Raw genomic sequence first — 121,896 nt, forward strand, 5'->3', positions numbered from 1 at the left:
CCTCAGTTGAAGACTCTGAACTCATTTGCTGCATCCACCTGAACTTCACTTGGATAGTTGCTCGTGCCTTAGAGTGCCCCCAGCTGCTGCCACCTACCAGGCCATGAGCCACACCGACAAACGGATGAGGACATGGTCTCCTTTCACTCTGGGTTGGGTCACAAGCTGCATGGTCCTGCTTGGCCCAGCTGCAAAGTCCAGTTCTAAAGGGAGCAGGGCTCCTGCAGGAAGGGGCACGAAGGCCCCTTCTTTCCCTCGAAGGCCCCCCCAAGCTAAGAGACAGATGGTGGAGGGTGGGAATAGGTCCTAGAGCAAGAGGACGTGACTGAGGCCCCAGCACTGGAGTGGGGAGTGTCCTAGGAAGTAGGAGGGCTCCACGGAGGAGCTGCAGGCACATTCCAGAAGGCCCTGCTGGCTCACCTGCCCTCTCCCAGCCGGCTCCGGGTGTGGATGTTACTCTTGAGGGAACTGAGCCCCAAAACTGCAAGCCGAGCTCTGGCAGTTTTGTTCTTCTTAAATACAATTTTTTTACAAAAGTGTGATTCTCCACAATTTAACCCAGTGGACATTTCTCCCTTTATCCTCTATCCCTCTTTTTCTTGCTCCCTCCTTTAACATACCTTTTAACAGTTCTATCAATACTGTTTAGATTTAAATACTTGGCAAAACAATAAAAATAAAAGGGGCTGGAGTGATAGCACAGCAGATAAGGCATTTGCCTTGCATGCAGCTGACCCGGGTTCGATTCCCAGAATCCCGTATGGTCCCCTGAGCACCACCAGGAGTGATTCCTGAGTGCAAAGCCAGGAGTAACCCCTGAGCACCGCTGGGTATGACCCAAAAAGCAAAAAAAAAAAAAAAAAAAAAAACTATGATTTTTGCCCACTTAATCTCAGACTTTACTCACAGCATTCTCTCTTTCTCTCTCTCTCTCTCTCTCTCTCTCTCTCTCTCTCTCTCTCTCTCTCTCTCTCTCTCTCTCTCTCTCTCTCTCTCTCTCTCCATATGTGTGTGTGTGTGTTTAACATAGGTTTTCATTCAGTAAACATCATACTGAACATTCAGATTCTTTTTTGTTTTTTTGTTTTGTTTGGGGGTCATACCAGGTTGTGCTCAGGGCTTATTCCTGACTCTGCTCTCAGGGATCACTCCTGGTGATCATCAGGGTACCAGGTATTGAACCCAGGTTGAGTGCATCCAAAGCATATGCCCTACCCACTGTGAAAGTACAAATTCATTTCAATAAAGTTTACTAAATTATCAAAAATAGTTTTGTGATCCTAAGGGGGGTGGGGAATAAACAAAACCATTTTTTGTTTATTGGTATCATATTTGTGGGTCTTAAACTATACTACAAAGTCATCACTGTATCACTGTCATCCAGTTGCTCATTGATTTGCTTGAGCAGGAGCCAGTAATGTCTCTATTCGTCTCCATCACATTCAGGGTCAGGGGAATGAAGCTCATTATTGTTACTGTTTTTGGCATATCGAATATGCCACAGGTATCTTGCCAGGCTCTGCCATGCGTGATTCTACATTGCTCTCTTCCAGGAGCTTTGTTTTATAATCTCTGGATCTTGGCCATTGATGAGATTACATGGTACCAGGGGTGGTTTGTGGGTGTGGCTGCCAAACTACTGGAAAATGAGGGACCTGGGTGGAAGAGGCCCAGTCCTCGTCCAAGTAGGCTTGGAGATCTCAGCCACAGGTTCTGCATACCTGGGTTCCTTTGTCGGTTCCTTCATGGATGAGGCTCATCTAAACGTGTGGAGAGTGGCCTTGAGCATGGCTGTGGCTGGGTTCTGGATGCTTTCGGCTGCCAGGGCTCTGCTTGGGGCGGGGAGGGAAACTGAACCCACCCACCTCTGAGGTGCCCTAGTGAAGACAGTCTGATGCTGGAGCAGGAGATTCTGCGTTGCTCTCTTCCGGAGCTTTGTTTTATAGTCTCTGGATCTTGGCCGTTGATGAGATTACATGGCACCAGGAATGTTTTGTGGGTGTGGCTGCCAAGCTACTGGAAAACAAAGGACTTGGGTAGAGGCGCCCAGTCCTGATCCGAGCAGGCTTGGAGATCTCAGCCACATGTCCTGCATACCTGGGTTCCTCTGTTGGTTTCCTCATGGGTGAGGCTCATGTGTGTGGAAAGTGTGTGGAGAGTGGCCTTGAGCATGGCTGTGGCTGGGTTCTGGAGATTTTCAGCTGCCAGGGCTCTGCTTGGGGCAGGGAGGAAAACTCAACCCACCCCACTCTGAGATCCCTCGGTGAAGAGAAACTGGCACAGGGGCAGGAGGTTCAAATATCACTTATAACACAAATAAATATCACAAATAAAAATCACTTAAATGGGGGCCATGGCATAAGACAAGGGGGCAGCTGGTTTGAAAAAGGACACAGAAGAAACAAAGTCAGAAAGGACAATTGTCAGGGTAAAACAACAAGTATTAAAAATATTCTGTAGAGCAGCAAAGACAAAAGACACTGACTTTTTGTTACCACTGAACTGACATCTTAACACTTTAGTCATTCTGTTAACTATTGTCACTGTATCACTGTCGTCCTGTTGCTCATTGATTTGCTCAAGCGGTCGCCAGTAACATCTCCACTCATCCCTGTCACGTTCAGGATCAGGGGAATAAGGACCATTATTGTTACTGTTTTTGGCATATCGAATATGCCATGAGTAGCTTGCCAGGCTCTGCCGTGTGAGAGTCCACATCGCTTTCTTCTGGGAGCTTTGTTTTATAGTCTCTGGATCTTGGCCATAGATTACATGAGATTGCATGGTGCCAGGGGCAGTTTGTGGGTGTGACTGCCAAGCTACTGGAAAACTGGAGATCTGGGTGGAGAAGGCCCAGTCCTGATCCAAGCAGGCTTGGAGGTCTCAGTCACGGGTTCCTCTGACAGTTTCTTCATGCATGAGGCTCGTCCGAGCATGTGGAGAGTGGCCTTGAGCATGGCTGTGGTTGGGTGCTGGAGGTTTTCAGCTGCTGGAGGTCTGCTTTGGGTGGGGAGGGAGACTCAACCCGCCCCCTCCAAGGGGACCCGGTGAAGACAGCCTGGCGCAGGGGCAGGAGATTCTACAAAGTCATGGTAACAAAAATACCCTGGTACTGGCAGTTTTAACAAAAATAATTATTACAACCATGGAAGAGATTAGTGAGCCCAGAATAAAATCCTGTTTTGTATAGTCAACTTGTATTCAACGACAGAGCTAAATATACATAAAGGAGTACATTTCCAACAAGTTGTGCTGGAAAGCTAGAGAAAAGATCAATGATATCAAACCCCTATCTCACACCACTCAAAAACAATATCACAAAATGTGTCAAAAATCAAAGCATAAGACCCAACACTATAAAACTGTGAAAGAGAAAAGTAAGAAATTTTGGCCTTGTATTGGTCTTGTCCTGACACCTAAAATACAGCAATAAAAGCAAATGCCAATAAATGGGCTACATCAAACTCAAAAGTTTCTCTTCAACCAAAAATCAATAGGTAAGTGGCGGATAAGGGAAGAGAAAAGTCCAGATTCTATATCAGGAGATTATAATCAGCATGTACAAGAATCTCACTAACTCAAGGTGAAAAAAAAAATTCAATTTGAAAACAGGTCGAAAAACTCAGTCAGCATTTGTCCAGAGAGAACAGCCAACTGGACATAGGAAAAGGTGATCAACAGCACTAGCCATTAGAAAAGGTGATGAAAGCCACAAGAGATGCCACTGCCTCCTAGCTAGAAGAGCCATCATCATAGAGACAACAGGCTCCTGGAAAGAGGGAGGACAAGGCATCCCTCCGCATCCCATCCACTACTGAAACAATATGGAAGAACCTTTAAAAAATTGGGGGGAGAGGGAAAGTGAGGGAGTGTGTGTGTGTGTGTGTGTGAGAGAGAGAGAGAGAGAGGGAGAGGGAGGGGAAGGGGAGGAGGAGGAGAGAGATAGAGAGAGGGAGAGGGAGGAAGAAGGGGGAGAGAGGGAGAGGGGGAGGAAAGGAGAGGGGGAGGGGAAGGTAGAGGAGGGAGAAGTGATAGGGGAAGGGAGAGGCAGAAGAAGAAGGAGAGAGAAGGGGGAAGGGAGAGGGAGAGAGAGAGGGAGAGAGAGAGAGAGAGAGAGAGAGAGGGAGAGGGAGAGGGAGAGGGAGAGGGAGAGGGAGAGGGAGAGGGAGGGAGAGAAGTGCCTGCCATAAAGCATAAAGGCAGACTGTGGAGAGGTGGTTGGTGGGGGAGGGATACTGAGGGCAGGAAGTGTACACTGGTGAAGGGATGAGTGTTGGGACATTGTATGACTGAAACACAATCATGAACAACTTTGTAACTGTATCTTACAGTGATTCAATTTTTTTTTAATGGGGGCCATTGGCTTCCACTGCATGGCTGGCAGCCCAGGCACCTCTCCTGGCAACTCCTGGCCCTGACGTGCATCCCAGAGAACCCAGTGGTTGGGCCCAGCAGTGCAGGGCTACTCAGGTCCAGCAGTGCTACATCCTGCAGCGCTGGGAGCTACAGGGCAATCCTTAGTGGTGCTCAGGGGTGCCACGCAGAACCAGAAGCTGAGCTCTGGGGCCTTGTTTAAGCCAGACAGGAGCTCTAGTCCTTTAAGCTATCTTTCCCGCTTCTCCTAAAACATTGGTCTGTTTTATTTTTAGAGTCAAACCTGGTGGTGCTCAGGGGCTACTCCAAGCTCAGTACTCAGAGAGGCTGCTCACGTGGTGCTCAGCAGCCCAATTGGTGCTGGGAAGCAAGCCCCGGTCTTGTCCAGGCAAAGCATGTGTGCTAGCCCATTGGGCTAGCTCTCTGCCTCCCCATCCTAAAACTATTTTAAGTAGACGTGTAGTCTAGCCATTCCGCCTCCAGAATTTCCCAAAGGAACTCAAAGGAACTCAGGATTTTGACAAGTTATCTACATTCCCACATTTATCACATTACTCAGCCATGAGAGAGGAGGATATCCTGGAGTTCGCGACATGGATGAACCTGGAGCATATTATGCTCACTGAGATAAGTCAGAGAGAAAAAGAAAAGCACTGGGTCGAACTTAAAAAAATAGGAGAGTAGGGTCAGAGAGTGCAGCAGGTAAGGCCCTCTGGGTCAGTCCCTCGCACTGCATAAGGCCCCTTGAGCACCATCAACAGTGACTCCTGAGCACAGAGCCAAGAGTCAGCCCTGAGGACCCAGTGGTGTCAATGAAGCATTCTTCTAAAATGAGAGTGAATAAGTGCTGAAGAAATAGTACATGGTTAATTAAGAGTCGCTTGCCTTACATGTGACTGATCCTGGTTCGATCCCTGGCATCACATATGGTCTCCTGAACACTGCCAGATCTGTCCCCAAGTCCCCCTCACCCACACAAACCAGAGTTAACAGAAAACACTTTCCCCAAAATGATAAAATGTGCCACCACCTGTTTAAACTCTTTGATAATCAACTGCCAAGAGAAGCGTATTTGAGATCCATAAATCTGTAGATTTGTGAGCACTTCTAGCATTATAACACAATTCCTGAAAAAAAAATAGCTATTTACTTGTGGTTTACTTCCTTCGGGTAAAGTGTTGTGAACAAAAATACTGGAGTATGTGGTGCCCGGTGCTTACTGACATGACCTCATTCCCTTCTGACAACACAATGAGACTGATTCTGCTAGTGCTCCCCACCCACGTCCTGAACAGAATAGAGCTGTGTTTTTCTGCACCCCAAACACAATCAGAATGTTGAGTATACCCAGAAAAGTCATATTCTGCTGCCCTCTGGAGACTAAGAAAATCAATCTTGAGGGTTCTGATCCTGGTGCCATTGAGTGTGGGGAGAAAATGCTCCCCATTTAAAACTGGTTATTTAATGCAATTCTTTTGGGGGAAGGAGGTAAAAATGCACTTGAAACTTTGGCTTCAGGATATGCTTTTGATTTTCCACTGTGAATTAGTTCAAATGGGACCACCGGGTAAGCTGGAAGGCAAAAGAAGCGTGCCTGGTTGTTCACAGATAAATGGCAAATTTTATATCTCTTTTGACCAACGGCCAATAAAATTAAAGGTGAAAAAAAGGTATCTTTTTCAGTACAACCACAAAATCTAGTCCACAATAATTTCCAAAGTCTGTGTGGATTCTTTTTCAACAGTGGGAGTCTTTTGTTTATAAACACATCTAAGTCTCTTCCTTTCTCTCTTAAAATGTCTCCAGATCACCCTGCCCGAGTTGCTGGAGAGGAGGATTAGCTGGCCAGGAGCCCGCTGGCTGTTTCAGGGACCCACCCTCCCTTTGTGCTGTCTCTGGGTGGAGTGAGCTGCTGCCCACAGAGTCAAATGAAAACCCAGATGCCTTCCCTTCTCCCCAGACGCTGTTTGCTTTCAGAGGCACTAGCCAACAGAGAGCTCTCCTGCACCCACCCATTCTTCCCAACTGACAGATCTTGACTGAAAAACTACAACATCCCACCAGACACCTCAGAGATATCCTGAAAGACAATGCCTAGAGCCTGATTTACACAGGTGCGGGAATCTATGAGCCTTGTCTGTTTATCCCACTGCAAGAATTTCTCAGAGCCTCCCTCAAATCTCCAGTGTGGATTTATATTTAATCCATCTTCCCAGTCACTTCGTCTCAGTCTCTTCTTACTTTCCTCCCTGGCTCAGCTTTGTGCCCAGAATATCTTGCTCCTAACTCTGGGAGTGTGTTCTGATGAGGTTGGAAAAGGAGGGTTGCCAAAGAAGATAGAAATAGATCATGTTGATGGGTCAGCAGAGGTTGACCAGATGTCCAGAATATTCTCCTATTAATGTTGCTTTTATTATCAACAAAATCAAAGCAACTCTTCCAACATTCTCACGGGGCCGGGGGATGGCTCAGTGAGCCCTAGCACTGTATTTCCCTTGGGTTTTCCACACTGCTGGGAATGCCCCTCCACCCCCAACAAATAAATTAGTTTTTTAAATTGTGAGATCCAATAACTGCTCATAGACACTAGTTTGATGAAAACAAGGAACAGGGTAGTCATATCTTTCTTTTTTTAATTTTTTAAATTTTATTGAATCACTGTGAGATAGTTACAAGCTTTCATGTTTGGGTTACAATCTCACAATGATCAAACACCCATCCCTCCACCAGTGCACATTCCCCACCACCAATATCCCGGGTATACCCCCCCCCTTTCCCATCCTCCCCCTGCCTCCATGGCAGGCAATATTCCCCATACTCTCTCTCTACTTTTGGGCATTATAGCTTGCAACACAGACACTGAGAGGTCATCATGTTTGGCCCATTATCTGCTTTTGGCACACATCTCCCATCCCAACTGGTTCCTCCAGCTATCATTTTCTTAGTGATCCCTTCTCTATTCCATCTGCCTTCTCCCCTCACTCATGAAGCAGGCTTCCAGCTATGGGGCAATCTTCCTGGCCCTTGTATCTACTGTCCTTGGGTGTCAGCCTCATGTGATGTAGGGTGTACATATCTGAGCCTGGGAAGCTAAACTGTTCTGCTAAGATAGTGTAAAGTGATGACACTCATACCATGCTCAGTTGGGAGGTACAACCCCATGCTGCATTTCCTGTGACCCTCCACTCATAAAGGCTATACATCACAACTCACAATTGTGCTCATATTTTATTGTGAATTTCTCCACTTGGTTACCCAGGCCCTTCACATCTGACTCCTCCATCATCTCCCCTTGGTTCTCTGTCCTTCCTCTTCCATTTTCCACCCACAAAGCTCCAACATACTTAACCTTTTCTCTGCAAAAGGCAGGATTCCTTTTCTCCTTCTGGGATTTCCTCACAATCTTCTCCTATTGCCTTCATTATTTTGTAAGCCCTTCCCTGACCTTGTCCTTGTGCTAGCAAGGCACTGCTCACAGACCAGCCTCTCACTGTAACGGCCTGCACATGCTGAGGTCATGTCTGGCTGGCTCCCCATGGCAGCCCCAGCAGCTACCTCACATAGGCCCTAAACCAAGTCCATGCTAAAGAAAATAACCAATGTTAAAGAAAATAATCAGAGGACATAGGAACTAAATACTTTCTTTCTTTTATTTATTTTTTTGGCTTTTGGGGTCACACACAGCGATGCACAGGGGTTACTCCTGGCTCTGCACTCAGGAATTACTCCTGGCAGTGCTCGGGAGCACCATATGGAATGCTGGGAATCGAACCCGAGTCAGCCGCGTTCAAGGCAAACGCCCTACCCGCTATACTATCACTCCAGCCCTCAGGAATTAAATTCTTGAGGAAAGGTGGGAAAGGAGATGAGGAAAAGGGGAAATCAGGAGGAGATGGAACAGATGGAGCAAGTAAAACAGAGCATTCAGTAAATGCTGACAACTACGCTCAGAAAATAGCCGTGCTGTTTCTGATCTCAAGAGAGAGCAGAGACCTGCACAATCTGAGATGAACTGTCTGGAATTTTTTTTTACCTTCCCTCCATCAATGTCCCCAGTTTGCTACTCACCCCCCAAGCCTGCCCCTTTAGCACACACAAAATAGTTTATAGTGCTTGATGTAATACAAACTTGAACATAAAATTACTCTTGGCACTTAAAAATAGACAAATCAGGGGCTGGAGTGATAGCACAGCAGGTAGGGCATTTGCTTTGCACGCGGCCAACCCGGGTTTGATTCCCAGCATCACATATGGTCCCCTGAGCACCACCAGGAGTGATTCCTTAGTGCAGAGCCAGGAGTAACCCCTGTGCATCGCTGGGTGTACCCGGAAAGCAAAAAAAAAAAATAGACAAATCAGCATCTGAAGACACAATCTCCCCTGACAGTTAGGGTTAGCCTCTGAGGACGCAAGTCTATTGTTCAACACGCCCAGTAGGGCTGGGCAGAGAGCTGAGGAAGTGGAGCACTGGCTTGGTATGTGTCAGGGCCCCGAGTTAAAATCTGAGCCCCTGCTCCTGAGCACTGCCTTTATTCAAACAAACAAAACCCAGTGCTCAGGAGGCGAGACCCAGCCAAACTCTGTGCTGCCACCAATGAGCTGATCCATGTGGGGCACAGAAATGTACAAATGCCAGCCCCCATCTTTTTGTTTGTTGGGAGACAAAATTCTGTCTTTTTGAAAAATAATGTTAACACATTATTACAAGGAGCCTAGAACGAGGAATGAACCCCTGGTATAAGCGTGCGATTGTTTTAGCCAGTCCTCGCTGACTTGAAAGCTTGCTTCCCAGGGAAGGAAGTGGCTGCAGTGCACGGCTGAAATCTGCCATCTAGTGGGGTTCCTCGCCAAATCAGAAGAATCCCAAGAGCCGGCAGCAGCATCTTGGCTCTGTCCTCTCTGGAGGCTTAAGTCCACCCTTGAGGGGAAAAGGATCGTCTCCTGACATGGCTTGCCTCTCCAACTTAATGCACTGCATGGGTGTTCTGGCGATTAACTCCAGCTAAATGCCCACCGCTTTCCTTGAAAAGCCATTTCAGCAAGAAACTCACGCACTCTGTGAGTCAGTAGCTCTTTGCTAGTTCTGCTTTGAGTCTTAACTTTCAAGAGCAGGTCTCCTAGTCTTGCGCCGAGAAAGCGAAAAGCAGAAAGCAGATGCCAGTGCTGCTTCCCTCCCCTGAAGCCAGGCACCCCTGCAGGCAGTAGCTCCACGCCAGAGCAGGAGCCTGGACTTGAACTCACACTGCTGCTCACCAGTGTGTCACCCTGGACCAGTCTTCAAACCTCTAGGATTTTGTTTCCTTCTTTTAATTTTTTTGGGGGGTCACACCTAGCGATGCACAGGGGTTACTCCTGGCTCTGCACTCAGGAATCACCCCGGCAGTGCTCAGAGGACCATATGGGATGCTTGGAATTGAACCCAGGTCAACCACGTGCAAGGCAAATGCCCTACCCACAGTGCTATTGCTCCAGCCCCTCTTTATATTTTTTTAACAAATAAATAAAAAAGAGGACAGGGGGGTGGTGGCTTGGGCATGGGAAAATAATATAGGGAGTTTGGTTTGCCTACAGCTGACATGGCTTAATTCCTGACACTCCATTGGTTCCCCAGTGCACTGTCAAGGAACATTCCTGAGCACAAAGCAAGAAATTTCCCCTGAGCACTGCCAGATGTGGCCCCCAAGTCCAATAGAACTTCCTTTCCACCCCCACCCCCCCTAAAATGGCATTAGCACAATAATTACAAAGGTCTGCTGTGGCTGTGCAGGTTACTGAGCTGGTCCCTGTCCTCAGAGACATGAGCCTCATGAACTCATGGTCCTGACTTTGCACCCATTTTGGTTCCCACAGCAGACTCCCAGGCCAGGCAGGGCTGGGCATTGCCGGGGAAATGCCCAGTGAAGGGGGCAGACCCCATCTTTGTCAGACTTGCTGTCTCGAGAGCTGCTGGGGGAGTGAGGGGGGGCACCCAAAGAACATGTCACTGTGGATCAAAAGAGGGCAGTTGCGCTTATCCCCTTGAGTATGGGTTACCCTCCTCTCCCCAGAAGCTGCCCAAGGACATGTGTTTCCCTGAGACAAAATTACTGTAAGGACTATCTGGACAGTGCATGTAATTGTACCCAGTTCAAGCTCCCACATAAGCAGTTCAGAATGGGGATGAGGAGAAAGGAGCAGAGAATGTCTTGCAGCCAAAGACAAAGCCTCTTCTTCGTTGCTTGGTCAGCACTGCCACCTCCTGGCAAGGCGGGCTCTGTCTTTTCTATTGTCATTCCTGGTCCTCCAGGTACCGGCAGTGCCAGACAACCTCCTGAACTGTGACCCAACATGAGAGACCCTAACATGAGACAAAGATTTCGGGGAACAGCAACAGCCACCCTGGTGATATGTCTCCTGTAGGGGAGAGGGCTGAGAGCCAGGAAGACTCCTGAGCACAGAGGAATCCAAGGGTGGGTCAGTGCAGTCACTGCAGGATAAGGAGGGAGACTGGCTCATCTTGAGTTCATCTGGGCTTAGAGCATGGACCCTGAGAGAGAGGTGAGGTGGGGCAGGAAGCAAAGGCAGGGGACAGGCTGTGCGCAGCCCTGTGGGCCACGGTAGTAGTTTGAGTGGAAGAGCAGGGGAGCACTGCAGCTAGATGTGCCACCAGATGTGCTTTGATGAAAGCGCTGAGAGCTGATGGAGGTTGAGATCTGGTCTGAACCTGAGTGGTGAAAGGTGGGTTGTATTGATTATTGCTGATGGCCAAGTAAGAGATTCCGGTCACTACCTGATGGAAAGAAAAGTTTCAAGGGCTACAGAAACGACTCCAAAGACTGGACAGAGACGCACAAACAAATCTCTGAGCAGCTTGCTTCAGAGATGCCTCTGGACTTTGCCATAGGCCACTTTCGCCAGTCTACTCCAGACGGGGGCAGGTGCTGTCCCTCTCTCTGCCCCCTAGGAATCCTGGTGGCCGCCCTCTTCCAGAACTCAATGAGAAGCCCAGGTACATGGGAGCAGTAATGTAAAACGCCAGTCCTCGCAGAACAAGGGAGGACCTGGTCCCTCTCCTCCCCCCCCAGCCAATGGGACCCTGAGAAGACTCCCCATGAGCTGCTCCCAGCTACTGAGCAGCTTGCCGCAGAGATCTCTCCAGACCCTAATTATTAAAATTTTAGAATTCCAGGAGAGCGGCTGTGCAACATCATATGCTATTCATAACAAGCAATACAAAACAAATGGTCTAGCATTGCCTTTTCAGCGGGTTTGAGTGGTGGTGGGAGAATTCCAAATAATAATGGTGGGATTGGTATTGAAATATTGAATGTAATTAAAGTAGAGAGTATTGTGGAAATTGCCACAAAGGCAGGAGAAGGGTTGGAATGGGGCCGGGGGGATACTGGGGATTTTGGTGGTGGAAGATGTGCACTGGTGAAGAGATGGGTATTTGATCATTGTGTTACCAAAACTCCAACATGAAAACTTTGTAACTATCTCACAGTGATTCAATTTTTAAAATTTTAAGTAAATAAATAAATAAAATTCAAATTGATCTGGCAACCCTAAAAAAAAAAAAAGGCTGGAGCACATGCTGTGAATGTGGGAAGCCTGGGTTCAATCCCTGGCTCACCTCGTTGTCATCTGAGCAGGGCCAGGAGTGGTCCCATTCCCCACCAAAGTAGGACAGTTATCTCACGAGGGCATGGTGGTTGGCTGGACGTGAAAGTAAAAAGGAGGGATGTGTAATGGCGATTTCCAGGCCCTTGGTCAAGGATAATGGGGAGTTTGGAGCTGTTTACTAATTCATGCTGTTTACTAGCAGAAGGGTACAGATGGCCAGGTGTGGAGGAAGCTCAGTTTTAGATGACTGCATTTAAAGAAAGCCAAGCAGTTGAGCAGGAGTTTGAAAGTTTTGGTGGAGAGCTTAGAAAGAAAAAAACAATGGCGGATTGCATTTGCAGGAAGGAGCATGGAGGAAACAAACAGCAAGGAGCCTAGAGGAGGAGAGAGTGTAAAGATGGTGAAGGAAACTGTAAGTAAGAGCCAGGTGTCTACAGACAAATGGAAAACTGCTCATCATCTATTGCCAGGGAAACGTGAAATAAACTTATAACGGCAACAATGGGGAGAATGGTCAGTATCAGAGGTTGGAAATAACATGTGTTGGCAGGTGTGCAGAGAAGTACGGCCCCATAAATACATCGATTTTGTGCATAGAAACTAGTACAGCTATCCGAGAACTCAGTATGGAGATTCCTTTTAAAAATTAATAGAATAATCTTGGAAGAGATGCCAAGCCAATGCAACTCCCGACTACTCTGGTCTTTGGGCTAAAGCTCTGGGGTCTTTTCAGAGTGGGAGCAGGAAGACAACCCCAACCCCTCAAGAATCATCCTAGTTCTACAGTTCTTGGATCACATGACTATATACACAAGTGCTCAACACCTCCAAATCCCATAATACCGATAGCTCAATAGGAGCACAGCAAATTAGACAGAAAGTAGCATAGAAGCCCACTAAGCTCAATAAATGAAAACAATAACACAAAAGGCTCAGCTAGCAACAAATAGATCAATAAAACTTCAATGTCTTTGCACGGCAAAGCCTGGCAAGCTACCCATGGTGTATTAAGTATACCAAAAACAGTAACAGCAAGTCTCACAATGGAGACATTACTGGTGCCCGCTTGAGCAAATCAATGAGCAACAGGATTAATAACACCATTGTGAGACAGAACAATTTTCACAAGTTTTCTTTTACTGAAGTATATTTTTGATAACTCCTTTTACCATTTTGTTGTAACAAAGCAATATAAAATAAGTTATAAGTTTGTGCCTTCTAAGAGGGTAGTAATTTAAGAAAAATAATTTTGTGCCCATTTAGATGGCAAGCTTGGGGGGTGTGGAAGCTGGAGACAAAAATGGTGGAGGGAAGGTCACCTTGGTGGTGGAATTGATGTTGGAACACTGAATGCCCAAAACAACTGTATTATGGACAACTTTGTGAGCCATAATGTTTAAATAAAGTTGGGGGGGAATTAAGAATAGGGATCTGGTGAGATAGAACAATGGACTAACCTTTTCTACTATGTCTTTTTCAGGAATGGACTTTTTGACATGATCACTAAACCTCTAGGGAGACCAAAAAACCATACTCTCAGTTCTGATATATACCCAGCTCTGTGCTCAGTGCTAAGAGTCTGGTGACCCAAAGGAAACTGAAATTTACTCTCCAGGGGCAGGGGCTCTCCTGAGGAGGGTGGGCCCTAACTCCAGGGTACAAAGAACCAATAATATGAAAGAGTGGGACAGGGGCTGGATGAGCCTCCTTGGATGCTATAGACTTGGGCTTCTCATTCTTTTCCCTCCTGTGGTGGTTTCCTTCTGGCATTACTTCCTTCAGGTACCTCCCTTCCAGCCAGCTGGCCCTTGTGGGGCTATGTCATGCTCTTCCTTTATGCAGACTTCACCTGTGGTCCCCTTAGAATATTCTGGGTTTCCCCTAGGGGTCTTAAGGTCCCTGGTGGAGAAATGTTGTTTCAGAGTAGAGTTTCTTAAACTCCCACTCATAGCTCTTCTTTGCACAAGACATTTTTATATAACCCCTGAATATGGGTGTATAAAATAGGTATACTTGTCAAATATGCACTGATAATAAATAAAATAATAAAATAAGTTTTATTATTTATAAGTTTCCTAAAAATGAATTTCTTTAGGATGATAAATTCTAAAGAAAATTATTTTTAAAAAGTATTTAAAAGTCACACGGGGGCTAGAGTGGTAGTATAGTTGGGGAGGGTGCTTGCGTTGCATGCAGATGACCTGGGCTTGGTCCCTGGCACTCCTTGTGGTCCCCTAAATCTCTTAGGAGTGGCCCCTGAGTGCACAGCCAGGAGTAAGACCTGAGCAAAGACTGCTGTGAATCCCCCCAAAGAATCATACAACCCCAATTGGCCCCCAGTTAGGAATCTAGGCTCTGTATGAGGGTCTTGAAACTTTCCAGTCCTCAGGCCAGGTTAATCTTCCTAACCCCAGCAGGGTCCTAATCTCGTCGTTACCTTTGGATCATGACAGCATTGTCCATGATCATGCCCTCAACTTATAGTTGAGTATTGTGGTGCTTTGGCCTGGCCCATTTCGATGCCAGGGTAGCTCACAGCTTGCCCTGGGTTCATTCCGTCCCTCATCGGGACCCTGCTTTTGGGGTGCTAAGAAAACAGATGCCCAGGAGTAAATATTATTGGAGCCAATCAGCTCCCAAGTTACAAAGCATATTATTAACTGTCTTCCTGTGTCCATACAGAAAGGCCATTGCTCTAAGGTGAATTAAGTTCCCTGCGGCAAGGCTAAAAGGACAAACCCCATGTTATCCTACACTTTCCTATTCTTAATCCTTTCTGCTCTGAGAAAGGTGACACAGACAAGTGTAATCAGAAACCCCTAGCTTCACAGCACAATTCAATTGAATTCAGTTTTTGGCGGTTGTACATTCCGAAAACTTTTCCTGTTGCCATCTTGTTTTGTTTTGTTTTGGGGTCACACCCAGCAATGCTCATGGGTAACTCCTAGCTCTGCACTCAGGAATTACTGCTGGCAGTGCTCAAGGGACAGCATGAGATGCCGGGGACCCAACCCAAATCAGCACATACAAGTGCCCTAATGCTTAACTCTAAGTTAAGAGCTTGGTCATAGATAAATTCTGTCATGATCCAAAAAGTAATAACTAGATTTGGACCCTGCTGGGGTTAGGAATGATTGATCCAGCCTGAGCACTGTAGTCTGAGTCTGTGGTGAGGTATCTTCAGGAGAGGCACCCTACAAGTCTAAAAGTGTCTATTACTGTGTCTGTACAGAATGGCAAATATTCAGAAGTAGAATTGAAGATGTGAATTAAGTTGCTGGTCTAAGGAGAGGAGAAACACATTTTTTTAAACTTTTAAACTAGTGGCATTCTTTCTTTTTTATTTTTTCAACTTTTTAAAATTTATTGAATCACCATGAGATAGCTACAAGCTTCCATGTTTGGGTTACAATCTCACAAGATCAAACACCCATCCCTCCACCAGTGCACATTCCCCACCACCAGTATCCCGGGTATACCCTGCCTTTTCCACCCTTTCCCTGCCTCTAAGGCAGACAATATTCTCCATACTCTCTCTCTACTCTTGGGCATTATAGCTTGCAACTCAGACACTGAGAGGTCATCATGTTTGGTCCATTATCTACTTTCAGCATGCATCTCCCATCTCAACTGGTTACTCCAGCCATCATTTTCTTAGTGATCCCTTCTCTATTCCATCTGCTTTCTCCCCTCCGCTCATGAAGCAGTCTTCCAGCTATGGGGCAATCCGCCTGGCCCTTGTATCCTGTCATTGGGTGTCAGCCTCATGTGATGCTACCTTACATTCCACAAATGAGTGCAGTCCCTCTATGTCTGTCCCTCTCTTTCTGACTCATTTCACTTAGCATGATACTCTCCATGTTTATGCATTTATAAGCAAATTTCATGACATCATCTCTCCTAACAGCTGCATAGTATTCCATTGTGTAGATGTACCAAAGGAGAAACACATCTTAAGGGCCGTTGTGCCCTTGTGGGCTGCAGGTGGTTGGGAAGGCTGGAAAAAACATTTTGACTGTGATTCCCATGGGGAGGTGTGGCTGGGGAGAGAGAGAAGAAAAAGAGCGGCTGTGGGGAGGAAGGGGAGAAGATCGAAGGAGAGACACAGAGATAGAAGAGAACAAGAGATTGGGGGGATACACACAGAAAGAGACAAAAGGAGGAGTAGGTTGAGACAGAGATTTGAGGAAGATGAGGAGGAGAGAGACAGACGGTTACAGAGAGACAGAGACAGAAGAGGACAGGAGATCGTGAGAAACACCGAGATAGAAGGCTGAGAGCTGAGAGTGAGAGTGGCTGGGAGACTGGAGAGCAGTCACGGAGAGAGGAGTAAGCGAGTTAGAGAGAGGGTTGGCGAGAGTTGGGAGAGACTTAATAAACGGCAACTAAGCAGCAACCAGCTTGGCCCTCGTTCTTCCTTCATCTGTCCAAGGCAATGGCTGTCTCAGGTGAGAAAGCAGTTCGAGAGCACCGAACACAGGCGGCAAGAGAACCACTGGGAGAGCCCACGAACATCCTTTCCTGTGCAAACCCCAAGCGAAGAAGTTTACACAGCTCCGCATGAGGGAATTTCACAATACCCAATGGAATATTACTTGGCCACAAGAAAAGTTGAAACCATACAGTTTATTACATGGATGTATCTAGAGGGGATCACGCTGAGTGAAGTCAACCAGAAGAACAGATACAGAATGATGTCTCTCAGTAACACCTAAGGACAGTAGAGACAAGGGCCCAGGGGGTTACTCCACAGTTTGGAAGCCTGCCTGATGAGCTGGGAAAAAAGGCAGTTGGGATAGAGAAGGTATCACTAAGTCAATGATGGTTGGACGGATCACTCAGGATGGGAGACGTGTGCTGAAAGCAAACTAAGGACCAAACGTGATGGCCTCTCAGTATCTGTTGCAGACCATGATGCCCAAAAGCAAAGAGAGAGTAAGAACGAAGGTGCCTGTCACAGAGGCAGTGGGTGAAATGGGGTTGAAGTGGCAGGAGGGATAGTGGGAACATAGGTGGTGGAAAATGTACATAATGGAGGGATGGGTGTTCGATCATTGTATGACTGGCAATCATGAAAGCTTTGTAACTGTATCTCGTGGTAATTCGATAAAAAAAATTTAAATAAAAAATATGATGTCTCTCATAAATGGAATGTAAAGAAACACAGTAGCAGAATAACAAATTTGCAAAAGCAATAAAATCTGAGAACAGATCTATGAAATTGAGCTTATCACGTGCGGGTGTGAGGCGGGGCGGGGGTGGCGGGGAGAGGGAACTGATGGCAGAAGTGATGTTGGAACAGTGGTCCCTAAAACCCTATCAGCAACAGCACTGCAAATCATGGCGTCTAAAATAAAAAGCAGGAAGTCTTGGGAGCATCCATACATTAAACCAAAACAGATAAATAAAATATGCAACGAACAATTAGTCACAACTGTGGAGGTGACAGAGAAATCAGGAAATTACAAAAAGGAGTGATGAAAGGAGAGTGACATAATGCACATCTGCCACGCCGAGGTTGTTTTTTGAAGCTACTCCACTTCACTCAACTTTACAACCAGTGAAATCCCACTCAGCAGAGCAGCAACCTAACACCTGGATTTGGGGTAACCCGGAGGCTGGGCACCGGGCTTTTAGGATCAGAGACATGCTGGCAGATCCCGGGTTCCCAGGGGTGACTTTGTCTGACCTGCACGAAGACTTGCCCCTTCTGCATGCTCTTTCTTCACCCAGAGCTTGTCAGTTATCTCTGGGAACAGTTCCCCCGGCCAGACTGCTATCCTGATTTTTATTTGCAGATAAAGTTCAAATTCATGGCTGTGAGAATTCTATGACACTGTTTATTAAACCTTTGCCCTGGCACTTACAGATAAGGTGGCCTTTATCATCACATTCCAGAGAGAAACTGGCTTTGAGAGAATCTACTGACCAAAGAGCACTTTTGTTGGTGAGAAGCAGACAGGACACTGGCTGTGCCAAGTAGTTTTCAACCAATTTAAATAAATAGAAAGGTCCTGCCAGTGCCCCCACAAAAATTATTGCCACTTAATTGCCAGTGATTTTTGATTCTTGGTCCTTAGACCAGTATCAGGCAGCTGGTAAAAATATGTAGGCAAATTCAGATGGAGATTGTAGAAAATATTGATGTTTTATAGGATATAGAATATATGTAGAATAAAAATATTCGAGAATCCCATCATACTCATTCAAAGAAGGAAAAACCAAGTTGATTAAATAAATTAAAATATTTTAAGTGTTTAAAAAAAAGAAAAAGAAGAGGTTGAAAATGACCTTCAGTCTCCCCTCCCTGTTCCAGAAATTGCTCCCCCTTCTGGTCAGAAGATGAAACTGTACAAACGGGGAAGCACATGCATTCAGTTCCATTTACCAAAATTGGTGAAAATGACCAGGTTTTGTTGAAAGCATTCCTGAGCAGTTTCCAACCCCATAGTTGACAGGAGGCTGGAAAAAACTGTTCCTGGAGAAAAAAAAAATTGGGATGAAAGCTTCTCTGTCTCCCGAGGCACAGCGTTCTGGGAAAGTTGTCAAGAGCTGATGCATTATGTCTCTAGTGTCAAATAAATTGTGACTTTTTTTCCTTTGTGATTGTCGGTAGATGTTTTTCACATTTTCCACATTTTTTGAAGTCCTGAGAGAGCCACATCTGTCTTTACTTCATATAAAGCCCTCACTGTTCTTTGAAAGAATTCTATTTAATGTTAAAAGTAAATTTTTCCAGCTTCTGGCTATTTATCATTAATTCACTTTAATCTTTAAGATTTTTTTATATAACTAATACAACTTGGGAAATAATTCTAGAAAAAACTGAATCTTCAAGAATGAGGTCACCTAAGTTTGGGATACTTTGTATAAGATGGAAAGGAAGGTGGAAGGAAGGAAGGGAGGAAGGGAATAAGCAAAGGAAGGAAGGAAAGAGGAGAGAAGGAAGGAAATAAAGTATGGATGGAAGGAGGGAAAGAAGGAAGGAAATAAAGTATGGATGGAAGGAGGGAAAGAAGGAAGGGGGAAGCACAAAAAATGGAAGGAGTAACGAAGGGAAGGAGGAAGGAAGAACCTCAAATGGGTTCAAAATCCACCCAACACTTACTACCTAACCTACCAGCAGTTTCAATCTCTCACCAAAAACATATTTTAAACTAATAAGTCTGCAGTTTGAGGTCAGTGTTAATGAAATAATCATCAAGATAGAAACTCCCCTGCCTTCTCTAGAAAAGGTGGCTTTATTAAAATAATATTCTTTTCCTTTTGCTAGTCACTTGGTGAGTCTCTTTCAGATGATTAAATCCCCATTTTGTGAAAGTTCTTTGTAGATCCTTTCTACTGCTTGATAGGATCTAGCCTAATTTATTACTCTTATAATCATTGTATAAGGCCCATTAGATTTCAACATTATTCAGATTAATCTTATTTTTATTGTAACAAGTTCAAAGAAAAGGCTACCTGTCCAGAGTAGTTTAAATGAGATTGATTCTACTTTTTGGAAAGTAGAATAGCCAGGAGCTAGCTCAAAGGGCTGTATCTGATGCCTTAAACACTGTAGACCCCATGGTCCCCTGCCTGGCACCACATTCTACCCCCACGTCCAGCACTGCCTGGGTTAGTCCAGGTGGCCTCACACAACACCAGGCCCAAGAACTGAACTATCAGGTCCTCACAGCTGGGCTGAATCGAACCAGGAGTGGGCCCCCGGTTCCCTGAGCTCTGCCTAAATGTATTCAACTCTGCTTTCCATACATTGCATATGAAATGTAAATGGTGGGGTGTGGGGGTGGATATACTGAGGACACTGGTGGTGTGCATTGGTGGAGGGATGGGTGTTCGATCATTGTACGCCTGAATCTCAAACAAGAAAGCATTGTAACTCTATCTCATGGTGATTCAATTAAAAAAAAAGTAATGTGGAGTTCATGCCCAATTCAACCAGCGTAATCAATGTCTAAATAAATAGCAGTACTCCTACATTCAAAGCAAAACAAAACAAATGTAAATGGTAGCCCTTAACCCAAGTACACACTCACACTTATACACACACACACACACATGTGCACATGCAACATGGAGTTAAAAACAGGAAAAATTATCGTATTTTCTTACTCATCACTCCTCCTCCAACCAATAAGAACTCCACTCTGCTTATCTCTGGAAGTCAGAGGGTATCTTCAGAATAAAATGTGAAAGGTGTTCAAATTCAAAGTTAGAGACAAGAAATATTACTTGCTCACAAATTTCCACTAATTTATTCTCTAAGATTTATGAGAAACAGGGAAAAGATAGATATAAAAGCGAATACTAAGAGCTCAGCTAAGAACCAATGGAAAACACCATCTTGAATAAAAGACGGGAAGAGTGAGTGGAGAGTGGTCAGCGGCAGGATCTGGGGCTGGGGGCTCTGGATGCAGACTTAGGGTATTTCAGAAAGTGATATCCAAGCTGAAGTTAGCAAGTGAAGAGGGGCTCAGACAAAGCAGTAAGTTTTATTTCCCCTTTGGCTATTGGGCCACACCCAGTGGTGCTCAGAGATTACTTCTGGCTTTGCAATCAGGAATCACTCCTGGAGGATTCAGGGGACCAGGTGGGATGCCTAGGATCAAACTTGAGCCGGATTTCTGCAAGGCAAACACACTACCCACTGTACTATCAGTCCAGCCCTAAAAAGCTTGGCATACCGAATGATCTCATGGCCTCACTTGCCAGTGAATGCAGAGATACTAACTTAAGACTTGGGGTGATTCTGGAGAGTTGGATATCAGAGAAGGTGTCAACATCACATAAGGAATGAAGCCACAGTCACAGTGGTGGGGTAAAGCCATCTGCTCTACACTTCAAAATATCCCCCCGGGACTCGATGTAGGAAGTGTAGCTTGGTGGAAGGCAAAAAGCACCTGTTTGGTAAGTATGCTGCTGCAAGCTCGATCCCAGTGCAACACACATGTACCAAGGTGGTCTCGGGTGTAAGCCATGGCGTTTAAATAAAGCTTTTAAAAATTATATATGGTATTGGACCCCACTATTTTTAATAACATAAATTCATATATGTCTATCTTGAAGCATCACAGTTTGGATTATTTGTGATTTCACTTCTTACAAAATTCCCATTGTTCAACCAATGTTAACAGTTTGCAACAACTTCTTCTTTAAAACTGAGGAAGAAATAATCTTTTTGCTCACTGAGTTTCCATTCTTCCATGTTATTGGAGAAAAAATGACAGATATCAGGTACAAAGATACTTAACAAGGGAACAAAATCTAACATTAAGTTAAGCCCCCTCACCCCTAATAGTTGGGAGCGCTCACCTGAAGCGGGAATCCTTAAAGCTGTCAAAGTAGGCAGGATAACTCCATTCAATCTTACTCCCTCGGCAGCGAAGCTCCAGGGCTTGCCCTGCCCTCAGACTCAGGGTAGGCGCTGGCTTCTGGAAGCGCCCTTTGTCTATCATTTGCGTCATGATAGATGGCTGTTTTGAATCGATGGAGTCTCTGTCCTTCATCTTCAGAATTTTGGGTTTCACCTTTTTGCCAGTTGGCTTGACTCTGTTCTCTCCTGGCTCCTTTGGACGCTTATTCTTGGGAGCATGTTGACCAGAAACTATGAGAGAACAACGGGCAATTATAGTAACATACTTCAAATATTTAGCACCACAAGCAGGATATTTTGTTTTATGGGCTGTTCCCAACACAGCGCTGGAGGGCCGTGTGGACTGACCAATGTTTGCCACATGCAAAGCAGATGCTCCAGCCCTGAGCCATCTCCCCAACTCTCCCAAGTAATCGGGTTGTATGTGTGTGTGACGGTGGAGAGGGAAGGGAGAGGGAATAGGGCATATGTGGCAATATACGAAGTTACTTCTGGCTCTCACTCAAAAATTACTCTTGTTGGGGCTCAGGGAGTCATATGGGGTGTCAGGGATCAAACGTGGGTCGGACACACACAAGGCAAGAGCCTTACTTGCAGCACAGTCTTTCTTGTCACGCAAAATGGATTTTCTAAAAGTATTTGATTTTCTTTATTTTGGGGGTGACACAGAACAAAACTCAGGACCTATTCCTGGCTCTATACTCGAGTGACCCTTGGTGGTACTCAGGGGATCATATGCAGTGCTAAAGATTTCAACCAGGGTGAACAGAATGCAGAGCAAACACCTTTATTTTTAAGCTATCTCTTTGGCCCCTATATTTATTGTCTTACTTAGTTTGGGATTCAGGGCCATACCAAACAGTGCTCAGGACTTACTCCTGATAATGGTGGGAGACCATTTGTGGTGTCAGGGATTAAACTGGGGGTCAGCTGCATGTAAAACACCTTGGCCTCTATATATCACTCTATCATAGAGATTACTTTAATTTATTTTGGGGGGAGCTTTTTGACTTAGGACTTTCTTCTGACGCTGTGCTCAGGGGTCACTCCTGGCAGTGCTCAGGCGACCATATGTGGCAGTGGGGATTGAACTGGGATCAACCACAGTGCAAGATCTGCTATACTATCTCTCCAGCTCCAGATATTGTTTTTAAATACTCCTCTCTTCACACGTCAAAAATTATTTTCAGTAATAACTATGATTTTCTTGATGCAATCGACATGAAAAGAGTACTGGGGGGGCTGGGGAGAGCACCATGTGATGATGGGAATTGAACCTTGGCCTCCCACATATAAAGTACTGTCTTGAGCTATCTCTTCAACGCATCAGAAAAACTATTAAAAGTCAACCGTGTCCGTGTAATTGAAGATGGATCATGGGGGCTCATGATTTGTTTTTGTCCATTCTTAATTTTTAAAAGAACATATCCTGAAAGGAAAGATAGTTCCACTACAAAGGTTTCATTCAAATCCAGCAAAATATTTCATGCATGATTCAAATTTGTATTTATCAGACAAAAATGCCATTCCTGTGGTTCTCCTCCACCTCACATCCTCCACACAGTCATCAGGGGGCAAAACCAAAGTCCTTTGGGGTCTGGCTCTGGTCTTAGCAACCTCGGGGCTTTTGTAGTTCATTTCAAATCCACCAACCTACCGTTTAAATGCAGGAATGTGTCGTTTCCAGCAAGAGGAGACAAAAGCCGCAGCAAGCACGCTCAGATATTGAACCACGTCCAGCTTTTCCCCATGAAGCAGCTTCAGTGGATCTTTGCATGTTAGGGTCTGTCTACCTCCATGGAGAATAGAGGCTGGGGACAGTTAGTCCTAAAGTCAAGCATGCCTTTCAAGGTCCTATACTAGATCTGAAAACCAAGTGGTAACTGGAGCAATTTAAAACTTAGTTTTGTTTTTTGTTTTCTTATTGGGTTTTATGGGGGGTTTTATTTGGTTTTGTTTTTTGTTTTTTTGTTTTGCTTTTTGGGTCACACCCAGCAATGCACAGGGGTTACTCCTGGCTCTGCACTCAGGAATTACTCCTGGTGGTGCTCAGGGGACCATATGGGATGCTGGGAATTGAACCCGGGTCGGCTGCGTGCAAGGCAAACGCCCTACCCGCTGTACTATTGCTCCAGCCCCTAGAACTTAGTTTTGAACTAAGAACTTAGTCAACAAAATATACTGTATCTGAAGAAGTATCTAATTGCCCTTTATCATTGAAAATCATGGCCAAAAGGTGACCCTAAAAAGCCAACACACACATGTCCATATTATCACTGTCTTCCCCTTTTCTCCAAAGAAAGGTATCCCTTACTGCCTCCCAAGACCTACCAATGGTGTCCCCTGGGCTCCAGAATCTTCAGGCGCCCACACAGCTACACAGCTGTGAGCAGGAATGAGAAGCCGATTGTCTGACTATCCCATGCCATTTTGCCTTTTTGCCTGCAGATCCCAAGGGTGACCTCCACAAGAGGCTGGAGTGTTGAGTGAAGTCAGAAGGAGGGGAGAGGTTCGGAATGATCCTCTCAGACTTGGGCCTTAAAGACACACAGAAGGCTAGCGCCAGAGGGCCAGAGGCAGCCCCACAGGAGAACTGACCCACACCGCTGAGTTGGGGGTGTAGGGCTAAAAGGGAGGGGCACTGGATTCCTGGAGTGAGCGAGATGGGCACGCTGGTGATGGGGTGCTGTTGGAATTATGCGCAAGGGAAGCCATCATGCACAGTATTATAAATCACAGAACTTCAAATCATAGAATTGGATTTTGAGGTCACACCCAGAAATGCTCAGGGAGTTACTCATGCCTGGCACTCAGGGATCACTCGTGGTGGTGCAGAACCATGGGGGTGCCAGAGATGGAACCAGGTCAGGCGCATACAAGGCAAGTGCACTGTCCACTGTACTATCTCTCTGGCTCTCTCAAATGTTTTTTTTTTAAAGGTGAACTCCACAGATCCCCACAAAATTACCGAGTGTCCAACTTAAAGGATCAGGAGGTCATTTTTACAAAGCTCTCATGTTGTAGATGAACATAAGTAAAGCAAGCCCAAAAAGAAAAATAACTTGCCCAAAGCTGGCTAGTGCAGGACATGTGTGCAATCGGGGTCTCTGACTTGAGAGCACGTACTCATTTCATTCTGTGTAAGCACCCTGGGTACAGGTGGAAAAGCTAAGGTCACGAACTGGAATCACCTGCAGGGATTAGAGGGCATTTGTATGAGTGGGGAAATGTGATCAGTCAAGAGAAAAACACCACCAGAAACTCAGCTGATTCAGACTCAACAGTGAAATGATGACTTTGGCTTCCTTTGTGCATTGCCCTTTGACTGTTGAAATTGGAGCCTGTTACCCTCATTACCACCAAATCATGGACCAATGCCATCGGCAGGAAACACAGGTTTGAACTGTGGGTTCTCTTGGGTACTTTTCTATCTGAAGTTCCAAATTCAGGGATTCAACTAACCATGGTGATCAGTTGGTTAGACATATAATCGGAATTTCAGATTCTGACCCCACTCGGCCTGGCCCGACATAGCACTGAGCCCACTGTGAGCTGTGTCTATACACCCACCTTCAGGTACCTCCTCTTCCTTCAGCCCTGTGAGCTGCAGGACATCTACCCTCTTCCCCATAGCTTCATGTAGGCGTGACTTCTCTTCCTCTCTTCCTGGGCTTGATCACTCTTTCTTTCTCATCCCTCCTGCACTCAGATGCCCTGGCTCAAGAATCTTCTTTGCTCAGTCCTTCTAGAGGACACAGCTGAGTTCTTGACTCTGGTCTTTAAGGAACGTTCCCAACACTCCCACTGGTACTCCCATTTGACATGAATTTCTTTGGAGTTCTAATGATAAGGGGAGAAGCCATGGCTCACACTTCCCTAACTTTCCAGAAAAAAGAAGCATTGCAGTCAGTTGGAACATGTCAGACTGACAGGAATTGTCTGTCACTAGCTGAGCTGCAACGATTGTGAAGCCTGAGCCTCAGTTTTATGGAGTACCAGAGATCAAAATACATGGAGTCCATGTATTTTTCTGAAGATAGAAATAAAAACCGGACACTGAAGGAAAAACTGTCAGCCATAAAGACAGGCTGTGGAGCCGGAGGGAAGCCAGGGGACACTGGTGAGGGAAAGTGGACACTGGTGAAGTGATCAGTGTTGGAACATTAGACACCTAAAACTTAATAATGAATAACTTTGTAATTCATAGTGATTCAATTTTTAAAAATTAAAAAATGAAGAAAATGGAATAGAAATATAAAAAGAAAATATCCAAACACACAAAAAATAAAAACCAGCTATTACAATCTCCAAGTCTTTTGCAAGTGTTTTGCAAACATTTTAAGTTTTAGGTTTTGAGGGGTGGTCTCTTAAGTGGCACTCCGGAAACAGAGGGTTTCTCCTGGTGACTTCCAGTCAACCTGGACAGTAGTTCAATCAGGGGCCCAAGGATGGGATACTGATGGTGGGCTCCCTATGGTGCTAAGAATTACTTGGGCCAACGAAGTGTTGTGTGGGGGGCTCTATGGCATACCCAGCAGTGCTGGAGAATGCAGTGCTGGAGGGGTTGGCCCACATTCAAGGTGCGCATCCTGACTCCTATCTCTCCATTCACTACAAAGATTATTTGTGATTCTTTTGTCTTTTGGTGATGGGAGAGAGGAGTTAATTATACCCAGTGGTGGCTCAGGACTTGCTCCTGGTTCTGTTTTCAGGGACCACTCCCTGTGGGGCTTGAGGGCCCATATGGAGTACCAGAGATCAAACCCAGATCAGCCGTATGTCAGGCATGTACCTTTCCTGCTATACCATTTCTCTGCCCTGGCGTCTATTCTTTATCAAGTAACAGGTGAAAATGACAACTATCTTGAAATCTTAAGGAATTGAGATAGTCAGTGACAACTTGTTGAACTATTCAGTTATCAGATCTTGTGTAAGAATATTCTTTGGAACATTTAATGACTGAGTTGCAGGTATTCTGCACATTGTGTATCCAAGTGTGTTTTCTTCATCATCATCATCATCATCATCATCATGATCCCATTGATTGTCGAATTTCTTGAGTGGTCTCAGTAACATCTCCATTCATCCCAGCCCTGAGATTTTAGAAGCTTCTCTTTACTTGTCCTTTCCAATGGTGCCGCATTGGAGGCTCTTTCAGGGTCAGGGGAATGAGACCCATCATTGTTACTGGTTTGGGCATATGAATACACCATGGGGAGTTTGCTAGGCTCTCCCATGTGAACAGGAAACTCTTGGTAGCTTGCCAGTTTCTCCCATAGGGAGAAGTAGGTTATAAGATGTCGCGCATCTGCTCTCTTCCGGGAGCTTGGTTTTATAGTCTCTGGATGTTGTCCATTGGTGGGATTACACTGCACCAGGGGAAGTCCCTGAATGTGACTGCCTAGCTACTGGAAAATGGGAAATCTGGGAGGAAAAGGCCCAGTCCTGATCCGAGCAGGCTTGGAGGTCTCAGCCCTGGGTCCCATACACCTGGATTCCTCTGCCGGTACCTTCGTGCATGAGGTTCATCTGAACGTGTGGAGAGGGGCCTTGAGCATGGCTGTGGCTAAGCTCCGAAGGTCTTCAGGCTCAGGAGCTCTGCTTGGGGCGGGGAGGGAAACTGAAGCCCATCCCCTCCAAGGGACCCCAGGGAAGATAACCAGCTGCAGGGGCGAGAGACTCTCTGCATGTGGTCTTATCCCTGAAAAAGATATTGACCTTTTGATCAGAGATGTGGTCCACTGATCAAAAGGCCCACCATTAAAGGCCCACCATTAATCTAACTTTCAAATCTTCGGTTCCACATGCATAGCTAACCAGCTGATTTTCATGGTTAATTGAATACCTGAATTCAGTACTTCAAGGAGAACAGTATCCAAGAGAACCCACAGTTTAAACCTGCGTATTATTGGTCCATCTTTCTGCCCGTGAAATTGGTCCATGATTTGATGATAACGACGTAATCTGGTAACCCTATAGCCACCCAGAAAGTTTTAGGACTGAGTGATTAAAAAATCTTGTATCTAATATTTGAAGAAAAAGTAGTCTAATCATTGTAAATTATTTTCCAAAGGCCTAAGAAAATAAGAATTTATATTGAAAGTACATTACCATTGCATTTTTTGAGATAATCAGTTTTAAGATTTATAGAAAAATTGGTGGTAAAATTAACAACTCATTAAATATTATTATTGACTTCAAGTCCTGGTTGCCCTATGCTACTATATGACCACAGGAATTTTTTCTTAATTTTCTGATTTGTCAGTTGAGAATCAGAGTAACAATGGCTATCTTACAGACTGCTGTAAATGAATGAATATGTTTAAAATACTGAGAAAAGTGTCTGACTCATGGTATTAGCTGAGTGCTGTCTGAAATTACCTCATGATCATGTCTCATGGTGAGCTACATGAGAAATTTATAATGGACCTCTATTGTAAACCACAGCACCCAAAAGGAGAGAGAGAGCAAAAGGGGATGCCATGCCACAGAGGCGGGTTGGGGATGTGATATGGAGTGGGGATGGTGGGAGGGATGCTGGGACCATTGGTGGTGGAAAATGGGCACTGGTGGAGGGATGGGTACTCGACCATTGTATGACTGAAATGCAAGCACGGAAGTTTATAAGTCTATAACTGTACCTCATGCTGATTCACTAATAAAAAAAAGAAAAAGAAATTTATGATGGAGATAACACAGTTATTATTTCTAATTCACAAGACATGCAGATTGAACTCTTGGGTGTCAAATAGTATGTCCCAGGTGAAAGTAGTGAGAAATCACCTAGAAAGCAGGTTAAGAGTTTTCCCTGCTTCATGCCATTGCCCTAGAGACTCCCACTGTTCTCTTAGAATTTAGCTTGTTGCAGCAGTTTTATTTTATTCGCACAAATCTCATACACAGCACCATTGTCTGAGTGGTTTCTTTGTTTGTTATATCCATGCTTTGAAAAGGAGTTCCAAGTCAAATGAAACCCAATGCCAGGGATGGTATGACCTTCTTTTTCCCACAAGGTCTAAAAGATCTTTTTCTAAGGCATCTATTACAATCCCCAAGTGAGGATTTGCTAGTCTAAAATGCAGCTACAAAATGAACAAGGTTGCAAAGCAAAATGCAGATTGAAAGAGTATAATTCTTCCCCTTTAACAGAATCGTAATCAATTCTTACTCATTCAAGGTGATTTGACAACGTTCTATTCCTAAAGAATACGAATTCTTTGATGGAGAAAATTCACTAGAAAAAAACCAACAGCCACGCATTTGAGGACTCTTATGAACGCTGTCATAAACACCAAAGACATGCCTGCAGCTATTGTTTTTTTTTCTCCCCAAGGAGAGTGAAAGGAGTGAAAGGTGAGGGAAAAGGGCTAGAGTGAGGGAAGTTTTGAGACACCCCTACCAAGAATTTGCTGAGTAGCTCAGATGTTTCCTGTCTCTGAGTTATATTAACATGGACACACCCTCTCTCATTTTCCATTCTTCCTGGAAACATCATACAGGAATCCACTGACTTTTCCAAGAACCAAGCTGGGACGTTAGGAAAGCAATGGCATTGCACTGGAGACTTGGGAAAAGATAAACTTTTATGTTCCCTATTTCCTCTAAGCCCACTCCATAACACCCTCCCGCTATTTCTTTCTTTCTCTGGTTGTGGGCAGGCAAGGGAGTTTTAGTGCACCTGGCAGAAGCTAATCCTGGCTCTGGGCTCAGATGTGACTCCCAAGAGTGCTCAGGGACCATATTTGATCCTGGGTTTCTAGCCAGGGTTGGCATTATATGATACAATGTAAGCATCTTCACCCCTGTATCATCTCTCTGGCCCCATTTGCCCTCTCTTCCTAGATGACCCCTCTCCAAAATTGGTAGATTCATTTTTGTAGGCAAAATCATCAAGGATCCTACATCATGATCAAATGGGATTCATTCTAGGGATATATGCTTGACACAATATATGCAAGTCAATTAATGTGATGCAAATCAATCAAAGGAAAGGTACAAATCATAGAATCATGTCAATAGGTGCAAAGGAAGCATTCAACAAAATTTGACACTGATTTATGATAAAAATCCTCAATAAAATGAGGATAGAGGGACCTTACCTCAAAATAGTCACTGTCACTGTCACTGTCATCCCGTTGCTCATCAATTTGTTCGAGCGGGCACCAGTAATTTCTCTCATTGTGAGACTTATTGTTACTGTTTTTGGCATATCCAATATGCCACGGGTAGTTTGCCAGGCTCTGCCGTGTGGGCTCGATACTCTCAGTAGCTAGCCGGGCTCTCCGAAAGGGGCGGAGGAATCGAACACAGGTCGGCTGCGTGAAAGGCGAATGCCCTTCCACTGTGCTATCGCTTTAGCCTACCTCAAAATAGTAAAGTTCACAAATCATAAACCTACAGTTAATATCTTTCTCAGCAGCAAAAACTGAAAGTCTTTCTTCTAAGATCAGGCATAAGACGGGCCACCACTCTCACCACTATTATTCAATACAGGGTTTCTCTCTTGGTTGGCTTGCCTTTACATTACAATGAATCTCTTTAGTTCTCCTGGAAAGAGAATTTTCCCTGGGAAATAGGATCTAAAATAAACCACTTTGACACTAGAGCAGATATCCCCTGGGTGTGCGGCAGGGAAGTCTTCTGCTATTAGAAGGTCCCACCTAGGCGTGGTCTGGAAAGTGGAGAGGCAGTGGGCAAGTGAGTCACAGGCTGTGGTTCTTGGCATGTGCTTTACATGGTCTTTGTGGACCTACTTCCCACAGGGGCTGGAAGGGCTTTCCCTAAAAACCACTCTCACTCGTGACTCCTGGCCCCAGGCAGCCACGGAAGAACGCAAAACAGAAAAGCCTTCCTAGTGGATTTAGGGAAACAGTTACAAAATGTAAAATAAAATATAAAGACTTCATTTTTCTAATGAGCCTTCACTATTTTATTTTATTCTACATGTTTTAAAGTACACATGCATACACACACGCAAACACAACACACAAACATACACACACATATACACACTTTGTTGTTGGGTTTTTGTTTCTGGCCACACCAATGCTGCATGGGGGACCAAGCTGTGCCAGTAGAGCCTTCTGAACCCAAGCATGTGCTCTCAGCCTTTGAACCCTCTCCCCAGCCCTTAGATGTGGGCATCAAAAGACAAAAACACAAACCCACTATCACACCTAAAATCTACCTTATGCCTTATAAAATGATTCCATTTGCATTCAACATTCCCATATGGCTTCATCCATGATCCCATTGGAATCGCGTTTGTACGTTCATTTCAAACAGATGACTCAGGCAAACTTTAATAGTCCCCATATCTGAGTTTATGTGGGCCAGGAAGACAGGAGACAGAAGCTAAAGCCCTCTCCTGAGCCCGAGGCACACTTCTTGGGGAGTTGCTTACTCATGTGAGTGGGTTATTGGCAATTCTTGGGTCTGCCCTTCTCTGACCTGTTTCCAAATGACACCAAACACTGCCTTTCCATGGCTTCAGCAGTCCCTGCTAAAAGGGTGTCTAAAGCACCACCCCAGACTTAACAATCTCACCTCCCATTCAAATGCCACCAACATCTTGAAGTATGCAAACTAGAAGGTGGCATTTGGGAAAGAGAGGGCGGGGTTCACAAATCTTTCTATCTTCAAAGGGTAAAAAGGGACTGGGGGGTAGGGGGTGGGGGTGGAGCAGTGCATTAAATGGGAGCCAGGTGGAGCTGGCCCAGATGTAGAATTACATAACAGTAAAAACTGCTTTTCAACCAAAACTAAACAAAACTTGGGACTGGGGCTGTGGAATTCCAGGGGGATTTCAGGATACCAGGTTGTGTACCCAAGATGCAAACTGAACCATTGGGACAAAAATGGAGCAGACAAAATAAATGCTGACAGTATCACCAAGACACAAACATGCGAATAACCTGGAGTGGGGGGTGGGTCACGCAGAGGCACAGACATAAAACCTGGCCCTGTGCTGTCACCTGGAGTTGATTCCCGGCGCCCCATAATCCTCCTCCCCACAGTCCCTCCAGGAGTGACCTCTGAGCACCACCGGATATGGTCTTCTCCCAACCCTCGCCAAAAAAGACCCCCAGCCCGACCCCGTAGCCCGGAATCTACTCAATACTGTGTGTCAGGACAGGCTCCCTGTGCCAAAGTGCTTCTGCTGCTTCGCCCATTTGTACTTCTTTCTTCACTCAAACACATAAGAAGTCTGACAACCTTGGGGGTGGCACTCGTTTCTGAGGCTGCATCTATAGAAGGATCTGCGCTGGAATTTAGGCACAGCTTTCTGGATCCATGCCCAAGGCGATGTATAAAGCAAAAGCACAGGGAGGAGGAGGAGCCCTCGCCTTGCTGAGGTGGCAGCCTCCCTCGGAAGCCAGCGGCGCTGCCCCGGTGCAGACTGGCGCCCAGCCGCCGGCCCGCCGCATCCAGCGCGCGGCGCCACATCCCTCACCGACACGTTGACACTGGGGGCTGGACCAGGCGCTGCCCGGGGTGCCGGGCAGCCGGCAGGACCAAGGATCAAGGAGCTGCCGAGGTCCCTGGAGGGGTCCCAGGAGATGGGGTCGGAGGTACAGAGACTCTACAGGGAGGGGCAGGTGCACGGGCTTAGAAATGAGATGCTGGGTGGAGAGCCAAGGGGCTGGGGGCTTGAGGTTCCAGACAGGCCCCCGCCCGGGGTCACTCACCGTCCTGCAGCGCGTGGTGCAGCAGCAGCAGCGCCAGCAGCAGCCAGAGCTTCATCCTCGGGGCGAGGGCGCAGGGGTTCAGGGGCCGGGACCCCGGAGCCAGCGCGCTGACAGCCACCGGCCAGGGAGGGGCTCAGCGGAAGGCGGCGGGCGACGGGAGGGTACTGGAGGGTTCGGTTTCACACGGAGGAACACAGTTTGGGGTAAAAGTTGAGGGTTTTTTTCTTCTTTCTGTCCTCCCGATTGTGTCTAATGTGACCTCTCCTGCCCCCTGGCGGAGCGGGGAGGCGCGGCGCCTTCAGAGCGCGGAGACGGGTCAATTTCACCCCTCGCGTGCTCCAACCCTCTGCCCACGTTTCTGAACTTCCACCAGGCCTGGCGGGTGCTGATGGGGCCACGTTAAACCATAGCTCTGGTCTGACCTTCATGATCTGTGAAAAGACTCCCCTGAACTATTTCTGTTCATTCCCAGAAGATCTCTTGCTAACAAGAACATTCTGTCTGGCCAGGATTGGGGCCTACCCACTCCCCTGCGGCTGGCACAGTGGAAACACAGTTCCTTTCTCAGTGTCTGAACGACTTGCTGGGGAAAATTCCTCTTCTTTCATTCAGAAGCCTCACAGGGCTCAGGTGTGGGGGAGGGATTGTGCCAGCAACTAGCAGTAGCAGCATCAGGCCCTGCCACCGGTGCCCTCCTCCTCACGCCACCGTTTTTCACCCCCTTTGGGTCAAGATCTGCATTCTGGATGGCTTCTCAATGCAGTACGTTTTCTCCCAAAAGGGTCTGCGAGCACTCCTCCCTCTTCTTTCTTTCGAGTTTAGAATGAGAAACCCAGAAAGAGCTCAGGGAGGATCTCACTAAACCTGCTGCGATTCCGATGAGAAGGAAAAGGCATTGCCAACCGAGAGAGAGTGAAAGTTCCACGTGGTGTGCTCCAGACTTCTAACACCTGAGAAGTTCAGGGAGCGGAGAGGTCTATACTGTTTGGAGAAGACAGTGCGGAATTCTAGAGGGGAGGGGCTTAGGTTTGGGGGTGGGGGTGGAGCACATCTTCTCAGGGAAGGAGGTTGGCTCTAGAAGGTGAAGGTGCAGAGCTAGAATGAGACTGCGTGGCGGTGGGTTTAGTGGGGTGGAAGACTGGAGCCCTGGATGGAGCTGCGGTGGGGCAGACGTTTGGGGTTTTGAATCTGTAACCCCAGAGGTTTCGGGGCTGGTGAATACTCTGGGTCCAGGCATGATCGTGGAGGTGGCCGTTCTCGCGTCTTCCTCGTGAGATGAGCAGGACCTCAGCGAACAGCCTGTTCTCTGCAAACATTCCCGTTGAGCGTGAGCTTGCTTTGAAGAGGAAGGCGGCTGCTCTGGCAGCCAGGAGAAGCGTGCCCATCAACGACTGGCAGGAAGAAGCAGGAGAAGCAGGAACTCTCCCTCGTGGTCTGCTCTGACTCTCACTTTGCCCTTTGTTGTGTTGCCATGGAGAGAATAGTTGTGTGGGAATTTGCAAGGCCAGGATTCAGATGTCTGTACTGCGGCCTACTCTCAACTCGCCCTCTGACAGGGAACCTCCCTGCCAAAGGGAGGAAACTCGATTCTCTCAGCAGTGGTTTGCTGTGGGATTGCTGTCACGGCTATAAATCTTAAAATGCTGCTGTGTTTGAGGAGTAGTCACGAGCCCAGAGAGCCATGTTTAAACCTTCATGGGACGTGTCTGTGTCTGTGTCTGGGCTAGAACTCCAGGAGGAGAACATGCAGGGTGACTTCTGCTCCCTTCCACCAAATCACCCAGTCCTGCCTGGTCAGCTGCTGACCACAGCTCATGTCCGGCTCTCTTTGCCTCCTCTTGCCTCTTAACCCATTCTTGCCCAGCAATCAAAGCCACTTTAGGTAGAAATGTTTTTAAAAAATGAATCCAGGTAGGTAAAGGGATATGCATGATAACATCTCAATATCTGTATTGCCAGAAATGAGCCCAGAGCTAGAGAGGTAGTACAGTAGGTACAGCACTTGCCTTGCATGCAGCTGACCTGGGTTTGATTCCTGGCATCACATATGGTCCCTTGAGCATTGCCAAGAGTGATCCCTGAGCACAGACCTAGAAGTAAGAAGTAAGGTGTGGTTCACTTCCCCGCCCCCCCCACCCCCCACAACACACACCCCGCACCACTGCACCCGCTTCCCGCAATAAAAAGTAAAAATGAACTCAATGCAAAACCCTCACAGGCTCTCTGGCAAAGGCTCCTGCCACCCTGCTCCGGGCCTCAGCACCCACCCTCATGCTCACCCCCCCACCCCCACTCTCCAGCCTCCACTGCTCCTGCTGCTTCCTCTGTGCCCTAGAGCAGTGATTCCCAGCCAGAACCCTCAGGATGCCACATGGGGGTCACAGGCAAAAATCACAGAAATGGGTCACAGAGCAAGACGAGCCCAGGAGAGAGGGAACTGAGAAGAAAACTGAGAAAAGGCCAGTGTCTCTCGGCCTTTATCCTGCTGCATTCCCTTTCTGTGGGCCTCTCTGTCCTACAAAGTGGCTCCCAAGGCTCATCCCATACCACCCTCACCCACTATATATAGGATTTTCACCCTTGGAACATTCTGGAATATGATTGAGCAGTGCTGCTTTGGAGCCCTCCTATTCACCCCTCCCCTCTCCCCCGCCCCAGTTAACTTGGCTCTCACTTCTCCCCGCAGCTAGGCTAAAAGCGTCTCTGGTCGATTCCTTCTCTCTCAGCACAAGCAAAGGCAACACTTAGCTGCCCCAGGGCTTCCGTTTCTTACTCCTGCACTACCCCCTCCGTACAGGAGCAGGACATGTGCCTCATGAAATGTTGTCCATCACAGATTACTGTAGGGTACTAATGATCTAACAGTAACCGTCTTCATGTGCATCCTCAGCACATGTGTTTGTAGCTGTGCATGGCAGACACCCGAGGATGCTTGGTATCAGGTCCCTTCAGGGACAGATGGAATTCACAGGAGCTTCTCTCTAGGTTTGCAACTCTTGTCTATGCACATGCCCCCTCATTCTACTCTAAACGAGGGGCTGAAATCATAAGTGGGAGCGCTCGATGGAGGGTGAGCTGACCTGGAAGCCGGAAGGTCACAAAATTTGTACTTTGATTCCGAGACTGGACAAAAATGCACTGGCGCTTACCTCAGAAGTTGCCTGACAGGCAGCTAACGTGCTAGGTTTGCACAAGCTCACAAGGTCACAGCTTGCAGACCTTCCCATGGAGGGGACAGCCTTTCCCACCCTCAGTGGAGCAGGAAGGTGTTGGGTGGCCACAGAAGCAGCTGTTGAAAGAAAACAGCTAAAACCGGAACAAATAAAGAGCCAAGGGCTGGTGGGTGGAAATGAGGGATCCCTGGGAGTCCTCGGCATAAGGAGCATCTGGAATTGCCTTTTTGACAGCCTCTGGGATTGGTCCCCAGAGGGGATAATGAAGATGTGTGCCCAGTAGGCCCACCTCAGACAAACCCTTTTATAGTTTCTGTAGGGCTGGAGAGACTATACAGAGGCTGAGGCTCTTCCCTTGCATGTGGCCAACCTGGGTTCAATTCCCAGCACCACTACAGTCCCCTGAGCAACTCCAGGAAAGTCCCAAAACCGCTGGATATGGCTCAAAAAGTCCCTAAAACCGATACACCGACCCCCACCCCCACCCCAAAGAAGAACTACTTTGAAGCGCTACAGAATATTCTCCCAAACTTGGCTGAACTCATAAAAGTCTTCAAGGAGGTTTGTTGTAAAAATCAATCAGCCTTGCCAAGATTCTGACAATGCAAGAAGGACACCCTTATCTTTTCATTTTCCAGCTGTCGCTACATGTTTGATATATTTGCTTTAATTATTTCCTCAGGGATGGACCCCACAGACAGAGGGGGTGCAGTCCTGTTCCCCTCCGTGGTGTGTGGCCACCTTATCATCACAGCCACAGCGAGGATGAGACAGACCAGGGCAGAGTCCCTGTAGGGGGTTGTAGGAAGTGGGTGGAGGATGGGTCTGTACCAGGTGCCTTGGGGAGCCCACCCACCCCGTGACTTTTAAGCTACGTTTCCTGTGGCTCCAAGCCCAGCTGAGGGGCAGAGCCTGAGGTGCCCCCTACTGGTAGCCCACAGCCCATTCTGCAAACAACCCTGTATTTTCCTTGACGGTGTTTTATACGTGTTGCCACCACCAAATTCAATACTGCATGTCTCATCTGTAAGACAAAATATACTCTTGTCCTTTTCTGTAATTTGATGGAACTTGCTTTATCCTTTTAAGCAAAGTAAGGTTAAAGGAGAGAGAAGTGCTGAATGTGCTCATTTGTGTGAGAAAAATAGAGCCAGGGGTTAATAACAGCCAATGAAACAAACTCAGGCTCTGCCAACAGACCTGAGTTTGCCACCCAATCAGGTACCTGAGGGACTTAGAACAGCAGTGGAAAGACATTGGCACCTTGGTGGTGGGTGTAGTACAGCAGCATCACATGCCTAAAATATTAATTTGGATAAGCAGTGTCACCTCAATAAAAAGAAAATAAGACCATCTGGTTACTCAGAGGTTTGGAGTATGAGCGGAAAAATGGATGAACCCCAAGTCAAAAGAACTTTATGTGAAAGTGCGCTCTGAGCCAAAAGAGTAGCTTTGTGGGTCAGGAAAACTGACAGAGCTGGGAAGAGGGGCTCTGTCCCTTCTGTCGCAGACCTAGCCACACTCTGGCCCTTCAAAATGGCCAGCCTGAACCTTGTAGCAATGATGGTAATGAGGTCCCCCAAGCTGGGGCGCCAGAAGACAGAGACGGCAGAAGCTTGAGAATAGGTGCTCCTGGGCAGATCCAGACCAGCCTCTAGTGACATCCAGACACGTCCAATGGGAACATTCTGGAGACAAAAATTTCTGTGTCCAGGCCAGAGAGATGGTTAGTACAGCGGGTTATAGTTATAGTATAACTATAGTTATAGTTATAGTACAGAGGCTTATAGCCGACCAGACTTCAATCCCTGTTGCCTGAGCACCGCCAGGAGTGATCCCTGAGCACAGAGTCAAGAGTAATCCTCGGGGCCGGAAAAATAGCACAGCAGGGAGGCCACTTGCCTGCATGTGGCTGACCTGGGTTTAATCCCTGGCATCCCCTACGGGTCCCCCGTGTACAGCCAGGAGTAATTCCTGAGTGCAGAGCCAGGAGTAATCCCTGAGCATCACCAGGTCTGGTCCCAAAACCAAAAACAAAGAAAATTTCTGTATGAACGAGTAGAAACTATGACCAATATGTACAGATTTCAACTTTTATCAATGCATAAATTCACATATATATGTATCTTATGATGACCCTCTGGGCATGTGTACGTGCATGCATGCATGTGTGTGTGTGTGTGTGTGTGTGTGTGTGTTGCCAGTGAGCCAACCCAGGCATGGTATAATCAAGGCAGACACTTACCTTTGAGCCATATCAGCCCCCCAACATATTGCTTTAGACAATGTTGTTCAAAAGCACTTACGTGACTGCTAGGATATTGTCTTTATTTTAAAAGATTAATAACAGAAAATGTTGTTAATGATTAATGATGCTACAAATATAATTAATTAGTCATGATCTTGCTTTTAGTTGCAACCAGGTACCCTGCAACTTAAGTCTGTTAAATGTGTATTAAATTATAAAGAAGAACCCCCAATGGGCATAATGCTAGAAATAGACTGCTGAGTTCATGACTGATAGTTGTGGTGTACTAATGAGGGAAATGGAAAATTCATAAAATTAATGGTTGGGAATTAGCATCAAAGTTCTCTAGAGATGTGAAGGTTCAGGGCAGAACCTCCGACAGAGGCAGAGCTTGAGGTCATTTTCTCTTTCTGGAAGGATTCAGGTGTTCGACTCTTACTGGATCCACACTTCCATAGTGGTAATGCACTTGATCATATTCTGCTACTCAACCACAGATATCCTAGCAAGCTTCTCTCCTGAATATTTAGATGAATAGCTTTCTTTATGTTTAGTTCACACCCAGCAGTGTTCAGAGATTACTCCTAGTAAGTGTGCTCAAGGCTCACTGCTGGCAGGCTCAGGAAACTACTTGGGGTGCTAGGGATCAACCCCAGGTCAGACTACATGCAAGGCAAGCACTAGAATTCAGATAAAGTATTTTAGGCTGGAGAGAGTATGGTAGATAGCGCCTTTGCCTTGCATTCAGCCAACCCCGGTTCAAACTCCAGCACCCTTCATGTCCCTAGAGCACTTCCAGGCGTGATCCCTGAGCACAGAGTCACAAGTAATTGCTGAGCACTGCCAAGTGTACCTCTCACTAAAAAAAAAAAGCCTATGAAAATTATGCTTATTCAAATATCTTCAGCCCATGAATATACATGGGGATCCCAAGTGTGTTCTTGGGAGAGCTCAAAGGAACGCTTATAGCAATACTGGGCCAAGAGTTCAATGCAGGGCTCAAGGATGTGGCACTCCAATCTCGCAATGTCAGGAATTACCTGGGTCACCCCATTGGTGCTGGGGACCTCCAGGACTGTACCCAGTGATGCCTGAGAGGCCATGAGGTGTTGGGATCAAACCCAGATCAGGGGCTGGCAAGGAGGGTGCCTGTACCTATACTATCTCCTCCTTCCCATAAATATTTTCATAAGATAGATTCCTAGGAAAAAAAAAACTAATTGGCTTAAGTCTGTAATATTTAACATTTTTTAAATGTGGTTAGTTTGTCTTTTGACAAGTAAATCGATGAACAACAGAAAGACAACGATACAGTGATAGTTTATCTTTCAACAGAGCTGTCTTTCTTTATAGCCTACTTCTGCAAGAGCATATACAAGTGCCTCTCATTTTATTTCCTTATGCCCTCACTGGGGTTGGGTGGGATTAGTAAATCTTGACATCCTGAAGGCAGGAGCTCACATTTGCCCTTCCAATTCCCGTTTATTACTGTTGAACATGTATTTGTCACCCATCTGTGTTTGACTATTTCTGAAAATTGAGCTCTATTCATGATTGTTTCATAGTGGTAGGATCTCAGTATATTCTGGCTAGTCAGGTCTTGGATATTAAACATCTTCAATATTGACATTTTACTTTTTCTTCTAATCCTTAGCTCATGTTTTTGTTTTTCTGATAATGACTTTCTTCAAATAATTACAATAAGCATTAAAACAATTACATCTTTTCAGGAACATCCTTTATGGCTTATGAGCTCTCTGCCTCCTTTGGTAGTTTTTGAGGTAATTTGCCTCAAATTATCAAACTATCTTATTATATTTACCTAAAAATTTATTGGCTTTTTTTTCTTTTTGGGTCACACCTGGCAATGCTCAGGGGTTATTCCTGGCTCTGTACTCAGGAATTACTCATGGTGGTGCTCAGAGGACCATATGGGATGCTGGGAATCAAACCCGGGTTGGCCGTGTGCAAGGCAAATGCCCTACCCACTGTTCCATCGCTCCAACCCCCCAAATTTATAGTTTTTTAAAAATCCCTATGTTGTTTTTAAAATATATCTAGAAAAAGTTATTTGGTATCACAAGTTATAAATTTAGTTTATATGTTTCCAGTTAGATGGCCAATGCCACTCTCTCTTTTGTGAAATGTTTGGCCTTTTCTTATTTTTTTAAACTTTTAGCGGATATTAAATTCCATATGTTCATGATCTGTTTCTGTTTATCCTGCTTAGCTTTCTATCTATGTCCATAGTAATGCTACACTGCATTCATTAATTCTGGTTTATAGTGTTTCACTGTTTGGGAAGTCATTCCTCTATCACTGTCCTTTTGCTAATTATCATAGTGATATTTCCTTTCACATGAAATTTAGAGTCAACCTGTCAATTTCCATGACAAATTTACTGTGTTTTGATTATAGTTATATTGAATTTGAGGAGGAAAGGACATATCTACAAGATCGAGTCTTCCTATCAAAGAATGTTATGTTACATAGATTTCTACTTATTTGAGCCTTATTCTATGTCTCCCTCGTATTTTCTAATCCTTGGAAAAAAATAATAATTTGTCATTTTGCATTCCCCAAGCTTCTTTCAGGTTATATATAACAGGTATATTTAGACTACTTAAATATGTGTAAATGTATATACTTATGCATATACATAGATATGTATGTATATGTATATCTGTATATGCATAAACAGATATGTATACACACACTATAATTTATTTTTTTTTGTCTTATTTGTTTTGGTTTTTTATTAGTGAATTACCTTGAGGTACAGTTATAGTCATACAATGATCAAGTACCTATCCCTCCACCAGTGTCCATTTTCCACCACCAATGGTCTCAGCATCCCTCCCACCACCCCCCTCCCCCAGTCCCCTTCACCCCACAGGGCACTCCCTTTTGCTCCGTCTCTCCTTTAGGGTATTGTGGTTTGCAATAGAGGTATTGAGCGGCCATCTATAGTCTATTTTCGGCATGCATCTTTCAACCCGACACACACACTATAATTTATATTATAGCTTAATATAGTTTGATTTTCCTGAACATCTGAGTCTGTGTTTTGGGCCGAATCAAGTCTCTCTAATCCCTTCAAATTTTTCATTTAGGGCTAGAGTGTTAGCTCAACAAGCTAACTGTATGCTTTGTGTGCAGGAGATGGGTTTGATCCCCAGCACTGCAGGGTCCCCCAGATAGAAGAGCCACCCTCAAGAACAAAGTTGGGAGTAACCCCAGAGCATCACCAGGCCTGATCCAAAAAAGAAAAACCAAAAAATAAGAAAATTTTGCATAATGCTGAAATCCTAACCTCCAGTGATTCAGAATTAGATTATATTTGGAGATAGAATCTTTTAAGAGATCATCAAATTAGAGTGAGGTCATTAGAATGATCTAATCCAGTGTGACTGGCATCTTTTTAAGAAGATGAAATTTGGATCATGTAGAGTTAGAGGTAAAAGATGTATCTGAAAGAGCCAAAGAAAAAGGCTTCTGAAATATTCAAACTAGTCAGCACCTTAAAATTAAATTTATAGATCTAAAATGTGTGAGAAAACATGTCTCTTTTACTGGGTTACAGCAACCCAGCCTGTAACACTTCAAAAAGATGGTCCAAGGGAACTCTCCCATGTTCCAAGAATAGTTACAAAAAGCAAAGGGGTTCATTTTTTCCCAACAATTGCTAAAATAACGGCCAAAAAAAAAAAGGCATATTTTTGAAGTGCTAAGTCAAATATAACCTAACGCATGGTTTCCTGAGACCTGATGGTTTGGGAGAAGTAGGGGGAAAGGAGCAGGCAGTCAGTTTTGATTTATTTGTTCACATAGTAGACCCTCCTATTTGTCCAAATAGTTTTCAGTCTATCTCTTGGGTTTAGGATTAAGGATCTTACTACCTGCAACACTAGTTTTTATTTATTATGTTTGCTTCCTCTATTTCACTTTTTTTTTTTTTGCCTTTTGGGTCACACCTGGCAATGCACAGGTGTTACTCCTGGCTCTGCACTAAGGAATCACTCCTGGCGGTGCTCAGGGGACCATATGGGATGCTGGGAATCGAACTCGGGTCGGCAGAGTGCAAGGCAAACGCCTACCCGCTGTGCTATTGCTCCAGCCCCTTATATTTCACTCTTAATCCTAAATGTTTATAATCTACTGTAGAATAACATTGGTTTGTCCTTTCTGCCTTGCTACAGGGAGTTTAGGTTTATTTGGTTACTCCCATCACAGTGCTCCCATTCCTCTGTGTTTATTTGTAACTTCTTTCTTTGTGCTCTGTTAACTTATAAATATTGTTTTTCTCTTCTCCTTAAGTCTTTTGTATAGTTAATTCAGAACAATGTTCTTTTTGTATGGGCACAAGAAGACAGTTAATGCTATGCTTTTGTAGCTTGGAAGTTAATGGACTCTCAATGATATTTACCTCCTGGACATCTGTTCTCTCGATTTAAGCCGAAGTTGCCCTAACTTCCTCCATCTGTCAAAACTCAAACTGTAATCCCGTTGCTCATCAATTTGTTTGAGCGGGCACCAGTAACGTCTCTCACTGAGAGACTTATTGTTACTGTTTTTGGCATATTCAATACGCACGGGTAGCTTGCCAGGCTCTGCCTCGTGGTCTCCATACTCTCAGTAGCTTGCTGGGCTCTTGGAGAAGGGTGGAGGAATCGAACTCGGGTTGGCCTCGTGAAAGGTGAACGCCCAACCGCTGTGCTATTGCTCCAGCCCTAACTTCCTAGCACCCCCAAAAGCAGAGTCCTGAAGAGGGACTGGATGTGATGGCGGTGGGCCCCACGGGTCACTTATATGAAGAGGGGAAGAGAAAGTCACTTTCTCCCCAACCGCCTCTGCCACCCGGGACCCAGGGTTATGGGGTTCTTGTCTCACCTCGAAGAAAGGAGTTTCAGGAGTAGACAAGCTGTGAAGTAAATAGATTTTATTTAGAGATTTTTGAGGGAAGGAGGAAGGGATAAGTGGAAGAGAGGACAGTAAGAGTAATGCGCTCAAGAGAGAACATGGGCTTCTCCAAGGGTGAAGCTCCAAGGGTGAAGCGCTGAATGGGCTCTTGGGCTGGCTTTTTAATGTTTTTTAAATTTTTTACTAGAGAATCACTGTGATGTATAGTTACTAACTTATGAACTTTTGTGTTTGCATTTCACTCATACAGTGATCGTTTACCCATCCCTCACCAGTGCCCATTCACCTCCACCAATGATCCCAGTAACACTCTCACCACCCCCACCTCATCCCCTATCACCCCACCCTGCCTCTGTAGCAGGGCATTTACTTTTGTTCTCTCTCCTTTTGGGTGTTGTAGTTTGCAATAGAGGTATTGAGTGGCCTTCATGTTCGGTCTATAGTCTACTTTGAGCACACATCTTCCAACCCGAATAGGTCCTCCCAACATCCTCTACTTGGAGTTCCCTTCTCTACCTCAGCTACCTTTTCCCCAGCATGTGAGGCCAGTTTCTAAGCTGTGTGGCAGACCTTCTGGTCCTTATCTCTACAACTCTTGGGTATTAGTCTCCTAGGTGGATCAGTCTTAAAATTCTAAAATTCTCCTTCCCAAGACTGCTTCATGAGCGGAGGGGAGAAGGCAGATGGAATAGAGAAGGGATCACTAAGAAAATGATGGCTGGAGGAACCAGTTGGGATGGGAGATGCATGCCGAAAGTAGATAATGGGCCAAACATGATGACCTCTCAGTGTCTGTGTTGCAAGTCATAATGCCCAAAAGTAGAGAGAGAGTATGGGGAATACTGTCTGCTATAGAGGCAGGGGGAGGGTGGGAAAAGGGGGATATACCCGAGATACTGGTGGTGGGGAATGTGCACTGGTGGAGAGATAGGTGTTTGATCATTGTGAGATTGTAACCCAAACATGAAAGCTTGTAACTAGCTCACCGTGGTTCAATAAAAAAAAAAAAAAAAGATTCTACTTCCCAGAGACTTTGTTAATCTAAGACCTGACTACATCAGATGGACCCAGGGCAAGTGGTGAGCTATGTATTACCCTGGCATCGAGATGGGCCTGGCCAAAGTACCATAATGCTTAACTATTAGAGCATGGTCATGGACAAATGCTGTCATGATCCAAAAAGAAATAACTAGATCCAGACACTGCTAGGGTTAGGAATGAGTAATCTGGCCTGAGCACTGTAGTCTGAGTCTGTGGCAAGATGTTCCCAGGAGAGCTGTCCTACAAGCCTCAATGTATCTCTTACTGTGTCCATACAAAAATAACTAATATTAAAATGTTAATTAAGATGTTAATTAAGTTATTGGGCAAAGGAGAAGAGGAACACCCCTACGTGGTGTTTCCGCCCTTACTGCCTGATGGGCAGTCAGGAAGGGCTTTCTTATGTTGGTTTTGCTACTGGACTGGGTATATAGCATTGGCCCAGTGTGCTGAAGGTGGAGAGATAAGAGAGTTGGGAGAGAGAGCAGGGAGCAAGATGGAGCGTGGAGAGATGAGCGGGAGAGACAGGAGGAGATGGGAATGAAGGGCAATGTAACACTAGAATGGGGGGCTCAGAGAGACTGGAACTGGTTCGTGGGGAGAATGGAATAAATAGCATCTGATTAATCAACCAGGTTGGCCCTTGTTTCCACCTCTGTCTACCTCATGGCCCGGGCCGCCCTGGGAAGGGGAGCAGCCTGAGACCACCCAACCCAGGCAGTGAGGGGGAGAGCCGTCGGGGCTTCCCCAGCCACCTGGAGATTATACAATCTACAGAATCTTAACCCTGTGAAGCACAGTGTAGCGCAGGAATGAAATAAATTGGGAGTTCAAGTCTCCCTTAAATCATCGCCTACTTCCTGGTGTGGACAGACAAAAGGATAAAAACACAGAAAACAGCGTTTTATTAAGTATGCAGAGAAGTTACACTTGAGGGTTCCACTTTACCTGAACTGTATTATAAGCCCCTGAAGGATGAGGACAGACACCCCCTAGCCTTGGCTTTCAAAGGCAGAGCTGGGAGGAAAGAGGGGAGTAGCAAAAGGACACACCACCTGGAAGTTGGAAGAATAAAGGGAGGGCTCCAGGAGAGAGCTTAAAGACCCATTTCTCTCCATTTTATTCAGAAGCACAAGTTGGTATAGTGTGGAGCTGATGGATGCCAATAAGCAATTTCAGCAATCCATTCCACTTACCAAAAAACTAAAGCGAAATTTCAGTTGTATTCATGGTTACTTTGTGACTTGTTACATGATTGTCATGTAGCATTTTATTTTATTGTAAACCTTACCGGCAACTTCTATTATGCCTGAAAAAGCTCCCTATTTCTCTAATACTTCCCCCGGCCCCACCTTGTAAAGGTACTCAATCAAATCAGGAACTGATTAAGTAAGCAGAAGTAAAAACTAGCTAATGTTTGGGGCAACACTTCTTCTCACCCCAACTCCGCCCCAAATGAGATCGTTTTCTTTAGCTAAAGAGTACAACTCAAATGAACTTGAAAAGTAATGCTTCCTGTTTTAGCAGAACCTAACTTTAGTAGTTTTAAATATAGCACTAAAGAATCTCATCCTAATAGAAATACCAGACATTTTTTTTTTTGCTCCCAGAACTGCTCATCAAGAAACAGCAGTGTAAAGGATCCCAGAATCTTTGTCTACTCAAAAATAGATGGGACAAAAGAAATGACCTTCTAAGCTCCAGGATTTATATGTTGAAAAGATTTATTACTTGCCTTAGGAGAGGTTAAAAAAGAAATTGTCTGCCATAGAGCAGGGGATGAGGTGGGCCAAGGATTGCTAGGGGGATACTGGAGACATTGGTGGTGGAAAATGTACACCGGTGGACAGGTGGGTGTTTGATCATTGTATGACTAACACTGAATCATGAAAGCTTTGTAATTATATCTCACAATGATTCAATAAAAAGAAAAAAGTTATTACGTGTCTGTTAGTTGTAAGAGCCTCTAAGTGACCTCTGAAGGATAGAACTAAAATGTAAACAACTTAGTACCTGCATCCTTTTTCCTGTTCTTCATGGTAGTCCTCCTCTTACTTACCTATCCTATATGCCAATTTATTTGCTCTAAATCATCATCTTTTCAAAAGCAACTGCAGCCAATTATTTATGTCAGATGACTGAAACTTTAGTACTATGAACATTGGTACTTTAAGTCTGATTTCTACCAGGGCAGTGGAAGTCTTGGTCTTTGCCTGAAAACATATCGGGTTGTTTGAACAAGCTGGGGGAAGACTGGAAACATGGAAACTTAGCTATTGGAGACCCCCAGACTCCTGAATCACGATAATCAGAAGTAGGGACAGAAGTAAACTGGCTCCCTACCATGGAGGTTTGGGTGCTGGAAAACTGTGGTGTTCCTGGGTAGCCGTTTGGGGTCCTCCTCTTTACATTGACTGTTTCGGTGTTAGGAATAATGAGAAATTTTTATCCAAGGATGCTGGCACCTGAACTCCCTAGGACCCTAGCTTATTTTAAAACTAGCAGCAAATCTGTTACTGAAGTTTCAAGTAAGCAATTATTGAGAAGAGTTTCTATTTTAAACATACTTTGGCCTACTTTAAAAGCTGAGATGATGTGGTACTGGGTTAATTTTACTATTTCTGGGAAACTTTTGGAGATCTTTTATGGGGTGAATGAATCACTGTTTGTACATAGCTCAACACTATCACTGTCTCCCAGAAGGCTATGGACTTTTGAGTCTTTAATCTGAAAAGGAAACTGGATTTCTCTAAAGAACATTAATATGATGATCCTCTTGCCTGAGGCTCTTAGCTAAATGCAGGGCCCATACTTAGCTTTGAGGATCACTTTTGTGTGATCCCACAGTACGGAGCAGAGGCAGACACCAAAACTTGGTCGCATCAAGCCAACAATGAAATAAACTAGGTTTTAGAAGTCTACTGATGTAGCTTGACTTTCAATGCTGGCTAAATTGACATCAAATTTTTTCTAAATTCAACATTGTGTTCCTTTCATCAAAATCAATGGGGTAAATACATGTCCATCATTTCAAAATTCAACAGCTCAACAGATTTGTAATTTTACACAACTTCCAGCAATGTCAGGTTTGGATTTTTCTCCTCCCCATCAGAGGGTAAAGAAGACTGTGGTTGGTAAATATTTATTATATACTTTATCTGTTATGAACACTTTGGGGTGGGGGGGAGGGGCAGAAGCTGAAGATGAGATCCACCCCAGGTCTTTACACATGCACAGCATCTGCTCCACAGCTGAGCTCATCCCTGTCCCTATTATCGAAGGCTAGAGTCTGGCAGAACACTGAGGGTGTTCTTGTGGGTAAACTCAAGGCCATCGTTCTGTCAGTGGCAGTTGAAACAGATCTACTGTGTTCCTCCATGGCCTACATCTGGCAACTGACAGCTCAAGGAATGTGCCTCATGATTGGGACTTTCTGAAGACCTCTCTCATCTTATAGGACTTGTAGTGGGCAGTGGGCAGAATTGTTTCTATTTAAATTCTATTTCTTGCTTTAAAAAAACCCCTAATACACCTGTCTTAACAGGACCCCACCAGCTGAAAAACTGCAGAACTTAATTGCTACTATGGTCACAGCTTATCTCTACAGATTCAGACGGGCCTCATCCATGAGTGAATCTGCTGAAAAACTCAGGTACATGGGTCTTGTGACCAAAATCTCCAGGCTCACAGTCGGGAATGGGCCACCTCTGCCCATCTCCCTGTACTTCCAGGAGCCTGGCAGTCACACCCACAAACTGCCTCTGGCGGCATCTAAACTCATTAAATCATGATCCAGGGACTCACAAATAAATCTCAGAAGAGAACAAGCTGCAGACATACCTCTGGACCCCAAAAGCCATCCAGTTAAAAACTTAATTCCAGGGGGCTGGAGCAATAACACAGCGGGTAGGACATTTGCCTTGCACATGGCCGACCCAGGTTCGGTTCGTTTCCCAGCATCCCATATGGCCCCCTGAGCACGGCCAGGAGTCATTTCTGAGTGCTGAGCCAGGAGGAACCCCTGAGCATTGGTGGGGTTCCCAAAAAGAAAAAAGAAACCAAAAAGAAAAAACCCAAAAGGAAAAAAAAACAACAACAAAACAATTCCAGCTATAGCACTGTCATCCCATTGTTCGATTTGCTCAAGCGGGCACCAGTAACATCTCCATTGTAAGACTTGTTACTGTTTTTAGCATATGTCGAATATATCATGGGTAGCTTGCCAGGCTCTGCCATGAGGGCGGGATACTCTCAATAGCTTGCCAGGTTCTCCGAGAGGGGTGAAGGAATTGAACCTGGGTTGGCCACATGCAAGGCAAACGCCCTACCTGCTGTGCTATTGCTCCAATCCAGTTGTATCACCCATTTAAAATTTTAGAATATTGGGCTGGAGCAACAGCACAGTGGGTAGGGCGTTTGCCTTGCATGCGGCTTACCCAGGTTCGACTCCCAGCATCCCATATGGTCTCCTGAGCACCGCCAGGGTGATTCCTGAGTGCAGAGCCAGGAGCAAGCCCTGTGCATCGCCGGGTGTGACCCCCCCAAAAAATTTAGAATTTCTAGAGTGTGCAGCATCTAACACTCTATACCACTGATATACCAGGAGTAGCACACCACACTGATGGGGTGTCAACTAAAATAAATTTAAAAATTACATACACATTATATATATATATACATATATATACACACATACATGTACATACACACACAAGGCCCAACTTGTAACAGCATGTTAGTAAATCTTTTATACAGGGGTTTAATGATACAACAGGCTGAGATACAACATCTTCACACACTTTTCTCAATGGAAAACTTGATCACTTTTAGGGGATTATTTATAACAAGCAATACAAAATAAATTATTTAGGGCCTGCTATTGGGGTAGGTTTGGTGGTGGTGGGGGAAATTTGAAATGCTGGAAGGTGTAATGGTGGTGGTACAGATGTTGAAATATTAAACAGAATAAATTATTGTGAATGCTATAAAAATAATTTTTTAAAAAAATTTCCAAGTAAAAAGGCAGTCTAAGTGTGAAATACATGCTTTTTGTATATGTGATACACAGCATACAACATGATTACAAGTCATATTTAAATTTTATTTAAAAAATACACGGTCACATTAGAAAGCATAGTTTACAGTGGTAAGGCAGCAACAGTCTTTATTAAAAATTCTAAAAAATAATCCAACTTTATAAGTAAAAAGGAACACTGATTATCACTTAAAATATTTAAATTTGAAATTAATTCTTAAACAAAAAAATCCTTCCATTTGCACAAATCCAAAGTATTTCTTGGTTTTTAAAGACAAAGACTTTTCCATAGTGTTTTAGGTCCAAGCCGGGTTCTATTAAGTACAATGATGCTAACAATACAACAACAAATCAATTCAGAACCCCTAGTGCACACAAAGATTGTCTGCCAGGCCTGCATCAAAGAACCCAGTCCACTGATAAAACAAGCTCTTTAACAACTGAGCTTTAGCCCATGCGGAGCAAGCCAGGTCCCAGAGGTTCCTTATCATATGCCTTGATCTATTCATGGGACTCTCAGAACAGAAATTTAAGAACCCATCTACCTTACTCTCAGGGGCAGTCTTCTATCCTTCCATCCAAGTCTATCTTTGGAGACCCCACCATGGGGTAACTACAGAGGATTATGCTTACACTTATAGGCTGCCTGACCCCGGAACCAGCCCAGGGTCTTGGCTATGAACCCCATGGGTCTATCAGAGGTCACAGAAAGTTCTTCCAAGCCAGCAGTGGCTTTGAATACAGTGAATAAAAGCTGAGAAGAGTGAGTGCAGTAAATACAATTGCCAATTAGGTTGATTTGTAATAAAATACATTTGGAATCAATCAAGCTAAATGGTATACATATAAATAATACAGATGCTATAAAAGCCAACAGCTACAACAATAGCACATCAGGCTTCTCAAAATCTAGAAACCAGAAAGCCTCTTCAAAATGTTTAAATATAATTACATGAGGGGAAAAAATCTCAGTGAAACAAAGTCAAGCAACCTTATTTTCGTATCTATGTGACTTAATAAATGACCTCCTGTCCTCATGTACTATATGGACTTTAGCACTTCTTAATAACTTAGTGTATGAGAAGATATAAGTGGAAAATGTACAGAGAAGGCACTACTTTGGTACTAGCAAAAAGAGCAGTTAGAGTTCCCCTCCAAAATAAACTGCACACCCAGCCTGAGTCTCAACGTTCCAAGTGTGCATTCTGAACACACTGCTTTGCTCTGAGGAAGGGGCACAACACAGGCACACTTGACAGTGCTCGGAGACCACTCCTGGTGTGGCTTGGGGGACCACATGGTGTGCTGGTGATTGAACCCAGTCGGTTGCATGCAAGGCAAGTGCCTCACCTGCTGTGCTATTTCTCCACCCACAACTGCTTTAATGTCCTGTGGAAATCGTATTTTTGGTGCTAATTAACAGCTCTTTGAAGCACATCAGAAATCAGGCAGAAAACATTAGAAGAACATCACAGGAATGGAAAGCTGGACTCTTGATACAACTTTATCCTGTGGCTTGGGATCTTGAAACAGGCCCTAACTTAACAGGAAAGAAGAGGACCACCAGATTCCATTGCTATGGCCAGTCGTGGAGGGCAATTCTTTTTCTTAGTTTCCCCTGATAAACACTTAAATAAACATAAAAAGTAACTCTCTATGTTTTCTAATTTAAAAATATATTAATGATTTCTTGTAAACACCCAGGGCTTTAAAAAGACTTTGGTTAATATTTAAGCTAAGGACTGAAATATCTTTATTCAGAAAAATTAAAAGAAAAGCTCATATCTTTAAAGAAAGGTTAATTCTGAAATGGAGTATTTGCTATCAACTAAAGTTGATAATACTAAAATGTTACATGTGATGCACTGCCCACTGAGCTATCACTGCAGCCCCTTCCAATGATATTTTTTTTAATTTATATATTCCAAATGATGTTTGGTCTTAGTGTTCTTCATACTTATCTCTGGAGGAAAGGTGATTAAGCAGTTTACATTTACAGTATACATCAGTTTACATATTACAGTATATATCAAAATTCATAATAATACGTTTCCATAAATAGATTTTAAACGTCAGTTAACATAGCTACTTTCTTAAATGTAAGGTAGGCAATTACAAATAATCTTTTTAAAAAGAGTATAAAATAAAGGTACTATTATAAGTTTCCCCATGAACAAGTTGAGAACATGTAGTTAAATCTGAGTTGAAGCTGTCTGCGCATGTGAGATTATGTAGGCCGTAAAATTTTACAGTTCATACAAGTGATACTGACGACTAGTCAAATCTATACAAAACAGTTTGATACTTTTAAGAAAGTAAAAAATGACAGTTTGTTAAAAGATTTTGAATTCAAATGTAGGAACAGAGAAGTGGTCAATGAGCTGGCAGTACTGGCTTTTTTTGTTTGCATACCAAGGCAGAAATGTGAGTAGAGGAACATGAACACAAATAAAACTTCCCAACTTCCCATGACCTCTCTCCATTATAAAGCACCTATTGCATTGTACCAGAGCTTAGTGATTTCATGAGAAACATCATAAATAGCCTTTTTAAAGAATCTACCTATAGAAAATAATATACATATAAAATCGCTCTATATTTCAATAGTTTAAAACTTAACAATTTTGGCTAACCACACCTAACAATATAAAACATTAATTTCTATATCAGCTGGGTTTTTAAATCCATACAATGGCATCATTTTCAAAGTTTATCACAAACCCACTGATTTATATGCTAACACTGGAAACACAAAACTTATCTACAGATATAGATACTTACATACTTAATCAAAACAAATTATTCCCCCACTCATTGATAGTTTTAGTGTTGTCATTTAAATAGAAGTGAAATGTAAAGACCTAGACAAAATATGGAATTGAGCAAAGAAAAACATCCCTAACTGCTTTCAAAATAAATATCAAGGTTATATTAGATCCAACCCCTCTGAGGCACACTAAAACCAAAACCAGGGCGTTTTCTCCCCTGACACCCTGTCATTCCTTCTTCTTTTGCCAGTAATTAAGATAGAATTTCCTACTGTACCCTCATATCTAAGACCAACTAATATTAGAAACAAAAGAATGAATTCTGTGCCTGACAAGGTTTAAAAAACTGTTATTGTTTAATAATGGAAAACTAACATTATCCGTGGAAAAGGAATGAATAAGTCTACCAATTGCATTAACTGGGAGAATTGACTGGCTTGAAGTGACCTGGAAAAACAGGGCTGCCTTGGGGCCTACTTATCCAAGCGCATGTGTAACTCATCTTGAAACATATACTTGTTATTGGCATGTGTGTTCCTCTGACTCCTGACCAGTGACAGATACAATGACGCTACACTTTAGCAAGTTTGCTAATGGCACTGATAAAGACTGGTTTAAAAAAAAAGCAACAGGTATTCCCCCGACTGTAACACGCTTTTCTTTAGCGATCCATCCATTTCAGCAGGACCCACACAGCACACGCCAGTCATGAACACCACCACGGAGAAAGGTAACGTGCACAGTGAGACACCAACGACTTTCAACATGCATATTCCCCAGCACAGACAGACAGACAGATAGACAGACAGACAGACATTCTCATACCCACTATTCTGGGAAAAATTCTCAGTAAGGAGAGAGTTCAGGAGGCTTTGCCATGTGAGTAATCACCTGGAGGTAGTGTCCAGGTGAGTGAGGCTAAGTCAGGGGACATGCACTGCAGACCCACGACAGCCAAGGACGACGACCACATCTCTCGAGGCTTCCTCCATGTGCGCCAGGACGTGGACCCGGTCTGCTCTGCGTGGGGAGCGTTAGAACTCACTTGTCTTTTCATGCAAGACAAAAGGTAAACTGAGGTTTCGCTGGTGGTGCTCATTTGCTTGAATGGCAGATTTTTCGTCTGCCCCCTTGATGTTGTCCGAGTAGGTGTCTTCCTCCTCTTCGTCCCTCGCGTTACGACCCTCCAGGCTGTGTCTAATGCCATAACTAAAGTAAATTAAGAAACCTTTCGGAGAAAAAACAAATGTTTTTAGGTATGTCAGAAAATGGCAAAATATGTAAATATTATGTTTCCTATTATATTTTTTTCTATTTATTTTTTCGATAAGAAACCTTCCTAGAGTTTTTTGCCTTACAGCTTCCTGTGTGGTTTTCAAATACAGCAATTTCCAGTCTCCCCCGCCTGCCCCCAAGTCTCTTCTTTTTTTGAAATTTTTTTTAATTGAATCACAGTGAGCTATCCAATCACAAGGTCAAAGGTTGTTCGTGATAGGGTTTCGGTCATACGATGTTCCAAACACCTGTCCCTTCGCCAGTGTACATTTCCCACCACCAATGTCCCCAGTTTCCCTCTCACCCCACCCCCTTGCCTCTATTGCAGGCATCCCCTCCCTCTCTTCCTTTCTCCCTCTCTCTCTTCCCCCTCTCTCCTTTTCTCTCTCTCCCCCTCTCTACTCCCCTCTATCTCCCTTCCACCCCTCCCTTCTCTTTTGGCATTATGGTTTGTACTACCGGTACTGAAAGGTTATCATGTTTGCCCCTTTCCTGTTTTCAGCACCAGAGTCTCTGAGACAGAAGGCTTCTAGTGGAAGGCATGTCTTGAGTTAGACATTGGTAGGCTTGCTCTTTAAAGCCTGTGCTTCCCTTGCACACAAACTCACTCGCTCACCTCTGTATCTCTTTGCTTGCTCTTTGAAGCTGTTTCCTCCTAACATGTATTCCTTATCTTCTCTCCCTTCACATCTTTCTAAGTAAGTTTTGTTCAGTAAAAATGATCTTACTTCACTAAAAATAATCATTCAAGTTTTGTGGGGTTTTATTTTTATTTATTTTTTATTTCTATGGGGAGATGGTGGGGGGTTGTTTCACACTCAGCACCCAGTAGTGCTCAGGGGTACTTATCAGGGGTTGCCAGACCTGGGGGGTACTCAGGGGTTCTGGGGTCATTTCCAAAGATGCTCAGGAGACCATGTGATGCCAGTGTTACCTGTGTGCAAGGCAAAGTACTTTATTCCCCTATACTATCTTTCAGGCCCCTTAACAGCCAATCTTTATAGGACGGATTTCTCTCAAGTGTTTTTCAGATAATATTTAAGTTCAAAAGTTATATTTGTTTTCTGAAAAGTAAATACTACGTTTCAAGCAAAAGGATAGGAGAGACAAAATCTCAAACTCTACCTCTAATGCAAGTGATGGGTTAACAGTCAGGGTCAAGTATTTTGGAAGTTGGGCCTACCGCACGTGAAGGATGTGAAAGGCAGAGCATGAAGCACCTGTTTGTTAAGGGTCACACTGCATCCGCACAAGAAGGTGGCTACTTACTGGATTTTTAGGGACATTTCAGAAAAATTAGTGAGAGGCTCTGGGTTGAAGTGAAATGCATTACAACTTTCTCATTTAAAGAAAAGAGAGATCTGGGAAGATAGCTCAAGTGGCAGATATATGCCGAGCATGCTCAGGGTTCCGAGTTCCAACCCCAGCTCTATGTGGGCCCTGGCAGTGCCGAGGGTGGCCCTAGACAAAAATTGTGGATTAGGTATCTGCCTATTACCATTGCATCATGTCCAATTATCAGGAACGATTCCATTTCATCTTGTGTTCCTCTGCGGCTTTGAAGCCCAGTCCTTCCTACACATGTCCCCTCCTTCCCCAAACCCAAACACACACACACACACACACACTCCTCAGGTGAAGTACCATTGTCACCACAAAAATGAAGGTAATTTAGGGCATACACCTGATGAGTGTTGAGGTGGAGGGGTGGAGAATCTGAGGGCATCCACCTCATGTTTAAATTCGGTGGGGGTGGGGATAAAAGGAGGGTCTCCAAAGCAGTGCTTAAAAGATGCTGGGGCCATACCCAGTGATACTCTGCCGGACAGTTCAGTGTCTGGCCTGAACAAAGTGGTGCTGTTTGGGTCCAGCAATGTTGGGACAACCAAGGTGAGCGAGCGTCGCAGGGCCATGCCGAGGAACCCGCCAGGGACTACGCAGAGCAAGGGATCAAACTTGGGGCCTCACACCTGCACAGTGCTATCCCCCCTGATCTCTTATCCCCACATTTTAAGACAATTCATGCTCTCGCTTTCGTTATAATAAACTTAACTGATTTAACTTGATTTTTAGAGTTGGAAACTGGAGAATACTAAAAAATAGCACAGTATATAGGTATCAACTGGGGCTGAAGTAGAGCATGTAGGGTGTTTGCCTTGTACACGACGGCCCTATATGGTCCCTGGAGCAATGCCATGAGTGATACCTGAGGGTAGAGCCAGGGGTACGTCCTGAATACAGTTTGGTGTAGCACCTTCCCCCCAAAAAACCCAAAATATAGAGCTATAAATAAACTCACATTATTAAATGCTAAACTCCATCCTGTGACCCTAATTTTAAAAATGTAGAAACTGTAAAAGAAATTCCTTCCTATTAGCTTATACTGTCTCCAGAAATGTTCTGGTTTCTAGAAAGAACTGGCTCTGGAATCAGAAACAAACAACAACAACAAAACTAAAAATGATTTGGGGCTTACACTGATCAATTAGGTCCTTTGATCTAGTGCTTTGAGGGTCTCACTTTTCTCATTCATTATAAGCTGGGGCAAATAAAATATAATGGATCTACATGATTACTAGAAAAATTAAATATAAGGTACCTGAAAGTATTTGGAAAAGTAAGCATTAGATGTTCTAAGAACTGGGAGGTCTTTTCAAGTCTTTATTCCAGGAAAAGGGAGGGATGCATTTCTCTAACCACAGTCCAGGAAATGAGAAAAATGAGAAAAATCAAAGTTCAGAAAAACAAAGCATTCAGTCTTACCAAGTGCCATCCAAATGCTAAATCTGATCCAAGTGTCTGCGCTCAATTGGACCATCAAGTAAATGTTCACCAGGATGCTGAAGGCCGGCAGAAATGGTAAGAAAGGAACCTAAGGGGAAAAACAGCTTGTAAAATACACTCATATTTTAAAAGCTTTTCCCCCAAATTATTCCAGCAGTGTAGCAACAAATTTGACATAAAAATTTTCTCACTGGTCCTAAAGACTATGATCCCAGAGGTCTTCTAACCCATTTTGGCACCCAGAGCGGCTTCTTACAGAAATGCATCTAGACTGTGAACTGAGCTAAAATATCAGAAATCCAAAACTGCGCAGCCGCGAGCTCATAGAGTCTTCATTATCAGCAATGAAAAGAAATTATTAAATGATGCCTTTTCAGCAGGCCTGATTGTTGGGGGAAAATTCCAAACAATAATAGTGAGTTCTCTATTGAAATATTGAATGTATTCAAAGTATAGAGAGAATAAAGTGAAGATCATTAGCTACTTAGGTGGGGGCTGGGTGGGAGGGGGGTATTTTGGGGTTATTGGTGGTGGAACATGTGCACTGGTGAAGGGATAGGTGTTCAATCATTATATGACTGAGACTAAAACCTGAAAAAAAAAATTTCTCACTGTGTCCATATCCCTACAAAAGGAAAAGGAGAATAAAAACTAGTTTCCCAGAGTCCAGTTACCTTTCCCACAATTACACCAGCCCAAAGGAACGAAGCTGATCCAGCCACTAACACCTGCACTAGCAATGCGACACACTGGATTTGGGGCTTTGGGTTACTGTGGAGTTTCCTTTAGTCAAAGGTATCAATCAACAGGGCATGCTCTGAACACTGGACATACACGATCCCAAGGAACTACCTTTCAGGAAACCTGCTCTTGTGGTTGTTGTTCTGGGGTCACCCTGATTGTGCTCTGGTCTTACTCCTGGTTTGGCACTCAGGAAACTCCTGGCAGTGTCTGAGAATCATCTGTGGTGCCAGGGATCAAAGCTGGGTTGGCTGGGAGCAAGGCAAGCTCCCTCCCCACTATACTCTCTCTTGGGAAACCTCTTTGACTGAAAGCAGCTCTGCTGGATGGGACTGGATCGTTTTATTTGCTGTGCTGAGAAAGTCCTCCTGAGGTGCTATTAAATTGTCAAAAGGAGGTTCAACTTTTTCTTCAGATGCTACAGCTTATTTGACGAGAACTTAGTTTACTGCTATATATAAAAATGACACTGTACTAAAGGAGTACGTTTGAGGTTTTTTTGTGGCTGCTTTTGTTTCGCGCTGATGTTTGGGCTCAAGCCTACCAGGTCATCTACTGTTAAACAACATCCCTGGCCCTCATATTTAAGTTTCCAAAAGGAAAGCAGAAATAATCAGGGAAACCATGATTTCCTGAAAAAAAGAACATCTCAAAGAATCGTGGGATTCACTGGTTAAATGAATGAGAAAATACTTTTGCTCCTGTTTTCATTAAAACAAACAATACAAAAAAAATTTTTTTAGGGGCTGGAGCAATAGCACATCGGGTAGGGCGTTTGCCTTGCATGCAGCCCATGTGGTCCCCTGAACACCGCCAGGAGTAATTCCTGAGTGCAGAGCCAAGAGTAACTCCTTTGTATCACCAGGTATGCCCAAAAAGAAAAAAAAATTAACATACAAGAGAAAATGGTGCCTAATATAATAGTTGGGATCATGAACGCTCATTATACGTACCATAAAGGCTACTTTTTGTTGGTTCTGAGGCTGCCTCCAAATGATGATGACAATGGCAATACAGAGGACAAAAAAGAGCACCAGAAGAGCAATGCTCCACGCTTCCAGCCTGGCGATGGCACGGACACCATAAGTGGTCAAAATACTCAGGCCCAAAACAAGAAATGCTGCAAAGGTGAGACATTCGGAAAAGGAAATCAGCAGAGATGATGACAAATTCACCAGCACCCAGGGCTGTTCTAAATCACTGCTCATTTACTTGACTATCTCCTCAGACACCAGCCTCTTCTCTTCCTGCCACTCCCCTCAAGGAGTAGGGTGCTCATCTTCCTGTCCATCTGCCATCTGGGTCTTCATCTCCTCCGGTCTCAAACTCTACCACACTATTGCAGAGTGAGGGGGTGGGAGGAGCCTGGAGATGTTATTTCCCCCTTCCCGAATAGGAAAGTGCAAGCCTCTTCATTCCCAGATTCTTAAGGTTTTAGTTACTGATAACGTGAAATGCACACATTCACACAAGTATGTGTGTATCTGCACCATTTCTGTTTCTAAGCACAACTTTATTACGCACTCTGGCCATGAAGTTTACACTGGGTTCACTCAGAAAAACCTGTACTTTCCTTAGTAAATTACAGCTTACTACAGGAATCTCTTTCTTTCAATATTAAGAGAGAAGCAAAACTCCTCTCAATACTCCAAAATCCCAGCAGTGTTCCTGGCCCCTTGGAGGCTGCTCAATAAATATCAATGAAAATATTAATAATTATCTGTGGATGAGGAAAGAAGAATTTCTGAAACTGAAATAACACTGCATCACTGTATCACTGTCATCCTGTTGCTCATCGATTTGCTTGAGTGGGCATTAGTAATGTCTCCATTGTGACTTGCTGTTACTATATTCGGCATATTGAATACGCCATGGGGAGCTTCCCAGGCTCGACCGTGCAGGCAAGATACTCTTGGTAGCTTGCCGGGCTTTCTGAGAGAGGTGGAGGAATCGAACCTGGGTTGGCCACATGCAAGGCAAACCTACCTACTGTGCTATCGCTCCAGCCCTTACACTGTATAATACATGTTTATAAATTACATACATTTCTCGTGTGCACCCTTGAGAATCAACATATATAAAGACTACATTAAGTTCACTCATTAAAAGTCCAATTAAAAAAAAAGTTTAATTTTTTTTCACTGTACAGTCTTCATCTTTGTCCCAATTTACCCATTCCCCCCTTTCATTCAGATCACCACAAAAGTAAGTTTGTTTTATTCTATTTAGTCCATCTGTTTGTAACCACATATCAGTGAAGTCTGTAAGTCAAGTATGTGTTCAGATGAGCATTTCACTCTACTGCCTCCCATCCCCTGGTCCCAAATCTTTTGTTTTTGTTTTGAGGCCACACCTGGTGTTGCTCAGGAGTAACTCCTGGCTCTGCACTCAGGAATCACTCCTGGCAATTCTCAGGGGACCATATGGGATGCCAGGGATTGAACCTGGGATGGTTGCGTGCAACCAAGCACCCAACCCGCTACGCTATCTCTCTGGTCCTGGCAGGGGTACTAAGTCTGATGCTTCACACCAGAAATGAGATATACGCATTTGTACTTCTGCTGCTCTCACCTTGCAAAATTTCTTCCTTGCTTCTTCAATGACCAAGACATGACATATGATCCAACTCCTGGCAACCGTTACATGAACTATCCAGGGCTCAGGGTAGTAGCTCGCATGGTCTAGGGGAATGTGAGTCCTTTCATCTTACTCTACACAAAGCGTATCCTACCTACACCCGTCGGCAGGGTGCTTCTCACAGGCACAGTGAAGAAGACTTACCAAGGAATCCGACGAGAAAGCTCACAAGAGTAGCAGACTGGGGGGTGGGCAGCACGGAAGGGCTGAGGACAGTGTGCAGGCCGAAGCCCTGGCCCTGCAGCACAGTAACCTGGGACTGGCTTTTGGAGGCTGCGCTGTTGCCTGGTCCCACGGCTTCCTTCTTGGGCGTGTACCTGGGCTGCTCGTAAGATAAGCCGGGCTGGTACCTGAGCCCAAACATAAGAGCTTAATGAATAAATGCACTAATTTCACCATCCTCCCATTTATATTCAGGTTCGCTCATTTTGTTTTCACCACTGTAAGACACCTCTTTTGAGAGCTTCCTACACATATTGGTGTGTGTGTGTGGGGGGGGGGGGACGGTGTATGTGTGTGTATATGTGTGTGTTGTATGTGTGTGGTTGCTAACTGCCGGGATAAAGGTACAGTATTTTCTCAGTACCAATATAAGGGATAAAAACTAGATTTTTGCAGAGGTTGGTGATAATCGATGAGTATAACCAGCATTTGAGTCTGGCTGGGATCAAGGATGCTTATTATACTCGGCACTTAGGTTTTCAAGTTGGTACCTCTTGCCCTGGTGGGACTCCTAGATCCGAAGAAGCAAGAAAGGTGAGCCTCGTTTCTCAATTTCCTGGGCTCCACAATACCCACACACACAGAGATTCCTGGAAATGAGGACAACTCACCTGAGGATGAGCACACAGGCTGCGACCAGAGAGTAGGCCAGAAGTGTGCCTATGGACATCATGTCCACGAGGGCCTTCAGGTCAAAGAGGAAGGCCATGACAGCTGGTGGGGAAAGACAGGCAAGTGAAGAGAGGCTTTCACAGAACTCCACATAGGGGCAACTCATTAGTGCCTTTAGTAGTGTTGGTAAGTCAAGGTTTATGAAAAAAACAAAAACCAAAAACAAAACCCAACTTTCTCACAAATACATTATTCAGCTCATATAAATGGCTAATAAAACTTGAAAAACCTTCAGCTATCTCAAGCACAAGACTCATATGCTCTAATAACACTAAAAAAAAAAAAAGCAAAGCATCAGTCTAACAAGGAATCAAAATATTGCCTGACTCCCTTTTCATTTTTATTTACTCATTTTGGTTTTGGGGTGTTATGTAGTGGTGATTAGGGGTTACTCCTACCTCTGCACTCAGGAGTCACTCCTGGCAGGGCTCATGGGACCATATGTACTGTCGGGACTCAAACCCAGAAGCCCAGGTTGGCTGCATACAAGCCCAAGTTGGCGGTATACAAGGCCGCTGCATTATAGCTCCAGACCCTGACTACTTAAGAATTCAACCAGAAGGGTTTTCTTTATAGCTGATATATGATCATCTTAATGTCCAAATAAATTTTTAAATAATTTAAAATAACTTTAAAATAATTTAGTTATTTAAAATAACATAAAGTAATTAATGCTTCAAACAGAGCTGCCATTCTATTCTGATTAAACCTACATGCTCCAGCAAGACTCACTAGATTTAAGAGCTCAATCTAAGATATTCCTCCCAAATCCCTTAAATGTTAGTGATTAAATATATGCATATATACCTTGTACTTATTTTTCTCCACTGAAATGGAAAAATAGTGATAATGTTAACTTAAATTTACTATATAGCTGTCTCTGTCATAGTAAGCACAAAATACCATACCCACCTAGACATCTCAGCAACCTTTATATAATGATCTTAATTTTCTTTAATCTAAAAATTCTTTGAGACAGGGGATAGGCCTGAACCTACTGAGGTTCAGTTACATCAGATGGCAAATATTTGGTGCCAGGGATGTGATTTCTTATGTCACGCCTTGCATACATGATCACAGCTTGATCCTGGGGAGTAGGGAAGGGGAGGCAAAATCTTAGCAATTTCATGTGGTCTGACCCATATCACTCGCTAATCTAATTTCCCAACAATTCACAGTTCAACAAAATTAGTATGAATTTGAATTTCGCTACCAAGATCATGTATCACCTATCCATAGTGCTTGCTAGAATCTTTCTGTAGCTTCTCATAGCAGGAACTTTAACACCATGGAATCTGAAAAATTCCACATGGAATCACAATATGGCCAAATGTATTTCACAGGGGTCTTATGACATGATAAAAGTATGCATCTGGTGGTTTTAAACATGACTCAACTATCCAATTGTTTAAAGGAAAAGTAGACTTCCAGTGGGACATCTGAGGTATTAGTAGTCTTGGAGAAATATTCTGGCCCAGAAGTTCCGCTATTTGCCATTCTGAGGACAGTGATTAGAATGGCTAACTAGAAGTTAACTTTGAGGTTCGAGAGTGATGGCCCTTTGGGTAAAGTGCTTGCCTTGCACGTGGTGAACCCAGGTTCAATCCCTGGCATCTCATACAGCCCCTGAGTACCACCAGGAGTAACCCCTGAGTGAAGAGTCAGAAGTCCTGAATACCACCTGGTGTGGCCCCAAAACCAAAAATAAGTTAATTTTGATTTTTAAGACTTAATTAAGAACAGGCAAACATAAGCTTTTCAAAAATCCAATGACAGTTTAGCGATATGCAACTTACATCCTGGACAAGAAAGAAAACAGCAAATCATCATTAACACTTTTTCTCATGACACATGAACCATTATTTTGAATTAATCATTTATAATTAAGTTATTCAATTAAAATTCTGTATCAATAATATAGTTTGATGAGCCAGCTCATCCATAAAAAAAGCATTTAATGCCTGCACTGAGTGAAGACCCATTATGACCCTTTTATAGTTATTAGAAGCCCCAAAAGCTGAAATAATGCAATAGTAAAAAAAAAAAAAAAAAAGAAATGCCAGAGGGTCATTTGAGAATGAATTTCAGAAGTCCACCACCACCATTTTTAAAAATATATAATTTCAATACTCATATCTTAATTTATCATTGATCTTGTTCACAACTTACATGCACAGCAAGCAGACCCTCTGTGTAAGTCCATGCATGTGCTTAAGCATTTAAGTCCAATGTCGAGAAAGCCTGTGTATGTAAAGCTTACCAGAGATGAACCCTGCAGTCAACGTGGCAGCAACTGGTGACTGCCTCTTACTCACTCTGGCAAGAAATCTAAACAGTAAACCATCCCGGGCCATGGCAAACAGAATTCGGGGTAAAGGAAACATAGAGCCCAGAAGACTAGAACAAAAAAATTCATAATCCACATGTGAGTTATTACAGGTATCATTTTCAAAAGGCACATACAAGTAAAGACTGGACACACGAAGTGCAGAACCTCTGCCAAAACCTTTTCATCTAAATATTGACAAAAAAAATTACCACACCACACAAATCAACAAAAAACTAACTAGTAACATTTTTTTTCCAGTTTCCTTGATTCTGAAGAAATGATTCCCCATTTTCTTAACATAAGTCAACTCTCTCACCTGCCACTGCACCCGATGATAAAGTAGCAATGATTGGTGTCTTCGTTTTGGAATTGATTTTAGCTAGACATTTGAAAAGCAACCCATCTTCTGCCATAGCATAGATTACACGAGGCATTGGGAAAATGGATCCAAGAAGACTGAATAAAAAGCAAACACATGCAGTCTAGCAAACGCATCCATGCACAATTATACCCCAGAGCCAAATTACATTCCAGAACTGAATTATACAAACTCAGCATCACAGTGGTCAGTCATACTATCTTCAAATGTCTATCATTGGAAATATTTGCTCATAGTTATCATTTTGCTACTATTTTGTTGCAAAAGAGTATTTGCCAGGCAAAATTATCAGAGTGAAAACAATGCTCCAAGAAATTTGTGCGTACCCATAATTACTAAATTAAAACTAAGAATTAAGATTTATTTTAAAACAAATTAAATATGTCATTCATTGTTAAAGATAATAACTCAGAAAATAAAAATCTGAACTGATAAATATATTTAAATGAGATATTAGGTAATTTTATTTCATAGTAAGCACTTAATTTACCCAACAATTATGCATTTTGATAACTATCCTTCTGTTTTCCTTTTCTCATATAGTCTGATCTTTGAGCAAATTAGCAATAATTTCCAGTATAAGATAATCAAAGTAGAGAGACAAAAAACAAAACAAAACAAAACCCACCCAAATTTAAACTCACTATAAACAAAAATAGCCATAATTAGTCTAATAGTAAGGTCTAAGAAAGCAATCTTAGGGGGCAGAGCACATGTTTGTATGTTTGAGTCTGAGTTCTATAACCCATGCCACAAAAAAAGAAAAAAAATCTAAAAAAGAGAACAATTTTTACTTCAGCAGTTTTGCATTACTTGTTTTTTGACTGGCTACATCATTCCAAAAATGGTTAAGTTGTAAAAATCATGCTCTAAGCTAAAGTGAAATATTGTATTTTAAAAATTCATCTTTTTATCTTTCAGCAAAATTGAATTGATCTTGGCCACGGATGGAACTCTGTCTATTTCTTCCATGCGGAAGTGGCTTGGAATCCTCACAGTTCAGATTTTTTTTTTTTTTCCGCTTTTTGGGTAACACCCAGCGATGCACAGGGGACCATATGGGATGCTGGGAATCGAACCCGGGTAGGCTGCGTGCAAGGCCCTACCCGATGTGCTATTGCTCCAGCCCCCTCACAGTTCAGATTTTTAATGACATATTGAAACTATTAGAGCAAGCATTAATGGTAAGGAGTCTATGGGGGAAATTTTTCATTGTTGCCAAATATTATCTTGATAGTTTAAGAAACTCAGACTGATAAATTACATCAAAAAGATTCTTTTTCTAGTTTTGTATTTTCAAAGAATCATTTTTACTTAAAAATTAGTAATCAAAGAGGTTAATTTTCTTTTTGTAATAATGCTAAACTACCTAACATCATATAAAAGTAGGATAAAATGTCTTTGATCATGCTTATGTGAAACGAGAAACTCATGAAGTCTAAGAAATGAATTCTAAATTATTTAAAAGAAGCAGCAACTGAAAATCTGAATACCTGTGATTTGTCTATCCTTTACGTTTCATATAGATATAAGTTTCTACAGTTCATTTCAGAATGGTAATTTTTTTTGTTGTTGTTGTTGTTTTTTTTTCTTTTTCTTTTTGGGTCACACCCGGCAATGCACAGGGGTTACTCCTGGCTCTGCACTCAGTAATTACCCCTGGCGGTGCTGGGGGACAATATGGGATGCTGGGAATTGAACCCGGAATGGCTGTGTGCAAGGCAAACGCCCTACCTGCTGTACTATTGCTCCAGCCCCAAGAATGGTAATTTCTATGTCTTTAAGGTGACTGATTAATAAAGAGAAAATCTTACTATCTCACAATAAAAAGCTCATTATGCTAAACAGTATCACAGCATAGATTCCCTCACTTGCACTTAATATTATAGATTCCACTCCCTTAGACTTAATATTACTTTAAAAATTTTAAGCCTCTACTTAATATCTCAGGTTCCCATAGCACTACAAGTAGCACCCAAAGCCAGTACAGGCATCCTAATACTTACCTAATACATGCATACATACATATAATGTCTGACAGCTGCATGTGTGTATGTATATAGTTGCAACAATGACATATCTGTAAGTGCTGAAACTTAGACCATCATATCTTGAAAAACTTACCCTCTACTAAAAGGGAGAAGAGTTTGATCCCTTCACATTTTCTAGATAGCATTTCTGGGCGCACTATTCAAAGAAATAAAAACCAAACCAAGTGTTTGAAGAGTGTGTCTAGTAAGTGACTCAGTGTGAAAACACATAAAAACAGTTCCTAGAATCCTATAGGCAGCAGTACCAGAATCAATGCACCGTACCTGGTGGAGAGAGCACAGAGAGAGCCTGCAGCCACGACATACTTGGCAGGACCCCATCCAACATATTCGAAGGCTACAGGAAGGGGGCTTTTTTCATCGAGGAGGTAGTACGGCATCATAAGTGTTAAGGCAGCAGATACCCCAAAATAGGCCATAAAGCAAACAAGCAGAGAAGTCACAATTCCTATAGGAATAGCTTTCTGAGGATTTCGGACTTCTTCACCTAAGGAATAGCAACAAAAGATTTGCATAATGATGAAAACATTGCTACATAAAACATTCATTCTTTTCCACGGTTATTCTACTCGATTTTTACCCCTTGTCTCTTTAGTTGATCCATCTATTCTACAAAGAAACATTAAATTAAATTACATTTACAAACTCATTCCTCTTTGTGTATCGTGCTATGTTAAAAATCTTATTCCAAATTTGTCTGCATTGTTAAATGGTTTTTATCATTTTGGAAAATGATTCATCCTTAGAGATTAAGTAACTGTAGGGAACTGTGTTGACCTTTAAATAAAAAGCCACAGTTAAACTTCTACCCATTCCATCTCTTCATATTAAACCCTAGTTTTAACTAAAAATAAGAAGCATACTTATTGCAGTCTTCTAGTAAGAGATAGCATTTGAAGCACCAAAATCAGGATCATCCAATGTGAGAAACAGAGAATAATTATTTTGTTGTCTAGCGATAGCATAGCGGTTGGGCGTTCGCCTTTCACGAGGCCAACCCGAGTTCAATTCCTCCGCCCCTCTCCGAGAGCCCGGCAAGCTACCTAGAGTATCGCACCCGCCCAGCAGAGCCTGGCAAGCTACCTGTGGTGTATTGGATATGCCAAAAACAGTAACAATAAGTCTCTCAATGAGAGACGTTACTGGTGCCCGCTCAAACAAATCGATGAACAACGAGAGGACAGTGACAGGATAAATAGAAGAAAATTAATCACTAAAATGTATTCTGTCCTACAAAAGAGTTTAAGAGCATGATCACTGGCTATCTCTGTGATGGCATTCCCTGGTAGACTCTGAAGTATGGTTAGTATGAGTCATGTTTCTAAAGTATTTGAGAGCTCGTCAAATATTTTATGCCAACAAGTGTAGGTACTAACCTCCCAACTTTCCCAATACGGAAAGCAAGGCTCAGGAATCTCACAAAGCTTCTTATTACATACAGAAGGTGTCACAGTCCTTCTTACCCCAAGTCCCACTTTCTTTTCCTGACCCTCTGCTGCCACCCATGGGTACTTACATTGCACAAAGAACACTTTCTCCTAATAGAGCTAAGATGGTTCTTACCAGTTGTGGCGATGCAGTCAAATCCCACGAAGGCATAAAAGCAGGTTGCAGCCCCAGCCAACGTTCCTGCAAAACCATAAGGCATGAAGCCACCAGCTCCATAGATACTGGTTCCATTTTCAGTCGGTGGCTCTCTAAATAAGGGACCAGATATTTGAAAAAAGTCACTTTCATAGAAAAACCACACCTGATAATCGGTTACAAGCTATGTCCCTGAAAAGCTGTTGCTTCATCAGCTCTTCAAGGCTGATGTACACAAAGCTAAAATGAAACCCCGGGTCTCCAATTTTGTCCTAAAGAACTGGGGTAATGTCCCCTTCCATGACACCTTCCAGAACCACCAACACTTAAGTAGATACAGAAGGAAAATGTTCTGCCAGAAACTCCCATTGACAGCTACAAAAATTTCTCAGACACTCGTTCTGGGATGAGACCTGAGGACCAATCTCAGGACAGGGTGGGCCAGCCCTACCAAAGCCCCAGAAGCCTCAGTTACTCCCCAAAGCTGCCCCCCTGCCCCTGCCTCCAGCCAGACTGCCCAGTCAAATATTCTGGATTTTCTGAAGAATGTGGCCACGACATCTGCAAGCTCTACAATACTGCCATTCCAGTAGCAGCACCCCAGACTGGACAGGAATGTAATGTAGAAGTCTATCAATCTCGACAAACGTGGAAATTAGCAACAGAAGGTTCACTTGCAACAGCTTGGTAATTTAAACTCTCAGACAGGACTTAATGTCTCTGTGATGAGATGCACACTTTTCCACCAATTTCCTTCTACAGAAATATTTTTTGATCACTCCGTTAGCCATTTAGTGGTAACAAGCAAAAGATTGTTGTGGGCCTGCTATGGGGGCAGGCTTGAGGGGTTAAAGGAAACGGGGGCACTAATGGCAGAGGGAAGGTGACGGTGGTGGGAGACTGGTGTGGGAATACTGAATGCCTGTTACAAATTATTATGAATAACTTATAAACCACAATGTTTAAATAATGTGGAAATTTTTTTTAAAAAGAAACTTTTTGAGAGCGGAGTCCCCATATTTGGGCCATGATCTGAAATCAAGACCAACAGCACCGCCACACCCCTGCCCAGAATAAAGGAGCAGAACACACAGTTTCAAGATCTACAAAGAAGGCATTCAGAAGGCAAAAGAAAATTCTATTGGCTTGATTATGAATTCTAAAGTTAAATATCTTATTACATGTTAAGAATCGTAAGAAATCAGGACACCATTGAAATAGTGGTAAAGAAGCATATTGGTGCATGTTATGTAACAGGTGTTTGTGTACTCTTATATAAAATTATTTGTTTGATAAAGATTTTTATAGAAAAATATTTGTGTTATAAAAAAGTGGCTGGAGTGATAGCACAGCGGGTAGGGCTTTTGCCTTGCACACAGCTGACCCAGGTTCGATCCCTCCATCCTTCTCAGAGAGTCCAGCAAGCTACTTAGAGTATCCCGCCTGCACGGCAGAGCCTGGCAAGCTACCAGTGGCGTATCCAATATGCCAAAAACAGTAACAATAAGTCTCACAATGGAGACGTTACTGATGCCCGCTTGAGCAAATCGATGAGCAACAGGATGACAGTGACAGTGATAAACCACTTAAATTCTAGGATGAATCCATTTAGATATATTATTAATAACTTTTCAGGCTCTCAGGTTTGGAATAAAATGCACAAACAATTCTGCTTATACAAAATTCTTTCCCCCTAAAAAAACCAATCACAAACAAAGCCATGCATGGAAGTTACTACCACCTTGAAAGAATTCAATGAGGTGGAACAGAGATCGCCCAAGGGAGAACTGAAAGCAGCACTCAAACATGTCAATGTTACGTAGGGATGGCAAACCCTGGCGATGGGGGGTGACTATGGTTTTGAGCTCTTTCTGTTCCCCTGAGCCTGGAGCTGAGCGTGCACCTGGGGACCAGCAGCCGTAGGGCTTCAAAGGGCTGCTCAACAATGAACACACAGATATGTGCGTTCGCCTGCAGGGACCCTGGGTGGGTTGTGGCACAGAAAGATCTCAGAGGTGTAACATGTGACTAGAAGAAAATGTAAGAACAAAATAGGCAACATTTTCAAAGCATATTTAAATATTGCTGGGGGCAGGGTGGTAAATGGGGCAAATATCTTACCTGGCGCTTGCTGATATATTTTTGAGAAACTCCTCACTAATCTTCCAGTTTGCCACGTTTCCTTTCACAAACCCAGCAACCATAACAAAGAGGAGGACCAGGATATTAATAGCTGTGAAGATTTTATTCACCCACGCAGACTCTTTCACTCCAAAAGACAAAAGACCTATGGGGGAAAGAAAGGTTTCTTGATTTTTTCAATTAAGTTTTATGAAAGAAAGTGGCCCTGGGGCAGATAACTGGCTTCAGGACTTGATTGCACCCACATTTGGAGGTTTCACTCTTTCCAAATGGCGAAGTCATACTCAGTCACTGAACTGGGAAACAAGGTCTTCTGAACATAGCCTGCCTAAAGGGTGCATTGAGCTCACAGCCAGAAGACAACACACGCTATAATGAATAAACTGATCTCTTAACTTCTAGCTACTATTGTTAGCAGGTATGTGGAGGTTAAACTTTTAATACTGAAGTTTTAACAGTATCTCATTAAAATTAAAACTTAAAACTTAATTTTAATGAGATACTATTCTAAAAGGCCATTACATGGTCAAAGGCTGCCAAATGTTGAAAGTTAAGATAATGATGGCTGGAGGAATCATTTGGGATGGGAGATGTGTGCTGAAAGTAGAAAATGGACCAAACATCATGATGACCTTTCAGTGTCTTATGTTGTAAACCATAATGCCCAAAAGTAGAGAGAGACTATGGGGAATATTGTCATCCATGGAGGCAGGGAGAGGGTGGGAAAGGGGGGGTGTACCGGGGATATTGGTGGTGGGGAATGTGCACTGGTGGAGAGGTGGGTGTTTGATCATTGTGTGATTGTAACCTAAACATGAGAGCTTGTCACTATCTCATGGTGATTCACTGAAACTTAAAAAACAAACAAACAAACTCAATCTTAAGAAGCTAAAGAAGGGTGCTTGCCTTGCACACAGTTGACCCAAGTTCAATCCCTAGCACCCCATATGGTTCCTGGAGCCCCGCCAGGAGTGGTCCCTAGGCACAAAGCCAGGAGTGAGCACTGAGTACCATGGTGTGGTCCCCAAATAAAACACAAACCAAAAAAACTCAGTCATTGCTTTGCACATTGACTGAATAAATAATTCTTCAACTCTCAAGCTCAAATGTTATTTTCTCAAATGAATTCTATTTTTAATATCTTTATTTTACATCAGGATTGCAGAAGTGACCAATTATCTAGCAAACAATTTGAAGATACATTAGGATGAAGGAAATGAAAATCCTTTAAATTTACACACACACACACACACACACACACTTCAACACCAACAAATATATAACGTAATTCTTGGGGGGGGGGGGGAAAGATGCCCACTTGGCAGTTCTTAGGGGCTTCAGACTCGATGCTTAGGTCACACCTGACAGTACACAGGTGACCAGGTGATACCAAAGAATCAAACCTGAGTTCTCACATGCACTCCAGCCCTTTGAGCTATCTTCTGAGCTCTATAGCCTAATTTAATACTCTTCCACTGTGTGGATATTCTACCTATAATCCCTTATCTTTAAACAATCAGGTCACTCTCAATTTCTTACAACAATAAACAGTACTGATACAGTCATCCTTTTATCCTTTTATTATTATTATTATTATTGCTTTTTGGGTCACACCCAGCGATGCACAGAGGCTACTCCTGGCTCATGCACTCAGGAATTACTCCTAGCGATGCTCGGGGAACCATATGGGATGCTGGGAACCAAACCCGGGTCAGCCATGTGCAGGACAAATGCCCTACCCACTGTGTATCACTCCAGCCCCTAGAGTCATCCTTTTATAAATTATCTTTGTTCTAATTCTATTTGCTGTGAGAAAATATCAAGGATTTGTCTATTATATAAGGTTTTGGGTTCATCCTGTCAAAATAAGACTCCTGAAAGTTTGTTCCAATTTTCTCTTTTCTTGTCCATACTGATTTTTATGATTCATTAATGTGGCAATGCTCTTCTGCCTATCAAACTAAGCATGTTTCCCCCTCCTCTAGTTCAATTTATATTCTACCTTGTCATCTGCTTAAATTAATTTCTTAATCTGGGTTACCCCCAACAACACATGCCTAGGGAGCGGGGAGAGCTACTCCCAGGGAGAGCTGAGAAACCCGTCAACAGTTGAATGCTAGAGACTAAGCAGAGGGTGCTGAGTCGGAGACCAGGAGAAAGGGTTACCCCCAGGGTGCACAGGAGTCTCAGGGCCCCACCCAGCAACATTCGGGACTATCCACGGCCACACCAGGTGAAACCAGGAAGACCATGTGGTGCCAGGGATCAAACTGGCCAGTGTGTGCTAGGCCTATTGTGCCCAACCCACTGTATTATCTCCTAGCCCTCCTAGTCCCACCATTTACTACTACTGATGTTATCAGACAGAGGGAGGGTTTCTGAATGTATTTTTTTCTTTTCAGTTTTCACTTACGGAAAGGCTCTAACCTCTAAACCTCTAAACAGTAACCTCTAAACCAAACATTCACCTTAGGTTTCTTCTGAAACTTATATCATGTTTATCAGTTTTTAATCCCAATCTGTGTAATATATGAATTACAGACCAAAGAAAATTTGCTTTTCTTTGATTGTAGAAAAAAATGATTGCAGAAAAAAAGATTATGTCACTTGTTTTCTTGTTGCTTTCCCATATCTATACCAAGTAGAGATAAGTTGAATTTTGTTTTTCTACCTAATGCCAGAATTATGCAATAAAAATGACGCTATTGATGATATAAAGAAAAACTGTTTGCCTGGGAACCACAGCTTTTCACCTTGATTTAGGGCCATACCCAGCAGTGCTCAGGGCTTATTCCTGGCTCTGTGTCCAGAGATCACTCCTGGTGGGGCTTGGGAGACTATATGGCGTGCTGCGGATCAAATGCAGGAGAATGCAAATTCTTGGGCTGAGGATGTAGTTGCAGTGGTAGAGCACATATCTTCCATGTATGACACCAATGGAATTTGATCCCCAGCACCACACACACACAATTATAAATCCTTCCTTAGTAAAGTCTCATGGTCATTCAGACAAACATCCAATTAGTATTATAAAATAACATGCTTACTGTGGTGGTGAAGGTATAGTGGTTTTGTACACCAAAATCTTAAATGCTAGCACTATTATAAGTATGCTGCCCAAATTAAAGTAAAAATTAAATGGTGAATGAAAAGAAAAAAATAATACTGTGTCTCATGTCAAACTGCCACTTAAACAGAAGATTCTACATCCTCACACAGCTTATATTCATCTCTAAAATATCTATCTAATAAAATAAAAACTGATTATAGCCAGCAACAAGGCCCACAGATATCTGATCGTAACCTAGATTTATAAATATGCTACTGAGTGCTGGGAACTCTGCTCCAAATTCAGAGCAATCTATTTTCCGAGAGCAGCAGTGCCTGGCTTGCTCTGAGGAGTCATGGGATTGATTTTCTTACCTGCTAGCAGCAGGATGAGGCATACAGCAAAGAAATCAGGGTACTCTGCAAGGCCGGTATAATTCATTTTGAAGTACGTCCTAAAAAACTGGCCGATCTGTTTGTTAAGAAGTTCATCAAAGGTGCCACTCCACGCTCTTGCAACACTTGATGTACCTTCCCCAAACAGAACATCCAGAGAATACAAGGTCATTGACAGAAGAATAACGTAAGACCATTTGCTGTGCTCTTCTACGATTACATGGACTAGTAGTTTACAGGAAACCAGAACTTTTAATCATATATAAAATCATCTTTAAAATTTTACCGTTATATAAGAGTAATAAAATGCTCCATCCCAGATGAGTAGAATCAGATAGCATTAAACAGTCATCAGTAAACACACACACCCACACATACCCACACATACCTCCACACACACCCACACCCACCCACACCCACACACACACACACACACACACACACACACACACAGAGCTTTTCACACCCTATTAAGAATAATATTCAAAGATGTAGTAGAATCCCCAGATTTTACAATTAAAAGATATTTGCAATACAGTGATAGTTCCTATCAAATGCAGTTATAGGGCGGCCCTAAAGGCTCTGACTCGGGAGCAACTGTGACTCCTGCCAATTTACACGCGGAGAGCCATTTCTGGGACATACCTATCACATAAGACAGAATGAGATTCCAGCCAGTGATGAAAGCCCACAATTCTCCCACAGTGACGTAAGTGTATAAGTACGCTGAGCCTGTCTTGGGAACTCGGGCTCCAAATTCAGCATAGCAAAGGCCAGCCATCACTGACGCCAGGGCAGCGATGAGGAAGGAGACAACAATGCTGGGCCCAGAATCCGCTTTGGCAACTTCCCCTGCGAGGACGTAAACCCCAGCACCAAGGGTGCTCCCAACGCCCAGGGCGATGAGGTCCATGGTGGATAGGCAGCGGCATAATTTGGTGTCTTCTAGACTGTCCAAGGTGACAATTTTTCTTCGGATCAGACAGCGGGCAAAAGACAGCGCAGCTCGGCAGGGAATCATTCTGAGGCGGAAAGCTGAGGAAGAGAAGAGAGGAGATGAGAAGCTGACCTGGAATCATCCTTCCTCCAACCACCGGCCCAGTTTCTCAGCACAGCGAGGGCACCTGTAGTTTTCTGTTACGGGGACTGTGGCCCAGAGCAATCAGAAGATTGGTAAAGTGAATACTGTGAGTTTCTTCGAGTTCAGTCAGATCTGTCATTTCATAAAGGAGGACATCAAATAGTTTACTGGGGGAGCAAAGAATAGAAATCTTGGGTGACACATAAGATTTGCCGATTTTTGTTTACTTTTGCTGTTGTACATTTGTAAGATAAGCTGACAAGATACCCCGAGAGACAGTTCGTTTGCCTGGGCTACAAGCAAAGGAGTGAGTTGCCTCATCTTTTCTGCCTTCTCTTCTCCAAGCAATCATTCCATCCGCATTTTCTAGGTCCGATTACACACCTGTGGCGGTGCTGAGAACACATCTGGAACGGTACCATACACAAAGGTGGTCTCTGGCCTTACAAGATTTACAAACTCTGCTGTCCTGATGAGGCGGCCTACAGATTTCTCAAATGTGTGTATATCTCTGCTTTCATCTCGTTCTGTTCTGTTGTAACATGGAGCCATGAGATTTTTGTTTTAATTTTAAAATAATTTTAACAAAATCACCATAAATTACAAAGCTATTCATGACTGAGTTTCAAGCATAAAATGCCCCAAACCAATTCCATGACCAGTGTCTACTTCCCTCCACCAGTGCCCCCAGTTTTCCTCCTGTCCCCAGGCCTGATTCTATGGCAGGCACTTTTCTCTTTTTCTTTTCTGTTTTTACTTTCATCCCCCACCTCTTTTAGGATACGGTTAATAAAATTGTTACTGACAGGTTACTATGCATGTCACTTTACTTCCTTTCAACACCTAGTCCTGGCATTTGAGCTTTTTTGGAATAAGAAAAATTCCCCAAAATGTGCTTGGATTTTTCTAACCCAAACTACTATCCACTACACTTCCAGGATAAATTTATAGTAAAGTTAACATGCTTATCTATGTTTAACTTGTGCTGTATAAACAAACCTAATCCATACCAACTACAACTTATTTAAATTTCCAGTTTATCAGTATAACTTATGTGCAAAATAAATAGAAATATTCTTCATGACTTTTCTTATATACAGAGACATAATAACTCAGCAGAGTAGTAAATAACTGGGGAATAGGGACTATAATTGCATAAGCAGCTGCAGTTTATCAGTAAAAAAACTAATTTTATTTAACTTTTACCTTATTTATTATAGTTGAGGTAATATGGCTGCATGATACAGGATAAACATTTTTGATGCACAAAGTTTCTGACCTTGATCAGCAGAATGCCAATGACTCTCATCCACAGTCACGGCAAGTCTGTCTCTTCCTTTCCCCCCACATTTAACTTTAAAATATTCAAGTTGATGTTTGCCACTCTACAGCACAATTTAACTCCACACTCAACTGTGAGTTAAAATGCCGTCTCCTTCAACCTCATTACATTACCAAACCTCTGAACTCGTGAAACCACAGCCTGGCATCTTCTAAAGCTCGATCTCTTATTAAGTAAGCCCCAGAACACTTTTTGTTTTGTTTTGAGGTCACACCTGGCAATGCTCAGGGGTTACTCCTGACTTTATATTCAGGAATTAACCTGAAGTGCTTTAAGGGACCACACGGGAGACTGAAACCTAGAAAATGCCCTTCCCGCTGTACAATCTCTCTGCTCCCAATGCCCTGAATACGTCTTAATCTTAGTCTCTGTAGAGTACAATTTACAACTGGGCTAGGGAGATGCTCAAAGGCTGGAGTACATAATTCGCGTGCAAATACTCTAGGTTCTATCGCCAGCACTACATGTTCCCTGAGTACTGCTGGGGGAAACCCCTGAATACTAGACAAGAGTAATCCCCTGAGCACTGTCAAGTGTGGTTTCCCCAAACAAATAACACAAAAGTAGTATTAATAAATAAGATAAATTTTCCGTAAGTATGAATAACTGTTGCTCTTGAGACACATTTCTAGAATATGAATAACCAAGTTTCAACTTAAACTTTAGAGAGAGAACTCAATAATCAGTCATACATCAATGTTAAGTGTAAGTCCTTGATATTGAAAGCCAGTACTTTAAAGAACATGGAAAAAACACTCTACATGAAAATGAGCAAAAAGTTCCTTGACAGTAAAGATACATCATCCAAAAGAGTGCCATGCAAAAAGTTGTTGAAAAATGAGTGCCTCTAGATGACATCTTATCTTGCCAATACCCTGGCTCCCAGAGTCAAAAGCCATCCATAAATCAAAGCAGTATTGATTTCTACCATAAACTAGCCACTAACTAGCTATTTCTCATAGAACATATCTGAAAGATAAGGTACAGTTGTTTAAGGGAGAACACAAGAAGCTAAAAGCTAAAATTGTATAAAAACCAACTGAGGTGTGGGGAAAATTTTACGATATCTACTAAATGCTTACTTCCCATGACATTTTCCATATTTCTATGCATATAGAGATGGGCAAAAAACCAAGAACCAGTGACTACTGCCAATTTTCAGTGTGCAGAAACAGACCCATTGCAGTTCAGCAGTGATTTAGAATCAAGTCATGTACTATTTTAGGAAATAATTTATATACATAATGCACTTACCTGGTTGCTACTGCAATGAATAAAACACATTCTTTATAAAGTACTGATTAACCTAAATGTTATGAATTAAAGACACAAAATCTGTAACTTATATGACTTTTAAGAGCAGATATGGACAGAAGGAAGCAAACCTAAGAAGATATTTTGGAGAGACAGAGAATCATGTGTGAGCTTTCCTTTTAGTATTTTCTTTTCTGACACTATGGACATGAAATTGCAAAATTATGAAATAAAAAGGAGCAAGCAAGTCAACTAACAAAACTCTAAAATTATTAGAAGCTCAGTACCCAAAACAAGTATGGTAGCAGTCATTCATCTTGTCAACAGAAAAGTAAATTTAATCCTGCCTAGGTGTATTAGTGCCTAATAAATATTTATCAAAAAAGGAAAGTCCAGATTATACAGGAAGAACAATTTATGGTTATATACAGTTTTATTCAGGTAAAGTGATTGCTGCTGTTTCTTTCCTATTAAAACTGAAAAGTATCTCATTTAGTTTTTCTCTGCTGTCCTGAGAAAATAAGACAAAGCTGCTATCAAGCATTTATTTGTTTTTAAGTAACTGAAGCGCGAACGTCAGAAACTGTTCTGAGAACTGACAGGTTACATAATGTCCCTCGCAAACAGTCTCAACTGCGCACACCTGACAAATACTGATTGCAAAATTTATGATACAAAACACAATTTGGGGGGAAATAGAATGAGAGAAAAGAGACATAAAAAAAGAAACTTGGGTCAATAAACCATGTTAAAAAAACATTAAGCCCTGGCAGGTGTGTCAGAAAATGGCTTTAAAAATGATTTCAAATTAATAATGCTTTGTGAAGACTGAGTGATATATGCACATACAGTGGCAATAGGGGGAATGATATAACTTGCATTTACACATCTTAAAGTTTCATCACTTTTTCCCCTTTAAGACTTATTTTTTGGGGGAACACACCTGGCTGTGCTCAGGGGATACTACTGCCTCCGTGCTCAGGGATCACTCCCAGCGGGTTCAGAGAACCATCTGGATGCCAGGGCACGAACCCAGCCTGTTATATGCAAGTATGCAAGGCAAATGTCCCACCTATCATGCTATTGCTCTGGCCCCACCTTCGTAACATTTTAAAAAGATGTTTTGCTTGTGTAAATCTCAGTCTCATTTCTACAAGGCTCTGACATTACTGGATGCAGAGAGGAGGTGGGGGCGGAGACGATCCACTCATAACAATCCTTTGACTCAGGGACCGAATCCCCTGGGGCTGCCTGGGCTCTGATTTACTGTCTCACCGACAAGTAGTTTCAGAAGAACAGACACAGGGATTCTGAAGGTGATTCTGTTCATCAGGAATAATGGCTATGTTTTTCCAAGAGCAGATCATGAATCATGCCATCACACCTACACTCAGCGATTGCTATTGTGACCAAGGAGGGAGCTTCAGTATGAAACTTACATACACGTAGCCACGCTCGATTATCCTGGCTTTTGGGCGCAGCTTTACTCCGTCTTAGCCTATATAGAATGTCTAATCAACGTTTTCCAGTGGGCCTAGGCGATTCTGGTGACCCCAGAGCAGGTATCTATTTGTCCCATAAAACAAACAATTATTTTACTAATTGTTAACACACTGGCTACTTTATCAGAAAGGAAAAGTAGGTACTCATTTGCCGAGCTCTAAAAATGCAGGTAAGTCTCTGGAGAGGGAGGCTGGACGGCATCTGCTATCTCTGGGGCAGCAGAAACAACTCTGAGGGGCTGGAGCGATAGCACTGGGCATTTGCCTTGCATGCCGCCGACCCAGGTTTGATTCCCAGCATCCCATATGGTCCCCTGAGCTTCGCCAGGGGTAATTCCTGAGTGCAGAGCCAGGAGTGACCCCTGTGCATCCCTGGGTATGACCCAAAAAGGAAAAAAAAAACTGAGTTTCATGAGTCTAAGGGCACAGTTGGATGTTTCTCAGCACGCCCCACCCACTCAAAATGTTTCAGGACCCCTGGTTTGGGGTTAATTAAATATCACCAAAATCACTTTCCTCAGTCACCTGGAATTAGCTCTTTTTCATACTTCTTCAATCCAGACTACAAAATAGACAGTAGTAAATTTGAGGTCAAGTAACCCCCAGTCTTAACACTATGACACCACTGCAGAGCAGATGTCCTTCGAATTAAGCACAGACGTCCTTAAAACTCTGTGAATCACAGTTACAAATCAGCGCTGAATTTCCCCTTCGGATCAAAAGCTAGATGAAAAGTTAGAAGCCTATCTCTTCATGAACCTCTGCAAAGATCCATATAAGAACAGTGAGGCTGGGCCAGAAAGACAGTACAACTGGTAGAGCATTTACCTTGCACGCAGCCAACATGGGTTCGATCCCTGGCACTTTCCCTTTCTGGATTCTCCCTTTGGATCAAAAGTTAGTGGCACATTTAGTGGCACAGGAAGAAATCTTTCCTCCCCGCCCCTAAGTCAAGGCTTAAAAAAAAAAAAATCAAACTTGGTCCTATGTATCAGTTCCACAAACCTGACAATAAGTCTTAAAGGAGAAAGTAATGGTGGGAGGGATGTGGAGTATGGGTGGGGTATGTATGGATGGAAGCCAGCAAGATCCTCAATAATCGCAAAAAAGGTATTCCTAAATATGGCAGGGAAATAACTTACTAAAGGGAGGAAAAGACATAAGACTATGGGATTTTCTCATTCTTTTTACTGACATTTAAAGTTAATCTCTCAAAAAAAAGAAACCAAAATACCAGAAGTTTTACAACAGTGGAAAATAGACAAAATAGTAACAATTTCAACTCTGATGAGTTAACAACAGCTTTGCACTCAAACCTCAAAGAATAATTTTCCTGGGGAACAACAATTTTTTCCACATACATTTCACTGTAGTTATTGAACATTCCTATTTTCTTCAAATCCGAAGTTCAAAATGATTATCTTCCTCCACCATTTTCCCTGGATAAGGAAAAGCAAATGTAAAAATAATCTAAAAAAGATAACCAAGGCCACTACTGTAGCAATAGTGTCACAATCTCTCCCTTTAACAGAAAATAAATGCCACCAGGGAGTGAGAACTAAAAAGAAAAGGAGAAAATGAATCATTTCAAAATTTCTGCGAGCAGCATTCCTGAGAACACCATCAACTGACACAAAATTCTGGAAAGTTTCTAAAAGGAGTCCGTGGAGTGGGATTTACATTCAAACCATATGAATCCAGTCAGCCTTTACTAAAATGAAAAAGATAGCCACAAAGCATACCTAGCCGGCTCATTCAAATACAGAAATCGCAATGTATCAGACCTCTATTTTCAGGGCAGGAGGAAAGGGGAAGAAAGGGGGGGAGGAAGGGAGGGAGAGAGGGAGGGAGGGAGGGAGAGAGAGAGGGGGGGGAGGGAGGGAAGGAGAGGGAGAGGGAAAGGGAGAGGGAGAGGGAGAGCAGCATACTGGGTGCAGCAGTGACGAGTTTCTGCTCATCTGCAGTCACTCTCAGCCACAGAGCCGGTGGCACCAGGCAGACCTCCAGCTGCCTTTGGCTAATAAATCACTCTGGGTGCCAGAGGGTGCCACCTGTTCCCTCCCCAAGCGGGTCCTGAAGGGAACGTCCTCTAGAAGCCAGTCACTGGCTACGTGCTGTCCTGCACACCAGGTGATGACGCTGTCCTGCCAGCGCCATCTCGAAGGATCACGCAGGCCACGTGCTGAGCGCTGAGCGCTGCTCCTTTCACCCTATCCCTTCATGAACTTTTGCAAAGAGCCACACAGGAACGGTGAGGCTGGGCTGGAGCGACAGCACAGCAGGGAGAGCAACTGCCTTGCACATGGCTAACCCAAGTTGGATCCCCGGCATCCCATATGGTCCCCCAGCACTGCTAGGAGTAATTCCTGAGTGCAGAGCCAGGACTAGCCTCTCGGCACTGCTGGGTGTGATCCTAAAAAAACAAAACGCCAAAATAGATAAAGTTTCTAGGCAAGGGAAGAAGACAAAACTTTACCCTGAGGAAAGTGGAGTAATCATTGAAGAACTTTAAGATAAACCCTTTGCAAAGGGTTATTCTGTTATTTAGGGCTGAGCAGTAGGTGAAGTGATATGTGTGGGGGGGAGGGGGGGCTGACGTGGCATTACAGAACAGTGAGCTCTTTTTATCTCTGAAAGCGCCCCAAATGAACAAATACACTCAGGATGAGTTCACCTAACTTTGTGCAAGAAGGGTTTTGTGTATTTTTTTTTTTCTTTTCGGGTCACACCTGGCAATGCACAGGGGTTACTCCTGGCTCTGCACTCAGGAATTACCCCTGGCAGTGCTCGGGGGACCATATGGGATGCTGGGATTCGAAACGAGGTTGGCCTTGAGCAAGGCAAATGCCCTACCTGCTGTGCTAACACCCCGTTTGTGTATTTTTATAACTTAAAACTTGCACTTCTAAACATGAAAATCACCTGGTAGTTTTTAAGTTATGAATCACATATTCTTTGAGAATATAACTAAAATTTCTGAGATGTTCTTTGAACTTTCAGAAGACTAAATGCAATGATAATTGACCTGTTTTCACAGAACAAGGTAGTCTTCATGAGAATTTCTAGATAACTCAAATTGAAATCTCTAATTTTATGCAGATCAATGATCAAATTTTGATACAGCCCTGCTATCCCTAAGGCGGCCTGAATGTTATCAGCTGTGATTTAGAAGGTGATTCATTCAATATCATTTAAGACTGTAACTGCAAAAGCCCAACAGAACTTTTTAAAAAAAAATAAATACTATTATCTTAAGTTCCATTTAATCCACTGGCCACACAAAATAGAGTCAATTAAAGAATGTCAAGGAAATCCACCTGACCTACAAAACCTGGATGGCCAATGGGGGCTGCCAAGGTCTTCTCGCTACTTTTGAGTTAGCAGCTAAATTTTAGACTCAAAGTGCTACAAAGTGTGTTCAAGGAGCTCAAGAAGAGTAATACAACACACAAAAAAAGTGTGTGTCTGAAGAAAAAGAACTAAGAAATATTTCAGAACTCTGGGTTTTTCCAATCGTTCTCCCACAGAACAGAACCAAGACATACCTCTCAATTTATAACCCAACACCATCTTTCCAAAGCTACGTAACTTAATGAATAGTTAGCTTTCTGACCCTTTTGTCTCAAAGCTAGGCAAAACTCCCTCATCAAACTATTGCAGAAAAGGAATTGAACTGGAATTCACATTCATTTTTAGTTTAAAAGATGGGTACTCTACCAAGTAGATGTATGATACAAGGTTCTTCTAGAAAAGGAGGGAGGGGGAGTCACTTTTGAAACAATTGCTTCAATTTTGCGAGGTGTATTCTTATTTTGTATTTTTTGGCAGATGCTTGAAGCACTGCTGCTGGCCGAGAGGTCTGGAGATTTGGCTGGGAATAAAAGTGAATGAACAATTTCTATTGTGTGCTTGGAGACAGAGTGCCAGTTTGGCATAGAGATTTACAGCTTCAGAGACTTAGGTTTAGACTACACACTAAGAAGAGGTTCAGAAAGTTTTTGTTTTATTTTGTTTTGAGATCACACCTGGCAGTTACTCAGGGCTCAGTGCTCAGGGCTCACACCTGGTGGTGCTCAAGGGACCATACTGTAGCACTGTCATACCGTTGTTGATCAATTTGCTTGAGTGGGCACCAGTAATGTCTCCATTGTGAGACTTGTTTTTACTGTTTTTGGCATATTGAATACGCCACGGGGAGCTTGCCAGGCTCTGCCGTGCAGGCGGGATACTCTCGATAGCTTGCCGGGCTCTTTGAGAGGGACGGAGGAATCGAACCCGGGATGGTCTCATGCAAGGCAAACGCCCTACCCACTGTACTATCACTCCAACCCCAGGAGACCATATAGGATGGCTAATCAAACCCTAGTTGGCTACATGCAAGGCAAGCACCCTACCCGCAGTACTACCTCTCTGGCCCCTAAAAAGTTATTTTAGCTTAACATAATTATAAGGCCTTTAAAACAGACATTCTTATCACACCTATATACTCCTCCTAAATACACAAGGGCATTGTTTCTCAAACTTTCATTTTTCTAAAAGATGAAGCCTTAAAATTTTCAAAAAGGAGAAAGGAAATGACCAAGAAATGCAATGTCTAAGCAAAGTTCTGGAGGGCAAAACTAAATGAACAGAGGGAAAACCTTCAGTACGTCTGGCCGTCGTCATAGTGAGCTGTGGAGAAGGGAGCTAGCAGTGCTAGGGGGGCAAGGAGGTAGAGGTGGAGTGCCCTGCTCAGACACAGACTAGGGTGAGGTGGCATCAGCAGGAGCATTTCTTCCAGGAGGGAAGTCTCTCTGATCTAATTCCACATCAACTTCCCAATAACTAAACACATCTGTAATATTTAAAACCCATTGTGAAATGTTAAAAATGTACATAATCAGTCCCTTCTTGAATGTTTGTATTTTCTACTGCACTGGAAAGGGCTTCTTGGAAAAATAAATAACCTGAGTTCTGTATGAATATTCTAAAACTGAAGTCACTTCTCTAATGGGTAGTAGAGAAGAAGAAACCTTCAAAGAAACCAACTTAATCTCCAGCATCTTAGACCGCTGTTCCTGGAAACCATCTATATTAATTTTTAATAGCAATAGCTTAAGTGACTACTATACAGTTTGAAACTCAAATGCTGTTGTAAAAATCTTTCGCTGGCCACTCATCAAGTGTTTTCCAAGCAAAGTATTTAATGTGTAAAGTGTGGACTCTAGGCAGTGATTCATAAAAATGAAAAGTACATAAGCATGGTAATTTAAGCCGAAATTAAAATACATCTCGGGGCTGGAGAGACCTTATAGTGGGCATTTGCCTTGCATGCAGTTGATCTGGGTTCGATCCCAGGCACCCATATGGTCCCCACCAGCCCTGTCAGGAGTGACCCCTGAGTACAGAGCCAGGAGTCAGCCTAAACACCACTAGGTATGGCCCTTTTCCCCAACACACACACACACACACACACACACACGCACGCACGCACGCACGCACGCACATCACTACATATAACTGCTAGCCAGAGTTTCTCATTTTCTAAAAACGCTCATTCTGAATCTATTACTCCAACTTGCCTTCTTGCCTCTAAAATCTTTATAATGGTTATTACAGCAGTACAATTTCTTCACCTTTAATGTTAAAGAAATAAACTCTTTCCATGTTCCCATGCTCACACTCCTGCAGCGCCCTGGCAAAGAGCTATTCGGCTGACCCTCAGAGTATTCAGCCCCCAGGAGAGAGAGAGAAATATGCCTGGGTCCATGAATCACTGCTCGGTCCAAGAAAGCAGCACCATGATTTCCCCACCAGATTTGCAATGATCCCTGGGAGGGAAAGAAAAGAATGAACACCAGGTTGGGCTGCAGGCTTTTAGAAAATTATTTTGGTCAAACAATGTAGTTTCTATAATTTTAAAATATGCTTAGAAATGGGCTGGAATGATAGCACAGCAGCAGGGCGTTTGCCTTGCACGTAGCCAACTCGGGTTCGATTCCTCTGCTCCTCTCAGAGAGCCCGGCAAGCTACCAAGAGTACCTCGCCTACACGGCAGAGCCTGGCAAACTACCAGGTGTATTCGATATGTCAAAAACAGTAACAAGTCTCACAATGAAGACGTTACTGGTGCCTGCTCAAGCAAATCTATGAGCAACGGGATGAGTTTAGAAATATTTATAAATATCAACCCATTAAAAAATTAAAATTATGAAATGCACACAAATAAGTTTACTTTTAATACTTCTGGCCTATTATTTACTTACGCTTGGCCTTCTGCTAACTTCTCCAGCAACTCTAAACAATTTGGCCTGAGTTTCTTTTTTGCTTTTTTTTGGGGGGGTCACACCCAGCGATGCTCAGGGGTTACTCCTGGCTCTGCACTCAGAAATTACTCCTGGCGGTGCTTGGGGGACCATATGGGATGCTGGGAATCAAACCTGGGTCGGCTGCATGCAAGGAAAACGCCCTACCCACTGTGCTGTAGCTCCAGTCCCTTGGCCTGAGTTTTAAAATCCCTCTTCTCTGTCTCAAGTGCCAGGGAGAAGGCAGTTGGGATAGAGAAGGGACCACTATGACAATGATAGTTGGAAATGATCACTCTGGAAAAGAACTGCATGCTGAAAGCAGGCAAAGGAACAAACATGATAACCTCTCAGTATCTGTATTGCAAACCATAATGCCCAAAAGGAGAGAGAAAAAAAAAATGTCTTGGTACCACAGAGATAGGCTGAGGGGGTGGGGAGTGTTGGGGAATAAACTGGGGACACTTGTGTTGAGAAATGTACACTGGTGGGGAGATGGGTGTTGGACCACTGTGTGACTGAAACCATGAACAGCTAACCGTGCTGCCCCAGTCTGAATCTCATTTGCTATACCCATGGGACTAAGATGCGCTCTGGCATCCCCTTACCAACATTTTTCTCACTCACACATATGTGACAAGGCTTACTAAGCTATGGCTTTCCAGTCTCCGCCTTGCCCGCTGCAGCAGACAGCAGGAGGCTTCTTCCTTGCCTTGTCTGTCAGCTCCTGAGTTTTCTTTCCAATCTAAGAAAATCTGAGAGTTCAGTACTCAGCCTGCATGCTGGACAGCTTGGGCCCAGGGTACCGGGGTCCCCAGGCTCAGCCTGGTGTGGAAGGCATGTAGTGTCAAGGGCAAACTTGGGACCCAAGGCCGGCAAGGTATGCACTGCGCCACTCTGAGCTTTCTTTCCAGACCCTCACAATTTATTTAATACACACTTTTGGCAGCTGGTCAGGGTTCCTGTGAGCCTGGTAATGCGATTACCTAGCCAGCCACCCACCCCGGCCTCGAGTGAAGGAAAAACTGCTGTTCGGTGTTAAACAGAATGTACACATGCACATACCATCACTTCTAAGTCGTATTTATTGGGCTTAGCACAAATGACCGACAACTGATGCCTGGAAACAAGTCTGACAGAACTTGAGCATCTGCAACCCTAGAAAGGAGGATGCTGAACTAAGAAGAGCAGGGAAGGCCAAAGACAGCACAGCAATGCCAGGGAAGATGCGTGTACTGAAATCTTGCAGAAAATTTTTAATTGTGATATATTTACAGAGACTATTGTGGTGCAGGTTTTACATCATTTCAACGATTGAATACCTGCCCCCCACTGACATTAAATCTTAAAGCCTTTTTAATGCTCTTAATTTTTCATTATAAAGCACATGTAAATTTGTTTTACAAGTCTTAACATTGCATTTGGCCCTGTAGGGAATAGACCTCATAAAGCACCTTAGAGGAAATTGCCCCCCACTGATCTGTGCTGCAGAATCGTTCCCATCTCTAACAGATGGCACACTTCACAGACATGTACAAATTTGATTCTCCCACCCAAGGACCCACCTAACCCTGCTCTTAGCTTTGTAGGTCAAACAAGATGGGGCTCATCAGGGGTGCTATGGCCCTCATCAGAAATCGAGCTCTCAAGAGGTCCTACTCTCCTCATTTGTTTTCCTATTACTAAAAGATCTTTTTTTGTGGAAGGAAGAACTATCTCTAATAGATCCTACCCACTACCCTAATACTACCTTAAGAATAAATGGAAAAGTCTGATCTAAATAATCCCAAATGTCTGTGATTTCAAGATTTCTTTTTTTCCTTATAGATAATCACATTAATTTTTAGAATTACTATATATCAGTCATTTTAGTCCTTCCTAGTTTGGCACTGAGATTTTATCAGCCTCTCCTTGTTCGACCTTCTTAATGCTGCCCTATTCGGGCTCTTCCAGGGTCACAGGAATGAAGCCCATTGTTGTTACTGTTTTTGGCATATCGAATATGCCACGGGGAGCTTGCCAGGCTCTGCCGTGCGGGCAGGAAACTCTCAGTAGCTTGCCGGGCTCTCCGAGAGGGATGGAGGCTTTTAAGGCAGCCTCTATGCACCATTATAAGTGTTCAGATGGTTCACACCATATTTGAACCCCATCAAATATGGTACAGTAATGATGGAAAATAGGTAGGAGGTGATTATGGTAGATCCAGAAGGCAGCCTGGAGCGTGGCGACAGTTGGGTAGTGGAGGTTGGCTGATGAGGAATTTATCTGGCACCGGCAGGGTGGGTCTTTTGGGTGTGACCCCAGGGTCGCTGGAGATTGGTGTTAGCAGGCAGAGGATCTTTGTTCCCAGGTCCCATTGAGCATGGTTCTGTGGGACTTCACTCGTGCGTGAGGCTCAGCCCAAGCATCCGGAAGGCGGCTTGGTGCATGGCAGTAGTTGAATAGGATTGGCAGAACACTAGATGAAGGACAACCATGCGAGCAAGCCAGGTCCCAAAAAGGATTCAGGACGATCGACCATATCCACACGGTAATCAATCTCATTGAGGTCTCACAAGAGTTCAAGATGCCGCTCTGTCTAACATTCATCGACTTAAAGAAGGCCTTTGATTCTGCTGAGACTGAAGCGGCCATGAAAGACCTAGCCAAAGAGGGTGTTCAAACTCAGTACATAAGGATCCTCTGCGAGCTGTATTACAGATTCACCATCAGGATCTCACCATTCTACAAAGTGTTCATTGACATAAAGAGAGGGGTTGGGAAGGGTGACATCATTTCACCGAAACTCTTCAGTGCCACCCTCAAGAACATCATGCAATGACTGGAATGGGAAGGAATGGGAGTGAAGATAGATGGTTAGCAATTACACCACCTCTGCTTCGCTGATGACATTGTTCTAATAACACCAAACATTATCCAAGTGGCACGAATGCTGGCCGACTTCTACCGTGAGTGTGGAAAGGTCGGACTGCAACTGAATCTCACGAAGACAATGTTCATGAGAAACAGACTAGTTCTTGACGTTCCATTTGCCCTCAACAGAACGAACATCTCCGAATGTAGCAGCTATGAGTACCTGGGTCGAGAAGTCAACAAACAACCTGGCACCTGAGCTGCGCAGGAGGGAGAGAGCAGCGTGGAACGCTTCAAGAGCGTCCACGAAGTGGTTAAGAGGACGAAGAACCTCTGGTTCAGGGCACATTTTTTTGACTCCACTGTTCTTCCTGCACTAACATACGCCTCAGAGACCTGGGCCCGATGCAAACAGGATGAGAATGCTGTTCAAGTCTCCCAGAGAGGAATCGAAAGAGCTATGCTAGGAGCATCACATTTCACTCAAGTGAGAGAAGGAATCCGGAGTTCCAACTTCCGAAGAATCACGGATGCTGTCTCATTTGCCAAGGCATCGAAAATCAGATAGGCCGGACACATAATGCAATTCAGAGACAACCACTGGACCAGAGCTGTTACCAACTGGACTCCACGGGACGTCAAAAGACCGTGTGGCCACCCATCTACAAGATGGTCAGACTTCTTCACCAAGACCCTGAATAAACGGTTTTAGGCTCTTTGTGTTCCTGGAGCCAACAGACACCATTGGACTACACTAGCACGCAACAGGGACAAATGGAGACGTTACTGGCGCCCACTTGAGCAAATCGATGAATAACGGGATGATAAGTGATACAAGTGATACTATATTTCAAAAACCACTCTCTGCAAAGCTGACCTGAGAAATCAGTCAAGAAGACCCTCTGAGACACTATCCATAGTGATCAAAACTGGTAGTCATGTCAAACTAAACATACTTTATATTAATTCTTCCCTGTTGATATCCAACTAGGAACTTTCCTCCTGCTTACAGTAAAATTAAGGATCATCAGTGGGAACACGTGCCAGTGAAAATGAGGGGAATATTGCCTGGAAACCTGAGACAGACAGAATCACTCTTTAGATGTCAGCAGGAGCCATGGTTACTTAAGGATTATCAAATCAGGAAGATCCTGGTCCAAAATGAGAAGCTTCAACTTTGCTAATAATTGTCCTCTTTAATACAGAGACTTATTTTGAAAAACATCTCTAAAATCAGAAGCATCTCTGTGGTTCTAGTATCATCCTTATACATGGGCTGATGGTTATTTTTCAAATTTTTTGCAAGTCTGAAATATATAACAAATCTTAAGAATGATGCAAAAAAAAAAAAAAATAACCCCACTCTCTGTGTGCCAGTGCTCACTAGCTTGTAAAATCCTAGTGTACGAGTTTAAGTGTCTAAATAAATAACTAAATGCAAAAACCACTGACTGAAAGTGCTTGAATTAAGACAATGCATTCTGGACATGATCTCTCAAGCAAACGTGGAGTCTCATTTACTCACTACCTTCCTCCATACCCTAAACTTCTATTAGTTCTTTGTATTTTTGTCGTTGTTGTTGCTCATTCCTTTAGTGTTTAGGTTTTGTGGGGTCACCTTTCATAGTTCCCAGGGTTACTTCAAGCTCAGTGTGAAGGGGGACCATACAGCCTCCCACATGCAAAGCATGCACTTAGCCTGTTGCATGCTTTCTCCCTTTGTTTTGTTTTAGTAATTATTTCAAACCAACTCAACAACAGCATACAAAGCTCTGCCGGCAAGAATTCCTTATTCCTGAAGGGATGGGTGTTTGAGCATTGTATAACTGAGACTTAAACCTCAAACTTTTGTAACTTTCCACAAGGTGATTCAATAAAAAAATAAAATTAAAAAAAAAAAAGAATTCCATATTCCTTTGTAGCCGAGCTGAGCTTCTGCCGTCCCTTTAAGCTACTGTCCTTTTCACTTCTCAGAACTCAGAAGCCTCCGACAGCCTCCAGGCTTTGTGCACTGCTTCCTCCTCCTGGGAAGCTACATGTCTCCTCTAGGCTTACCTATCGCTCAAATCATCCATCCTTGATGCTTTCCTCCAAGCTGGAAGGAGTTGCGAGCAGTCACAGAACTCTATTTTAATGGCAGTTTTAAAATGATAATTATAGTCAATTATCAGCATTATTATAGTTTAAGGGCTGAACATGTCTCACAAAAGGAAAGTTCAGGTCCTTAAACCCTAGTACTTTATAGAAATGATCTTATTTGAAAAGGGGCCCCTGCAGGCATTACCAAATCAAGTGGTTATTGGGACGGACTCTAATCCAGTACCTGGTGGTGTGGGGAAATGCGACACCAGGCATGTGGCTCAGTGGCCAAGAGCATGATTTGAATGTGTGACGACCTGGGTTCAGGCCTCGTGCCACGGACACACTAAATATTGATGGTAACCACCCAAAGCTAGAAGAGGCAAGGAAGGATTCTCATCTGTAGGTACCAGGGGGAAATATATCCCCGTTGCCACCTTGATTTCAGATTTCCACGTGCCACAACTGCAAACCCCCTGTCCCCAAAGTATTATTTTAATCTATATGGTTTGCTGTATTTTTAAAAGGCAATCCTAAAAAACAAATACACTCCTCTGAACTCCAAGTTCTTGACAGCAAGACCTGTATTGTTTATGTGTTGCATTTTCTGTGTGTTCATAGTGATGGAGAAACAGGTAAGAGAGCTGTCAAGAAACCCTATAAGCCCTTTTTTCTTCAAATACAGCTGCACAGATGAATTTTCTCGATTCCACTTTGCTTCACTGACTGATTTTTAGATTTCACATTATTTAGGAATACACTGTAAGACAAGCCCATACATCAAATACTAAATACTTATTTATATGTTGCTACAAAGTTAATAAAAATATCTTCTGTCTTTTTGTCTATAGGTGACAGGGAAGAAATCCAGGGCCCCACACATTGCCAGGCATATGCTTTACTTATAAGCCACAACCCCACCCCATGAGTTCTATCATAATCCACGTAAATGACAGAAACTATTAACTCATGGGGCCAAGAACATCTCTCCAAGCTGGTACTGACCCATTAATCAACACCCTGGGGTATGTCAGGCAACCACCTAGAAGTCTACATTTCTTTCCAGCTTTCCCCAGAATTACTATCACACATGGTTTTAAGTGCTCTTTCAACTTCTTACACTTTGTGTCAAAACTTCTCAACTCCCCTCACCCAAACCAATGTAAAAAGTCAGTGCAGAATTAGATATAACTTGAGCTGGGTCAACTCATAATGTCTCTTGGGAATCCCACAATCACTTCTTTTCTAAGGACATAGCACAAAATTGCTAGAATTCTGTGGGTGACTAGTGTCCAGTTTCCCGATTGTGGTTTCCAGGATCTCTGTGGCCTCCCTTTGGGTAAATGTCTTTTTCGGGCTCCTTCCCTTCAGGGTGCCTCCAAGATTACAAAAGGCCATTCTGTGCTCAGAATCACAGACTGTTTAAGTAGAATGAGAAACCTGAATGAGTGTAAGACAGCCAGGTTCCCAGTCATCAACTTGGGTTTCTAGTTCCTTTTCGGTTATTTGTCTTTATTCCTTTACTCAATATGCCAGTCTTGAAAGAAAAAATCTTAAGCAGGAACTTAGCAGCTCTACCTTCTTAGTCACCAATTACTACCACACCAGGTTCCTCCCTTTTTTTAGTTCACTTTCTTGACAACATAATTGAGTGAAGACACAATTCTGCCTTTGCTATTTCAAAAACTAATATCATGCATTCTTCTATTGCTGTTTTTAAAATCTGAGCCCCTCAAATGAATGCCCATGGCAAACACAAGAGAACTTTCTGCTAATTACTCTTTTGTTCCTTACTTTGAGCAGTCATCTGATTGGGATTTTGATAGCATTTATCTTTTTCTCTTTCTAAACATTCTTACCTTTCAGGATCACATGTAGTCCCTTAGTTAAATGCACATTTAGAAATGGAATTTTTGGAAATCTATGGTACATAGGCTGAGTCTACTAGCTGGCCATTAGGGAATGTTCACCGTGTAAGTAAATCATTTCCTTGTCACTGAGTCAAACATTTTATGAATACTACCCAAAGCCATGGCTTGTGCAAATTCTTTGGGCCTCCTAAATCCTCACCATTACCTTCCTATTCCATTTATCTTCTGTCAACAAAGTCTGAGTTTGTTTAAGAATCTTTCACAGGCTGATTTCAACAAATACTGCTTGCAAGAATGTCCTTGTTTGTGAGCAGGAAAACAGCATTTCATCATCTATGGCTCTAGCTAGCACTATAAGTTGCTTCATGTACTGTGAGCAGAAGCTCAACACATATCCAACTGCAAATGAAGCGCAGAACAGTCTAGCAGGTTGCTGAAGGGAAATGGTTCACTGAGCATTGGCCAATGAAACACCCAGCACACAAATCCTTTAGATGATCACTCATCTCTCTCTAGACTTGTCCATCCCAAGGTGTCCACATGCAAACCCTCATCAGTGCAGTGTCTCTTCCCTCACACATCTTTCTGTTAGTGCAAATATAATTCATTGAGGAATTAAAGAATGAATCAGATTTACTGAGGAATCTAACTATGTGAATGGTTAACACAGTGCTTCTGGTCTTTTTCTTTTGTTTTCTATCATTGATGTTTTTGTTAATTTGATTAGACTTATAAATACTTCCATTTTCTTAAGATAGGGAATGCTCATAATGCAAATATCCTTGATAATGGGGAAGGTCAAGAGTTTAGTGCTTGTAAATTTATCAGGTTAAAGATTATTCACCTTAAAAAAAAAAAAAAAGGTGAATTTCCCTGATGGCTGAAAAGCCAAATTTAATAACATAAAGGTAAATTTGGTAATACAAAAACCAGAGAAATGAGTGGGAAAATAGCTTCATGTTGGATCTAGATGCGGGGCTGGAAGGCTGGCTCCAAGTCATCCTTGACTCCTGCCCCAATCAATAATAATTTCTCTACTTCCAAAAACAAAGTACTATCGCCATATACAGTGAGTAAGGACACACTAAACAGGTGTTCGTTCTGATGCTGTATTCTAGCTCCATTATTATTCCCTGAAAGAACAAGTTGGAAAAAAATTCAGGGTTAGATGTGAAAGTCACAAGCACTTAGGTAAATACATAAAAACCTCAATTATTTTACTCATTCCTGAGTAAATTCCTGAGTAAATTTTTCCTTTACTTCTTTATAACGGCAATAACAAAACCATTATTTCTATCCTGCGAGACATCAAAAACAATTTAAGATGGCCCTCTTGACCCAGCCCCACAGCCACCTCAGATTTACAGACGCCAAAGCGACTAATCCAGGTACAGTGATTTTCACACTGAGAGGTCTGAGGTTTTTCAAAGTGGGGGGCTGGACAGCCTCCCCCTCACCCCGCAGCCGTGCCCGCATTCCACAGCTGCCACCCTGTAAACTCAGCCCAGCTCTGCAGATCTTGGAGCTTCTGGAACAACACCTCCAAACTCCACAATCCTGACATCCCAGTAGGATCACCCCAAATTCATAAGAAAACAACACAGAAGCCAGCTAAGCTCAGTAAGCAAAAGCAACACTCAAGGATCAACTTGCAATAAACAGCTTAGTAAACCCTCAGAGGGCAATAATACCATGGTCAGATATAACCATTTTCAGAAATTCTTTTACTAAAATATTTTTGGTAATTCCACTAGTCATAAGTTATAACAAGCAAGAAAATAAGTAGAAAATATCAGGCAGAAAATAAGTTATTTTGTACCTGATGAGGGGGCAGTCTTGGAGGGGTGGTTGGAAAATGGGGACAATTTGGAGGGAAGGTCCCTCTGGGGGTGGGATTGGGGTTGGAACACTGAATGCCTGTAGCAACTGTGTTATGAATAACTTTGTAAACCACCATGTTTTAAAAAATGTTAAAGAAAAACAACGTTTTCATGTAAGACTGAACCCTTTTTAAAATCTTGATGAGAATCCGCTGCAATTGCAATCAAAACCACCTATGGATTCTATAACTAAGTGATAAAGGCAAACTGGCAGCTTAAGATAGTGGAGGCTGATCATCTATTATTATAATATAAATCACAGCTACATGATGCCATTCACATCTTGGAGCACCTGAAAATAGTCCATTGATAACAGTACTTCAATTTTATTTGAAAATATTTGTACATTTGTACATACTGAATAGGAGTCTCCTCACGGCCAGGGTAAGGCAACTAACTGCCGCCAGTTCAGCCCCAGCACCACACATGGTCTCCTGCCTCTAAGGCCACACGCGCCCCGACAGTCTCTAAGTTACTTGAATATCTGAATAGACAAATACTTCCTTTCTACTGGTAAACCTACTCATTTAAGTTTGAAGAATTCCCACTGGTTAAATTCAATTGACGACAGCTCACAATCAAAAGTTCCCAAATACCTACAACAAAAGGAATCAATCACCATGTTTAAGCATTGACAGAAATAATCACAGATCTAAATTCCCTAAGACTTCAGGGACAGGAAATACCACACAAGAATATGGAATGTGTGAGAAGAAATTTAAATAAATGCAAGATCAGATTTAAAAAGTGAATATAGGGGCTGGAGAGATAGTACAGCAGGTGGGGTGCTTGTCTTGCACGCAGCCTAGGTGGGCTTTATCCCCTGCATCCCATAGGGTTCCCTAAGCTCAGAAGTGACCCCTGTGCACAGAGCCAGGAGTAAGCCCTGAGCATGTCAGGGTGTGCAACCCCTACCCCCCAAAAAGTAGTGAATGTAAATGAGAGACTGACAAAATAAACAGGCAGCTTGAGGAAATGAACCCAACATAACTTACAAAAATAAAAAATATATAATCACTGAAAATTTAAAAACTCAGTGTATGTATGAGTTTAACAGTATAGTAGACACAGTTGATGAGGGAATTCAGGTACTAAAATGCAGGACAATAATTACATGGAAGTTGTAAATATAAGATTTTAGATGTAACTAGGGAGAAGTGATGAAGAGTTTATAATGTAAATATGGTAAAACCAGACGTGTGCACTACAAGAATATAAATGCCATGTGTATCATGTTTTAAAGTGAAGGAAGTGGGGGCCAGATAGTACCGCAGGCAGGGCACCTGCTTGCCTACGTGCTACAAGGTGATACTCTTGCCTCACCAGGTGTGGCACCACCAAGTGGGCCTGCTAGCCTTGGCACTGTAGGGCCTGCGAGGCACTGCATCCTCCTGGCCCGGTGGCTGAGAACCACCAGGAGGGCTCCTGGTCTCCTGAGCACAGCTTCCCCCTCCCCCAGTGCCCCGCGCCAAAACACTACTGATGTTAACTATGATGAATGTCATAGTTAATTTTACTTAATTCACTTATAACCAATCATTAGAATCTGCTACGTGTCAGTTGCTATCCTACCTGGAGATAGAGCAGAGATCAAAACACCATACTGGGAATCACATCCTCGCCAGGGAGATAAATGAACATCAGTACTGACACACACAGGACCCCAAGACTGGCAGAGAGCATCCCAATTGCATATGCTTCATATTCTTTTAGTGCACGGTCTGAAGTCTTACCGTGCACACAGTATCAACACTGCTCAGGGCCTCCTCTCCAGCTCAGTCCTATCATACTAAAACTCATCGTAGGTAGTTCTAATGCATAAAAGTGACTCACTGAAAACTTGGAAGAGTTTTATAAACCTGCAAGTTTTAAACGATAAGAACTATAACATCCTGAACTTCTTCAGTATATTCAGAAATTTCCCCAAATATGGATTTTTTTAAAATAGGATTTGCAGGTGGTCTAGCTTATGACCCCCCTGCATTGTGATTGTCTCACGGTATCATGTATTCTACTATCCTTCCATGTACCATGGCCCAGTGGGACTCCAGGGAGGAGAGGGTCTGAGGTACAGGGAATCAAATGCAAGGAATGTGCTCTATCACTTAAGCTACCATCTCGTTCCCAAGAAGCTTCGGGAGCTGATGGATATGCCCAGGTAAAGACAGGAGCAGATGGAAGACACACAGCACTCTAGTCTCTCTCATCAGAGAAGACGTAATGAAACAAAGCAGGAGTGTGGCCCCATGTCTTCTCCTGGCCACTGCTTGGGCTGCCAGAGCAAGCTCAGGGGCCAGGGCACACTGTCAGCCCCGCTTCTCTGTGGCCAGCGAGCGAGTCGGTCTCGGAAGCCTCCATCATTCTCCTCCTGCCTTGGAGGCCGCGTTGCCGCAGTCACCGGGGTCATCATGGCACCGTCTTAATGGCACTTTACAGTCAGCTGAAAGGACTTTCCAAGTACAATTTCCTGAACGTGGCTACGGGGTGTTCCTCCCGACGGATGTGGCTCGACAGAGAGCCTTTTAAACGGGAGACCAGAACCACAAAGAAACCTGCTTCCCCAGAGTGGGTTAGATTTCTTCCTCCTTTTCAGTTGGCCGCACATTGGCAAAGAGCCATCTGGACATGGGCACCCCATCTTCCCTCCTGAGACACCCCGGCACCCTCAGCGAGAGAAAACTGCAGGAAAGGCTGGAGCGAGGCTACACCCAGCACCCCCTCCCCAGTGTGGAGCCCCTTGGGGCTCCCCCAGGCCAGTATCCAGTGAGGTCAGGTGGGGGTCCGTGCGGACGGGAGCAGCACACCCCTGTATCATTCCTCAGTTTACCCAGACTGCGAGGACAGAAAATGTACCTAGAACTCAACATCCAGGCGCTCAGTTTCTGCCCAACAATTCCTCCAACCCACCATTCACTCCCTCCGGTCAAACACTAGGGACTAGGTGATTGGGGTTATTTTTATTTTAAATATGCTAGAAAGTATACTCAGCACTGTCTAAGTTCTTTGTGACTTTTCTTCTATTTTTCTGGAATAAAAGCTTCTATATTATAAAACTTTTACTTTATTTTATATAAGAACATCAACTTTGTTCTTTTCAAAACCTTCCTCCTAGAAAGCAACTGTCCTAAAATAGCTCTAAAACTATCCCCAAAAATCAGCTGACAGGAGAGAAATGCTGCATATATTAGTCTAATCAACAATAACCAGCAAATCAATAAGAGCAAATATCACTATGGTATTCTAGGTGCTTGCCTTGCCTGTGGCCAACCCCGGTTCATATCCCTGGTACCACATATGATGCCATGAGCAGCACAAGGGGTCACTTCTGAACACAGAGCCAGGAACAGCCCCCTGACTACTGCCAGGTGTGCCCCCTGTCCCCCTCAAGAAAAAATAAAAGTAAATAAAAATCAAATTGCACTGAAAAATGTCTAACCTAAAAAGCGTTTACAGGGCAGAGAGAGACAGTTCAGCGGTACAATGTGACCATGGAGGAGATCCTGGTGGCGCTGCCTTCTGAGACCAGCGGTAACCAGCAGGACGTTGGTACACCATGAGTGCATGTTGGTGCACCATGAGTGTGTGTTGGTGGACTGCGTGTAGAGCGTGTAAGCTTGTCAGCAAGTGTGGGTGGCGCCCTGTCAGGTAGCAGCAACAGAGGGAAGGCGAGAGGTGTGGGGCCTTGGGGAAAGGCTACAGGAGGTCCTGTCAGCAACAGAGATTTTATTTCGAGGTTAAAACTTGGAAGTAACTTTAAAACAGGTAAGAGAATGAATATGCTTTCAAGATAGTTTCTTGAAAGACCTGGAACTTCGCGAATTTAATCTTTAGAACTGCTGCTCATGGGACTCCTTCCTCTGATGTCATCTGCATTTGACAAACCTGGAAGGCAGACACTCTATCCCACGTGTCTTCACCAAACTCCTCTGGAACTTTCTACACACCCCAGGGCTTGAAGACAATACTAAAATTCATTTCTCAACAGACTGGAGAGCATATTTTACATGCCAGGAGGCTCTGATCTAATCCTTGGTACCAATGTTCCCCTTTGTGCGCTGGGAGTAAACCCCCAGCACCTTTGTGTATGACCCCAAGATCAAAACAAACAAAAATGCTGAATTAATTGAATAGTTTATGTTGATAATGTACATGCTTATCACTCAGTATAGGTTTAAAAAAGTACATTTCACAAATACTTAAGCTTGACTCAAGCTCCTACTTGGAAATACACTTTGATGGAACAGGAGCACAGTAAGAAACCGTCCACCCTAGATTCTTCCTTATGCATGCCTGACTTCTTTCACATAGAGCCTGTATTTTAAGATCAAAGATAAATCACAAAATAACTCAAAATTTAAAACCGGGGCCAAATAACATTTAAAATGAAATAGAATGAATTTAGAATATAGCTTTCATATGTTTTCCATTCTGACAAGCACTAGGAACTCCTCCATCTCTCCGGAATCATTGTGGAGGACGAAGACCTTGCCAGACTGTTGGGCAGTGGCAGCGATGCTGGGTCCCCGGAGGCTTGATGAGAAGGGAGAGTAACAACTGCATCTCACACTCTTGAAGAGTCAACTCTGCGAGCTCAACAGGAGCTTCGTTTTAGGAATCATGTCACCCTCACTGAGAAGATCTGGAGAAGCTGATATGTTCCTTAAAGGAGCAACTTCCTTTGTTTGTGGGAAACAGCTGGCAGTGCTCAGGGGCAATCTTGACCTGGTACTCAGGAGGGTGTAGCATTGGGATTTGACTCCAGGTTCCCTACTTGCAAAGCCTACACTTGACCCTAGCTCTCCCTAGCTAGCTCTCTGGCCCTTCATGAACAACCTTAATTTGAATCTGAGGACAAGACAGAGTCACGAAAGAAAAAGAGAAACATACGGTGATGTTTGAAGCAAAGACCGGAGCCCCCAGGCAATGAGAAACAAGTTCTTCCACATAAGTCAGGGCGGGGGCGGTCGGGGGGGGGGGGGGGCAGAGAGCAGAGAGGCTATCCAGGAGGGCCAGCTCCGGGAGGAACTGGATTTAGAAACAGGACATGTGCAGCTATCCTGGGAAGAGAAAACGGCAGCCAGAAGAGAAAAGAAGAGACACATTCTCCTCTATGTTGTTTGAAGAGAAATCAATTTTTTTAATTAAGAAAAAAGTGAGATAGTATAGCAAGCAGAGAAACTAGCCTTGAACAAAGATGACCTGAGTTTGATCCCAGCACCCCACTGGACCCCTGCTTCTCCCGAGCAAAGCCTGGAGTGATCCTTGAGACCAGAGCCAGGTGTAAGCCCTGAATTTGGCGGTGGCCCAAATTCCCCCACCCCCCGAGTTTGATAGGTTCTCTCGTCTCACGGAATGACATCTGCTCACAAACTGCTACCACAACTATGACTTCCACTCTGCAGCGCTTACTGTTAGCGCATGCACTGGTTCCCAATAGAGCAGAGATGGCTAGGATGACAGATAACCAAAAAAAAAAAAAAAAAAAAGTAAGTACTTAAGCTAATACTTATTAGGGTACCAAAATTCAATCTGACTCTGCATAAAAAAATGTAAGGCTGGCATTATTAGTCTTTTCAAAGCAATGAACAAGACTCTTAATCTAAAAGAATTTTCTTTTTACCCAACTAGTGGTTTGATCTTTTTTTACAACCACTAAAGTCTTTGTGTGAATCTTCAAGCCAGCTGAAGAGAAAGTGTGAAATTTACCATTTACATTTCTTTTTTTCCCTGGGGGGAGGAAGGCAGGCACACCTAGCAGCGCTCAGGGCTTACCCCTGGCTCAGTGCTCAGGGATCACATCAGGCAGTGCTCAGGGGACCAGGCTGGCTGCGTGCAAGGCAAGTGCCCCATCCATGACCTCTCAGCCCCTGAAGTTTACATTTCTCACAGGGTGCAGACTTCTCCCACAACTAGAATTCGTGAACTGAGGACACAGTGAGGTAAGTGTTAAGCACCACATCCCAGAGAACCAAGCACAGGCGGTGCATGGCCAATAAATAGCCCAGTTGTGAAGCACATATTCTAAATTGGGATGAAATACTACCCCGAGCATGCCTTAAGGAAAGAAACTTGTCGCCACTGCTTGGTGCAAAGCCAGGGCTAGCTAATGATTACATCACCCAGCTCAATATAGCATGCTCAAGAGAAAAAACAGGATCGATAGAGCTTCGGGGGACAGCTGCCTTCAGTCCCAAGTGTGGAGCAAGTCATGCAAAAATAAAGGGAAGAATGAAAGGAAAGGAAGTATTTGAAACCATCACCTAGGGGAAGAAACAATTCAACAGAAAGTCGCTCTTAAGGTCACTCATTATATCGCAGGGTTTGAAACATAAAAACAAGAAGAAATGGAATCACTCTTTAATTTCCTATTAGGTGATGAAAGTTTGACAGACTTGATTAAATCCTCCCAACCACCTCGGGCCAAATGTTCCATCTTCAGATGATGAAACTGACACTCAGACATATAAAGTAACTTGCTCAAAATCACAGAGCTAGATGTGAACCCAAGATTCTGTAGCCAAAATACCTGCCATTCCTCTTTGTCACAAAATTTGGAAATAGCTGTTCCCTGATTCTTCTTGGCAACACACCTAGCATCCGAAAGAAGAAAAGGCAATTTGAACATCATCAAGATGTTACCAAAATAAAGAAATAAAGAGAGAGAATGAGAGAGAGAGAGAGAGAGAGAGAGAGAGAGAGAAGGCATTACTGAAAATATATTAAGAGTTACAGTCAATAAAATAGAAGCAATCAGGGAAAATTTTAAGAACCAAGATAAACAACCAGATAAGCATCATATCTTAGAATTCTGAATATTAAAAACTAATTTTTCTAGTTATAACCTTCGAAGTTTTAATATAACGCTTCCTGCAATTGAAAAAAAAACAAAAATAAGATTTGTACTGCTTTTATTGGAACACATACCATTTCTAAAACTGTGTTCATTTTCTAACATATCTAGTTCATTCTTTATCTCTCTTGGGTTCTCAATTATCTAAAATTCTTAATCCTCATATTTCTGAATTCAAAACATGTTTCAGAACAAATAAAAACTTTTGGCCCTAAAAAAATCACATCGTTCGTGCTTTTATTTTCCTTAGATTTCAGTTTCTGATAATATCAGCAACCTCTCCTTATTGTTACCAAAACTTTTTTTGTGGTCTCATTTTCTGCCTAGAAATAAACTAATATAATTTAGTTGAAGTCAACATTATTTTTGTGATCCACAGAGGGAGTCTGTAGCAATAAATGGGAAAACAAGCAGATACTAGACACACGTGATAAGTAACTGGAGCACACACAGAATTCCCTCTTAACAGCCCTGAGCCAACTACTCCAATTTCAGTTCCTTGTGTCAGACACTTCAAAGTTGGTTCTGGAGATGATAGAGCCAAGGCCTCAAGGTGAACTGAGCTTCGTGAGAGCAGGAATTGCTTAAGTCACTGAAGCACCTCAAATACTTGGCAAGAACTTGGCATTCAGGGGCTGGAGTGATAGCACAGTGGGTAGGGCGTTTGCCTTGCACACAACCAACCCGGGTTGACTCCCAACATCCCATATGGTCCCCTGAGCATCGCCAGGAGTAATTTCCTGAGTGTAGAGCCAGGAATGACCCCTGTGCATCGCCGGGTATGACCCAAAAAGCAAAAAAAAAAAAAAAAAACTTGGCGTTCAAATGCTTTCTGAATAGGTATGGGTGGATACTGGGCTGTAGCCACCATCTTTTTCTTAAATACAGACTAAGCATGTCCAGTAAAGCTTAACCCACAACAGGGCAAGGGGTCTGGAAGTCATGTTATTACTTGAAGGGCTATAAAAGCAACTGTCAGAATTTTCATGTTGGAGGGAGAGAGCGAGGGCCCAGAGTGGGAATCCTGCTTCACCTCCAACACATCAGTTCTGTGAGTTAGCCGCTAGGTTCTGGAGCAATCCAAGATGAGTTTCAGTCCTCTCATCTCTGAAACAGACATGGCAGAACTGCTCTAAGGATTAAACAGCAAACAGTGTCCAGTAAGCAGCAATCATATGTACTATACTTACAAACTGTTCCTTTTAACTTTTTTTTAGTTTATTTTCTCTTTGATTTTTGAGCCACACCTGGTAGTACTCAAGAGGACCATATGGGGTGCCAGGAATCCACCCACCACCTGCAAGGCAATTGCCTTGCCTGCTGTATCATCTCTCCAGCCTCTCCTTTTCATCCTGAAGGGAAATGAAGACTTAGAGAAAAGATAAATTTCTTCAAATATGTGAATGGTGGGGCAAGAGAGAGTGTAAGTGTGGGAAGGCACTTGCCTCACGTGAAAATGACCCTGGTTCAATCCCCGGCACCACGTGTGACCCTCTCAACACCATCAGAAGTGACCACTGGGCACTTTCAGGTGTGACCCAACATCAACCACTCCCACCACGAAAACAAATGTGAGAATGGCAACATGCAAGGATGGTAACGATGTTATCTTTATAATTCAGGAAGACTCCAAATAAAGGGCATAATATAAAAGAGCAAGGTACTGACTCAATTAAATGCATACCTAGTAGTATTTCTACTAAGAAGAAGCTGTCACAGATAAAGAAATAAAGATACCCAATTTCTGCCATTACTCTTGAAATGTTTTTCATTATATTTAGGCCACGTGTCTACAGTAGTGCAAACAACAGTTTTAATATATAGTTACTTCACCTTATCACCTGAAAATGTCCAAGACCCTCCACCAAATGCCTGTATGTTACTTCCACACCTTAAATAGAAAGGGATGATACAGATATTTGAGAAACAAAAATTAGCTAGAAGAGTATTAGCTAAGGTATCTGACAATTCGGATTTTAAAAACAGATGATACAATTTTGTGTGTGCCTGAAAGTCGTTTTATCATGATTTCCTGCATATGTGTAAGTCAATAGTCAGATAAGCAGAACTTCGAAACTTAGACCAAAATGCAGAAACTTTCTATTCCATTTGAATTTCCTCATTTCTCCTCAAAGTTACATGTCTTTGTAACTTTGTAAAAATCCCTACAAGTTATGTCGTCACAATACTGATGACTTTGGAATAGTGTCAAGGGGTATTACACCATTACATAGCCACTACTTAGATCAAATAAATATTGATTAGGTAAACCTTTCTTAAGTTTAAAGGTTCACCTTATGCAATAGTTTATTTTGGTGTTAAAAACTGTAATTCCCTTCTCTCTCCCATTCCCAGTACCCTGTGTGGAATACTTAATTCTGCAAAGTAGAGCAGACATTTTCTTTAGTAATTGTTTTGCCAAATAGTGTGAGCATTCAGATCAAACATTTTGTCTTTCATTTGGGCAAAATTTATCATTTTTCTGCTGCCTTTATCCTCATTATTGTAATATTTCTGAGAAAACAGCTAGGATTCATGAACTTTTAAAAAGTAGACCCTGCTGGGAAATGGGCCTTAATTGGTCATTTTTACAACACAATAATTTTAGCTAAATAAAAGTATAGTAATGATAGCTTGTATTGACAATGACAGTAATGATGAATCCTAAGCAGGGAAACGTCATTCTACTGATTGAGGTAGGAACTGTCCCACTGAGAAGGAGCAAGAGGAAAATCTGAGGGCACAGACAGCTCAAATGGTTAAACCTTGTGGAAGGCCCAGGTTTGATCCCTGTCACAGATCCCCTTTGTGCCACTGGGAGCAACCCAAGTCCCAAGCCAGGTATAGTCCCTGAGCACCTCCAGGTGTGGCCCCAAGCCAAAAACAAAGACCAAAAGGGAGGAGAGAACTAAAAAACTTACCATTTAAGGCGTACCAAAATTAGCTGGATGCAAGGAGTCAGTTCCTTTCAATAGCTGCTTCGTATTATCTACTTTTCTTATGCAAAAAGAATATATTTTGAATTGTTGTATGACGCAGTGTGTTCTAAGCAGTGAGTTCTAACAGAATGTAAGCGGTCTTTCCGGGCAGTCCCAGGCATTGTCTCCTTTCTCCATTTTGGGGTGCCCCTCGGCCTCTATACACATGGCGACAGTCAGGCCTACACACACACATATATACATACATATATATATACATACATATATATACACATATACACATTATATATATATATATATATATATATATATATATATATACATCCAATATGCACAGGTAGCTTGCCAGGCTCTGTCAAGCAAGCTCGATACTCTCGGTAGCTTGCCAGACTCTCCGAGAGGGGCGGAGGAATCAAACTCAGGTCAGCCGCGTGAAAGGCGAATGCCCAACCGCTGTGCTATCCAAAAACAGTAATAGTTAAGTCTCTCAATGAGAGACGTTACTGGTACCCGCTTGAACAAATCAATGAGCAATGGGATGACAGTGATATATATACATACATATATACACACACATGTATATGTATGTATATATAATGTAACATATATATGTTAAAAAAGGAAAGTCACATATATATAGTCTGAATAGAAAAGGCAGCTTATGCTGAAAATAAACAGGAACTTATACAATATTAACATTTTACTTCTTTGGGTCTTTGAGAAGATAAAGTGAATGATTTGGGGTTTTGGTTTCGGTTTGTAATACATTAGTAATTATCAATATACTTCAGCACCCATGAAATGACTAATAATTCTTTTAAATAGAAAATGTTAAGTGTTGGCATGGATGTGAATAAATTGGAAGCCCTGTACAATGATGCTAGAAATCTAGAGCTGCTATGAAAAAAAATATTGTGATTCCTTAAATATTCACAAATATACCTACCATACGCTACAACAATCCTGCTTACAGGTATACATATTTTTAAAAATGACCAAAGAGATATTTATTTGCATGTCCATGTTCAAAGGACCATTTATTCACAAGAGTGAAAAGAACCCAAGTGTTCTTCCAGAGATTAAAAAAAAATGTAATACAATGAAATATTATTCAACTTTTAAAAATTAACCTACACTTTTTAAGCAGAACGTGTTAGCACATACACAAACTTTGATGATACTATTAAGGTGGAAAAAAAGACAGCCAAGAAAAAACAAATACTGTATGATTCCATTTCTAGGAGAGATCTAGACCAGTACAACTCTTACAGGCACAGCTGCTGGCCCATGAGGGGAGAGGGGAGTGTGGCACTGTGTAAAGGATGGAGTTTAGTTCCACAGCACAGCATGGTTCTGGAGATGGGCGACAGCAAAGTGAATAACATGAAGAGTGGCTGCTGAAAAATAGGTAAGAAACTTTGTTCTGTACCTTACCACAACTTTTTTAATTTGTTGAGGTCCGGGACCGCCATTGTTCTCTTTCCTTTTGAGTGGGGGAGCCACTTCTGGCAATGCCCAGGCCTGGCGGTACCTGGTCCTTGGGGGCCATCAGTGCTCAACCCAAGAGAGCTCAGGAGGCTATGCAGGGCCGGGATCAAACACAGGCAAGGCACGTGCTACACCACTGAGCCATATCCCTGCTCAGGCTCTATTTTGCTGATAGATACTGGATGTTATGTCTCTGGGACTTAAGGGAGAAAAGTCACATCTTGGTGTTCTTCCCTGGGTACAGAGACACTAGTAAGTCTGACCCAGAATATCAGTTCCAAGCGTTTTCCACGAAAGTTCTTTAAAATTTGCACCTATAACTAAATACCAAAAAAAAGCTCTGCATTTGGTGTTTGCAATCTGAGTACCCATATATTTTATTTTTGGTTTTGTTTTACATTTTCCCCCACTTTATTTAATTAAGCACTGTGGTTTGCAAAGTGTTCGTGATTTGCTAGAGGCATTCACTGACACCTCTAGCAAATGTGAGAGGTGTCTAGATTTGCTAGATTCTCTATTCCAGCACCACTGTCCCCTTCTCTCCACCAACGTCTTCAGCTGCCCAACCCCTCAAGCCTGCCCCTGGAAACAGGTCCACAATAATCTAGTTTATATTGCTTGTTTGCACTAAATGGCTAATTAAATGATCAAAAAAATTTTTCATAGAAGGAAGTTTGTGAAAATTGTTGCATCTCACCATGCGAACATTAAGTCCTTATCTGCGGTTTACTAAGCTGCTGCTGTAAGTTAAGCTTTCTGTGTTAATGTTTTTGTTAGTCTAGATAGCTGGAGCTAGGGCTGGAGCAATAATAGCACAGCGGTTGGGCGTTCGCCTTTCAAGCGGCCGACCCCTGTTCAATTCCTCCACCCCTCTCGGAGAGCCTGGCAAGCTACCGAGAGTATCAAGTCCGAACTGCAGAGCCTGGCAAGCTACCCGTGCGTATTGGATATGCCAAAACAGTAACAATAAGTCTCTCAATAAGAGACGTTACTGGTGCCCACTGGAACAAACCGATGAGCAATGGGATGACAGATAGCATAGTCTAGAATTCTATGCTGCATTACCATCAATCTGGTGTGATACTATTGGGATGTCAGTATTGTTGAGTTTGGAGCCTTTGCAGTCTCACACTCCAGAAAATCCTGAGTATTTAACTGGGCAGTCTGGCTGGAGGCATGGCGGTGGCTCTGGGCTACAAGTGCACTGATTTTGAAAAGCAGCAACTATACTTCTATAGTTCAAGTCAGAACTGGGTCCTTTCTAGCTTTATTTCAAGTTACTCACAAAAATGCAGTGACTGAAAGTGATGACAAGTAGAAAAGTTAGAGAAAACGTGAGGGTTTTCTTAGAGTAATTACAAAGTACTCTTTCACACAAAGTGAAATGGTTGATGATTTTATAAATAGGTGGTGGTGTGGACTTTTCTAAAAAGCTACAGAATTACTGTCCTTAGATTCATTAATTAGTTTGGTATTATACCTGGGAAAAGTATATCAAAAAGCAAGTATAAAAATAGCAATATAAATACTGGTTGTCAATTAACAAGAATTAACATCTGAGGCTCCCAAACTTGGCCTTTTACTCAAATCTTTATTCATGGGGGAAAAAAAAAATACACACACATTAGGTGCCCTTCAAAAATCTCCCTTCCTTGAAGTAACCAAAAAGCAGGCCACACAATTCCACCACGAATACTACCACTATCCTGAATCTTTCCAGAGGCCCCCGGGGTGCAGCAGCACTCATCTTGGGAAACACTGGCTTGAATTAGGACTGATGGGGAGAGTGTAGGAAAGAATACGGGAGAAGAACAGAACACCATTCTTATGCCACAAAGTAGATGCTGACATAGTTTCCTCACACACTAGCTTGCTCCCCACAGATCTGCCAAGTGCATGTAGCAATATTCTTCAAGGTTGATCTTATTCAAAGGACACAAAAAAATCTGCATGCCAAGGACAACTGAGAGTTAAAAGATGCCCAGAACACAAGACGGAACAAAAGGGTTCCATCCTGAGAGCAGTGTCCCCAAAGAGCACTTGTACAGGCTTAAGTGTGTCCTCCTTTCACTGGGGAAGGGGAGGGAGGTGGGGCAAGAAAGAGAAATGTGGGACTTTGTACCCAGTCAGGAAAATCAGACTTTAATACAGATCAGTGTTAGCATATTTGTAATCTCTTATTCGGTCTTACAACACTTGAGGAATGATTAAGGCTTGGTCCTCCTGCTGGAAATGGAATGAACAGGCTTATTCTCAGTCTAGAAGGTGATGATTTATTAAAACTAAAACTGCTGTATACCATGTATGTCCTTAGCACAGTGGGTAGGGCGTTTGCCTTGCACACGGCCGACCCAGGTTCAATTCCTCCGTCCCTCTCATAGAGCCTAGCAAGCTACCAGCAATACCCGTGTGGTATTCGATATGCTCAAAACAGTAACAATAGGTTTCATACCCCTGACCCTGAAAGAGCTTCCAATCGTTGGGAAAGACATATAAGGAGAGGCTGCTAAAATCTCAGGGCTGAGTGTAATAGAGACGTAACTGGTGCCCACTTGAGTAAATCAACAAACAACGGGATGACAGTGATACAGTGATACACACACACACACACACACACACACACACACACACACACACACACACACACACACACACACACCCTCCCTCCCTCTTGGAGAGCTCAGCAAGCTACTGAGAATATCCTGCCCACACAGGTAGAGCCTGGCAAGCTATCTGTGGCATATTCTATATGCCAAAAACAGTAATGATAGGTCTCACTCCCCAACCCTGAAAGAGCCTCCAGTCGTTGGGAAAAACAAGTAAGGAGAGGCTGCTAAAATCTCAGGGCTGGTGCCCACTCGAGAAAATCGACAAACGGGATAACAGTGATACAGCGATACAGTGATTTTGCTCAATGGAAATTTACTAAATAAAATAAGCATTTTTCTCCAAAACTTTGCTGAAATTCTGATTCATTCAAAACAAGCATAAGAAATTACATTAGTGGAGATGCAGATCTAAACAACCATGAGATACCACCTCACACCACAGAGAATAGCACACATCCAAAAGAACAAAAGCAACCGCTGTTGGAGAGGATGTGGGGAGAAAGGGACCCTCCTACACTGCTGGTGGGAATGCCGACTGGTCCAGTCCCTTTGGAAAACAATATGGACGATTCTCAAAAAATTAGAAATTGATGGGTGCTGGAGTGATAGCATAGCAGGTAGGACGTTTGCCTTGCACGCGGCCGACCCGGGTTCGAATCCCAGCATCCCATATGGTCCCCTGAGCACCGCCAGGAGTAATTCCTGAGTGCAAAGCCAGGAGTAACCCCTGTGCATCGCCGGGTGTGACCCAAAAAAAGCGAAAAAAAAAAATTAGAAATTGACCTTCCTTTTTTCCATTTGATCCAGCAATACCACTTCTGGGAATATATCCTGGAGAAACAAAAAAGTATAGTCGAAATGACATCTGCACTTATATGTTCATCGCGGCACTGTTTACAATAGCCAGAATCTGGAAAAAACCTGAGTGCCTGAGAACAGATGACTGGTTAAAGAAACTTTGATACATCTATACAATGGAATATCATGTAGCTGTTAGAAAAGATGAAGCCATGAACTTTGCATATAAATGGATCAACATGGAAAGTATCATGCTAAGTGAAATGAGCCAGAAAGAAAGGGACAGACACAGAAAGACTGCACTCATCTGTGGAATATAAAATAGCAGAGTAGGAGACTAACACCTAAGAATAGTAGTATATAATACCAGGAGGTTGGCTCCATTGCTAGGAAGCTGGCCTCACATGCTGGGGAAAAGGCATCCCAGATAGAGAAGGGAACACCAAGTAAAATGTGGTTGGAGATCCCGCGCGGGAAAGGAGATGCATGCTGAAAGTAGACTAGAGACTGAACATGATGGCCACTCAATACCCCTACTGCAAACCACAACACCCAAAAGGAGAGAGAGAGAGAGCAAATTGAAATGGACTGCCACAGAGGCGGGGGCTGGGGGGGATGGGATTGGGGGGTGGGAGGGATACTGGGTTCATAGGTGGTGGAGAATGGACACTGGTGGAGGGATGGGCTCTGGAACATTGTATGAGGGAAACACAAGCACGAAAATGTGTAAATCTGTAACTGTACCCTCACGGTGACTCACTAATTTAAAAAATGAATAAATTTTTTAAATAAATTAATTAATTAAAAATAATAAATAAATAGGGAAATAAATGTTTTTTAAAAATTTTTTTAAAAACATCTTTAATTCCAGGGAAAAAAAAAGAAATTACATTAGTTAAAAATTTCAATTATGGGGGCTGGAGCGATAGCACAGCGGGTAGGGCGTTTGCCTTGCACGCGGCCGACCCGGGTTCTAATCCCAGCATCCCATATGGTCCCCTGAGCAACGCCAGGGGTAATTCCTGAGTGAAGAGCCAGGAGTAACCCCTGTGCATCACCGGGTGTGACCCAAAAACAAACAAACAAACAAAATTTCAATTATGTAGGGGCTGGGGAAATAGTATAGTGGGTAGGGCATTTGCCTCACACATAGTCAACCCTGGTTTGAACCTCAGCATCCCAGGATCCCCCAATCACTGTGAGGAATAGTTCCTAAGCACAGAGCCAAGAAGAATTCCTAAGCATTGCTCGTATCCCACCCCCCTCCAAAAATAAGTTCAATTATACTTTTTTGAAAATTCAACTTCCCTGATTTCCCTGGTATAATGTAAGATATATCACATTATATCTGTTGAAATTAATCCATTGTTTGTTTTGAGGTACCTGGGTTAAACACAGGGCCTCACAACCAAGCCAAATGCTCTACCACTGAGCTACATACATCCCTGGCCCTTCCAGACCCATTCGTTACAAAGAAAGATTTTAACTTTCTATTATTATTGGTAACAACTACTGAGATATCGTACTTTTCATATGTCAAGTCACCCCTTCTTCAGAAATTACCATTATGCCTGCCATATGCCACCATCCCCTCTAACTCTTATCACCATACACCACAAGAGTTAACCAGTAACTATGAAAAGTTCTGTATTTCCAAACATCAGAAGGCAAAAATTACAAATATTACATCAAATGTACTAAACACTTTCAAAATTTGGTTTCACGAAATGATACTGGATCTTTAGGCTGCAATGTTTAAAGTTTCTATAAAAAATTAATTTGCTACTATTTACAGCATGTCAATGGCATAAATAATAGTTTCCATTTTTAAAGTCACTGGAACAATTCTTCAGTTCTAGAAACACCTGGGAATGGAATATACTTACAGTGTGCAATACAGTAAGAATAAAAAACATGCCTTACATAATTTATAAATGTAACTTTTAAAGTCAACATTGCTTTTAAAAACAACAGATTACTTGTCCTTCACATTCCTTTTATATTCTGTAGCAAAAAAAAGAAAAAAATCAGAATAATGTAAATATGCAACTCATTTATTCAAAAAGTTCATGTGATCCATTTCAGTAAGATAAAATGCACTATCAACAAAAATTTTATGCAAAGACTGCTCTTTTTTTGTTTGGTTCACTGAACTAAGTGCAAACCATCTGTTACCTATGATAACGAGAAAAAAAAGTGAAATTTCAAATAGCTTTTAAAAAACATGACAGCACAACAGCACTTCAATAGAACTTACTCGTTTAAAAGTACACATACACAATTTAAATCCTATTGACTTTAGATGTCTTAGAACTCATTTAAAGTGCTTTTATTTTTAGGTTAAGATTATACTTTCTCATTTTTAAATAAATATGTCACTTACAAATTTTTCATAAGTATGCCATTATACTAAACATCTTGTTTAAATCTGTAATGTGGTAAGATTTTGAAAAGCAGATCGACTTTAGGGGGGAGAAACTCCAAATCAATAATAGTGAAATTTTTTTGTTTAAATATTGAATGTAATCAAAGTAAAGTGAAATTTACCAGTTACACATGCGGGGTGGGGGGTTGGGGAGGTGGGGGAAGGGGGGAGGTATATCGTGATTCTTGGTGGTGGAATATGTGCACTGGTGAAGGGATGGGTGTTTGAGCATTGTATAACTGAGACTTTAACCTGAACCCTTTGTAACTTTCCACATGGTGAATTAATAAAAGAATTAAAAAAAAAATTTTTGAAAAGAAACAACACAGAATAAAATTTTATTTTAATACTCATTTATAATTCCTGCCATAGTTATTAAAATGATAATGATTTGCCTTTATAAAAGCAATGAACCAATATAAATCACTGCTTTTACTAGGTTGAAATACTCAAAAATCCTGTCTTCACCCTGCCCCTACTGTCTGACCTCAGACTGAGTATACCTTTAAGATTTTCAGCTTCTTGTGGGTGGGGGTGTAGACCAATGCAGTGGTGGGGAGGAGGATGCGGGGAAATTGCTTCCAATTCTGCTTGGGGGGACCCAGGATGTCAGTAATCAAACCTGGGTCTCCAGTATGCAAAGCATGAGCCCCAGCCCTTTGAGTTCTCTCCACAGCCCTGAGATCTGTTTCTTACGCTCTAAGAAGAGCTTCGAAAACATCAAGAGTTGACTCCCCTTCTAAACCTATCTAGCACCGTGCCTGGCATATATACAGTGTTAGCAACTTAGGACTTCCATGGTTAGCACTGCCAAAACTTCAGAAGTTACCAACAAGGCAGTTTACAATATTTTACCACGTTTAGAGTCAGGAATACAAAACCATCTACCAGCTATCGTAACTGCCTCAAAGTTCTACAGTGCTTTAACTAAGTATGCAGAATATCATGTGTAATTGGTTTTAAGTGCAAATTTTAAATGCTTTAATGAAAATTTAAAGTTTGAGAAAGTGTAAGACGGGCACTACCCAGCATGTTTTCAAAGCCCTCGTCTAGTACTACAAATTTTATCAACGCCCACTCTGTTTCTCTGTGGCACTTAAATGTGCTTTGTGCTGTTCTCTGGATGAATACGGCATATACAAGTCCTACTCCACCTACACACCCACTACGTATCAATGTAATGCACTTGAAAGAGGGGTTTTTGAGACAAAACACTACAAACAAACACTTATAAAGAAGTTATGTAAAAGATAAGAATTTAAATAGCTGACTAGAGAAACCAAAAGGGAGGTAAGAAATTGCCTGGCATGTGCCTGATCCCACATCCCTGGCATCGCCAGCAATGATTCCCTGAGCATAAAGCCAGGAGTAAGCCCAGAGCACCACCACAAACCAAAAAAATAATAAAAACAGAGAAATCAACTTTAATATTGGTGATTTTGTCTCAATGACTACACTAGGTACATTTTTTAAATAAACATGACACAAAGCTTCAGGTCATTTGCACTTTAAAAAAATGGGCAAGGTCATGCAGTGACGCTTGCTTTGCTCTTTGATATAACCGCTTAACTTAGTTCTGTCAAGTTATTAAGTTACTCAGATTTCAGATATTTCTTCATGATCCACAGAATGACAGCAAGCCAATAAAGCAGGATTTCCGATATACTATATATGCTCCCATTTTAGGTTAAGAAGAAAGGACTGACTATTCTTAGTCATTTATAAACATGTACAACTATGTCAGCTAAAGGAAAAAACTCAGGATGGCTATTCAGTTTTTAGGCGATGAACGAAATCAACTCTCAATAGCTTTTGAACTGGGATGTAGTCTATTATTCTTCTATCAAGTCCTTCTAAAAAGTTCAGTGCAAGGACCAGAACAATAGTGTAGCAGGTAGAGGCTTGTCCTGCAAGAGGTTGACCCAGTTAGTGAGTCAGGAGTAAGCCCAAACATCTCTAGATGTGGCAAAAAAAAGAGAGAGAGAGAAGAAGAGAGAAGAGAAGAGAAGAGAAGAGAAGAGAAGAGAAGAGAAGAGAAGAGAAGAGAAGAGAAGAGAAGAGAAGAGAAGAGAAGAGAAGAGAAGAGAAGAGAAGAGAAGAAAAGAGAAAAAAGAAGAAAAGAAAAGAAAAGAAAAGAAAAGAAAAGAAAAGAAAAGAAAAGAAAAGAAAAGAAAAGAAAAGAAAAGAAGAAAAGAAAAGAAAAGACAGAGGAAAAAACATCAATAGAAAATGTCAAACATAATACCTAAATAGCAATCTCACTTTGCCTGGTTAATCGTAGTCAAATGGACTTCATTTTCTTGTGTAGTTGCCCTGGAACAAAGGCTTAATCACTAAGCCCTCTGAATGTTGACAACCCCCAGGATAGCATGTTGACACTCACCCAGGCTCCTCTGGCTTCCACAAAAATGTCTCCCAAACAAGTGCTCAAATTACAGAAATAAAGAAACTACTCAAAACTTGCTGTTGGCCTGAAACAAAAATATGAAATGGGGTTGTTTAATATCATTAAGCCAGATAAAATATTTTGAATTTTTAGTAAAAATTTTTCCAAGTTGATACAAAGTATCAGAGTATGCATTTGCATTTTTAAAAATTCAGGATAGGTATTTAAGCTAGTTGCAAACATATTATGAACTCTGAGCATTGGGAAAAATAAAAAACTGCTAAGAAATCTTTGCTTGCAGAGATCAGGAACATTATGCAAGGGAGTATCAAGTGAATTTCATCAGGGAAAAAAATCAACATCCACATAAAACTGTCCTTTTGGAGGAATGAAGGAAATGTGGTTCAATACTAATGTCCTCTACTTAAAGTAAAAACACAAAGTAAAAACACAAAGGAGATATTTGTAAATTTTATTTCCTATTTTAGAGAAATTTTAGGTCCTATATCACTTTAAAACAGTAACACAAGAACCATCCACCCAATACTCAGTCCACTGACACAATGACATTCATGGGCTACACATGAACAGCAGTATTTCTGAAACAACCGTGAGAACCAGAGTCCAGTGCTCCTGAGCCCCATTAAATAAGAACCAGTGATTCCCTCGAATAAGATGTGTTTAGTAGATTAGTAATGGAAATTCATTTCCTGTCCTTTTATCTCACCAGTTCTCAGAACAATAATCATATGTGTATGTGTGTGGGTGTGTGTATACATACACACATATACACACATATACATATACAAACATTCCCAAGGACCTGGCAACTGGAAGGTGGAAACAGTGATAAGCAGCAACACATCTCAACCTTAAGAGTGAAAGAGCCAAGTCTGCCGGAAATGTCAGCCCTAAAGTAACAGCAGAGTCAAGTAGATATGCTTTCAGTGCTATCATTAAGAATTTGTTGTCAACCCAAAAAGAGAGAGAGCAAAAGCAAATGCCCTGTCACAGAGGCGGGGTGGGGTGGAGGGGACGGGATGGGGGTGGTAGGAGGGATGCTGGGACCATTGGTGGTGGAAAATGGGCACTAGTGGAGGGATGGGTACTCGATCACTATATGACTGAAATGCAAGCATGAAAGATTGTAAGACTGTAACTGTACCTCACAGTGTTTCACTAATAAAAAAATAATTTTAAAAAATAAAATAAAATAAAATTTTTAAAAAAGAATTTGTTGGCAAAAAAAAGAATCTGTTGTCTTCTACTAGCCAATTGTATATTAAACTAAAGATGTTTCCTTCTAACAAAGGAACTTAATGCTCTCTAACATGTGATAAACCAAATATCTCTTCAGCAGTTTTTGGTTTTTTTTTTTTTTTGCTGTCTTTGGGTCACACCTGGCGATGCACAGGGGTTACTCCTGGCTGTGCACTCATGAATTACTCCTGGCGGTGCTCAGGGATATGGGATGCTGGGAATCGAACCCGGGTCCGCTGCGTGCAAGGCAAACGCCCTACCCGCTGTGCTACTTCTCCAGCCCCAACAGTCACCATTTTTTATCAATCCTTTGTCCATTCTAAGCTGTAGGTCGAGATGGAACAAACACTAATGGTAGATAAATGCTTTCCTGGTCCTCAGATGATGTCCTCTAGAAGATGAAGTATGGAAATGATGGCCTAAGGACATCATTTGAAGACCAGGAAGCACGATCTACCAAATCTTCACAATACCCATGACAGGTTTCAAACTCAACGTGTGTGCTTTGCACGAGGAGTTCAGGGTTCAAGTCCCAGTATCACATGGGCCCCGGAATGCCAAGAATTGCCTCAACCTCCCCAAATCATTAAATTTGTACAATATATCATACCAAGGCTCCCTATTGCAGTAAGAACATCTGTAAGAATAAGAAATTAAGATAATATTTTTAATTCATTTGCATTTTAGCAATGACTTTTACTCAAGAATTCCATCTAAGGGGCTGAGAAGCTAGGTCAGGGCCCAGGAGTTCGCCCTCTGCATGTGCCAGGATCTGAGTTCAGGATCCCTGGCACTGCAACCCCGCCCCCCCCCCCAACCCCCTGCCAGAAAGTCAGGTAGATCACTGAATTGTCCAACTAAACAGTGCCTAGGATTCCCCTTCAGCCCTTCCCAAAAGATGTTAACTTAAACAAATAATCTCTAAGAGCATTTTAGATTCTTTCTAAGGTCTTTCAGAATAATTTAGATTTCCCGTTAAACATCAGAATTTTCTGGAAGCCTAGTATTTAAAATTGCCCTAATCGTAACTGTAATGATGATGACAATACTTGGTATTGATCAAGCCTACTATGTGTTCCCACAATGTGTTACTACTATGTCAGGAACACACTGCATATTTCAGAGGGGCACTCCCAAGCAGTGCTCAGGGAGCCTAAAGGTCACCTGCCAATAGCAGGCCAACCAGGCCAGACAATTCAATTGCTAGGGTCAAAAGATGTGGGTGCTGCTTAGGCCATGAAGTCCTTGGGGGCCACCAGGGCTATACCCAGCAATGCATGCATATGGGTGTGTGCTGGGGGTGGGAGTGGTACACTGGGATTGAACCAGGTCCCCTGTTTATAGAGTATGTGTCTCTCTGTTCTAGCTTCAGTGCATGGCTGGGTTTCTTTACCCCCAAGATTAGATTAGGTGCAGCAGGTAAGGCATGTGCCTTGCATGTAGCTAACTGGCACTAAAGGTTTCCTAAAAATGTGCCAGGCATGATCCCTGAGGGCAGAGCCAGGAGTAAATCCTGGGCATGGCTGAGTGTGACTCCAAAACAAACATGTTTGATTGTTTTCTCTCCTGATGCCTTCAGTTCTTTGTACTATTCCTAAGCAGTTTTATAATTTTCTTTTCTTTTTTTTTTTTTTTTTTTGCTTTTTGGGTCACACCTAGCGGTGCTCAGGGGTTACTCCTGGTTCTGCACTCAGGAATTACTCCTGGCGGTGCTTGGGGGACCATATGGGATGCCGGGGATCGAACCCGGGTCGGCCGCGTGCAAGGCAAACACCCTACCTGCTGTGCTATCGCTCTGGCCCCAGTTTTATAATTTTCAATCTCAGAGTCTTCACTGTCAATGCCCCGAGCACAGAGACTAGTGATTTATTCTTCTCTGGAGACTTAGTGGGCTAGAAAGGATAATGAGAATGTAACCCGAAAGATCCCACATATTTGGAATAATACACTGTGCTTGTGAAACAAATGATTTCCCACCTCACCATTCAAATATACTTAAAATTCTAGATTCAGTGTGATTTTTTAAAGTAGAAATCAGACTGCAGTCTGGAAATTTATTCTAAGCTCATGCTAAAGATAAACAAGTGAGACTGAACATGCAGAAATCTCTGGTTCAATATACATTAACTTAACTCATTAATAACAATCACCACCATTGTTTACCAAGATGATGCTAGATACCCCAAGGCCAAGACAAGGAAAATCAAACTACCCAATCTTTATCTTCTAATTATGATCAAGGCACCAACTCACTTAATTTTCTGCCAAAACAGGAGTAGAAAGAATTAAAAGGTGAACCTAAAGGTTTATCACCTGACTTTTTGATGAGACGGTATATGTTTTTAACTGGAACAGAACAGGTTATCTTAAAATCTGACACACACACCCCCCTTCCAACCTCCCAAAGACAAGTCAATGTTGTAGTATAAAATAAAAACACTGGGACCTGAAGATAGCACAGCAATTAGGGCACAGGCCAGGCACATGTTCTATTCCCAATGACTCGGGTTCTATTCCCTGTGCTATCCGGTCCATCAGCATTGTCAGGTGCCATCGGAGAGGTCCCCAGCACTGCACGGGTAGCTGGGAAATCCCCAGCACTGCAAAATTCCAGATGGCACAGCACCCTCAGAGGCCTGCAATGAACCCCTGACTAGGAAGTCAAAGAATGAAGACACAGCATCCCGAGGAAGCCAAATAGAGAAGCTAAAGAAAGAAAAGAAGCTAAAGAAAGAAAAGAATTTTCCCCACAACAGTGAGGAAAATTAGCGAGAAATCTACCAGTAACAAAAAAAATTTTTTTTCTTCATTGTGCATTGTTCACAAAATATTCCAAAAATGAATTCAACATGATCAGGGCTGGTTTTCTCAATTTCTGGAAGAAAGGTCATAAATATTTTTATAGTCTCCTCTTCATCACACACGTTTGGCTCTCACCCTGGAAAGAGGTGCAAGCATGCAGAATGTGAATGGGCATATAGGAGTGGGTCTCCTTTCCATTTATTAATTTTTGCAGGAGAGGGAGATTTATCATAATAAACCTACATTATCTGCAGAACTATGAAGGAACCGGCAGAGTAACCCAGGTGTGCGGGACCCAGGGCTGAGATCTCCAAACTTGCTTGGATCGGGACTGGGCCTCCTGCACCCAGACCCCCCATTTTCCAGTAGCTTGGCAGCCACACCCACAAACTGCCCTGAGCGCCATGTAATCCCATTAACAGCCAAGAAGATCCAGAGACTATAAAATAGCACTCCAGAAAGGGCACCCTCCCTCTGAGAACCTGGCAAGGTATTGAGAGCATCCTGCCCGCACAGCAGGGCCTGGAAAGCTCCCTGTGGAGTATTCAATATGCCAAATACAATAACAATGATGGGTCTCATTCCCCTTACCCTGAAAGAGTCTCCAATGCGGCACCGCTGGGAAGAATGAGTAAAGAGAGGCTGCTAAAATCTCTGGACTAGGACGAATGGAGACATTACTGGCGCCTGCTCGAGCAAATTGATGATCAATGGGATGACAGTAATACAGTGAGCTGCAGAACTAAATCATCACAAACAACACTCTAGTTTGATATTCATTCTTGGTTGTAAGAAACAACTAGGTTTATGTTCATGTCCCCAAATACCCAGAACAGACAACCACAGATTTCTAAGATATCCAAAGTAAAGGTCAAAATAAGATCAGAAGAGGTATGATTCACATATTCAATACTTCACTCAAATTGGAACTATATTAACTGAAATATTAAGTCAATACTGAGTATACTTCACCAATCAAAAATGTTGAGGAAAAGTAGCAGGAGCCATCCTCACAAACAGTTAAAAAGTTCATAATCATTCAAGAAACAATAGCACTCTTCCACAGAAAACATGGAACAGTTATAGTTACTGAGTTGTACAAGAAAAAAATTGGGTCAGTCATGCTCAAATGAGCTTAACTCAGCCAGTAAGATCTTTAGCAACTAGGTAGATCCTGGGGGGAAGACAGTGCACGCATATATAGATGATTCACACACTCATGTATTCATAGATAGATAAAGGTAAAGAAATTTTCCTACCAGTTAAAACAGCCACATACACGTTCTTCTGATGACAGAAAGGTTAACATCTTTATATTATTGACAGCATTCATTATGTTTTCTAGAAGAGGTATAATTGAAGTTATATACCTACAGGTGTTTTTTGTATATATAAAATTACAACAAAAAACATAAAAACACTTATAATCCATTAATGGAATTTCCAAAATGTAAAAATAAGTGTTGAATCCTCCCCAAAATCTTCACTACACATTGCTTTTGCCTGTCCAGTGCCTGTTATAAACTTGGGACTGTAACTATCTATGAAGGAATATGAGATTGCAATAATACCTCCTCTCAAATTACTGAAAGGGATGACAATCCACAATAAAGACATGGCGGACAGGGATATGTACCCGACTGTGCTGGACAGCAAAGCAGAAAGTTACTGAAACAGAAGACAATGAAGAGGGCAATTTATTTAAAAAAAAATCAGGGCTATATCTGGTCTTGATTATTCAGATGAAGACTTAGAAATGAATTGACTAGATGTTACAACTCACTCAGACAAGTGGTATCACATCACCGAAATCTTGCAATTAAGTGCATTTTTTCAAAATCAACCAATCTACACACACAAGTACTAAACATGCAAATAACCCAAATACAGTCAACTAAAAATTCTGGATTATTCCAACATGTTTAGCATCCAGTAAGCAGCTACAGAAAGCCAGTTCTAAAAACCAATGTGTTCATGTCACATTTGGAGAAATGACTTTAACTGATAAAAAATAGCAACACAGGCTGTTTTCAAGGTTCTATTCTGGAAATTGGTCAATGAAGGGCACCAAAATAAAATGAGCAGATGGCTCTAAAATACTTTTTAAAAAATACATGCATATGTAGACATACATGGATATATGGAGCAGCCACCACATATATTAGAATGGAAGGCAAATTAAAAATGAAAAAAGAAAAAAAGGAACAGAAGGAAGACAGAAACTCAGTGCTAAACTAAGACATGACAAGGAAAACTGTGAGACAAAACCATTTGAAAATTTCCAAGACTGAAACAAGCAATACCCAGAGATAAAGGCTCTAGATCTGTTCAAAAGAACTCAGAGCAACATGGCATGTAAGCAAGGAGCATGATAAGAGAACAAAAACAGAGACTGGAAAGCAGGCATTCCCACTCTGCAAAGTTGAGATTTTGTTTTGTTTTGTTTGTTTGTTGTTTTATTTTGGTTTTTGCTTGGGGGCCACACCTGGAAATGCTCAGGGATTATTCCTGGCTCTACTCCTGGTAGTGCTCAGGGGACCATAAGGAGCACCAGGGATCTAACCTGGATTGACCATTTGCAAAGGCAAATGCCATATCCACTACACTATCGATCCAAACTCATAAAGCTGAATTTATAGAAAACCTTTGTTTAAAAAATAAAAAGCAGAAGCCGGAGCAATAGTAGAGCGAATAGGATGCTTGCTTGAATGCGGCCACCAGGGTTCTGGGTGTAACATCTAGTTACTAGATGTTACACCCAGAATCCCATATGTTTCCCCAAGCTCTTCCAGGAGTGATTCCTGAGCATGCAGAGCCAGGCGTAACCCCCAAGCATCGCCAGGTATGACCCAAAAAGTCAAAAAGAAAAAAAAAGGGGGAACCCATAAACTTTAAAGTTATTCACATACACACACATATGCGAGACATGTATAAGAATACACACACTCCCATATCTAGGAGTACATTTGAAAATGCCCCATAGTAGTCTTAGACGTAAAGCCCCAACAGAAATGGTAAAAATCTACCATTTCTCTTTTCAGCTTCTGGTCTCTTCTAGGAAATCCAGATTCAAGGTACAGATGATGACTGAAGACTATGGAATCAAACAGCCTTTGCCTGAGAACTAAAGGGACGAAGGATTCTGCAGACTGAACAACTGCAGATACCATGCATTTTTACTTTCATCTCCAAGGCGAACCCCAAAAGATTAAAATGTATAAAGGAGGGCTCCAGAGCTATAGTCAGCGGGTAGGGCATTTGCCTGGCACACCTGGGATCGATCCCCAGCATAGTCCCTCAAGCACGGTCAGGAGTAATTCCTGAGTGCAGAACTAGGAGTAACCCCCTGAGCATGGCTGGGTGTACCCAAAAAGCAAAAGAAACAAAATAAAAACATGTAAAGGAAATGATAATCCCTAACCAAGACACAGTGGAAAACAAGTGAGAGAAAGTGAGGAAACAAAAGGCCCTCATCTGCAGTCTCCTTAATCAAGTCAGAGAAGCCAAAGGAGCAATGTTTTAATGAGAAATAAGAAATGCACATGTTTGGCAGAGAAATCACTTCATGTTCTGTTCTAGTGTCATTCAAGGCAAACATGAGGGGCTGGAGTGAAAGTACAGCGGGTAGGGCATTTGCCTTGCATGAAGTCGACAAGGGTTCAATTCCCAGCATCCCATATGCTCGCCGGAGCACTACCAGGAGTAATTCCTGAGTGCAAAGCCAGGAGTAACCCTGTGCATTGCTGGGTGTGACCCAAAAAGGAAAAAAAAAAAAAGGCAACCATGATTTGATACTAACAAAAGGTAAAAAGTAACCGCAGTAAAGTTGAATGTTCTTACTCTGTGCGCCCCTCGGAAAAGGATAACAAACACAAACACTTGTTTTCTCGTGGTTAGTATCATTAATGCAGAGCAGAAAAAGAAGCAACAGTTCAAAATCTGGTTCATGCAAAAGTAAAAACTTATCTAGTCAGAGGCCATAGCCACAAGTACTTCAACTTCATCTCGCTGGCATCTCTCCAGGATTCAGATAGCCATGTTCAAAAGAGGGGGGGGAAATCGGCCCGTAACCCCAGATTCAAAGGGGTTTTGTACCAACGACTAGATAAATCTACCAATTCTAAATGATCGTCTTCCTGGTGTTTGCTTTTGCAAAAGCAGCCGAAAGCTTAAAGCTAAAAAATTTTGCTCCTGAAATCTAGGCAGTTTTCACTCGAGGGCTTCTCTGACTTTGTGGTGCTTGGTGCGCGCTCCTACTTGAAGTATCTTCCCGAGCCCGTCCCTGCACCGCCGAAACAGGAGTAGTAGTAGTGACAACAACCAGAGAATCTGGCAATCCGTTAAATGCAGCGATCGCATTGCTTGGATAAACGCAAGTTTTGTAATGTTCTCTGATGGAACAGGGGCGCTGGAGGCGGGGGGCTCGGCGACCCATTCTCTACGCGTCAAGAATAGCATCTGGGCAGCTGGAGAAGTTCAAGGCTGCAGGCTGCACGGACTCGGCTAAGAAGAGCACCGTGCACTTCTAACGGGTTTAAGATGTGCGCCCGAGCCTTTAAATTCCCGATCCCACGCCGCGACAGTCCTTTTTATCTGTGCCCGCAACCCCCCCGACCAGGTATACAAGGCTGCCGGAGCTCCCCGGACAGATTCTCCTTGAAGGGTGTGGGACGCAACCCGGGGGATTTCCCCCCACTGGACGTGCAAAGCTGGGACGGCAGGAGCCCCGGCCCATCCTCCCGGAGACGGGGTCCCGGACCACGGCGTCAAGCTTCCTGGCAGTTTTCCGAGCCCCTTCTGAAGCTACTTGGGACCCCGGCGCTCCGAAGCCCACAGCACGGCGTCGGGACTGGGGTCCCGGCCCGCCGCCGCCGGTAAGCTGTCGCGTCCCCGGGGGCGCGGCCTCCCGGCAGCTGAGCGCAGCTGGACGCGGTCCTCGGCGCCCCGCGACCTCAACCCTTCCCTTCCCGTCCGCGCCGCCGGGGACGCGACAGCTTACCGGGGCAGCAGCGCTAGCGCCGCTCTGGAGAGGCAGGAGCGCGCCGGGGTCCCGCGGTCCGGGGAGGCTGCAGGAGCGGCCGCCGCGTGTGTGCTGCGCGCCGAGAGGAGCGCCCAGCCGCCGCGCTGCAGAAAGCCGGCGGGGCACGTGGGCGCCCCTCGGTGTAGCCGCGCCGCGCGGCCCCGCCCCCGCCCCGCCCCCGCGCCCGCCTCCGCCAATCCCCGCGCGGGCGCGCGTAGGAGGGCGCTTGCCCGGGGCCGAGGCTCGGGGCTCGGCGGGTGGGCGCGCGCGGGCGGTTGGTTACTCCGGGCGCGGGTCCCGGAAACGCCGGGCCGCCGGAAGGGAAGCGCGGGGGTCTGGGAAGTCTCCTTCGCCCCTGCAAGGCCGCACCTCGGGGGCGGCTTGGAGAGCTTCTGGAGCCCGGTTCCTCCCACGGGGGGTGGGGTGCCGCGTGGACTTTTCGGGGTGAGACGTTTCCCCAAAGGAAACTCCTTGTGCGTTTGAGAACTCCAGTAGGGCAGCCAGATAAAAGTCCCGGGGATCTGGGGGGCGGGCTGGGAGAAAATGACATTTGCTGTTCTGAAGAAAGCTAGAGAAATTACACAACCAAGGTTTCTCATAGCAAACTATTGTTTACTTTCGGAGGCTCTGATAAGATTAAAGCTACAATGTCCAGCACTCTTCCTTTTTATCCAAATGAGGCAAAAGAACTCCGGGCTCCGAACTGAGCGTTAAGTGTGTATTTTTATTTGGGCTAGACCCAAAGAAAGACCTTACGTTGTTTAATAATCTGGTGAGTATCTCTTTACCATCTATTGGTAATGCACTTCGCTTTGGGAAGAGAACGATTCCCATTGTGTGTTGATGTTTTTTTAAAAAAATGTTAAACTTGACATTTCTTAGATTTGTGTTTTCATGAAAATCTGACTTAAAGTGTGGGTTTTACGCCAAAAAAAAAAAAATGGTACCAGCACAAAATCTCAATCTCAATGACTGTTTCTCTCCTTTTGGTTTTTTGGAGGCCTCACCTGGCAGTGCTCAGGATTTTCTCCTGCTCTGTGCTCAGGGATCACTCCTGGCGGGCGGGGGGACTAGATGGGGTGCCGGGATCTAATCCTGGTCACTATATTGCCTCCTCCTGAAATTATTTTCTGAGTGAAAGGCGGCAGAGCAGCAAGGTCTCCCAAGGTTAGACTGAACAAACCTAAGCCGGGAATTCCCCCTGTTGCTGTATGGCGGGTAGCGCAGAGTAGTATGAAACCTCTTTTCCCAAGTCTACCCCTCATGCTCCCTACTTTACTGAGCCACCAGCAGCATTTAAAATGCAGATGGGTAGGGAAGCACTGGTAATGTACTTTTGGAGAATAATAAGATTGGGCTGGAGAGGCAGAGCAGCTGTTAGGGTGCTTGCATTGCATGTGATCAACCCAAGTTTGATCCTTAGCATGTGATATGATACGATCCCTGAGTGCAGAGTCAGAAGTAACCTCTGAGTACTTCAAGCAAATAAAAGAAAAACTTACCTAGCCCTAAAGTAGCCAAAGGCATGAAGACTACATCCCCTTGACACATGGAAGTACTAAACTCTTTGGAGAAGAGAAACTGAGGCACCACCCAGATAAGGGTGGACCCCACCCAAAGGTGAAACTATAGAAGAAGCCTGAGATGATAAAAAGTGCATCAACAGTGCAAGAGATAAAAAGACTGAA

The 121,896-nt window shown here is 43.2% G+C and overlaps 2 protein-coding genes across 2 annotated transcripts in view; both read right to left on the reverse strand.

Annotated features, from left to right (window-relative positions):
* PDGFRL (platelet derived growth factor receptor like) overlaps positions 1 to 32,256 on the reverse strand; it is a 48,148-nt gene extending 15,892 nt beyond the window's left edge. Inside the window, exons 1-2 of the mRNA XM_055146385.1 lie at positions 32,041 to 32,256; positions 21,292 to 21,583 (exon numbers count right to left, since the gene is read on the reverse strand). Of these exons, the coding sequence (XP_055002360.1) occupies positions 21,292 to 21,583; positions 32,041 to 32,095 (347 nt within the window). The 5' untranslated portion in view covers positions 32,096 to 32,256. The remainder of the gene's footprint in view (positions 1 to 21,291; positions 21,584 to 32,040) is intronic.
* Positions 32,257 to 50,323: 18,067 nt separating this feature from the next.
* On the reverse strand, positions 50,324 to 120,310 carry SLC7A2 (solute carrier family 7 member 2). Its single transcript, XM_055137861.1, has 12 exons — positions 120,188 to 120,310; positions 72,131 to 72,520; positions 71,465 to 71,620; positions 68,021 to 68,186; positions 65,879 to 66,012; positions 64,580 to 64,802; positions 61,817 to 61,953; positions 59,496 to 59,598; positions 58,807 to 59,012; positions 56,979 to 57,145; positions 55,264 to 55,372; positions 50,324 to 52,453 (listed from the first exon to the last, which is right to left on the reverse strand). The coding sequence occupies exons 2-12, from the start codon at positions 72,504 to 72,506 to the stop codon at positions 52,260 to 52,262; spliced, it is 1,971 nt and encodes a 656-aa protein (XP_054993836.1). The 5' UTR covers positions 72,507 to 72,520; positions 120,188 to 120,310; the 3' UTR covers positions 50,324 to 52,259.
* Positions 120,311 to 121,896: the final 1,586 nt, after the last annotated feature.

This window comes from Sorex araneus, chromosome 1, assembly GCF_027595985.1.
Source record: "Sorex araneus isolate mSorAra2 chromosome 1, mSorAra2.pri, whole genome shotgun sequence".
NCBI lineage: Eukaryota > Metazoa > Chordata > Mammalia > Eulipotyphla > Soricidae > Sorex > Sorex araneus.

What these genes read in the sequence shown, in the direction of transcription:
- SLC7A2 (XM_055137861.1), bottom strand. Translation starts at nt 72,506, where the DNA reads ATGATTCCCTGCCGAGCTGCGCTGTCTTTTGCCCGCTGTCTGATCCGA. An exon ending in AATATATCAGCAAGCGCCAG is followed by an intron (nt 66,013 to 68,020) that starts GTAAGATATTTG and finishes TCCCTTATTTAG; the next exon opens with AGAGCCACCGACTGAAAATG. An exon ending in CTTTCTCGTCGGATTCCTTG is followed by an intron (nt 57,146 to 58,806) that starts GTAAGTCTTCTT and finishes TCACCTTTGCAG; the next exon opens with CATTTCTTGTTTTGGGCCTG.